The sequence below is a fragment of the Monodelphis domestica genome, chromosome 1 (genome assembly GCF_027887165.1).
Source record: "Monodelphis domestica isolate mMonDom1 chromosome 1, mMonDom1.pri, whole genome shotgun sequence".
NCBI lineage: Eukaryota > Metazoa > Chordata > Mammalia > Didelphimorphia > Didelphidae > Monodelphis > Monodelphis domestica.
The window spans coordinates 50,083,276-50,227,454 of NC_077227.1; the positions used below are offsets into that span (position 1 = coordinate 50,083,276).

At 39.9% G+C, this 144,179-nt stretch overlaps 2 protein-coding genes across 10 annotated transcripts; both read left to right on the forward strand.

Moving 5' to 3' along the window:
* The first annotated feature begins 478 nt into the window (after positions 1-478).
* SCAMP5 (secretory carrier membrane protein 5) lies at positions 479-31,170 on the forward strand. Of its 5 annotated transcripts, none has more exons than XM_007478177.3 (7): positions 479-773; positions 12,346-12,416; positions 17,459-17,587; positions 22,922-23,078; positions 24,494-24,595; positions 25,604-25,721; positions 26,581-31,170. In XM_007478177.3, exons 2-7 carry the CDS (start codon positions 12,410-12,412, stop codon positions 26,773-26,775), a joined length of 708 nt encoding a protein of 235 aa, XP_007478239.1. In that variant the 5' UTR covers positions 479-773; positions 12,346-12,409; the 3' UTR covers positions 26,776-31,170. The 5 variants fall into 5 exon arrangements, with proteins under 5 accessions (XP_007478239.1, XP_007478238.1, XP_056654940.1 ...); XM_007478176.3 differs by having other exon boundaries at positions 489-907; XM_056798962.1 differs by lacking the exon at positions 479-773 and adding an exon at positions 7,227-7,312.
* A 2,448-nt stretch (positions 31,171-33,618) lies between these two features.
* PPCDC (phosphopantothenoylcysteine decarboxylase) lies at positions 33,619-94,371 on the forward strand. Of its 5 annotated transcripts, XM_007478179.2 has the most exons (7): positions 33,692-33,845; positions 42,223-42,367; positions 43,851-44,049; positions 87,222-87,317; positions 89,021-89,149; positions 93,255-93,423; positions 93,809-94,371. In XM_007478179.2, the coding sequence occupies exons 3-7, from the start codon at positions 43,879-43,881 to the stop codon at positions 93,892-93,894; spliced, it is 651 nt and encodes a 216-aa protein (XP_007478241.1). In that variant the 5' UTR covers positions 33,692-33,845; positions 42,223-42,367; positions 43,851-43,878; the 3' UTR covers positions 93,895-94,371. The 5 variants fall into 5 exon arrangements, with proteins under 5 accessions (XP_007478242.1, XP_056655014.1, XP_001379746.1 ...); XM_001379709.3 differs by lacking the exon at positions 42,223-42,367 and having other exon boundaries at positions 33,691-33,845; XM_056799032.1 differs by lacking the exon at positions 87,222-87,317.
* Positions 94,372-144,179: the final 49,808 nt, after the last annotated feature.

Below are 144,179 nucleotides of genomic sequence, written 5' to 3' on the forward strand. Positions count from 1 at the left end.
CTTCAGGGTGGATTCTCATGGGAAAAGGGAACAAGAACAAGCTTTGGGGTCTCCAATTTACAAGCTAGTCCTAAAACTTGGGGTTCATCAGATCTTACTAGGCTACATCTCTCCTCTGTTTCTTTCTCTCTCTTTTCCTTCCTCCGTTTTTAATCTCCCTCTGTCTGTCTCCTTCCCTTTCTCCCCTTCCTCTCTCTCTGTATCTCTCTTCCCTGCGCCCCTCTGTCTCTGTCTCTCCTTTTCTCCCTCTCTCTCTCTGGCTCATTCTTTTCCTCCCTCCCTCTCTCCTCACAGTCTTTCTTGATTGATTTGTCTCAGTCTCTGTCCTCCCTGCAGATTTTCTCTCCCTCCCAACGTTTCTCCCTTTTTTCCTGTCTGTTCTCCTCCTCCTCCTATTCCATTCCTCTTCATTGCCCTCCCGCACTCCTTCCTTTCCTTCAGCATCCCGGCTCCGCCCCCGCATCGCCCCCTGCTGGCACACCTGCACCCTGCAAGCCATTACCCAGTCGCAGCACCTCGGACAGCGTTGCGGGAGCCCAGGCAGCGGGTACGGGCCCCTCTCGCGACAACCCGGGGAGTGGTGCTTGAGTTAGATGGGCCGGAGGGCGGGAGTCTCGCGAGAGACTGCTGCAGGAGGAGGCGGTGGCAGCGGCGCTGCTGCTGCTGCGGGAGCGGGAACGCGAGGAGGAGCCGGCTCGCGGACGCGCGCGCGTGGCTGCCCCCTCCCAGCCCCGAAGCCGAGAGCGGCGGGGCTGCAGCACACGGAGTGCTAGGTTCGTTCCTTGCTTGGCGTTGCAGGACTTTGCATTGATTGCATTGCATTGCGTGGCAGCTCTTAGATCTTCTCCCTCTCCCTCTCCCTCCCCCCCGTCCCGGTATCTTTGACCGTGGAGCAGCCGTCGGGCGGGTGAGTTGCGAGCCAGGGGCTTGGAGGGGTGGGGGTCGGGGGTGCAGTAGGGTTGGGAGCGGGAGGCCCAGACCGAAGGCTGCTATACATAGCCCTGGAGATCCGGGATTACAGGTCCCAGGGCTTGGAGCAGCAGGATTTGCTGCAGAGGGCAGGGCGCGGGGGCGGGGGCTCTGGGCTGGGGGCACTGGTCAATCGGATCCCCTCAGGCCGGGCTGCTGAACGTCCTTAGTGTTTCCCTTCACGTTGCATCCGCTCTTCCTCTTCACCGGCAGAGCGTGGGGAGGAGAGCCCAGGTGACCTTCGTTCTCCACAGGCTGTAGGGAGGGGTCCTTTGCGGTTTCTGCAGCAGGTGGGGAAGGGGAAGCAGCGGGAAGCCTGCAGGTTAAGACGCCACCCAAGGCCCCAGTACAAACCCCCTTCCCCCATCCTTCCCTCATCTTCCTCTCTTGGCGCTGCGTCTCCCTCCCCCCTCCATTGACGTAAGGTTTCATGGACCTGATGCCATTGCCAGGGTTTCCAACTCCTTTTCCTTAGAAACCACCTTCTAGGTCCTTCCAGTTTGATATTCCGTGTTTCTAATATCTTCTGTATCGTGGGGGTGGGGTAGAAAGGGAATATTAACAAGGCCTCTAGGTAAGGCCCTCTCTCTCCCAACCAGGAAAAGGTTAGTATGGGGCATGGTCGCGGAATCCTACACAGGCAAAAAAAAAATGAATCCAGTATTTAAACACACACATATATATACACATATGTGTATCTATCTACATCTATATCTAGAGAGAGCCAACATCTCAGAATGAAGGATTGTGGGGACAGAAGGCAGAAACAGACAGACAAACAGACAAACTCTAAGATAGGAAGCACAGACAGACAGACAACCTCAGAAGGATGGATTGTGGAGATAGGAAGCACAGACAGACAGACAACCTCAGAAGGATGGATTGTGGAGATAGGAAGCACAGACAGACAGACAAACTCTCAGAAGGATGGATTGTGGGGATAGAAAGCACAGACAGACAGACAGACAATCTCTCAGAAGGATGGATTGTGGAGATAGGAAGCACAGACAGACAGACAACCTCAGAAGGATGGATTGTGGAGATAGGAAGCACAGACAGACAGACAAACTCTCAGAAGGATGGATTGTGGGGATAGAAAGCACAGACAGACAGACAGACAGACAACCTCTCAGAAGGATGGATTGTGGAGATAGGAAGCACAGACAGACAGACAACCTCAGAAGGATGGATTGTGGAGATAGGAAGCACAGACAGACAACCTCTCAGAAGGATGGATTGTGGGGATAGAAAGCAGAGACAGACAGACAACCTCTCAGAAGGATGGCTTGTCGGGATAGAAAGCAGAGACAGACAGACAACCTCTCAGAAGGATGGATTAGTGGGGACCGAAGGCAGAACTGTCCAGTGAGTGCTCAGCTTGAGACCTCCCCAAGAGATGTGCTTAATGGTGGTAATGCTCAGATCTCTCTTATGGGGGCTAGAGGGCATCTTTCTTGAAAGTCTTCTTATTTAGCCTTTCAACAAATATTTACAAAGTGACTCTGGTTTACCCTGCACTGGGGAGGAGATGGGGAAGCAGAGGGTATAAGGTATAAAAGAGCACTGGACCTGGAATCAGAGGACCTGAGCTTCAATCCTGGCTCTGTTTATTACCACCTGTGTGACCTTGGGTAAGTGACTTAATCTCTCAGAGCCCTAGTTTCCTTATCTATAAAATGAGGGGGTTGAATTCCATGGAACTGTAAGGTCCCTTCCAGTTCTAAATATTCTGATTCCTTGGGGGGCTCACTGTCTAGTTGAGAGATGAGAAGGTAACCAGCTTTAAAAGTGAGATAGGAGATTAAAAAAAAGAAAGAAAGATCCCTGTGGGCTAGGGTGGTCACACCTTGTCTCTAAGCTAAATGCTATAGAATTAGACTTTTGGTTTCCTTGCTTTAAGTGGGTAGGGGAAAAGGGGGATGGGGGAATGACTCCTGGGTTGGAGTGAATTAGAAAGAAAAACTAGGTACCCTTATGCAAATCTGGGCTTCCTTTGGGATTTGGTTATTAAAGGGAGGAGAGCAAACCCTGGGACTTCAGACTTGGGGCTCAGGCCTTCCATATTGTTTTTCTCACTGGGTGATCCTAAATAAATTGCTTCAACTCTCCAGAGTCCAAGCTTACCCTAGATAGGTAAGAAAGAGATGCACCCCCATCACTATTTCGTGGGAATGTGATAAGTGGACAAAATAATGGATAGAAAGTATTTTGACCTCTTTGGAGAAACCTGTTATAGAGATTATTGTTGAAGGATAATTCTTCCCTATGGTTTTCTTCTGTAACTCCTCTGGGAAACTCATCTTCCTTACCCCCAGTACTCTTTCCTCTACTTAAGGAATCAGAGCTCAGAAGGACCTTAGAGACCATCTAGTTCAATACCCTGATTTCACAGAGGAGGAAACTAAAACCCAGTGAGGGAGAAGACATTTTCCCAAGGTCATAGATTTAGTAAATAGCAGAGGGAAAGAAAATCCAGGTCTCCTGATGCAGGGCTCTTGCCACTATACCTCAGCTCCATTTCCCCATGATGATGTCCCAGAAGGCATTTTCTCAGAGCTCTGTAAAGCAACCGTGGCAGGAGCTACATAGAATCTCAGAATTGCAAGGGACCTCAGAGACTCTACAGCTCTATACATACCTGAGCAGAAATCCTTTCTGAACCATCCTCAACAATTGAACATTCAGATTCTGATCAAAGATCTCAGGTGATGGGGAAGTCACTACCATATATTTAACAACTCATTCTACTCTGATTGTTAGGAAATTCTTACACTGACCTGAAATCTGCCACATGTTGACTCTAGTTCTATACTCTAGAACCAAGCATAAAATCTAATCCTCTGTCCTATATGTTTTTATAGATAACAATTATAATTTTCCCCACCCTACCCCTTTACTCTAGTACTTGGGGCTAAATATCCTACAACTTTTATTCTATTCTCATATGACATGTTTTCAAGTCCATTCACAGTTCTGGTTGCCTTTCCCATAGCATGTTCTAGCTTTTCAGTGTCCTTTCTAAAACTAAATTCTCTGAACTGAATGTAATATTCCAGATGTAGCTAGACTAGGGAAGAGAAGTTCGAGAGTGGCAGATTAATGCTTCATGTGCAGGGAGAACTTTCCTAATGATTAGAACCATGGGCTGCATCCAAAAGCCATGTTCTTTCTCAGTCTCAAGTTAAGAAACATTCTTCAAGAAAATGTTATTAGGTATGGAATGGAGGTGGTTCCTGTTTAAGTTGGGTTAGGTGAATCTTACAGGGTGAATGAATTTTGAAATCAGTGATTCTGTGATTCCAAGTACAGCAGGACCATTTCTATTTTTTTGACCTCTTAAAGTGACCTAAAATTGTATTAACTTTTTTGGAGGTCATGCTATATTTATTGTTTACTCACTGAGCTTAAAGTTCACCTTAGAGATAACTTTCTTAGAGATAACTTTCATTTAACTTTCATCTGAATAATCTTAGAGTAATATTGGAGGATGAAGTCCAGGACTTGTTATGTTATGGTTGTAATCCCTTACTGCAATTTGAGCTAAGGGGAATATATATGATATATATATATATATATATATATATATATATATATATATATATATATATATATATGATCTTTCTCACTCTCCTTTCCCCCAGCAAAATGCTGGTACTGCTCAGTAACTCCTCTTTTTCTTTTTAGAAGACTAAATTCTACAACTCCCACTACTTGGCCATGTAATTCCACTCTTCTGGTGGCATGGGCATCGTACCCCCAAAACTCAGCAAACTGTAAGCGGGAAAATTTCTTTGCTCCTTTCTGTCCTTGTGACTCCCAACTTAAGAATATCTGATAATTTCTATAAGACCCAGAGATTATTCTCTTTGGATTGTCCTTTAGATTTGAGATGGATATAGAGATGATGCACCTCCAGGCTACACCTCGATACCATTGGGCTTTATCTCAGACATCCATCTGTCCCCTAAACTATGAGGGTCTTCAGGAAGACCTCAATCAGATGACCAAACCCCCCACCGAATTTCCAAGTGTTTATCACTCTACAGTCACGCCCTCACCATGACACAACATCAGGTCCCCACTGTTGCAAAAAGTATACAATCCCCAGAATTGATGGATTCTGGGAGCAGCCTTTCATCTTGCTGTTCCACCTATACTATCCTCCTGGCCAGATTCAACATTACTTTCTAAATGAATAAATTTCTTTTTTATTTTAAGCTAAGTTTTGGAATCTTGCATTCTTGCAAAAGGTATCCTTCCCAAACCGCAGGGGTTCACCTCTTAACACCGCACAACACTGGAACCATATAATTGAGAACATAGGCAACTTCCATGTTCCTCAACCATTTCTTTTCCAAGGCTCAACCCCAAAACTCACTTCGCCACTACTGTTCCAGCTACCTCTCAGACTAGGAATCTGAAATCTCTGGGGCTAAAGAGGAGATGGTCAATTAGATTAGCCCTCAGAAAATGGAGGGGGGTCAAAAGAGCATAACTCTTCAACTCTTTCTATAGGGGATCAACATAAAGGGTTGGCTCTGACACATAATAGTCAATCAATTCATCCTTGGTGAGAAAGAATCCAAATTCTAGACAAAGCCTCACTACAACATATGTTCTTCAAGTTGATCAGGGATCCCCCTGATTAATCCCTGACATGTGAACCCTTTGAATTGATAACATTTTATGCAAATATAAATTATATGTATCTATATGTTTCTTCTGGGAGGAGGCAACAATAGCCCTTCTTTTCCTCTCCTGGTATTCACTCAAGAAAAGTGTAGATGGGAATGGATTATCTCAGACTGCATATTCAAATTAAATAGGTACAATTTTGCAGTTGTTTGGGAGGGGAGCAGTTTAGGGGTAGAATTAATCAAAGTATATATTCTGGAAATGTGCTTAAGCCAAGTTTTGAAGGATATGATGAACATCCATTAGTAATTTATTGACAAGAACAGAAAAGACAGGGGTCTTCATTGTTGCCATCAACAATAAACATTTGATGAGCATCTTGACTCTGTGTGCTAGTTACTAGGTCTAAAAGTGGTTAAAGCCAGAGTTCTTGCCTTTAAGAAGAATTAGTTGTTGGGGAAGCAAGACCTTGGAAGAGATTCAACAGTGCAAGATAGCATGAGGAAATTGGAATAGATGATCTCAAAGTTCCTTTCCAGCTTGAATTCTATGATTTTATAAGAATCAAATGAGTGTTTAGATGAGTAAGAAGAAATCAGTCAGTATGGACCAGTATGGGGTTCTGGACAGGCTTCCTAAAGGAGGGGAAACTTGAGGTACCGGTCTTGAAAGTTTGGTGGGACTTACATAATTTGGGAAAAGGGGATGAGAAAGGCATTTCAATCCCAGTGAGAAGAGTAAGTGCTGTATCTTTTCTGTGTTTGTCTTGTACACAGTAGGTATTTAATAAATGTTTATTGAATCAACAAACAGTGCGGCATAATCAGAGGTACAGGGAAGGCCTATTAGGGAATAGTGAGTAGGGAGGTCTGACTAAGACATAAGGGTCATTTCTAGAAGTAATAGGAAATGATGGAAATAACATTCATTAAGCACTTGCTATATACAATGTACTGTGCTAAGGCTGAGAATTAAAATAAAAAGACATCATAGTCTGCTCCCAAAGAAATATTTGTTGATGGAAACCCTTGAATGCCAGGTAGAAGATGGAAGCTACTTCAAATTTTTGAATAGGGCAGTCATGTCATAGAAGGTATGTCTTGGGAAGAATTTTAGTAAATTTCATGTATCTAAGGATGGGAGTAAAGGTGAAGGTTGGGGGGTGGGTAACAAATATGTTTCAGGGACAAAAGGGAGAAAATGACCCAGCTCCAAAGTGAACAGATCTCAGAAAAGGCCAGGATGCCCCCAAGAAAGTAGGGATATTGAGAAGGAAGGTGATCTCTCAGAGATGAATTAATATATTCTGTAAACTGGGGGATTAGCAGAGGGTGGGGTTTAGATTTCTCTAAATTGTAGTACTGTTAGTTTTATTAACTCTTGGGGAGAAGGTGCGAAAAAAAAAGACTTGAACAATTTTAGCATCAGATTTATTGCTAGTATGCTGTGTGGCCAATGTGGATGTCTTTCTCTTTGTTTAACATCTTAGTTTCCCCCTCTATAAAAATGACCAGTTTTATAGTATGAGAAGTGTGGAAGAGGCATGAAGGAAGAGAGAATTTCATGCATGCAAACAAAGTGAAGGACCTCGGCTGTCAATCAAGAAAGAACATTCCAACCAGAATGTTCCCAGGAAAGTCAGTTGGAGGCAAGCCAGGATGAAGAGGGAAGAAGCTCTGCTGAAGGCTCTTGGCTTTGGAGAGGGGAGGCAAGAAGAAGGTTTTGTGTGGCTGATGGTGGTAGTTGAATCTGAAGAACTGATTGTATATGTGAGATTTGAATTTGAAGAAAGAAGAAAGAAGATTAAACAGTTGTCCTCCATCTCCTTGACAGACTTTTGTGTCACAGTTGTGATAGGACTGACATTGCCTAAAATCCTGCTATCCCTCATTATAGATTAGGGAAACCCTCATCCCTCTCACTTCATCTTACCTCAGTTCTCCATCCTGTTGTTTCCAAAAAACCCCTGTACTTGAGAGAGGAAGAGAAAAGAGTTTTTCCTCATAAATCTCATAGTCCACTCAGTGGGGAGGGGCGAAGTCACAGGTTTCAGAAGAAGGGTGTTGAAGGGAGGGATTAAAGGAGGAGGAGAGTAGGAAAAATATTGTTCTATTAGCCATCAGTAGTGATCGATGGGCAACCCCAGAATATCTCTCTCTAGTAGCATTTCTCTATCTCTCAGAAGCACTTCTATCTCCATAACAATTAGGCACCCTCAGGTTCCCCCTAGTATCTCTCTAGTCACAAGTTAGAGTATATCCTTTACCACAACAGGAAATATAGTTCCACAGATTATCTCTTTATTACAATTACAGTAGACAATTAGAGTCAGGTTCTTTTATCTTAATTTAATTTGATTCAAGATGTGTTTATTAAACATCTCCTATGTGATAGGAATTCTAAGTGTTGGAGATTCAAAGACGAAAACCAAAACAGTTCCTACCCTCAATGGGCTTACATTCTATTGGGGATAGAGAGTGGGAAACAACATACAGTATAGAAGGATAAATACAAAACATGTACAAAATAAGTCCAAAATTGTTTCCTCTCCTCCAAGGGGAATGCACTAACAGCTGGGGTTTGGGGTGGGAGATCAGAAAAGGTAGCAGCTGAGTTTTGAAGGAGGTGGGAATTCGAAGAAATGGAGTTGAGGACAGAGTTTATACCAGGTATGGACAATAGACTTGCTGAACAAAGACACTGAGGTATGGGAGATGAAATGTTTTGATCATGGAATAGAAAATAGGTTAGATTGGACAATTTTGTTTCTAACTTCTTGAAGTACAGGCTGGACTTTGGCCATTAATTTTCCTTCCAATTTTCAAATTCTCTGATATGATACAGTGGAAAGAATGTAGGATCTGGAGTCAAGAGGGCCTGAATTCCAATTCTGGTTCTAATTCTCCTCTTTTAAAAAGTACCTGGGGGGCAGCTGGGTGGCTCAGTGGATTGAGAACCAGGCCCAGAGATGGGAAGTCCTGGGTTCAAATGTGGCCTCAGACACTTCCTAGCTGTGTGACCCTGGCAAGCCATTTGACCCCCATTGCCTAGCCCTTGCCACTCTTCTGCCTTGGAACCAATACCTAGTATTGATTCTAAGATGGAAGGTAAGCATTTAAAAGAAAATACCTGGATAACTGGATAAGTCATATAATGTCTCTGGGTCTCAGTTTCTTCACATATAAGCTGAATGGATTGGACTAGATGACTTCTAAGGTCTCCAAAGGACATTTAATTTTTATTTTGAGGCAGTGAAATATAATGGAAAGTTTTTGGGTCTTGGAGGTGAAGGACCTGTCAAATTGTGGCCCTGCTACTTACTTTGTTATTTTAGGGAAATAATTTTCTCTCTCTGGGTTTCTATTTCCTTATCTGCAGAATTAAAGAAGAGTAAGACTAGATGGCATCTAAGGTTCCTTTCAGCTCTAAATCTATGTTCAAAACCAAGGAAGGATTAGATTTGTTGTTAATAATTAACAAGGCCATATCATGTCCCTAAAAGATGGTCATTCATTCCTTTCCACACTCTTGGGGAAGAGCAGATTGCTATTTCTCCTTCCTTATGTTCTCTCTCCCTACCCCATTTTTTCAATGAAAAGTCTGAGGCCCAGGTCACATAGTACATTGGGAGTAGATCTTAGATTCCTGGCCTTTCTCTGGAATCTTTTCCCTTCTGCTCATCTGTACTGTATTCCCGGAGTTCTTCTCTGGGGAAACTCTTCTCCTTGGTGACCCAGTGCCAGGACAACTGATTTTAAAAGTATCCAACCAAGTTTCACCTCTCTTTTACCTAAATTTCTTGCTCACTGCATGGCTACCCCAAGAAAGCCTTACCCTGAAGAATCTCTGTTCTGGGGCCCTTCTCTTCTGACTGATAGTATTTTTCTCTCTGTAGAGACTTCTTTGCTTGCTTGTATTTGTATCTCTGGCACTTAGCACAGTACCTAGCATATAAATAAGTTCTTAATAAATGTTACCTGTCTGTCTGTTTATCCATTTATCCATCTGTCCGTCCATCCATCCATCCATCCATCCATCTATCCATATATATATATATATATATTTATCTGTCTTATCTATTTTCTGCCTATCTATCTCTATACCTATCTATTCATCCATCCACCCCTCCACCTACCTATCTCCCTCTGTTTTGTCTTTCCTGAGTCATATTTTTCTGTGAGCTGTTCTTCATACTCAAAGAGGATAGTTTTTTGAGTTATATATCCAGGGGTGGAGATGTGCAGTTATTGAGTCATTGCTAACATTCCTTAATCCCTTTCTTCTTGTAGTTAGTGGAAAACACTTTTTAACTGGATGGATCTGAGACCAATGTTAGCCATCAGTCTCTAGTGGTGGATTTTGTTGTTGTCTGTGTTTATAGATCTGTCAGTGACCAGAGCTAGGACATCAGTTTTAGGCCAGGTTTAGGAAGAAGTGTCAAGAAGTCATTGTGGCCAGGGTTAGAGATTAATCTGTGGTTGATCCTGAGATCAATCTATGACTAAGATTAGGACCCAAGCCATAGTTTGGAGGCTATTCTTTGACTTGATTTAGGGGGTCAATATAGGCCTAAGATTAGAGGCCATTGGTAGTCAGGATTTGGTACCTGTGCTATGACCAATGCTAAGAGTCAAGCTTAAGAGGGTCACTAGAGAGAGTCCCTAGAATTAGGGGCCAGTCTGGAGTTTGGTTATAGAGAGAACAGTTCCCTACTAGAAAGGGACCAAACTTGCAGGTTCGAAAAAGACCTTTGTAGACAACATTATTTATAGCAGCTTTTTTTGTGTGTGTGATGGCAAAGAATTATAAATTGATGAAATGTCTATCAATTGGGGAAAGACTAAACAAGTTGTAGTATATGATTGTGATGGAATACTATTGTGTTATAAGAAATGATGAGGGGGAATGGTTTCATAAAACCTTGAGAAGACCTGTATGAACTGATGCAAAGTGTGGTAAGCAGAATCAGAGGAACATTATACGTAGTAACAGCAATATTGTAACAAATGATCAATTGATCAAGAACGATCTATGACAATCCTGAAGGACTCATGATGAAAAATACTTTCCACTTCCAGAGAAAGAAATGATAGAGTCTGAATGCAGATTGAAGCAGACTTAAAAAAAAAACTTTCTTTCTTTCTTTCTTTCTTTCTTTCTTTCTTTCTTTCTTTCTTTCTTTCTTTCTTTCTTTCTTTCTTTCTTTCTTTCTTTCTTTCTTTCTTTCTTTCTTTCTTTCTTTCTTTCTTTCTTTCTTTCTTTCTTTCTTTCTTTCTTTCTTTCTTCTTTCTTTCTCTCTTTCTTTCTCTCTTTCTTTCTCTCTTTCTCTTTCTCTCTCTCTCTCTCTCTCTCTCCCTCCCTCCCTCCTTCCCTCCCTCCCTCCCTCCTTCCTTCCTTCCTTCCTTCCTTCCTTCCTTCCTTCCTTCCTTCCTTCCTTCCTTCCTTCCTTCCTTCCTTCCTTCCTTCCTTCCTTCCTTCCTTCCTTCCTTCCTTCCTTCCTTCCTTCATCTGTGTTTTCTTTCATGATATGACTAATATGGAAATATGTTTTACATGATTGCACATATATAACCTCAATAAAGAGGGAGGGAGTGAAGGAAGGAGAAAATTTATAACTCAGATTTCCAAAAAAGAATGTTAATTTTTACATGTAATTACAAAATAAATATTTTAAAATATATAATTTCTTGGGGAAAAAACCAAGTAAACAAATTTGCCACCTTGGCTACAAATGTGTTTCTTCTATGTTGGACTCTCCTTCCCAGCTTCCTTTTGATAAGGTGAATCTTGGCTAAGAGAATTATAGGATCAGGGGACTTAGAACTAGAAAAGATCTTAGATATTATCTAATCCAACCTCATTAAAAAAAAAAGAAATATACACAGTAATAGTAGAATCATAAGGGTAATTAACTTTGAAAGTCTTAGCTACTTTGATCAATACAATGATCCAAGACAATTCCAAAGATTCCATGGTGAAAAATGCCATTCTCCTCCAGAGAGAGAAATGATAGATCAAATGAAATGCAGATCAAAGAGTAACTTTTTTGGTTTTCTTTGTTTTTCTTGATTTTTTTTTGCAACATGGAAATTATTATAGAAATTAAATTAAGTTAAATAAACAAATTATTAAATAACATTAAATTATTATGGAAATTTAAAAATAAATGAGGAAATTGAGACCTAGAGAGGAAAGGAACTTGCCTAGAGTCACACAGTTGGTAAATGTTAAAACTACATTTTGAACTTGGATCTTCTGACTTTTAAAATCCAATATAGGGGCAATTAGGTAGCAGAGTGGATAGAGCACCAGGTCTGGAGTTGAGAGGACCTGGGTTCAAATGTGGCCTCAGATATTTCCTAGTTGAGTTGAGTTGGTGGAATTTGAGGTTGTATATGTTTCTCTGGGGAGATGGAGTGAGGAAATTGGGCAAGACTTGTAGAATAAGACTTATGGGAGCTAGCCCCTCTCTGAGTTGAGTTCAGGAATGTGTGTATGTGTGGATTACTAATCTGTAGGTCCTCTGCCTTGTGATCCTAGTTTCTTTCTTGTGAGGATGGAAGATATTGGCACTGTTGTCAGAATTTCCTCACTAATTACTCCCAGACACCCTTTTCTCCAAGGGTGCTCAGGGAGTCCAGGGTTCTAGATATCTGGTATCAGCTGCAGTTAGCATTTCCAAGAAGAAGAGTAGAAGGAGGAAACACCATGCTCTGACCTTGGCTCTGTTCTCTCTTTCAGCTCAGGACAGAGAAGACGTGGCTAGGTCCTCAGCTGGACCTAGGTGTCAAGGGCTGGTGTCACAATGGCAGGTAAGGAGGGATATCAAGGATGGGTAAGGTGGGGCCTGGGCTGATATTTCGGCAGCAGAATGGAAACAGTAAGGAGAGTGGCCTGTGCCCCTAAACAGTCCTGATATTCCATTAACAATAGAATCAGAATCTTAGTTTTGAAAGGGATTTTCAGTATCCCACCCTATACAATGATCTCTTGTTCAGCTCTCCTGATTGGTGCTGCTGGAACTCTTCCAGTGGTGGACAAGCCCATTTCATTATTGGACTATACTGATTTTTAGGAAATGCTTCTTTAGACTGAGTTAAAATCCACCTCTTTGCAATTTAGGGGATCATGGAGCTCGAAGAGCCTTTAGTAATTATTTAGATGAAACCCTTCATTGTCTAGATAAAGAAATTAAAGTTAAATGATGTGGACATAGGTAATGAGGAACCAAGCAAGATTTGAATCCAGATCTAAATTCATTGCTTATTTTTGTAGTACCCATTGCCTCTCCTCTCTACTGGTCCTAGTTATACCTTTTGGAGCCACATAAACATTTCCCTCTTTTTTTCATTTATTTTAAGACTATAATGATTCTTTCTTTTTAAGTTTCCCCACGCTAAACACCCCTTTAGTCCTCTCACTAATTACTCATTTGACATGATGTCTATACCTTTCATTAATCTGGTTACCTTTCTTTGTATATACTGTAGCTTCCTTGAACCCAGAACCCCATCTATGGGTCTATTCCATCAACCCCTACTGTAAGAGTTTTCCCCTTTATTTTCTCCCAAGGGAAAGAACAGGCTGTCTCAGGTCAAACCCTTGTGAGAGAGCAGCTTAGGCTGTTTCTGGGAGGATGAATCAGGTCAGTGGGAATTCTAACCCAACTACCACAGAGCAATGTCTTTTCTATCTTGTGATTGTGGAGCCATTTTTTTGGAATCAGGCATAAAACTTAACTTCTAGGATCTTCTGAATCTAGGATACTAGAATCACTGATTACTTTTCTAGATATTTGATGAGAACTTTGCCAACTATTCCCAATATTAACTGGAATTTGTAGACTCTTATCTTTACTTTTTTTGGAAAATGTACTCTTTAGTGGCCTAATCATACCAGATTTCAAACTAGTTTGAATTATATTTGCAAAGTGTTAATCATTAAAATAATTTAGTACTGGCTAAGAAATAGAGAGATCAGTGCAATAGATTAGATACACAATATAGAGTAGTAAGTGATCCTAGTATTCTAGTCTATATAAACTCAAAGATCTAAGCGTTGGGGGAAAGTATTCATTATTTGACGAAAATTGCTGAGGAAGCTAGAAAGCAATTTGGCAGAAACTAGGCAACGAACTATATCTCATACCATATACTGAGATAAAGTCAAAATGGATATAAGACTTACACATAAAGGGTGATTTCATATTAGGGGAACATGGAACATTTTATCTGTTAGGTCTATGGATAAGGGAAGAATTTATGGACTAAATGAGATAAAGAGAATTATGAGATAAAATGGATAATTTTGATTATATGATGAATTCTGAGAGCAGATTGAAGCATACTTTTTTCACTTTATTTTTCCTGATTTTTTTTTGCAACATGGTAAATGTTTTACATAATGCCACAGGTATGATAGATATCATAACATACCTTCTCAATGGCTGGATAGAGGGAGAGAATTTGGAATTCAAAAAGAAATATTAAAAAAATTAATAAATGAAAAAATAAAAAATTTTCTCTCAAAAAGAAAAGAAAAATGAACCCTTTGGCTTTGTCTGGTTAGACTATTTAGCTATGTGGTAAATACCTTGCTCTCTTTCTTGTTTTGAACCCCCAATTTTCTGGACTAAAGATAGAGCATAGTGATCTGTGTTCAAGTCTTGTCTCTAACCCATATAATTATTGTGACCTAAAGGAAGTCAGCCTTTTAATGTTCCAAGCAATTGTCTTAAGTTAATAATTTGCCAACCAGCTTTGGTTGATCCTTAATGACATTACAGGTGAAGATCATATCTCTGTGGATCTTTTGCTCAAATTTCTCTAATGCAGGAGAAGAGATGGGAATAAAGAACACTGTAGACTTTTAAAATCTGTTGAGTTAGAAGATGTCTCAGATGTTATCTAATCCAACTCTTACCTCAACTAGGTTGCTCTCTATATAATATCATTTCTAGCCCCATACTTGAAGGCCTCCAGTGACAGAAAACTCACTACCTATAAAGCCATTTTTATTTCTGCACAGCTGAAACTGTTAGGAAGATCTCAAGTATATTGAGTCTGTATCTACCTCCCTGTAACTTCAGTTCACTGTTCCCCATTCTTTCCTCTGAGACTGAGAAAAACAATTCTGTAATTGTAAATTTCCCAAGAACCAGATTTCTGTGAGGTACATGACTAGATTTAGCTTCTGCCAAATTGGTCCAACCAGTTTTGAACCCTGATCTCGGTTTATTTCTCTGGTAGATGTAAGGGCCAGAATGTAAGGGGTAAAAATAAAAAGGGTTGGATTAAATTTATCAGAGTGTGATCACCAGGAATTAATTAATTCCAATTGATTTTTTAGTAAATTATTTATAAAATATAGAAAGAGTGAAAGTAAAGAAATGAGAACGAGGGCAGAGTAAGAAATCTAGCTTAAGCTAGACTATTTGCTCAAGTTGTGGCTTTACTCTCCAGCTGGAGGGTCTAGGGGTCAATTAAACAAGGGTTTTAGCAGAGGCTAGTACCTCTCAGAACAAATCAGGGAAAGATGTCAGCTTTTCTCACTCACTCATGTGATAGTCCTAATAGAAGCAGTCCTCAGCCAGAGCTCCTCCAAGGTCAAGTTGAAGACAAAAAAACCCTTCACAGGAAGTCCTTGGCATTTTTAAAGACTGTTCCTTTTTGTCACTTCCTGTGCCTTCCTTCATCTTATGCGGACCAATTACAGCTAAAGCTTTGCTTAGGACTGCCCAGGGGGAAGTCAGTGAGTTCTGATTCGTCACCCACTTTCACACACATGGGTCACAGAACTTCCCCACTTAAGGATAAGTGGGGTGTATACACTTCTGGTAATTAAATCTAAAAAATGGGCAGGGGAGAGTTAATCCCATCTTCACCACCCCCCTGTGATCATTTGGGAGACCAGTCTCCCCAATTGATCATTTAACATAATCAACTTATATCTAAAAATCTAACTATATATAGAAAGAGTGGGAACCCACTCACAATTAATCTATCTGCCTTACTGTAGAGTCTTGCCAATCCTCATACAATGTAAATACTAAGGATCTCATGGCATAGTGGGCTGGGCCCTAAGGAGGAACATTGAGCTGAGGGCAGACCTGGCTATATAAGGGGCCAGTTTGTGTCCCCCTCACTTTCTGCTCCCAACTCCTTCAAGCCTATGCATGGGATACTGGAAAGATGGCCAAAGAGTCAAAATCCCACCTCTACCATTTTATTAGTTATGTTATCATGAATGGATGATGTAACTGTCTTAGTCTTGGTTTCTTGCTCTTTAAAATGGGAATAACAACATCTATGCTATTTCACAGTGTTGTGAGACTCATATGAGACATGCATATAAAGTATAGGACAGAAATGTTAGTTATTAGTAGTATTCTTATTTATTTTCCTCTTAGAATCCTTAACTTCCTTCAGATATTGGGGCTAAGGGGTAGCTGGTAAAAAAAATGTAGCTGGCACTGAAGATGTTGTTCAGTCATTTTTCAGTCATGTATGACTGTCCATGATCCCATTTGGGTTTTCCTGGCAAAGATACTGGATGGTTTGATATTTCCTTCTGCAACTCATTTTACAGACAAGGAATCTGAGGCCAACAGGGTTAAGTGATTTATCCAGCTAATAAGTGTCTGAGGCTAGATTTGAACTCATGAGGATGAGCCTTCCTGACTCCTGGCCTGGTGTTCTCTGCATTTGGCACCCCTTAGCTGCTCACTGTAGATGATAAACATTCCCTAAAACAAAATGCTATAATCTTGATGAAAGAATAAATTCATGTCAATGGCATAAACCAATGAATGAATGAACGAAGTTAGTCTTTCCTGATGCTCCTACTTTAGAATACTTTTTCCTTCCTTCAATTATCATGTATTTATTTATCTGTATATTACTCTAGCACTCTCCGTATAAGCTCCTTTGAGGGAAAGGGGATTCTTTTATAATTTTGTTTTTGTATTCCCAGGTGTCTTACATAAAAAGGAGCATAACGAATGCTGGTTGAATTGAATTGGCCAATAATATATAACTAAGTGCTATAATCTTTATATCTATGTGTATTCAATTTATACATTAAATATATAAAATAAAAAATTAATATATTGTATATAATTATATAATATATGGTAATTGAATATTTATGTGTATAAGATATGTAGTTTAATGGCTAGAGGTTAGCCTGGAGTCAGGAAGACATTTCAAATCAGGTCTTAGATACTTACTGGCCCCATGATACGGGCAAGTCACCCAACCTCTGTTTGCCTCAGTTTCCTCATCTCTAAATTTGAGGTGATAATTGTGTATGAAGATAACCCCTCCCAGGATCATGCCTTTGAGTCTGACCTGTGTCCCTGCACTCCAGCATGAGTCACAGGACAATGGCTTAGACACATGACCCAGAAAGGATCAGGTTGTAGATCTGGGGTAAAGGAGAAATAAAAGAGGGGGTTGCAGGAAGTGGTGTGGCTCTGTTTGCTCAGGCATGTGGTAAAAGGATGATGGTGGAGAGTGCCCATGTGGCTAGTTTAGAATAGACTTCCTTCTCTCTATCTGTCTGCCTTCTCTTATTCAAGTAAATATTAATAAACTTTGGAAATTAAGGAGGAGTTTTGTTTTAACAACTGCAACTAGCTCTCAGGATTGTTAGGATCAAATGAGATAATACTATAAAGTGCATGGATGGCACTTTGGTGCATCGATGTTCTGTAAGTGCCAGTTCCCTTTATTATTATTATTGTTATAGTAATAATGATAATTAGCATTTTTATCATGCTTTAAGATTGCAAAGTGCTTTGCATATACTATTTTACTTGATCATGACCATGATTTGATTTCTGCTTCCAATACAGAGAAAGTGAACAATTTCCCGCCCCTGCCCAAGTTCATCCCACTGAAGCCATGCTTCTATCAGGACTTTGAGGCTGAGATTCCCCCTCAGCACCTCAACATGACCAAGCGTCTCTATTATCTCTGGATGTGTAAGTATCAGCAGGCTGGAAGGGACACGGGATGGTGGGGATGGGGAAGCAAAGAAGGGGTTATGGGCATTTGGTGGGAAGGGGGGCTGTCTTACTCACCCCGGGCTTGACCTCAGAGCTTCCCTTTTAGTTTGCTTGTGTTATAGTCCCTGCTTAGTATCACTCTGAGTGAAGGTAAGCTCATGTAGCCTGCTAAAAGTAGCCAACTCCTGCCCGTGCCTTACATCCCATCTAGCCATCCATCAGGAAACTCTGGGCTTATCTGGGTATCTTAATATCTGCCCCACCTGAAACAGTCCCCTTCTAGATCTGACTTCTAGAGATCATGCCCTGCCCATTCTTCCTGGAGTAGTCAAGCCATTCAGCTTTGAAACTCTGCTCTGGGGATAAACCAAGTAGTATACCCACCTTCCTGTCTAGCCATGCTACAGGAAAACCTAGACCTACCTAGGATTCTTGCCATCTGCCCTGCTGTATGTGTGTATTTCCTTTCTAGAGCTCTCTGGTTATTTTCTTTTACTTTCAGAGTAGTAAACAAATTAACATTATCTTTGTTATGGAAAGGGCATAGAGTGCCCTATTAGAATGTTAGCTCTTTGAGGATAGAAGCTCACTTTGGGTTTTATATCTCTCTCCCCTTGCTTTGGTGACCCCTAGGGCAATACTCTTTGGGGACATTTTCCCCATCATACCTTTATTCCTCACTTTGTACCTTGGTTTTCCCTCTTATGACTTCGTTACCATTTTCCATCCTTCTTATGACTTTGTTACCATTTTCCATTCTTCTTATGACTTTGTTACCGTTTTCCATCCTTCTTGTGACTTCGTTACCATTTTCCATTCTTCTTATGACTTCGTTACCGTTTTCCATCCTTCTTATGGCTTCGTTACCGTTTTCCATCCTTCTTATGACTTTGTTACCGTTTTCCATCCTTCTTATGGCTTCGTTACCGTTTTCCATCCTTCTTATGGCTTCGTTACCGTTTTCCATCCTTCTTATGACTTTGTTACCATTTTCCATCCTTCTTATGATTTCATTACTATTTTCCATCCTTCTTATGATTTCGTTACCATTTTCCATCCTTCTTATAACTTCGTTACCGTTTTCCATCCTTCGTTACCGTTTTCCATCCTTCTTATGACTTCGTTACCATTTTCCATCCTTCTTATGATTTTGTTACCATTTTCCATCCTTCTTATGACTTCGTTACCATTTTCCATCCTTCTTATGACTTTGTTGCCATTTTCCATCTTTCAGATTTTCCTTTGGGCCAGGGAAGCAAAGGATGTACTTATTCCTTTTTCTCTCTGAGCTATTGATAGGGAAGAGGAGGTTTTCAGGTTTTCTACCTGAGGAAGCCATCTCCAGTCCTACTCTTCTTCCTTTGGGTTTCCTATTTCCTATGCAATTTTTTTATCTCCACATTCTCTCCTTTTCATTCTTTTTCTAATGGTAGGATCCCTTTAGGGAAGTTCTGGAAGCTGTCCTAGACTTTGCAGAGCAGGTACTTTGATGGAGTTCAGGATTAAGGAGTGACCATTCTACTATACAAGCAGTTAAGAAGGCAGCTAGATGACACAGTGGATAGGGACTTGGGTTTAAAATCAGGGTGACTTGTCTTCCTGAGTTCAAATCCAGCCTCCAACATTTACTAGTTCTGTGACCCTAGGCAAATTGCTTAACCCTATTTGCCTCAGTTTCCTCATCTGTTAAATGATTTGGAGAAGGAAATGGCCAACCACTCCAGAATTTTTGCCAAGAAAACTCTAAAATGAGTCACAGAGTCTAACCTATTTGAACAACAATTCTATACCATAGAGGAATTTGCTGTTTTGGTTGTCCATACTGATTCTGGAAAATCCAACCCTAGGTCATGCTTAGTAGTATCTGCCTCTTCCAGCCAGGTTTTTGACTAATATTGTTCAGTATAGGGAACAGGGTAGAGGCGGGGTGCAAAGCAAGGAATAGAAACACTTCCAAGTCCCTCCTCTGTTGGAACCCACCTATTTCCCAGCTGTGGGCTTTTCTTTGTCCGCCTGTCATCTCAAGCAGGCTTACAGATGGCTACTTGCCATATACTCTGCATTCTGGATGAAGTCTGTCAGAAATATTTGTTTCAGATTAAAGGATAAATTACAGAAGGGTTGATTGAGGCCATCCCCAGGCTCTAAAGGGGGATGATGGTACAGAGGGGAACCTGGAATCAGTGCATGGCCTTGGACTCTGAACTTGTTCATGGACTAAGGTTCACCTGCTCTTTTCCCCATTTTTGTACATGCAACAAGTAGAGAAATGCCAGTTCTTTTTTTTAACCTTTTTTTTTTAACCCTTCACTTCTGTCTTTCTAAGTATTGGTTCTAAGACAGAAGAGTAGCAAGAAATAGACAACTGGGGTTAAGGGACTTGCCCAGGGACACACAGCTAAGAAGTGTTTTGAGGCCAGATCAAGACCTCTCATCTATAGACCTGGCTCTCAGTCTACTGACTAGCTCTTATTGCCTTTCTGCCTTGGAACTCATACTTAGTATTGATTCTAAGACAGATGGTAAAGTTTTAAAAGGTTAAAAAAAAAGTTGTCAGGCCTCTGTCTAAAAGTTATAGCCTCACCTCTCAGGGATATTTAAAGGGATTTTAAAATAACTAGTTTATGCTGTCTCCATGACCTTCCTAGGGAGCATCCATCTGAAAATGGTTGGAAAATGAAACCTCTCCCACATTTTGTTTCTATTCTTAATATTCCAAGTTATGGGGACTTGCACTGTTTTCAATTCATGCTCATGTCTACTTGTGCTCAAAGATGGCACTGCCTACCTATTAAAGCAAAAGAAAAAAATTATCAGAAGATTTGAATGAATTTAGAATCAAACAACTTTTTACTAAGCTGTCATAGCATTACCATCTTCCCATCTGATAGGGAAGCTAGCTAATCAACAAACATTTATTAGCTACTGACTGTATGCCAGGCACTGTATTCAGTGCACTGGGGCTCCACTATCTCAAAGTTCTCTATATAAACGGAAATTGTTCAGTTAGACAAGTTCCTATCCAAATGTTTAAATTTACAAAATCTATGTAGTTTTTTAGTCACAATTAATATGGGACATCAAAAAAATTTAAAAGCAGGTGGCAGCTGGGTGGCTCAGTGGAATGAGAACCATGTCTAGAGAGGGGAGGTCCTGGGTTCAAATCTGACCTCAGACACTTCCCAGCTGTGTGACCCTGGGCAAGTCACTTAACCCCCATTGCCTAGCCCTACCGCTCTTCTGCTTTGGAACCAATACACAGCATTGATTCCAAGACAGAAGGTAAGGGTTTAAAAAATTTTTTTTAAGTACAACAATTTTCTAATTATCATGCTTATCATTCTAATTAAAATACTTAGAGTACCACTGAATTTCTATGAAACCATAGGAGCATTTTTGATCTGAACTTAAATTCAAGCTTGAAAATTCATGAAAGCATTTCTGTTCTCCTATAGTATTTCCAACCTCACAAGGTCTCTTATACTGTTTACCAAAACATTAACTTTTGCCATATTGGGTTATATACATATATACTCATTTTCCAGAAGGGTAGGGCACTGTGTTCTTCAAGATAAATCTTTCTACTTTGTGGTAGCTTTAATAGTAGAATTTAGGCTTATAGTAGCTAGAAGATTAGGCATAAAAATGATTAAGCATCTCTCTTGGCCTCTGGCAGTGGTCTACAGAAAACTGATTGGGGAAGGGTGGGATGGGGTTGGTGGAGATTACGGTGGTTTAGGGGAGAGATGATGAGGGCCTGAACTTGGGGCAGTGACCATGCAAGCAAGGAGGAGACAGAGAAATATTATGGAAGTAGAACAAATAAAACTGAATAGGGGAAGTGAGGGTAAGTCAAGAGTTAAAAGTTAATCTGACCTCAGACACTTCCCAGCTGTGTGACCTTGGGCACGTATTTTGTACCAGATGAAATTTGATTTTATTTTTTCTAGCTCCATAAAGCCATTTGATTAAATCAATATATAATTAAATGTTGGTACACTGGAATGTTGGCATGGATTCAGAAAACCTGATGGTTTGCCCATTTACTGGCTGTGTGTCTCGAGCAAATACTGCATCTCTTTCGATAAAATGAGAATATTAAAACTTTCTCTTCCCTACTTCATGGGGATATTGGGAGAGTCGAGTGAGATCTGGTTGTTTTTTGTTTTTTGAAAATTATAAAGGGTTATGTAAATAAACAATAAGCATTATTATTAGTCAAGCCAAAACAGCTAATAAATTTATTATTCAGATAGCAAGCAGGCCTACTAAGTGCCTCTCATGTTTGGTGGGTGCCAGGTTCTCTTTTAGGAGGGACAAAAAAGGACAAGATTCCTGCTGTCAAAGAATTCACACTCTGGTTAGGGAAACCACTGTAAGAGAGTTCTCAATTTGATTCTTTCGACCATTTATCTAAGAGCCATTTTCCAGAGAGTCTGAGTAGAGTCTCTTTCCCTGCTTTGCCCCATGGTACCTGGGTGGATGCAAAAACATTGAGTTGACAAGCAAAAATCCTGGGTGCTAACCCTAAATTCTGGCTGTTACAACTTTCTGTATGACTATGGACAAGTCATTTCCCTTCCCTGGTTCTGTTTTCTTATCTGTAGAATGAGAGGGTTGGACTAGGTTGTTTTTTATGCTCCCTTCTGCCTCTTGTGTTTGATGTCTTAAGCCTTTTTTCCCACCTTCTATTTCCCATCTGACTCCAGGGTCCCCCAAGGCTCCCTGTTGGCACACAGGGCTGATCTTGGGGCTGGGGGGTAAGATGAGGGTACTGGATTGGAAGTGTAGTGAGAGCCTATCTCATTTCAGCATCAGAAAATATTAGTCATTAAAGGTCATTTGTTTTCTTATCCTCGGAGGATTAGCACCCAGCCCTATATCCCAGGTGTACACAAGCTCTAAGAAAAGGAAGCGGTGGTACATGTGGGCAGTAAGCAATAGGTCCCACGAACTACAACGTATACCTGCTTCCCTTCCTGGTTAGATACTCCCTGGGGTGGAGGGGATTGGGTGATTGTTTCATGGCTTTGGAGCAAACTGAGAGTGGTGTGGGAGGAAGAATAGCGAAGGCCAATTTTGTGGGGTCATTGATCGCTTCTAGGCCCCAGAGGTTTGGGGGGGCTTCGAGAGGGATTTTCCAGCCTTGAGAGCTTTTAGTTTCTGGTGTGGGAGATGCTCAAGGTGCAGGGCCCCTTCCCCATCTTCCAGGGCTGGGGTATGATCAGGGTCCTCACGTCTCAGCTTTCCTCTTATGATTTCTGTCCTGTGTGTGTGTATGTGTGTGTGTGCACGTGTGTGTGTTTGCAGTAAACAGCATCACATTGGCCATGAACTTGGTGGGCTGCTTGGCGTGGCTGATTGGAGGCGGTGGAGCTGTTAACTTTGGACTGGCCTTTCTCTGGTTCATTCTCTTTACCCCCTGCTCCTATGTCTGCTGGTTTCGGCCTATTTACAAAGCCTTCAAGTAAGTGGTCATTGCTGAACCCAATCTTCCTCCCTTCTGTTTCAGTCTCCCATCTCCAGCCACTCTCCAGTGCCTGCCTCTCCCTCTCCTCCTCCTCTTTCCTCTCTCCCTCCCTCCCTTCCTTCCCCCCTCTGTCTTTCTCTCTCTCTCTCTCTCTCTCTCTCTCTCTCTCTCTCTCTCTCTCTCTCTCTCTCTCTCTCTCTTGCTCCCTCCCTCTCTGTCTCTGTCTCTCCCTCCCTCCCTCCCTTCCCCTCCTCTCTCTCTCTCTCTCTCTCTCTCTCTCTCTCTCTCTCTCTCTCTCTCTCTCTCTCTCTCTCTCTTCCTTCTTTTTATCTGTCTTTCTCCTATTTTTCTCCCTACTTTCCAGGACTGCCCATTCAGAGGGCTTGGAATCTCTTCCCCATATATTTAGGCAAGGCCTAATGTTCCTTGATAGTTTTTTCTGAGGCAAGCAGCTAGGCATTCCAGCCACAGACAGGGCCTGAACATGTGGTCTTCCTTCAGCAGAGATGGTTCAGAACTCTTAAAATAGCAGGGAATGTTCTAGCTTTGCCCCGTGCCTTCTCTCCCAATCCAGGCCCATAGAATCTCTTCAATCTCTGACCTGGGAAAGGACCTTAGAGACTTTTTTTTTAAAAAAACCCTTATCTTTCATCTTGGAATCAACGCTGGGTATTGGTTCCAAGGCAGAAGAGTGGTAAGGGCTAGGCAATGGGGGTCAAGTGACTTGCCCAGGGTCACACCACTGGGAAGTGTCTGAGGCCAGATTTGAACCTGGGACCTCCCATCTCTAGGCCTGGATCTCCATCCAGCTGCCCATGAACTCCTCCCATGAGCTACCCAGCTGCCCCTGAGATTTTTCTTATCTCATAGATTCAAAGAACTTAAAGCCAGAAGGAACCTTTGACAAATATCTAGCTAAACTCCCTCATTTTATAGCCAAGGAAACCGAGACCTAGAGAGGTTGGAAACTTGCTCAAGGTCACAAAGATCTGGATGCCTTCTGGCTTCCTTTTTTTCCCCCTAGGCTGCCTTCAATACCTCTGACATCTAATGGCTGCCATGAGCAAAGACCTAAACCTCCTCAGTCTCCCACAGTCACCCCTAACAGGGACTTAGGAGAAGCCACAATAGCTGCCCACTCCTAAAATCTCCCTACATCCTTTGGGTGTCACACAAAGGAAAGAGCCCATTCTCTCCTCATAATCTGCCAAGTAGCCTGGCCCCCTAGGAGTTGTCCTGACCTGCTAAGTGAGAGTTGAACCTAAGGAGGTTCACATTGTCTTCAGTTCATTAGAAGCTTTCTGGAGTTGTAAGAGTTGGAGAATCCCAAGAGTAGGGAGGCTCCTGAGCCCTACCCTTGCCTGCCAATGGTGGCTGTATTGGTCAACCTGTCTTGCTATGTCCTCTTGCAGATCAGACAGCTCTTTTAACTTCATGGCCTTCTTCTTCACCTTCTTGGCTCAGTTGGTCATCAGCATCATCCAGTCAGTGGGGATTCCTGGCTGGGGAGTCTGGTATGGAGGGAAGGGCTGGGGAAGGAGAGGTTGGTACTGGGAGGGGTTGGGGACAATATGGCCAATGCTAGGAGGGTAAGGGAACTCCTCAGGGACTTCTCAAGGGCAGGATAGCCCTCTAGCCTCTGGAAATAGGACCAGGCAAGTTTGGGGAAAGAAACTGGAATTTGGGTTCATGGAAAAGTTAGGGTTGGAATAGTACTTCCCAGGCTTGTTTAGCCAGGGAACACATTGGAGTTTGAAATAGATTGATGGAGCCCATAAATTATGGTCTGGGAGGATGAAACATCTCTCTCATCTGGAAAGAAGGAAGTTCTTCGGAACAATTTTGGAAGAAAATAGAAGGAAATTAGCCCATTTTCATGCTGAAATTTTGCTGCATGTAATCAATACTTTTAAAATATTTTATACTTAGTACTTTAGAAATAAAAATACCAGCAGAAAGGGTAGTTCCTCTTAGAATCTCTATTCACATTACATGGAATACCAGACTTCCCCGGTTTTTGGTTTGGGAGATGCTGGGTGAGAACAGTAGAAAGAATAATGGGGAGAGTTTAGAAAAAAGAGTGTCTTGTGACAATTGGAAGAAAGAAATATGACTAGAAACCTGCGTTGTATGGTACTGGGACTGCCATCTTTGTGTTGATGAAGTAGGGTTCTTCATCTGCCAATGGGGCAGAATTCCCTTCTCTGATACTGGTATGGTCCCTTCTGGCACCAATGGAGTGGGGTTCCTCCCAGGGCCAATGAGACAGAGGTCATTCCTTTGGAGATGACTTTATCCCTAATGCCATTGGAGTGGTCTCCCTTTCAGTTCCAATGGGGTGGGGTCTTTCCCAGTGACAGTGGGGCAGGGTTTCTCTCTATGGCAGTGGTTTGGTCTTCCTAGTGCCACTTGGATGGGAGTCCTTACTGGTGCCAATGGGGTAGTCTCTCCCTGTGCTAATGGGATGGCACTGCCCTGTGACAATGGGATGGGTCCTTAACTGGGGTTCCAAAATTCTACAGTGGCTGGATTGCAACTATCTCCTTCTTTGGGACCAATGTGGGAGCTGCAGTTGTGATGCTCATCCCTACCATCATGTTCTCACTCATGGCCGTCCTTTCCTTCATCGCCCTCAGCATGGTACGTAGGCCCTCTGGGATAGTAAAGGCTGAATGGAGCTGGTAGGATGGCTTTTCTGGGAATCTGGATAAAAGCCCTGGAAACTCTCTGCTCTAAAGAAGACTTATGTTGTTGGGTCACCAAGAGCCAAGGCTGTAGCTACATGAGAACATTAGGCAGCATGAGCCCATTGAGAGAGAGACTTGGGCACTAGACAGAAGGGGCTCTTCTCAGGATGCTTACATTTTAGGGGTTTGGTTTCATTTTGGTCCAAATCTGTAAATTTATTGGGAAAGGAAATTGCCCCAAGGAAGCTCCCTTTCTGAATCTGGACTGGCAGCTGTTCAGCTGGAACCCTGGGAATGTCAGTGACTTACTTATCCAAGGTTTCCTAGCCTGTTGGCTGTGTGTCACTGGCAGTATTTGAGCTTTCTCACTATGCTATAAATTTTATGAGCCTTATTAATTATTTCTGCAGTCTACTTTAACATTTTTGCATGTGTATCTGCTCTAGTCTCTTGTCTTTCTCTCAGATTTTCCCTTCTGTCTTAAAGCCTTACTCTTTCTACCATGACATTTTCTCTTTCTAATTCTATCAAATTTCCATACTAGGAGACAGAACATGGGTTGGGGGCTAGGAATCTGGGTTCCCAGTCTAGTCAAGATTTTTATTTTCTTGTCATCTCCTTTCCCTCAAGTGAAAAAAAAAAGAGAAACATCAGCTTGTTAAGAGGAATAACTACCCATCTAAAAGGGTCTAGAACTCTGGGACAAGAAAGTTTGGGTTTTTCTTCTCCCTTAATCTTTTTGTTTCCATCTTCCCCAACCCCAACCTCTTTTCCCTAATCCCTTTCTCCTAATCTCTGTCTTCTGACTACAGGTTCATAAATTCTACCGGGGCAGTGGTGGGAGTATAAGTAAAGCCCAGGAGGAGTGGACTACCGGGGCTTGGAAGGACCCACACGTCCAGCATGCAGTCCAGAATGCTGCCATGGGGGCTGCCCAGGGAGCTGTGAGCCAGCATCAGAACCCATATTCTGCCACCCCCAATTACACTTATTCCAATGATATGTGAGCAGGAGACTGCCTAGGGGTCAGGGAGGGCAGGGAAGGGGAAAAGTAGGAAGGCAAGGAGTGGGGAGGAGCTGAGCTGAAACTGCCTTGTGGACACGAAGTTGGTGATTGAGTTGGGGTTGCCCTTTCCTATCCTTTCCCTACCTTCCTACTTTGTAAAAAGGAAAAGAATGACATATATATGTATATTTCCCCTTCCACCGTCCTGACCCCTTTCCCCCCTTATGGCATCTGCAGAAGCCGTGGGTCCATGTGGCAGATGGTGCCATGTGGTAGTACCTATGTGTCTGTGTCTCATTGTGAACTAGTGTACAGTGGTGCTAAGTGTGTTTTAGAACCAAGCTGGTCCTCAGGGCCACAGCATTATGGTTCCCCACTCCCCACCTTCATACCTCATCTCCAACTTGATGTTGCAGCTAAAGGCATCCTCCCTGCCTGACTTTGGAGCTGGACAATGCCAGCTCAGGACTTTGTTCCCAATGGACTCCTGCCCATCCTGCTCTCTTCCTCTTGAAGTTGTTGATTGGGAGTGTGGATAGGGGAGGAGGCATGGACTTCCGAGACATCTCCTCTTTCCCACCTCTTAGCTTTTCCTCACTGCCATGGGTGTCATGAGCTGGGAATGGTTTCTTCAGTGTGTTAGAACATGACAGTATTAGTGTACAATTGGTGCACTAGAGGGCTGAGTAAATATTTCACTTTCCCCTTTTCCTTCAACTTAGCCTCTCTTTTCTCCTCTCTAATTTATATTTTGTTGCATCCCATCTCTTCAGTTCACTCCATTCTTCCTCCTGTTCCCAGTGTGGATTTTTCCCTTGGCCTTCCTCCAGTGTTTCATAGCTTGGGTGTAAATGGTAAGAAGTGACCTAAGTCAGATGGTTCCCTGCCTTTATGTAGGGCTGAAATGAGTGATGTCTCCATCCTTTCACTGGTCTCCTGCCTGGTCCTCCCAAGCTAAAGGGAGCTGAGATGCCCTCAGTCTCACACAGTGCCCTGCAGGCCAGGTGTGGGCATGAGTAGTGGGGGTCCCCATAACCAGACAGTGGATCTTGGGAACTCCTCAATAGCTTTGTGTCATGGCAGTGTTTGCTCCTGGAAGAAGGGAGATGTTGTTTTTTGGGAGGGGATAGCTTGACTAGTGTATGCATTCACAATCTAGAAAAGAACTCACCACTTGGAGACCTCAGCCTACAAAGGAGCCCTTCTTCACCCATTGGAGGGAAGAAGCCAGACAGACTGAGTCCACTTTTTGCAAATCTCCATCAGAACGGAGAGCAGTGACTTTCCTATCCTGAGCCTTTGCTTCCTTTAACTCTGTTCCCTTCTCTCTTTCTCTCCTTTTCTTTCTGTTCCTCTTCCTTCTCCTCTTCACAACTTTATCTCCCCACCCCCTCCAGTGACTGAGACTTGAGACCTTTAATCAGGTTACCCTCCAGCCTGCTGAGATCCTGTGTATGCCAAAGGCTCCCTTATCTCTACCTACCCATGGCTGCTCAACCCTTCCTGTCCCAGTGCCTAGTGGCATTTGCAGGTTGCCAGAGGGCAGAACAACTTCCTTTAAAGGGCAGACATTCAATCACTTTTTGGCAGTTGATACAATCATTGTCTGGGGCTTACAGGTAAAAGGGCAGCTTGGATTGAGAGTATTACGGCATACACTCATCTGTTTGGAACGATCAGGGGCCCCTGTCCAGGCAGGCTAAACAGGTTGTAGACATCTGGCAATTGCTGAGGACACGAAGGAGATGCAATCTGTCCTGACCTTTGAAACACCTTGGTAACTGGGTGGCATGGCAGCTCTAGTCAGGAGTTGGAAGGCTCAGGAGAAAGTTGTGGGGCTTTGCTTTTGCTCTTGAATTTCTGGTCTCTAGTGTTCAGGTGCCCTCAGCCCCTGACCCCAACTGGAAGTGAGGCAAAAAGCCCTGGGTTGCTTGGCTCAGCAGAGGGCTTCTAATCATGCTTGGTTGGACTTCTTTCATGGTTGGACTCTGTGGTGAGAGAGCTCCTTTAGGGACCCTCACTCACTCACCCACCCACTCCCCAGACATAGTCCCAGTGTCTGATGGAGAGAGATGGCACCTTTGTTGGGAAGATCTGGTCTAATTAGAATGATGCAATTTGGGCCCTCAAGCACTCCCTACTCCAAGTCTGATGGGGAGGAAACAGGCCCTGTTCTCACATGGGATGAATGCCTTGTCTATTGGGATCTCTACTTTTAAGGAGTCCTTGGTCTGATGAGAGGGATGGGACTCAGAACATCAAATCTGTAAAGAGGCACATGACTAGCCTCTGATGTAAGCACTGCAGACAGAAAAGCATTTCTAGCAGGAGAATTCTTTAGACTTTGGGCCCTTCAAAATCAAGGAAATTTTGGCTACTGTAAATCTTGCCAGCTGAGGAAGACCCGAGTCCCTGCAGCTGAAATCCATTCTAAGCCTCACTGTCTTTGGGATCATCCTAAAATCAAGTCATCACTTGGAGAGAATTGTATGAGGTTAAAAATACTTCCCTCACTATTACACAGAAACTCCTTCCCACTTCCACTCCAGCATCTTACTCAACACAAAGACCAGCATTTGGTCTTGTGTGTTGGGCAAAAATGAAGATTGAAGGCTAGGGACCATTCCCTTGAGGGGCCAGGCAGCCATAGTTCACCCATTCTTCCATCCTTGATGTCTCTCCAGTTGCTTTATACACTGAGTTCTGAATTGTGACTGTCTTTGTGAAGGGAACAGGAAAAAAACAACCCATTCTGAACTTCAATCTTGTATATGATATTAAAAGGAAATACTTCATCCAGTGGCAACATCACCATTTGTACTAATCTATTCAATGTGATGCTTCTTCTTGTGTTTGATCATCTCTTCTGCTACTTGTCTATCAATAGAGCCCAGATAGAGGCTTTGGGCAGGACCAGCCATCCTCCTTCACAGGGCCTCATGCCACTATGGTTGATAATTTCCCAGATACTCTGAGGCCCTTGTTTAACCTCTGTGTGGCTGACTATGTCATCACTTGACATCTGAGTGCCCTTTCCAGTATTGAATCTCTTGTCACTGCTGTCAGATTTATCAAGCCTCTGGGCCCCTGGGGTCTTGCCATGGACCAACCCAGGCAAATTCAAGAACCTTTTGGAGTCCCTTTTAAGTTCCCTGCCTTTAGGGAACCAGCGATTCATTGTAAGACCTAGAAACTGCATGGGAAGACTTTGTTTAACTGGATCTCAAGTTTGGGTCTGTAGATATTTAATTTCCCCTTTCTATTATTGCTTCTTTCCATAGGACAATAAGATATGTGTAGGAACCCAAGATGATTAGGTTGGAGAGTCACAGACTCCTAGAATGTTAGAACTGAAAGGGAGTTTAGAGATCATCTAGTCCAGCCCATTGCATTTTAGAGATGGGGGAAACTGAGACCCAAAGAGAGGAAGGAATTCACTCGAGGCTACACAGCTAGGGAGTGGCAAAATCAGGAGCACTTAGTATTGTACCTGCTTCTCTAGACTATGTTTTCTCTTCCTCATGGGACCAGATAGATGCTGCTCCTTCTGCCCCATAGCAGAAAGGGACTATAGGGTAAACAGGGTAAGTTGTCCTTCCCTTCTTCTCCTGTATCCCCAGCCCCAGATTCCTGGTGCGGTTGGTTCTTTTTAGAAACTTGTAATTTGCTTTAACTGGTAACCCCAGAAGGTCCCTACAATGCATCATGAGGTCATTTTCCCTCAAGCCTGCTTCCTGTAGGGCTCATCATTTCACTGGGACTTTTATCTAATATAATGTCTGCTGTATTAACTTTGCATCTCTTCCCAGAGTCCTCTCTGCTTAGACCTCCTGGAGACCACAGGCTAATGGTGGTTTTAGGCTAACAAATGGGTGGGTTATGTGGTCTTTGGCTAGTGTCCCAGTCTACTGGGTGCTGCCCTAGTCTAACCTTCCAGGGAATGTTGGGGGCTCTGGTTCTGGGTATGCACTTCTCTGCCTCACCCCAGAGAAGGACTGGGAAGGGTTGAATTCCCTCCCTCCTTTGTAGCTTCTCTGAGAGGTAGGTGGTCCTTTCTTCCTGCACTCTGAACTAATCTAAGTCAGAGGCAGGTGCTGATTGCCTGATTCAGGCAAAGAGAAAGGAGCCTGGAGAAGATTCCAGGGTAAGCTTGGAGCAGAGGTCAGGGGAGGAGTGTTCTCTGGTCACTTGTCAGTGCATCTGACCATCTGGAGAATAACTGACTTTTCTTTTTGTCCTGACACCCTCCATTGGACAGAAGATATTTTTATGTTACTCACTGGGGGGTGGCCACATTCCCCGTGCCAATTCCCACTTTGAGTCATTCTGTATTTGTCCCTGGTAACTGAGTGTCAACTCTGTAGACTTATTAACAATAAACAAGAATCATCTGGCATCTTGGAGGTGTGCTGTGACTTTTGTCCTAAGAATTTATCTCATTCAGCTCATCATCATTTATTTAGATTTCTCTTAGGATTCTGTTTAGGGAGCTTGAGCCAATGATGAACCCAGCCTACAGACAAACCTCAGTCCTCAACAGTTAATAAACAACTGATAAAGTATTTAATATGTGCCAGGCACTGTGTTAAATGCTGGGGCTACAGAGAGTCAAAAACACTCCCTAACTTCAAGAATCTCACTTTCAAATTATGGAGACAACATACAAACTACTGTGCACTTACAAGATATATACAGAGAAGATGGAAAATAATGTCAAGAGATGAACTAACTGAATTGGAGAGTCTTAGAAAGTCTCCTGTAGGTGGGATTTGAGGTGGGTCTTGAAGGAAGCCAGGAGTCAGTTAGGAGGAGGGAGTGCATTCCAGGCTTCTGAGAGAGGTTGAAGGCATCGAGTTTTGGGGAATGGAGAATCATGTGTGGGAAATATAAAATAGAATTTGTGGCAGGAAATAAAGTGTAAGATGATTGGAAAGGTAGGAAGAGGCCAGGTTTTGAGGGACTTTATGCCAAAAAGGGGTTTTATGGCTTGTTAGTGAAGAGAAGGGCATATATTTGAGAGAGATTGTGAAGGCAGAAACAACAAAACTGGACAACAAATTGGTAAGTGAGGTGGTTAAGATGGAAGACTCAAGGATGATATCAAAGTTTCAGACCTTCAGTGCCCAGGAGGATGCCTTTGACATTAAAAGGAATTACCAAAGAAGTGAGGGGTTGGGGAGAATTAGGAGTTCTGTTTTGGGCATGTTAACTGTGAAATGCTTATGGGATATACAGTTTAAGATGCCCCTGAGGCTAGAGCTTAGGAGAGACTAGATCTATATACATAGGTTTGGGAATCATCTGCATATATCAAATTTGAACCTACAGAAGCTGATGAGATCCCCAAGGTAAATTATTGAGGAGAAAGAAAAAGATTCAGGACAGCCCTGGGGAACATCTAAGGTGAGTGGAAGACTTACTGAAGGAAACCAGTGATATAGGTAGGAGGACTAGGAGAGAGCAGTGTTTTAGAAACAAGAGTTTCCAAGAAGAGATGATCGTCAATATTAAAGACTGCCAAGAAGGATGAAGACTGGGGGAAAGGTAATTTGATTTGTCAGTTAAGTGATCATGGTGACTTTGGAGAAGGTATAGTTGAATACTGAGGACAAAAGGCAGATTTCAGAAGTGTTAGAAGAGATTGAGAAGCATAATTACTGAACTTTGATTATCTCAAGCAGTTCATCTGAGAAGAGAGACCAGCTATTGGATGGTGGCTAGCAGGGATCAACCAGGGACCCAATGCTCTGTGTCCTTCCATTGCAGAGTAGCATTGGTTTGAAGACCCCTACATACTGACCAGTTCGTGGGTATTCCCTAAAGCAATCAGAACTCCTTGATGGTTTAGGATCATTTCCAAGAGGACATGTCCTGATACCCCAAAGATTCTATTAGATCCCAAAGATCTAAATGGTGTGGGCTGGGGGAATGACAAAAAGTTTGGAAAACACATTCCATTGACCAGAGAACCTAACTTGTGCCTGAAAAACTGCTGGGGGCAGAGCTTCCTCAGGAAATTGGTCAGCACACTAAAGAATACAAACCTTCCCGAACCCAAGGAGCTCACACCCCAATAGAGAGATGTCAAATCATGAGGAAAAGACTTAACACACACAGCTATGATTAGATAGGTATATGCATACATACACAAATGTACAATCATGAGCTCATATACATATAAAATATATATAATTGTCGAAATACAAGGACGTAACCTTAAAAAAAAAATCTCTAGCTTCTGTCTTGATAACAGTTCTAAGAAGGATGAGAATTGAGAGGGGTTGATTAGGGGGTATTGGTAGTAAAAATCAGGTAGCATGTCCCCATAATGGACAAATATTTACTAAGTACACTTGGTGCTAATTAACTGTAAAGGGAAGCTGAAGACTTGATCCCTTGAATTCTAAACATTCCTGGATCTACAAGTTCTAGTTCTAAAACCTGTAAAGGGCTGAACTTTGTGGATTGAAGCCTAAATTCTGGAGGAGCTCTGAGAGGGCAGGGCTATGAGTCGGCCAAGCATTTATTAAGCACCTGCTGTGTGCACTGTGCTAAGCGTTGAGGATCCACAAAAGAATAAAAAAAAAATCAGTGCCTGCCCTCGAGGGGAGTCCAACTGGGAGAGCCAGCCTGTAAATAACTGGGTATATGCAAGACGAGTCTAGATTTACGAAAGGCGGAGCGGTTGCAGACGGCTTTGCGCAGAAGGTGACTAGTTCTGTCTCTCTGCAGTTTTCTGACGTCAGCTGATTGAAGGCACTTAGTAAGGGTGGGCGGAGGGGGCGGGACATGAGGTCAAAGTGGGCGTGGATTCCTCCCCTAGCACTCGGGAGTCCGAGTCTGCGCAGTAGCTCTTTTCATACAGGCGCCATCTTCTACCGCTAAAGTCTCTTCCTCCAAGCAGTCTCTTGGAGCTGGTTGACTACTGAGGAACAAACTACGGCTCCCAGCAGGTCGCGCGCTGCCGGCGGCTGCATGTCACTCGCGAGGTTACCAATCCGAGGTTCCGGGTTTGGGCCACGAAATGTCGCGAGATTTGGCGGGCTGGTGGGAGACGCACCTGGCTTAGGGGTGAGAAGTTGGAAGCGAGTTCGTCCCTTGGGGGCCGGGTGGGATGAAGGCGGGTTAGGGGCCGGGGACCTCTACGATCCCAGATATTTGATCTGGAAGGGGCCTTTGAGGCGACTGAGCTTTTTTACAAAAGAGGAAACTGAGGCCCAGAGAGAAAATGAGTTACGCAAACGGAAGTCCTCCCGGGGGAGTGGGGAGGGGTCTTCAAATCCTTGTCGAGTTGGGGAATGGGGTGAGGGGCTGGACTGAGAGCAGCCTCACTGGCCCTCAGTTTATATAGAATATAATAATATATATTATTAAATGTCAAACTATATCAACATAATTATACGTGTTATGTATAAATATATGTAAATGCTAGTTATTAACTTATCCCATTGAAGCAATGAGATCATAGATATATATGTATATCAGCAAATGACGTGTGTCAAGTTTTTTTGCAAACCCTGAGGTGATACACAGTGCTTGACATCTCATTTGAGCTATAAAATTGCTAGTTATTAACTATTCTCTCCCTTGAAATCATAGGATAACATCCCATTTGATCCCCACAGTCACCCTGGGAGGTATATGCTACTGTTATATATGCAAATGAGGCACTGAGGCATACAGAGATTAGATGACTTGCCCAGGCTAGTAAGAATCTGAAACTGGACTAGCTGTTCAGTAAAAAAGTTATTTACCAAATGGTACCCTTACCTCCTGAGAGTAAATGTATCCCACACTGGGAACCTCTAATATAGAGGATTGGTAATATATGTGGGGAAAGACTTTGAGTAATTAGGAGTGCCCTCCTGGGAGGCAGCCAGGTAGCTCAATGGATAGAGAGTCAGGCCTAGAGTTGGGAGGACCTGTGTTCAAATTTGACCTTAGATACTTAATAGCTGTGTGACCCTTGGCAAATCACTTAACCCCAATTGCCTAGCCCTTACCCCTCTTCTGCCTTGGAACTTATACTTTGGCATCAATTCTAAGAAAGAAGGTAAGGGTTAAAAAAAAAGTGTTCATGTCAATCTGAGGTTATAACTTGGAAAAGTGGAAAGAGCACTGGATTTGATTAGAAGGCCTGGATTTAAGTCTAATCAGATACTAGCTGTAGGACCATGGACAAATAAATCACTAGCTTCTCTGAGTCTTGTTTCCTTAATACTTGAGTTATGAGAGGTGAGGTTCAAATGAAATAATTCAGTATTTATTAAATCTCTACTATGTGCCAGGCACTACTTAGGAGCTGAGAAATATAAAACCAAAAATGAAATGGTCCTTGACCTCAAATACTTCCATATTTCATATTTCTTTTTTTTACTTTAAAAAAAAATTTAATTAATTTAGAATATTTTTCCATAGTTACATGAATCATATTCTTTCCCTCCTCTCTTCCCCCTCCTGTAGCCTATGAGCAATTCCATTGGGTTTTATATGTATCATTAATCAAGATCTATTTCCATATTATTAATATCAAACTGTTTACTACTACTTATATAGGCTTTTAGCCTATATAAATGTCAATTATGAATCACTGGAAGTCAAAATCATAGGTTTTGTGTATAAGAGCTTAAATTTATATTCATAATACAATTCCAAGTCAAATACCATTTCCACTAGACTAGTTTGGAGAGCAAAAACTTATTAATTAGCTAGGACAAGCCATTTATATACCTTATGAAAATCCTTGAAATTATTATTATCACCTAGAACTTGAAGGCTTCAGTGGCTCACCTGCTGCTTAGCATCATAGACCCGGAGTTAGAGACCTTAAAAGTCATTCAATCCAACCCTCTTATTTTATATAGATAAGGAAAATGAAAGGTTAAATGTCTTGTTTAAGCAAGGTCACCCTGGTAAGTATCAGAGCCTTGATTTATCATAATGTAAATACTATGTCCTATGGAGAGCAAAAATATTAAAATATTAATATTAAAATATTAAAAATGTGTTCTTAAATTATGTGCATTTATGAATATTTGCACACAAAGTGTGTTGTTCTGTTCAGCAGAGTAAGATTCAGAATCTATGCTTGTTCTTAACCTTTATTGATGAATGAGGGAGTCCAGGACTTCCTGGGTGAGAGAAGGTCCCCTTCTTACGTATTTCCAGATGTATGTGGAGTAGCCCACATAACATGAGTCATGGAATGACTCACTTAGGAAGTAGTTTTCATTCAAAAATGTGTCAAATTGCCTTCCATAGGACAGAACTTTGACTTAAAGGAAGGATGTTTATTGGAGTTTTGGGGGAGGATTTCTGGATTTCATGGTTATTTCCTTGCAGAAAGAAAGCTTATCAGAATGTCCAAGATACCAGTTTACCATGAGGAGATGTAATCTATCTTTTTTTTTTTATCTCTTATTGTTCAGAACCTATTAAGAACTTCTATAGGCCATTTAGTCAAATCTCTTACCCTGCCCTTATCAAAAACTGCACTTCTCTTCTCCCTTACTCTCCATTCCAGTCAAGTACCCTGAGGCTTACTACCCCTTCTCAGAGACCAGATGCTATCCCTGCCAGGAAGTATATAAGGAGACCCCACAGCAAATATTGACTTTTGGTACTGTAACAATAATACCTAACATATATAAAGTACTTTATAACCTACAAAACAGGTTATTTATACACAATGTTATTGATGAAGTACATAGAGCAGCAGCATCTCTTCCATTTTATGGATCTGAAAACAGGTTCTTGGGGGCAACTGGGTAGTTCAGTGGATTGAGGACTAGGCCTAGAGATGGGAGGTCCTAGGTTCAAATGTGGCTTCAGACACCTCCCTGCAGTGTAACCCTGGGCAAGTCACTTAATCTCCATTGGCTAGCCCTTACCAATCTTTTGCCTTAGAACCAATTGGTTCTAGGATGGAAGGTAAGGGTTTAAAAAAAAAACAACCCAACAGGTTCAGAGAGGGTGACTCATCCCCCTCTTAAGGTCTTATCCAGATTTAATAACCTCTGAGACTGACTTAGTAAATGATAGACCTTGACTTTTTTGTTAGTATTCTTTAGGCTATAATACATTAAAAAAAAAATAAAGCAGATTTGGAATCTCAAGATTGGCAATCAATTTTGGCTCCTTCACCTCCACCCCACCTGGGGGAACTTACTCCGATCCTTAGTTTTCATCTTTAAAATAAGGGCACCATTATCCAGCTTGTGTTCTCTACAGGGTTGGTGCAAGTTCAGATAACTGCAGTGTTTTAAAAACCATCAAACACTTTGAATATAAATGTCAGCTCTTTATTATTGTCCTTGATACTAGTAGGAGCTACTCTTTATATGATGTTTTAAGGTTCTAAAGCACTTTCTATATGTTAATTTATTATCCTCTTACCAAGAGTTAGTGACTGGATTTTTGACTGAGCTAATAATTATATTTTGCTATCCATGGCTTCCAGACTAGATAAAGTACCCTTGAGTCTTTTACTTAACTGTTTTCCTTTTGTAACAAAGAAGGGTTCAGCTTAGGAGATAAAGAGGGTATTTCCAGAAATCACTGTGATGTGAAAACAAAAGTCCTCTTTTAAATAAATAACTAGGAAAAATTCCCTTCCTTGAAAATTAACCCTCCACCCTTTTCTTAAAAGTCTTTAGAAGGCACTTATGACTAGCTTAATGGCTTGCCTGTCCTACCTGCTTCAGTCGAAGCCTATTTTTTTGTTTGGTGAATTTTTAGAGAACCACAATAGAAAAGAGGCTCAATCTTAACTATGCTGCACTAACAGGTGGAATCGGCATGTAGCAGTGGACTTCAAGGCTAGGGACCCACTAGTGCTTTCTTTGGCCAAGTAGAGTTTTGGTTTTTGGTTTTGTTTAAAACTCTTTCCTTTTGTCCTAGTAATAGTTCCAAGACAGAAGAGCTGTAAGGGCTAGGCAATCTTGGGCTTAAGTGACTTGCCCAGGGCCACACAATTAGGAAGTATCTGAGGTCAAATTTGAACCCTGGTCTCTCTAATTCCAGGCCTGGCACTCTAATCCATTGTGCTATCTACCTGGTCTAGCCCAGTAGATTTTAAGCTTCTGGGGGCAGAGGCTTTCATTTTTGGTTTTGAATCTTGCACATAGTAGATATCTAATTCCACTTAGCCAACTTTTTGAACTTGAGCCAAGAATTTTCATCTTACGTGGCACTGGAAGCTGAGAGAGTACTTGAACTCACGGGAAGCTATGTTTTCATAATATGAGCTAGAGGGAAGATAGAGGTTAGGGAATCTGCCAGTACCACCCACTCCTTTGGGCAGACACCCTACTCTCACCCCATTGTGTCAGTACAGGAAGATAGCAGGATCAGAATTGGTAACAGCTTTATAGATTTGGAATTTAATTTTAATTTAAGTACAGATTAATGGCCATAAACTCAGCCTGGAAGCATATAAATCAAGTTTCTATTCTTCCTCTATAGCTACTGCTTAGAGTAGTGATCTGGAAAGGAATATCAAAAAGATAATAATAGCCCTAGAGCTAGAAGAGAGTTAAGAAGTCATCTGGGTACAGCTTTTTGTTTACATACTAGAAATGCTGGAGCCCAAGGGAGTGACTTGGCCAAGGTCAAACAGACAGAAATCATTATCCTTGCCTTGGGAATCCCACCATTCATTTGCTATGGGGTGTTGATTTGTAACTGCTCCCCTCTCTCACCCTCATTTCTGCAGATTTCACCCAGGGCAATAGATAGTTTCTTGATGAGGGAAGGTATTCAATCCTGGGACTATTTGCTTTTGTCTTTGTTTCTCCAGTGCCTAGCACAGTATGAGCACATAGTAGGCACTTAATGAAAGCTTATTAATTTATGAATTGATGGAACAAGGCATTTACTATGTGCAAGGTATAGTGATAGAACTTAGTGAGATTGGACATGTGATTTCCTCCATACCAAGAAGAGGAGGGTGAGGAAACTCTTCTAATAACAGCAGGTTTAAGAAAGTTAAGAGCCCTGAATAAGTAAGTGACTTTTCTGGAGCCTCTGGGTCTGAGGTTGGAGGCTGGACTTGTATTCCTGTTCTTCCTGGCTTTGAAGTTGGCTCTTGAGCTCTGTTCCATCTGCCCTGGGGATACAGAGACAAACAGAAACAGCCCCTGCCTCTCAAGGAACATGCATTCTGCAGGTAGGGGTTTGGAAGGGAAGGGGAGGGGTATACATAATCACTACAGGGTCCACAAAGAATTTTTTTCAAATAAGGCAGAGCTCTTAACACCTGGGGACCTGAGACAAAACAATTTTCCTCATTCATTGTGTTAGGGAGGGGCCCTGATTCTGAGGGAGGAGACAAAAGAAATAAAAGACTGGCTTTCTGCCCTTCAATTGAACTGATTCTCCAGTCACCTGCTCCCCAGAGGTAATGATGATAATATGATGAGAAAACTCTTGAGACACAGAGATGAAACCCAATCCCCAAACAGAAACCAAGAGCTCCTCTCCACTTTTGCTCAATGTGGCTGATACTGACTCCAGGTTTGGGGTGCAGCTTTTGATTATCTCCCCTAAAGCACAGAATCCTCCTCCTTCCCTTGAGAATGGTGAGGAGTGGGAGTATCTTATTCTTAGGAGGACTGGCCACAGAGGTACTGGGTCCTGCCACCAGCTGGGAAGAATGATTTTCCCAGCACAGCTGGTTGTATGACTCCCTATACCCCAGTAGTAGTTACTTATTTAAAAAAATAAGATATATTCCTTCCTTTTGTTTTTATATCATCCTAAACAGTCATTTCTGGATTATAAGGGTTTCTTGTTTTCTTCTCCAGTTATTAGCCATCCTCCCCATTTCTTTGCATTTACTTTGAATATTTTATTTTATGTTTTTTATCTGTGTACATGTTGCTTTCCTGAGAAGAATGTAAGCCTCTTCCAGTTTGGGTTGCTTTTACTTTCAATTTTCCTTTCTTTGTCAGCTTCACTACCATTCACAAATCTAATCCATTGAACTAAATGTCACTACTTCTGTCCTACAGCAGGACTGAACTGTCTCTTGTAACAACATAAAACAAGCAAAAACAAGCAAAAACCTCCAAAGTCTCCCTAAACAAAAAAACAGCTTTTCAACTGATGATGTCAATAACTCTGATGGAAGTATGTTTCCTTTTCTGTGTTCAGGAACCATTATTGGCTTTTCAGTTACTCTTAAGTTCCTTCTATTGAATGCTCTTTTATTTTATATCATTTATATAATTGTAGTCAATATGTTGTTCTTCTAGTATGACATTTCATCCTGCATCAGATGTTGCTTTGAATTCTTCATATCCATTTCTTGTTATTCAGTAATCTTCCAGTATATTCATTTGGTAGTTATTCAGCTGGGCATCCTGCCTATCTACCTGCCAATGGGGCAGCATCTCACAGGCCAAAAGGCAATTGGCACTTTGGGGACCTTTTCACTGATAAGTTAGATCAGGATGGCACTAACTTATGCTATATATGATAATAATATAGGTCTCAGCTACTACAATGAAAAATCTAGCCTCCTTTGAGCAGGGTTCTTTATGTGGAAAGATAGATAGATATTAGAGCCCCCAGAAAACTATTCTTGCCTACAGGAAAAAAAATGTATGTATATTTAATTCTCTTTGCCTGAATCACTTGTTTCTCTGTAAAAATTTGGGCATAAGGAATAATTACATTGTTTTAAGGATTCTCCAGATTGATTCATTTCCCTAATTATTTCTAGAAAATTAAAAGACAAAGTTTGAATTAACAATGAATTGGGTTTGCTTTCTTCCCAAGGACTGAGTTTAAAGGAGACAAACTCTTAAGTATCTTTCCAGTTACCTAGCCAGGATTAGCTAAAGACACTAAAACCTAAAATGCCTCTCCAAGTCACCTTATCTTCTAGCTATTACATCTAGGCTACTTCCAGCTACTCAACCCTCTGGCTACCTCATATTCCCAAGTACTTTTAAATTCCTGTAAGGAGTCTGTTGTTCTCTCTTTTTTCCTTGAAAACTATATAAGTTCCCCACTTTTTATAGATCAACAGAAATTCCCAGTATTGTATTGCTGGAAGTCTTTCCTGAGACTATAAACCTCCCAGGGTGGTGGCTTTGTGTGATGTTTTTAATTATAATCCCCTTGGTCTGATTAAAGACTTACTATAACTACTCTGGCAGGTCTGTGATTTTTTCAGGTTGACAGATGTTCTGAAGGAGAAAAATCAAGGAAGGGTTTCCTCTTCCTTCTTTATAGATGACCATAGTGTTGTGGGGGTGAAGAGGTGCACTCCTTGGGTTCGGGAAGGATACCTTCTGCAAGAATGCAAGACTCTGAAACTTAGCTTAAAAACAAAAAGAGAAATGTATTAATTTAGAAAGTAATGTTGAGAATGGCCAGGAGGATAGGACAGGTGGAACAGCAAGATGGAAGGCTGCTCCTTGGGAAGACAGCATGGATGGAGACATCAATTCTGGGGATTTTATGTTCTTTACTACAGATGCTGGGTAATAGTGAGTATGTAACTCTAGAGTGGTAAACCCTCAGGCATTCAGTCAGGGGGTTGGTCATTTGCCTGGGGTCTGCCTGGAGACATAGGGAATGACCCTCATAAAAGATTCTTCAGTTTTAGGGAACAGACAGATGTCTGAGATACAGCCTGATAGTATCAAGGTGTAGCCTGGAGGTGCATCTCTCTGTCCATCTTAAATCTAAAGGAGGAGAATCTTCTCAGGGTTTTATAGGAGTTATTAGATGTTTTGGGTTAGGAGTCACGAGGATGTAAGGGAGCAAAGGAATTTCCCTGATAATAGTTTGCCTGAATTTCTGGGGGCACAATGTCCATGTCAATAGGGAGTCAGGATTTCTTAAGAGAGAAGATGAATTTTCCAGTAGGTAACGAATTTCTTTCATGGCAGATTCCTTATATACTGTTAGGCAACACATTTAGTTACAGTACCCTTTTAGTCTTGTGTATGAGTCATTCATTTGACAAGCAGTTTATTAGATATCTATTGTTTGCAAGGTATTGAGGATACAAAGACAAAAAAAGGAAATAAGTCCCTACCCTTTAAAAACAAAACAAAAAACAACTGTCTTAGAATTGAAGCTAAATATCAGTTCCAAGGCAAAAGAGTAGTAAGGGATAGGCAATTGAGGTTAAGTGACTTTCCCAGGGTCACATAGCTAGGAATTCTCTGAGGCTAGATTTGAATCCAAGACCTCTCATCTTTAGGGCTGTCTATCTCTACTGAGTCATCTAGCTGCCCTGGGCCCTACCATTAAGGAGCTTAAGTTATTTTGGAATCTTCTTTTCCTTAGCACCTCTTCTAATCTTGAGCTCTTCAGCCTAGTTAGCACTGCATGCCATATCTTGTTCACAGATGATTTCTTATGTGTAGGAATCTTGTCCCCTTGTATTGTAAGCTCTGTGATGTAACCATATATTTTCTCATTGCTTTCACAGGGCCTAGTAGTGTTAGGTACATTGTTGTGGGAGAGCTGAGATTAACCCTGGACTTGAAGGGCCCTTCCTCAAGAATGACTGGCTCCAATGATTATCTTTAAAAATAGAAATTTATTAAGTTGAATGCAAGTTGAATGACTGGGAGGTAGGTACAGGTAAAGGCCTGCCTCAATGAAGAGATGGGTTTCAGGATTTTTATACCTCATTCAGGCAGGGACTATATGACCAGAAATGGAGGTGGTGGGTGAGGGTGTGGGGTGGTGGTGGTACACAGGTGTGAGAAGAAAAGCACAGGTGTCCCTGACCACAAAGCAGGTGAATTGCATATCTCAGGAAATGAATTGATGTCTGAGATGCAAATGGAAGGTACATAAAGGAGCTTATGAGGAAGCTAGGGGAATGCTTAGGCAATGTATCTCTCAAAGACTCCTTTTATCATACAGTTGCTTTCAGGTGGGCTTCCTCTAGCCAGTACTGTAGGGGTGCAAGAATGGGGAATACCTCATGTACTCTTTGACTTGGGATTCCTCTGAAGTTTGGGAGTGTCCAGGGGACCTTCCTCCATATCAACATGGCAACTGTTCAGTAGTTTTCAATTAGGTGATTATCTTTTCCTGGTCCATCTACAGCAAAATGTGCAAGTTTTGACATGGTAGCCTTTGAGAAACCTTTTCAAACTATAATAGTTTTGCTTAATTCAATAAGTCTTTATTAAGCAGACAGTGTATGCCAGGCACTGGCTTAGGTACAGAGAATACAAAGATAATAAAATAATCTCTACCTTATTTGGGGGTATGAAAAACATTAAGTATGTAGGTATCCCTTCCATATCACAACTTTTCCCATCATGGTTTTGATATATCACAAATTACATAAGAAATTAAATGGGAATTTGGGGGGAGTTTTGGTGAAAGCACAGACAACACATGAAGGCAAGCAGACAACACAGAAAAAGTTTGGAAACTCGGAAATCCATACAATTTGTGTATAGTACTATATAATATCAATATATTTTATCTTTTAATGTCATAAAAATACACATTTTTTTTACCATAAATAACCCATAAAAGAAAAAGAAAAAATTCCAACTTCTTCTCTGGTATGAAAGGATAGCCAAAAAATTTTACATAGATTTTCCAGATTGTTGGGGCACTGTGCCCCTAATCCCTGTGATGAAGAAGGGATATCTGTAGGATATCTGTATAAGTAAATATAAAGTAATTTCAATGGAGGAAAACAACAGGCCAAATATGAAGGGCAGTTTGTTAATAATGAAACAAGAATCCAGAGGGCACAATAGTAGGATAAGGAAAACTAAGACCTCAGAGGCATGGGACTGACATGGACAGTACTTGAAAGTAGTGGGAAAGACAAAACAAAATGAGCCCTTACCCAATGAGTGCCACAGAAGAATTTGGGCTTGCTTCTCCACCAGAAAGTGGTGTTTATCTCCGTTGCATTAGTAGAGTGCCTCTCCTTGCAGTGTTTTTCTCTTTCAATCTGCTGTTTGCAAAATCAGCAATGAAACTTCTTTGTGAAGATTCCTGGGACCAATTTTTTAGCTGCAGCTAGGGGACCCTAACTATCAGGGATTAGAACTGAGAATATGGGTCTTTCTCTGTCTTTAGGCCCTGAACACTGTTGCCAAAGGACCTCATGGAGTCTGGGGCATGCAGTTCCCAAGGGCTTGACACCACTGTAGCCTGTTCAGAACCAGAACCTGTATCATCAATGAAGAAAAATGTCCATGTTCTCGTGGGAGTCACTGGGAGTGTGGCTGCCCTAAAGCTGCCTCTTCTGGTTGCTGGCCTTTTAGAGATTCCAGGGGTAAGTGGCACCAAATTAAGTGTTGGATGATCTCATGAAGAAGAAAAGGTCCCTTTCCACAGTACCTCACATATATAACAACTTTTTTTTTATTATAATCAAAATAAAAGTGTCATTGCTAAATGGGCAGCAACAGCTAAAGAATCTTTATTCAGGGTCTAGAAGAGGAGAGGATATAACCTCTGTCTTTTATCATTGTTTACCTTTTGTTTCTCCTTTTATACTACACTCCTTGAGAGCAAGGTTTTTTTCTTTCTTTCTTCATATCTCTAGCCACTTAGCATAATGCCTGCCATATAAGAAGACCCAATAAATGCTTCTTGGCTATATGATTATTTCATGTGCTTAGAATCTGCTTTACACATTAATTAGACTTACATTTATTAAGTGCTTACTTTATGCTAGATACTGAGCTAAGCCTGGGAATACTAAAATAAGCAAAAAGAAAGATAGCCCCTGACCACAAGGAACCTAGATTCTAATAGAGGAAGACAATACACAAAAGTGAGATGAGAAAAATGGGGAAGGAGATGATGATAACATGATGTACATGTTTTTGAAGCCCAGAAGTCAAGAATGACTCTGGGAAGGCAATGTAGGCTATCATAAGCCTGGGGTATCCTAGTTTGAAAAGACCAAATGGTGGTTGGATGTACCAAGGCAAGAAGGCCTGGGTGCTGAGGGAAATTCCAAGAATAAATGGCAACAGAAGCATGGCTTATGAGATCTGATATACCAAAATGGTGTGATTGTAAAATGTTTGCTACTGGAATAAATGATATAGGAATTCAGAAAAGGGCAGTTTTGCTGTTGAACTGAGAAATCAGGGTATCACAAGATTATAATATTTTAGACCTGGGAGAAAGAGATCCTTTGATTAAATTAATTTCAATTGTACAAACATCTATTAAATGACTGCTATGTGCCAGACACAGGGGTATAGACTGGGGAAAGAAAGAAAGAACAAAAAAATCCATGTCCTCTAGGAGTATGCATTCTTATTTTCATTCAACATATAAATAACTTGGGTGCAGGGGAAGAAACAAATGTAAAACCAAAAATGGTGCCTGCTTTCTGGGAACTTGGACTCTACTGGGCTAAGATCACACAGTAATAGCAATAATTAACTTTCATTTGTATAGCTCTTTGTTATTGGTAAAATATTTCATGTACATTGCTTATTTACTTCTTTGGGTGCCTGGGAAGCTAGGCCCAATAGACAACGAACTTATAGACAGTGAACAGACTTAAGAAGTAAGGTACCTTGCTCCCAAAGTTATATTGTAGTTGGTATTCAGCTCTAGCTCTTAGTTCCATGAGTCACAAACCAGTGTTCTTTTTGGGTCATGACTTAAACCCTGGAGACTGTGATTTAAGGTCTTGTTGAGAACTTGGTAAATATTGAGACCAGCTAAATTCAATAAGTCTCCTCTGCACTTGGAACTCTTCTTCATCTCCCCTCTGACTGGTTATAGTAGCCTTTTAGTTGTTTTTCTTTCTCTACAATCTCAGGATCCTAATGTAGAATTCTGCTAAGAAATCTCCAGTGACAGGACTCAAGTGGCTCAGGTAGATAGAGAGCTGAACCTGAACTTAGGAGGCCCTGGATTCAAACATGGCCTCAGATACTTCCTAGCAGGGTGAGCCTGGACAAGTCACTTAACCCTTATTTCTTAGCTCTATTTTAGAGTTGTTAACATGACAGAAAGTAAGGGTTAAAGGGGGGAAAAAGATCTCCAGTGATTCCCTACTATTTATCAGATGATAATAATAACTAAAACTTTATAATTATCAGATCATAATAACTAAAATTTTATATTTATTGTTATTGCTTTTATCATTGTTGTTATAATAGGATAAAGCTCAACTCCTTAGCTTGGTATTCAAGGATCTTCAGAACATGATTTCAATTAAATTGAGTGAAAATTTAGGAATTATTCTATGCTAATCAATGATTTAGGTGAGTGTTTGGAAATGTAAGAATAAAAATGAAAAAACAGACAAAGTGAGGAAGGAGGAAGGGAAAGAGTGCTATACATGGGAACATCAGAGAAAGCTTCCCATTGGGGGGAACACCTAGAATGAACCATAATAAAAGAAGCAATGAAACTGCGAATTTGGAGAAGACAGTTGGACCATTTGGTAGTAATGGAGTATGTGTGAAGGGGGGCAATATGAAACAAATCTACAAGAGTTGACTCAAACTAGATTGTGCAAGGCATTAAAAACACTTGGCTGAGAGTTTTGAATTTTATCCTAGAAATAATAAGCAGCCCTTGAAGACTTTTGAGTAGTGAAAGGACATTGTCAGGAAAGATGATTTTGGAATCTGTGAGGAGGATGGGTTAGAGTAGGGAAAGGCTGGAAGCAGAGAGACCAATAAAAAAGGAATTGCAGCAGTTTGGGTGAGAAGTTGATGGGCTGAATTGGTCCCTATTTCTTTCTGATCCCTTATACAAATTCTCTGGGTTAGCCAAACTGGTCTGCTAATTTTCCCTATAAAATGCAGTATTGATTCCTAGCTTCTAGCCTTTATTCATGCCATATTTTTTAAGTTATTATTTGTATTCCTAACTTTTTGTTTTTACATAATTTTTATTTCTAAATATACCTCTCTAGCATAGTCCAATGAACCATTTCTTGCAACAGAGATTTTAAAAAGGGAAAAAAACAGTTCCAAAACCAACCAACACATCAGTTGTGTCTCACAGAACTTTAACACAATCTTGGTTTTCCACCTGTAAAAAAAAAAAAGGAGAAGGAAGTTTATAATACTCTCTTTTTTGTAAGAAATAACTTGTAGAACTCAAGCTTTTATAGATTTCATCAACCTACAAAGGCTTTGCAGAAGGACCAAGCAAAAGACTGTATGTCATGTGTGCTACCATGAGAGAAAAAACTGACTCTGGAGTCAGAGGACCTGGTTGAAATTCTACCTCTTGTACTTACTGCTTTGAATCATTTAATTTCCCTGAGTCTCCATTTCTTCCTGTACAGAATGAGGAGGTTGGATTAGTAAATGTCATTTGAGCTCCCTCTCAGCTTTCTCCCATCTCTGTGCCTTTCCATTGATCAGTCCCCCATGCCTGTCATGTACTCTCTTCTTATCTCCACCTCCCTTCACGGAGTCCCTCTCTTCCTTTAAGATATAGCCCAGGCACTATATTCTGCATGAAGCTGTTTCTGATCCTTCCAATTGGTAGTATCCTTCCTTACAAGTTAACTTTAACAACCTGGTTTATATTTGTATATATTCACTCAATCTTTGTGCTGTCAGTATTTTTATATGTATTTGTTGAGTTTCCCATTAGAATGGAAGATCACTGTGGGCAAGAATTGTTTCAGTCTTTGTTGCCCCAGCATATAGTACAGTGCCTAACACCTAGTAAGTATTTAATAAATATCTCTTAAGAAAGAGAGAGTTAGAAACAAACTCCACATGGAAAAGGGGTAAGTCTATGACCTAGGCCTAAATCGTACATGGCCCTTGGGAGTACCCTGATGGCTTCCTGTTTTCAGACCTAGAGGCTAGTTACATGGGAAGGGGGGAGGGGGCTGGCAATGCCATGCTTGCCCTACAACACTTCTAAGCATCCATTATATTAGGCAGATTTTAGATATTCTTTTTCCTGTAAACCAAGAGTTATTTTTTCCACTTAATTGATAGTGAGGCACACCTCCCCAGCCGAATCTTAATTTCCAAGGTCTAGTTTAAGGCCTTCCCTCATCCCACCAGACCACATGTAGTTCCCTCTCTTTACTCCAAACTCATTCAGGAAATAAGTTACATATTTCCCTAACTAGAGCATAAACTCCTTGAGGGCGGGCATTGGCTGTTGTCTTCTGTTTTGTTTCCTTAACATAGAGCATAAAGCTTACTTCTGGTTGGTGGGCAATAAATATTTGTTGAATGAATGAATGAATGATTGATTGATTGATTGCTGATTCAGGCCCAGTTCTTTTTGTGCCCCTTGCTTCTTACTTGATCTTAATATATGTGTTCAGTAGGTGGCAGTATTGACCTAAGGGTGAATACAGTGGGCTGAAGCAACTAGCCCCAAACCTTCCTTTCCTTCACTTTTCACTGAATTTATTCATAGGATTTTAGAAGTGGAAGCCACTTTAGAAATTATCTAAGGTCCAGCCTCCTCATTTTACAAATTAGGAAACTGAGGCTCTAATGGGAAGTAACTTGCCAAAGCCACGTAGCTAGTTGTAGCAGAGTTAGGAATAGCAATCAGTTCTTCTGACCACAGGCTAATTGTGCCATAAAGTTGAAAGATGGTACCCCAGTGGGTCATTATCAGTCTACCAGAGACTTTAAGCCTTTTCCATAACATGTGTAATTTGACTTAGCAAAAAAGCAGGGAAGGGAATGAGCATTTATTATGGTGCCTACTATGGCCCAGCCACTGTGCTAAGATGTTGTTTTTTAAACAAATACCTCATTTGATCCTCACAATAACCCAGGAGTAGTTGTTGTTATTATCCCTATTTTACAGAAAAAACTGAGGTAGACAGGTTAAGTGATAATGCTCAGGGTCACATAGCTAATGAGTGCCTGAGGCTAGATTTGAACCTAAGGCTTCCTGACTCCAGTCCCAGTGCTCTGTCTGTTGCATCATTAGCTGTTTTAAATACCTGTGTTCCATGACATTAAGTACATGTGCCTTGGGGAAGCTAGGTTGCTCAATGGTTAGAGAGTCAGCCCTGGTGACAGGAAGGAGGTCCTAGTTTCCAATCTGGCCTTCGATACTTCTTAGCTGGGTGACCCTGGACATGTCACTTAACCCCCATTGGTTAGCCCTTGCCACTCTTTTGCCTTGTAAGTGATACTTAGTATTGATTACAAAATGGAAGGGAAGGATTTAAAAAAGAACATGTGCCTTTCTACTGAGTCATGTTAACAAGTGTCCCTGGTCAGGTCCCTCCCTATATGTTTGGCAATGCTTTTCTTATTTGTCCCTAGGTCCAGCTTTGCTTTTGGCTCCCGAGCCCAATACTTTCTTTTCTACGCTGAGTGATCCTCTCGAATTAATCAGCGATTATGGTGAAAGAGCTACACCTTTATTTCTTTCAAGTGTATTTAGTAGCAGAAGCTGGTCTGTTATGTTAACCAGTGAAGGACGGTGAATAGGAGGGCTTTGTAACTGGCCATAAGTATACACACTTGCTTCTAAAGGGTTCAAAACCTGGTTTTTTTAATGTAAGCGAAACATTTTCTCACCCAGTCTTGCCCATATCATAGTTTGCTTAGTGGACTCCTCACTGGCAGTGCAAAGCTCTTGTCAAAAGCCCTACCAATTCCAAATTGGGGGAGTGTAATGAATGGTACTTACTTCATTTTCCTTATGAAAACTTCACTCATTTCAGTCTTATAGGACTTTCTCCTTATTCTCCCTGCCCTGGCCCCATTTGCAATGAGTTAGAGCTGCCCAGACAAGAAGTAAGACAAGGAGAGGAAACTGCTTAGCAGATCTGAAATGTAGGTCAAGTTGTGTTGGAGGTCTGTGGGGATGTGATCATTAGTGCTGTGAGGGGTTTCCCTTGCTGACCCCCCCAGAGTCTTCAAGAATTTAGTTTGTGCCAATGAAGTTTCTGGGGGGAGTGGTAACAAATTGGGGGATGGGGGTGGATCTTAAAAGGGGTAGCAGTTTACATGTCATTGAATACAGTAGTTGTTTCTCATTGTGGGATGGAGTGAGAGTTGCATTTAATTTTTCCACTAGCATGGAAGGGAATCTCAGGCTAGCAGTTTCAGACTGAATAATGGACCTTAAGGTAAAAGACAATCCTGGTCAGGTGGGGCCAAGCCCAAGCCAAGTGACTCTGGTGCAGTAAGCAGCGTGTTGATTTCATAAGCTGAAGGTCCTGAGTTCGATCCTCAAAAGGAGGATGTGACACAGTGGGAGAGGCTTCTGGAGACTAGAACAGCACTTGGCTTGGACTTGGCCCCACCTGTCTTTTATCTTAGGGTCATTTATTCAGTCTGAAACTGCTAGTCTGAGATTCCCTTCAGGGTGGATTTTCACGGAAACAGGGACAAGCTTTGGGGTTTCCAACTTACAAGCTAGTCCTAAAACTTGGGGTTTATTAGATCTTACTTGGCTACAAGTTTGGGGTTTCTAGATTTCATGTTGGCACAACCTACCTTTCCAGCATTGTCTAACTCTATGCCTTTTCATATTTTCAGTGCTCCAGGCAAGTGGACTGTCCACTGGCCAATGAGCACATCCCAGAATTTACTGCTTCCATTCATTTGCTCACCCTTTTCTGAATCTGTAATGCCTTTCCCTCCTTACCCTTAGCCCTGCCTATTAAAAAAACCTGGCTTTCTAAGATCTGGCTCAGGTGAAGCCTGCCCTGATCATTTCCAGCTAGAAAGAATCTCTTTATCCTTTGAGCTCTCATGGTATTTGGTGCCTCTCCTGCGCACTTTTATATGCCATCCTCTTTGGCAGACTAGCCATGTAGAGGCTGTCCTATCTTCCCTATAGATCCCAGGCCTCTCAAGGGCCAGATTGATGTCTGATGTATGCTGGTATCTCTGTTGCATGTGTCATGGTGTTTTCCACTGTGAGAGGCTGATAGGGAGAGTAGAAAGTATACAGCCCTTGGAATGAGAAGATCCAAGCTCCAGTCGACCACTTCACCTGACTTTTGATTGTTGACCTCAGTTTCCCAGTCTGTAAAATATAGCAACAGAACTTTGGACTGCCTACAGGGTTTCTAAAGTTCCTTCTAGTTCTCTGTCTGTGACTAGATAATTTTGATGGTCTCTTCTTTTTCCACCCTTCTGTCATCCTGTGGTTGGCTGGAGTACCTTCAGAGGCTTTATTGTGAAACAGAAAGTTAGAAATGTAGCCTGCTGAGGAGTGTGCTTGGTTGAGGGAGCCAACATAACCATATTTCCCATAGTTTGCCAGTGGAAACCATCTATACATTACCTTTCTTCCTTGGCTACAGGTCAAAATGAAAGCATCTTGGCATAGCAGAATGGAAGCTGGACTTACAGCTTCTATGTAGTTTGGCCATAGTAAGAGGGTATGTATGGAACTTGGCTAGGCCAGGAGAATCACCGAAGCCCAGTGTTAGAAGACACCTTCAAGATCCTGTAATGTAACCCAGACTTTCTGCAGCATTCCAGACAAGAAATCATCCAGACTTTCATTGAACAACTGAGATTTATTGAACAAGCCTCAGATGCTTATTAGCTGTGTGACCTTGGACAAGTCACTGAACACTCATCTATAAAATGAGCTGCAAAAGGAAATGACAAACCACCCTAGTTATCTTTGCCAAGAAAACCTCAAATGGGGTTATGAAGAGTCATGACTGAAAACAACTAAACATTAACCCACTATCTTATTTTGCTAGCTGTTGTTCCGTTCTCTCCTCCATTTCTCAGCCAAGCCTTGTTTCCATGTCAATGTCTATGCTTTCTCTTCTCTCATTCTTTTCTAATGCTTCTGTAACCTCATCTTCTGTTCTTATCATTTAACTGAAACATATCTCTCTAAAGTTACCAGTGACCTCTTAATTGCCAGATCTAATGGCTTTTCCTAAGACCTCATGCTTCCTGACTTTTTGGTAGCATATAATAATGTCTACCAATCTCTCCTCCTGGACACTTGATTTTCTCTGGGTTTTTGTGACATTTGTTTTTCATTGGTTTTCATTCTGTCTGTAGGACTGTTCCTTCTCAGTCTTCTTTGCTCATTCGTCATCTGTGTCATGTTTACTAACTCTTGATAATCCTTAAGACTGTGCCCTGGACCTTCATCTGTTTTCTTATTCACTTAGATCCCTTCTCAGCTACCATATGTTCATTTACAATCTCTATGCCAAGGACTCTGAGTTCTATGTGTCCATTCCTAGTTTCTTTACTGGGCTTTCATCCCACATCATGAACTGCCTATCTGACATTCCTAGCTGGATGTCCCATAGGCAACAGAAATTCAACATGTCCAAAACAGAACCCATCCTCCTGAGCTTCTGTATTACTGTCCCTTCTAGATCACTGAGGTTTATAACCGCACTGTGATCCTCTTCTTGCTGTTAATCACTACACATATCCAGTTAGTCACCAGATCTTCTTGTTTCTTTCTTGACAGCATCTCTGGCATACATCCCCTCCTCTCCCCTCATGCAACCTAGAGCAAAGGACAAATCCCTTCAAATTGATGCTGATCCATTGATAACTGCTCTTTTTTAAATTTTATTTTTTAAAAATATCTTTCCATATTGACATGATTCATTTTCTTTCCCTACCCTCTTTCCTCCCCCCTCCCAGAGCCAACAAAGAATTCCACTGGGTTGTACAAGTGCATTGATAACTATTCTTGTGGGTCCAGACTTTTAACTCATTCTGAAGCCAGCTTACGTATGCCATTGTTCAGCTCTTATCTCTCCATCTTGGCCAGAATGAGAGACTATCAAATGTTTTTCTGAAATCTAAGCACACTGTCGTGAATGAGATTAAGGTAAATTGAGGCACAATTTATTAGCAAAATGTGAATTTGCCAGTAGGCAGGATCTCAGCCTCTTCCTCAGGCTAAGACCATGAGTAAGGGCTGACAGATCATTTTTACAGATAAAATAGGAGAAGCATCCAAAAACTGGAAGGCAGAAACATAGATGAGGAAAAGAATATGATTGGTGATAGTCAGAAGCATCATAGGTATGGGAGACAGCATGATTGGCTGGAAATCAGGAATGAAGGGCTAGCAACAACCCCTCCTTCTGTCTTGTCACTAAGAAATTCTTACTGATTTTGTCCACCTGCAGGAATGACCAATGACATATAGATAACAGATTTCTTCTAATTGTACAAGGACATCTAGTAGTACTAGAGATCACAGCATTCTTTTAATTAAAGTGATTTATTGGGGAAACTGAACTTCTAAAATCAACTCTGAGAGGAAGACTGAACTTCTGAACCTGATTCAAAGACAAAGAAACACGACTTAGGCAGTTATCCAAAAATGTCAGCAGGGGTACAGAATAGTCAATTACAAAATAGAATCAATATAATTTCCTCAATACTATTTTTTTAAAACCCTTACCTTCTATCTTAGAATCAATACAGTATATTAGTTCCAAAGCAGAAAAGTGGTATAGGCTAGGCAATGGGGGTTAAGTGACTTGCCCAGGGTCACACAGCTAAGAAGTATCTGAGGTCACATTTGAACCCAGGACGTCCCATCTCTATTGAGAGCCTGGTTCTCAATCCACTGAGCCATCCAGCTGCCCCCCCCTCAATACTATTTCTGTAGTATTCCATTGATCTCTCCTGCCTATTTATCCTTTCAGAAAAGTACAAGATACTAGCTGGGTATGATTGCTACTAGATTTAACTATAGTGGCTTTTAGGGATCACTGCTTCTCGATTTAAATGCTCATTAGCCATATCTTTAATAACTTGCCTTATGAGCTGACTGGGAATAAAAGTCAAGTGTACTGGCTTATCACTTGTGGACTCTCCTTTCTTCCTTAATGAAATTTTGAACATTTGCCCTTCTCTAGACCTATGGCACTTCTCCTGTTTTTCATATTCATTCAGAGGTCATTGACAATAATTCAACATCTATACCTACCATTTATTTAAGAATGTCTCTGGTGATAGATGCATCATAGACTTCAAGTCACTGAGGGCAGCTAGATACTGTCATCTCCTTACTTGTTAATCCTTTTTATTCTTTCATTCCCAGTCCAACTATCATTGTGATGGAAGAGAAAACAGAAACAAGTTAAAAGTAGACTATTTCAGGGGAGAGGTACAAGGAGGTATTGCAAGGGTACCTTGAACAGGGCATGTAGTTGAAACAGGAGATTTGCCTAAGGAAAGATTGGAAATGGAAAGTGTCAAAGCTTCTGTGCCTGTCATTAGTGGAATGTGTTCCAGCCTGGGAGGTAGAGAGACTCAATCTCCAAAAAAAAAAAAAAGAATGAACAAACTACCTCAACTTTCCTTCTGCCACCATTTATTATGATACAGTTTCCTCCAAAGTAGTAAACATCTCCTGAAATGCATCATCGCTCAAAAGATTATTTCTGTTATTTCTCTGATATCTTTCAAAGAATCTTGAATGCCCCCCTCTCCCCTTCCTTCCTCTCTCTTCAGTATTAACTATAGACTAATTCAGCTCCCAACCCCAACCTCCTTTTAACAAATAAAAAATTTGTCCCATTCTACCCCTATAGTGCAACTCTTTACCAGAAGTTGGGAAACATGCTTCATTGTTAGTTTTCTGAAGACATAATTGGTCATTGCATTGATCAGAATTATTTTCTTTCACATTATTATAGTTATTATATTAATTGTTCTCCTGTTTCTGCTCATTTCATAACACACTAGTTTATCTTCCTAAGTTTTTTTGATTTCTCCATATTCCTCTTTTATTTTAATACAGTAATATTCCTGTACATTTAGCATGGAGATAACTTAGAGTATGGAAAGGACAGTGACCTCAAAACCAGTAAATATTTGGTTTAAGTTTGACCTCTGACACATACTAGTTGTGTGATCTTGGGCAAATCACCTAAGTTGCACAGTAGGTGCCCAATTTTCCCTCAGTAGCTGGTATTTCCTTACCTGGGAATTCCTTTTACTAATAAAACTACAGTTCCAATTCCTATTCTTATCCCCACATTCATACACAACAACTTGTTTGGCTACTTTTGTTTAATTAAGAATTTTCTTCCTCTCCCAATTGACAAGTGGCCAAAGGATATGAATAGGCAGTTTTCAGATAAAGAAATCAAAGCCATCAGTAATCATATGAAAAAATGTTCCAAGTCCCTCTTTATTAGAGAAATGCAAATTAAAACAACTCTGAGGTACCACCACACATCCATCAGATTGGCCAATATAACAGTAAATGAAAATGATAAAAGTTGGAGGGGATGTGGCAAATTTGGAACACTAATGCATTGCTGGTGGAGTTCTAAACTGATCCAACCATTCTGGAGGCAATTTGGAATTATGTCCAAAAGGCTATAAAACAATGCATACCCTTTGATCCAACAATACCACCACTAGGTATGTATCCCAAAGAGATTTTAAAAAATGGAAAGGACCTGTTCATACAAAAATATTTATAGCTGCTCTTTTTGTGTTGGCAAAGAATTAGAAATTGAAGGAATGTTCATCAATTGGGGAATGACTGAAGCAATTGTAGTATATGATGATGATGGAATACTCTTGTGCTGTAAGGAATGATGAACAGGATGATTTCAGAAAGAGCCTGAAAGACCTTCATGGACTGATGCAGAGTGAAATAAGCAGAACCAGGAAAACATTGTATACAGTAACAATAATATTGTGGAAAGATCAACTGTGGTAGACAGCTATTATTGGCAATACAGGCAGAAGAACTTATGACAAAGAATGCTTTCTACCTCGAGAGAAAGACCTGTTGGAATCAGAATGTAGACGAAAGCATATCATTTTTCAGTTTATTGGGGTTTATATTTTGGAGTTTGGGTTTTATAAGATTACTCACAAAAATGAACAGTATGGAAATATGTTTTGCTGATAATACATGTATAACTCAGATTGAATCACCTGCCTGCACCTGGAAGGGAAGGGAAGGATGGAGAGATGGAGATAAGTTAGATCATATCATTTAGGAAAATTTGTATGGAAATCTGTTATTACATGTAATTGGCAAAAAAAAAAAGATATAATAAGTAACATAAAAAAAGGAATTCTCTCCCTCATCATAGTTGTGAAAAGTATTTTCTTTCCTTCTCTTCCAATTTGTTTATTATAGTGATGTTACAATTAGTGCAGAGACCTATAAATTAAAAGCTAAAATTATGTAAAGCATGGCAATTGATTCTAGTCCATTGGAAATATTCAATGTGAATTTGAATAATGTGGACCCCTCACAGGATTCATTATTTGCTCTAATGGGACCTTATATATCTCTTGTAAACCTTGTATCTCTTTGGAATTTATTGCCATAAGTGGCAACGACATTGGTTGAAATGTAATTTTTGCCAAACTTTCCAGTTTTCCTAGCATTTTTATTAAATAGGATGTCTTCAACCTAGTAGTTGGCATCCTTGGATTTATCGAATGCTATGGTGCTATGTTTGATTGCTTCTGGATGTTGTTTACTTCCAGTTTTTCCTGTTTATAGCTTGTTTGTACATTTCATTGTTTAGTCGTTTCAATTATGTCTGATTGATTTCATTTGGGGTTTTCTTGGCTAAGATACTGAAGTGGTTTGCTATTTCTTTCACTAGCTCATTTTATAGAAGAGGAAACTGAGGTAAACTGGTTAAGTGACTTATTCGGGTCCCACAACTAAAGTGTCTAAGGTCAAATTTGAATTCAGGTCTTCCTGACTACAGGCCTGGTGCTGTAGCCATTGTGCCACCTAATTGCCTATTAGACTATGAGCTCCTTGAGAGCAGTAACTGGTTTTTTGCTTTTGTATCAACAGCACTTAGCATGGTGCTTGGCACATTGTAAGCACCTAATAAATGTTTATTGACTGAATGATTAAGTTTTTGTTTTTTCTAATGGGTACTAAATAGTTTGGTCTATTTTCTAAACTTGGCATTGTGGTAAATTAATGTTGGGATTTTTTTTAGAAATAGGTGGTCCCCCCTATTTTTGTTGTTTACACAACAAAACAGTGTCTCCACCTGTTATGAAACTGGGTTGGCTCCAGCTGGGTTAAAGGCATATATCACTAGTCTGGCTTTTCTTGAAGGCAAGGTGGAGGAGACCTGCTCCTTGTTTATCTGTAAACAAGAACTTGATTACCAAAAAAGCACTGCCTCATGTACCCCCCATTTTGAGACTGCAGTGACTGCCACATGGCCAGGAGAAAGAAGGGCTCTTGGGGTCTTGAAGACCAGCCTCTTCCTGTAATTGAGGTCTGAGTTCATTTCCTGTGTGATTATTCTCCACTCAGATATCTCGGGGAGGGACTGAGTGATGATGTCAGAAATATATATGTATGGGCTTGCACAAGAGGAAGTAAACCTTTTCTGGCTTACCCAGTTCTCAAGCTTAACTGCTCAGTTTCTCTTCCCCTATTTTCTGGCCCAGCTGTCCCTCTCTCCTCTCTAAGGCTAGCTATTTAGTCGCTTGCACTTAAGCCTCTACTCTCTCTGTCCTGGCCTACCTGCCAGGCTACAAAACTCATATCTCTCCTTTTGGGTCCTGATCAAGTTTTGGGGCTTCTTTTCAGATTATGGCTTGTTAGAAATATTGAATGGTCATTAATAAATTAATATTTTCAAACTAAAAACTAAAAAAATTTTGTTACATCATGCAATTATTTCTCTCATTTTTTTTACTTCTTACCCAAATGTTCTTTACCATGTCTCATTTCCTGCCCTCTTATTCACATGTGAAGAACTTCTCAAGATACAATGGTTCTCCTCTGAACCTTTTATTCATTTTGTTCTTTTGTTAATGACCATATTCCCATTAAGATACTATCTTCCAAGACTCAGTGATACTTTTGATATCTAATTTGATTACTTGTGTTAGGGTCTCAAGTTTACTCTGTTTATTACTTCTACTTAAAAAATTCATTTTTCTTTTATTTTCAGTTCCAAATTCTGTCCTTCTCCTCTTCCTTCTCTACTCATTAAGAAGGCAAGAAAAATAAAACCCATTATAAATATTTATAGTCATACAAAACAAATTTTCTTATTTAGCCATGTTCAAAAAATAAAATAAAAGGCAAGAAAAAGAAAAAATGTTTTAATCTATATCTGAGTCCTCTCATCAAGAGTCCTTTGGAATTGTGTTGATTAGAGTTACTAAGTCTTTCAGAGTTGATTATCTTTTTATTAATTGCTGTTAGTGTATATATTCACCTTGTATCAGTTCAGATAAGTTTTCCCAAGTTTTTCTGAATCATTTCTTATAGCTATACTATTTAATCCCATTCATATACCATAATTTGTTCAGCCATTCCCCAATTTATGCCACCACAAAAGGAGCTACTATGGGACCTTTTCCTCTTTCTTTGTTCTATTTAGGTATAGACCTTCTAACTATACCACTGGGTCAAAGATTATGAACAGTTAATTAATAACTTTTGGGGCATGGTTCCAAATTGCTTTCCAGAATGGTTAGACTAGTTCACAGTTCTCCTAACAGTACATTAATGTACTAATGCCCTTCCAGCATTTGTCATTTTCCTTTTTTATCTTCTTGGCCAATCTAGTGGATTATTATCCACGTATAGGGCATCTGGACATAGATAACTGAGGCCGTTTTTGTTTTTTTTTAAGTCGACTCTCTTATTTCTTTCATAAATTACTGTCATCTCCTCTGCTCTTCTTGTCTTCTACCTGCTACCCTCTGTGGGAACAGACTTGACTTACCTCTGTGGGCATTTTTATCCCTCCCTTTCCAGTTTAAAATCCTTAGTCAAATTGAAGCAATTCCAAATGATATATTTTCACTGGTCCTTGTTGGGCATGCAAAGCATATCTAGCCAAGTGTCTGTCATGTCTTTGCCTTAAGTTGTGATCCAGAAATTAAAATCCTATTTTCTAGTACCATCTTTTTGGCTAAAACCTTTACCTTCTGCATTTCATTTTCCATCTTCACTTCTCTTCCAAGTTTCATATCATTAGTAAGCAGAAAGAATGGCAATATCACCTGTGCCACCAAAAACTTCAGTTTTTGGCATAGGATATGAAATTCTTAGCAATCTTTTGAGGTTTCCTTTAATGATATCATTTGTTCCTACTTGAATCACCATGAGTGGGTTGTTGTTATCAGGTTTGGCAAGTCTAAGAGGACCTTTCAGTTACATCTTGGATACATGCCGTAGCTAGTTAACAAATCTCTCAATTTTTTTGTCAGATTGACAAATAGTTATCTCTATGCCCCTCACCAAGGAGTCACTAACAACTCCTGCTTTGTCTCTTCTTCCTCCGACCTTTATTGTACCACCTCTCACTACAAGACACCTATGGCTGGACATCATCATTCCTCAAAGCACAAGAAACTCCTTCTTCCTGATATTATCCAACTCCTCTTTACAGGAAGCCCTTTATGCCATACTATACCTAACCCCAGGTGTTCATTGGTCCTTCTTTCTGTCCTGTCCTGCTACTCTACTCCTGACCTCCTAATTTGTGTCTGCCCATTGGAGTCCTTTCTTTTTTGTGGCCTCCTTGAAAACCATCTCCTTTCACAATGGATCTCATTTTACCTGATCACTTGAAGAGCAGAGATTGTTCCTTTAGGCCTCTGTACCTGGTGTGAATGTAAATGTGCTCAGTAGTGACACAAGTAGAAATCTGCACTTGCTGTAGGTCATTGCAAGATTCTCTTTCCATTCCTACTTCCTTGAAGCCAGATCTGGAGGTTCTGTCTGCTCAGCTGCTTTAAATCAGCAAGTAGTACATTTCTGCTGGGCCATAATGAAATAAATAAAGCAGGAGGGATCCAGAAGCATAAACCAGCCTCTCTATCAGATCTCATCATTTTATGTTTCTATGCCTCTCTCTAGATCTGTCCTGGTTCTTCTTGACGTCATGGCTTTCTTTTCCCACTTGGTGAGGGAAGAGAGTTAGTGCCCATTTACCTAGGACAGGATTCTCACCTCTTTTTTAGTAAGGCAAGGCAGAGTTACCCTTAATTACGAATTAGAGTTCTAGACTCTCAGATGAAGCCCAACTAGTGACTTATAACTAGGGCTAACCCATTTCAGTAAATACCTAGGGATCATATTTTGGATTAAACTGTTGGGCAAGATACTGGGGCTTGGTTTCAGCAGCACATGATACATTCACAAAGATTGACCATGTATTAGGGCATAAAAACATTGCAAACAAGTGCAAAAGAGCAGAAATAATAAATGCAACCTTCTCAGATCACAATGCAATGAAAATAATAATTAGTAAGGGTACATGGAGAGGTAAATCAAAAATTAATTGGAAATTAAACAATGCAATTCTCCAAAACTGGTTAAAGAACAAACATAGAAACAATTAGAAGAAACATTGAAGAAAATGACAATGATGAGACATCCTTTCAAAATCTATGGGATGCAGCCAAAGCAGTACTCAGGAGGAAATTCATATCCTTGAGTTCATATATTAACAAATTAGAGAGGGTAGAGGTCAGTGAATTGGGCATGCAAATTAAAAAACTAGGAAGTAAACAAATTAAAAACCCTCAGATGAAGACCAAATTAGATATCCTAAAAATCAAAGGAGAAATTAATAAAATTGAAAGTCAAAGAACTATTGATTTAATAAATAAGACTAGAAGCTGGTACTTTGAAAAAACAAAATAGACAAAGTACTGGTCAATCTAATTAAAAAAAAGAAAGAAGAAAACCAAATTGATAGTATCCAAGATGAAAAGGGAGACCTCACCTCTAATGAAGAGGAAATTAAGGCAATCATTAAAAATTATTATGTCCAATTATATGGCAATAAATATGGCAATCTAGGTGATATGGATGAATATCTACAAAAAATATAAATTGCCTAGTCTAACAGAGGAGGAAATAGACTACCTAAACAACCCCCAACAAGAAATTGAACAAGCCATCAAAGAACTCCCTAAGAAAAAATCCCCAGGACTTGATAGATTCACAAGTGAATTCTATCAAACATTCAAAGAACAACTAATCCCAATATTATACAAACTATTTGACAGAATAAGCAAAGAAGAAGTTCTACCAAATTCCTTTTACAACACAAATATGGTACTGATCTCAAAGCCAGGCAGGTCAAAAACAGTATGAAAACTATAGACCAGTCTCCTTAATGAATATAGATGCAAAAATCTTAAATAGGATACTAGCAAAAAAGACTCCAGCAAGTGATCACAAGGGTTATTCACTATGACCAGGTAGGATTCATACCAGGAATGCAAGGATGGTTCAATATTAGGAAAACTATCCACAAAACTGACCATATTACAAGCAAACCCACAAAAATCACATGATTATTTCAATAGATGCAGAAAAAGTCTTTGACAAAATAAAAAACTCATTCCTATTGAAAACACTAGGAAGCATAGGAATAGATGGCCTTTCCTAAAAATAATAAATGGTATATATCTAAAACGAACAGCAAACATCATCTGCAATGGGGATAAACTTAGAAGCCTTCCCAATAAGATCATGAGTGAAACAAGGATGCCCATTTTCACCTCTATTATTTAACATTGTACTAGAAACACTAGCTGTAGCAATCAGAGAAGAAAAAGAAATTGAAGGTATTAAAATGGGCAATGAGGAGACCAAGCTATCACTCTTTGCAGATGATATGATGGTCTAATTAAAGAACCTCAGAGAATCAACCAAAAGGCTAGTTGAAATGATCAACAACTTTAGCAAAGTTGCAGGATACAAAATAAACCTGCATCAGTCATCAACATTTCTATATATCTCCAACACCTCTCAGCAGCAAGAATTAGAAAGAGAAATTCCATTGAAAATCACCCTAGACAATATAAAATACTTAGGAATCTATCTCCCGAGACAAACACAGGAACTATATGAACACAACTACAAAACACTCTCCACACAACTAAAACTAGACTTGAACAATTGGAAAAACATTAACTGCTCATGGGTAGGACGAGCTAACATAATAAAAATGACAACCCTAACCAAATTAATTTACTTATTTAGTGCCATACCCATTGAACTACCAAAAAACTTTTTACTGAATTAGAAAAATCCATAACAAAGTTCATTTGGAAGAACAAAAGATCAAGGATATTCAGGGAAATCATGAAAAAAAAATGCGAAGGAAGGAGGCCTTGCAGTCCCACATCTCAAACTATACTATAAAGCAATGGTCATCAAAACAATTTGGTACTGGCTAAGAGACAGAAAGGAGGATCAGTGGAATAGACTTGGGGTAAGTGACCTCAGCAAGACAGTCTATGATAAGCCCAAAGATCCCAGATTTTGGGACCAAACCCCACTATTTGATAAAAGTTCCTGGGAAAATTGGAAGACAGTATGGGAGAGATTAGATTTGGATCAACATCTCACATCCTACACCAAGATAAACTCAGAATGGGTGAATGACTTGAATATAAAGAAGGAAGTTATAAGTAAATTTAGGTGAACACAGAATAGTATACATGTAAGATCTTTGGTAAAGGAAAGACTTTAAAACCAAGCAAGAAAATGTAAAATCAATAATTTTGATTACATCAAATTAACAAACCAATGCAACCAAAATTAGAAGGGAAGCAACAAATTGGGAAGCAATCTTCATAACAAAAACCTCTGACAAAAGTCTAATTATTCACATTTATGAAGTGCTAAACCAATTGTACAAAAAACCCAAGCCATTCTCCAGTTGATAAATGGGCAAGGGACATGAATAGGCAATTTTCAGTCAAAGAAATCAAAGCCATTAATAAGCACATAAAAAAGTGTTCTAAATCTCTTCTAATCAGAGAGATGCAAATCAAAACAACTCTGAGGTATCACCTCACACCTAGCAGATTGGCTAACATGACAGCAAAGGAAAGTAATAAATGTTGGAGGGGGTGTGGCAAAGTCAGGACATTAATGCATTGCTGGTGGAGTTGTGAATTGATCCAACAATTCTGGAGAGCAATTTGGAACTATGCCCAAAGGGCGCTAAAAGACTGTCTGCCCTTTGATCCAGCCATAGCACTGCTGGGTCTGTACCCTAAAGAGATAATAAGGAAAAAGACTTGTACAAGAATCTTCGTAGCTGTGCTCTTTGTGGTGGCAAAAAATTGGAAAATGAGGGGATGCCCTTCAATTGGGGAATGGCTGAACAAATTGTGGCATATGTTGGTGATGGAATACTATTGTGCTCAAAGGAATAATAAAGTGGAGGAATTCCATGGGGACTGGAAGTGATGCAGAGTGAGAGGAGCAGAACCAGGAGAACATTGTACACAGAGACTGATACACTGTGGTACAATCAAATGTAATGGACTTCTCCATTAGTGGCAATACAGTGATCCTGAATTACTTGGAGGGATCTATGAGAAAGAACACTATCCACATTCAGAGGAAAAACTGTGGAAATAGAAAAACCAAAGAAAAACAACTGCTTGAATACATGGGTCGAGGGGATGTGGCTGGGGACGTAGACTCTAAAGGAACATCCTAATGCAAAGACCAACAACATGGAAATAGGTTCTGATCAAGGACGCAAGTAATACCCAATGAAATTGGGCATCGGCTGTGGGAAGGGTGGGGGAGGGGAGGGAGGGAAATAATGTGATTCTTGCAACCAAGGAATAATGTTCTAAATTGACTAAATTAATTAAAAAAAGATACTGGGGCTTGGGAATTTTTGAGCACAGATTTATTCTTTAATAATCTATCTGGAGGTAGTTCAGTAGATAGAGCACAAGGCTTAGAAATGAGAAGTTTTCAGTTCAGATTTGATCTCTGACACTTTTTAGCTGTGTGACCCTGGGCAAGTCACTTAATCCCAATTGCTTAACCTTTACTGCTCTTCTACCTTGAAATGGATACTTAGTATTGATTCTAGGACAAAAAGCAAGGGTTTCAAAAATAATAATTCCTGTCTGAATTAACGGAGGTCTTAGTGAGCTCCTTCTCCCTATGGTAATATTCGTGTGGCTAGGAAGCTAGCTGGAGATGTAGTGGCAGAGAAGTCAGGAAAAGGATTTGTATGAAAGGTGTCTCCAGTTATTCTTGCGGGGCACAAGAGAAAAGCTCTCAGACTAGAAAAGGGTTGTGCTAAGAACAGCTGTGCAGAGTGCCCTTAGAGGGAGGAAGAGAGAGAAGCAGCACTGGCTGCATAGGCTTGATTTTGATTTTTTATTTTTCCAGGTCAAGATGCCACCTGCTTGACACTGTGAACTTGTCACTGAAGGTGGCAGGAATCTTGAAGACTTCAGCTGGTAGTCAGGCTCTGATAACAACCTAAGACCAGAGTCATCCGTGTCATTCACATTTCTTTTTTAGTTTATCCAGGAGCAGCTCTGTCTGTAGTCTTTACAATAATACCTCAGGTATTATTGGAGCTATCTCTGCAGACACACTAGACCCTAATGCCTGGACCAATGGCCAGTTGTTTGTTTTTAAACCCTCACCTTCCATCTTGGAATCAATACTATGTACTGGTTCTAAGAGAGAAGAGTGGTAAGGACTAGGCAATGGGGGTCAAGTGACTTTCTCAGGGTCACACAGCTGGGAAGTGTTTGAACCTAGGACCTCCCATCTCTAGGCTTGGCTATCAATCTACTGAGCTATCTAGCTGCCCCCTCCTATGGCCAGTTGTGATCTGCATACCTCTTATCCATTTCTTTCTGTTCTTGCTATTATGCCCATTGCCCAGAGAAAGCCAGACGAGGGAGGGCAGGCCCAACTCACTTTTAGACCATTTGCCTGGTTATATGATATCTTGAGTGAATAAGCTAACTAGGTCTTGCCCAGTGGTTAGAGCACTAGACTTGAGTTAGGAAGACTGAGTTCAGATCCTTACTCACCAGCTGTGTGACCCTGGTTAAGTCACTTATCCACTGTGTGTCATTTTCCTCTTCTGTAAAAAGAGTATCATAATAGTATCCACCTCCCAAGTTTCTTGTGAGACTCAAATAAGGTAATATTTGTAAAATGTTTCACAAACTTTAAAGTACCGTGTAAACACTGATAATGATCATTTTAGTTTCTCTGTTTTTTCTTGGATTTTGGAGGGAGTAGAGGAGAGTAAGCAGCTGCTTCATATTTGATTGAAAGTAACTTCCCTGGCTACTGAAAAACATTATCTTAGACTGGCCTTCTTCTTACTTTTAGATTAAGGGTTCTTAACCTGTGTGCATTCACAATGCTTTGTTTTTAAATTATAATTTTTTTATATGAAATTATTTCTAAAAACTGTTTTTGATAACTATGTTTCAGCATTATTGGTTTCCTTTATAACCCCTAAGTATTTTATTTTATGCCTTTAAAAATGTTCTTCTGAAATGGGGTTCATAGGCTTTACCAGACTTCACCAAAGGGGTCCATGACTCAAAACAGGTTAAGAACCCCTGCTCACAGTGCCTAGCACCTAATAAAAGCTTAGTAAATGCTTTATCTATTGATCTTGATCTTGATTTCTCCCAGAGACATATCTAGAGGGGAGTAGAGGGGTGCTCTATCAGGCACAGCCCTAGTAGTGAAGATTAGTATTCATAGAATGTTAGAGGAAAGGAATTTCCTTTAAAACTTAGGGTTACAAAGGAAACCAGTTATGGTAAAGATGATTCAGTTCAGACTTAGTAATTTAGCCAAGCACTGCCCTAATGGAAAAAGACAACATGAAAACAATCTGAAAAGTGGAGGGGTAGGCATTGGAGCTGAGGAGAAAGTACCTGGGCACAGAGAATAGGACAGAGAATTCCAGAGAAGTCCAGAAGCAGTGTAGCTGGTAGGAAATGGGGAGAGGACTGGACTGAGACCCCTCTTTATTTTTAATAACCCTTGCCTTCTGTCTTAGAATCATTACTGTGTATTGGTTCTAAGGTAGAAGAGTGGTAAGGGCAAGGCAATGGGGGTTAAGTGACTGACCCAGGATCACACAGCTAGGAAGTATCTGAAGCCAGATCTGAACCCATGACCTCCCATCTCTAGGCCTGACTCTCAGTCCACTGAGCTACCCAGCTGTCCCCCTGAGACCCCTCTTTAAATGGCGATCAGAGTGTATAATTATAGGGACACATGGGACTGAAGACATATGAACACTAGACAGATTCAGCCTTACAGGATAATGAGATTCCACAATGATGAGTTTCCTGGGTGTTTTGTGACAGTTCTTTGGAGTAAGAGAGTTCCTTTTCAGAGGACATAGAGTTCTCCAGGTGATACTTGGTTTCTATGACTGAGCTCGCAGCACTATGCTCCCTCAGCATAAGTGAGACTACTGACAGGTTAAATCCTTGTATTTCATTTATATCTAAAGGAAGGCCTATGGGCTAGTCAGAGGTATGGGGGACCCTGTAACCACGAAAATGTGGGTTTCAAGACTGTGAATTGCAAAAATGTAAAGATAATTTTTATTGTTTTGATTTAAATAAAAAATAAGTGGTTGCAATGGGAATAATTTCCAAATATGAAAATACCCATGTCAGCTGGTTTTTATGGAGATTTTAATTAATACAAATGAAGGAATTAAGGGAAGGAGAAAGAGAGAGTAAGAGGAAATAGTAGGAAGGGTCTAGGCCAAATGGCCTAGGCCTAAGCCTTAAAAGAGACTAGTGTGACAAGGAAATCACTTTAAAAGACTGATATATATTAATTTAAGGTCGCCAAGGAATTCAGCTATGTAATTCCTAAATGAAAACTCAAGTCAGCAGTCAACCTTTTATGGAGTTTTTAATTACAAACAGGAGGAAAAAAGGTATGAGAGAGAGAGAGAGAGAGAGGGGGGGGGGGGGAGAGAAGGGAATAGGGCTTAAATACCCCCTCTGATTAGGCTGGGCCAAAAGGCCCAAGCCCTTAGATAGCTGAGGCAAAGAAAAGAGATCAGTCCCTATCACTCAAGTGACCAAAATGGAGAAACAGTCTCAGGGGCCTCCACTTCCAGCTTCCTTCAGAGCAAGCTTCTCAGAGCACAACCTCTCAGAGCAAAACCTCTCCAACCAACCTCTCAGTCCTCAGACCCTGCTATCTTTAAGGAAACCATCCAAGTTCCCTCCCCTCAGTTCTCACATCTACCAATCACTGTCCATGTCTTCCCTGTGCCCTTGGTGGCTCTAGCTTAACCCAGGACCTCCCAGAGGTCTGTGGCTTTGCACATGTCTGTTGAAGGTCATATTCTCAAATAATTAAATCTTGATCCTTTGCTGCAGCCCTTCCTAAATCCTGTTACCCTGAGCAGGGTGGAGATTGTAAGTTCCAAGACCTGGTTCTGTCATTCCAAGTATCTCTATTGTATCAATTCTAAAATCAATCATGACTCAAAGAACTTCCTATTCTATGCTTAAGCATAGGTCAAAGCCCTTTCCATTGTTCAGCAAAAGGTTTCTGTCCTAAAGAAATCTTAAGTAGGGAGGAGAATGACCCTCCCATGCCAATGGGGTTCACATTCCAATAGACTATCAGTAGGAAATTTTTCAAATATGAAATTTCCCAATGGTGAAATTTCCAACATTTATAAGTCTAAGGAATTTTAAGGTTTGCAATCACCCCTGATGATCATTGGGAGACTAGTCTCCCCATTGATCATTTAACATAATCATTTTGTAGTTCTAAATGCACTTCTAAGTATAGATATACACAATATTCAATTTTCTAAGAGAAATTAGAATAGTGAGAGAGGAAATAGAAAAGAAAAGAAAGCAAAACCAATGTTTTGCTAGGCGCATTGACAGAAAGCCAAATTAGGGGCAGTCCCTTTTGGCATAAATGTCTACAATTACAATAAATGTTCAATCAAAAGTTCAGTCAAATCAAATCATATCCAAAGTTCATTCTTGATCTTCTTGATGAAGTGTAGGTTTTCGGCATCTTTCTGCAACAGTTCATTCTCTGGATATAAAAGTTTCAAGCTTCTTTCTTGAAGATCTTTTCTCGAACAAATCAAATCTTGAATTTTTACAAAAGTACAATCTTAAAACAAAATAAAATTAAAAAATTCTTAGATTTTAAATTAAAATACAACCCCCCCTGAAGTAAGCATTTAAAAAAATATCAAGTTTAGCTCAGAATGCAATGTTCAGTTATGGGGGTGTATGTGTCAATTATCAAAAGAATAGAAAAATAATCAAAAACATAAGAAAAATTCAAAATAGGCCTTATATAGGTCCAGTTTAAAGTAATTTCTATCCCACAAGTATGTAGGACAGGATGCAGTAATATTTCACTTAGCCATTTGTAGCCAAGACTATAGGAAGTTGCCATAATATAAGAAGAAAAGAATTAAAATTCTATTTTGATGGGGAAATGTCATTCCCTCGTCTGATTTTTTTTTTCATTCAGGGATATAGGGAGCCAGCATGATAGTCAAGCTTTGTACTTGTTTGAGTACTTCGTAAAGAGTGTAGATACAAGGAAGTCCTACGACTTAAACATAAGTTAAGTGTCGCAACCTCGAGTCTCACTTTAATATTTCTTGTGTGCTCTATTGGCACTATTCAGGTTTAGTCTGTGCTCCTTGTTTTTATCCCTTTTCCTGGAATCAGACACAAACATTAATCACAGTCCTATAATATTTTATCAATAAATGGCAGGTTCCCGTAGTTTAAAGCTTTTAGGCATATATTGATATTATAGCAAGAGTATATATATTAACTTGTATTACTGCAGGAAAAAAATAATATTAATATTAATTATGTGTACCTTCAGTACAAAAAATGAGAAAAAAATCAAGTATTCTGATCAAAAAATAAAAGAAATAAGAAAAATAAGAAAAAAAATCAGTAATTCAATATATTCTTGAAAAAAACAGCATCCATTTGTCTATGGATTATTATCTCCAATTCATATGATAAGATATAGTCACAATTCATATGATAGGATAGAGTCAATCAGTCTCAGCAGAAGATGCTTTCTTCACATGTGAGCCGTGAATCCAAGAGTCTCTTTCTCCAATCTTTATAGATGTTGGAGTAGTTAATAATATTTGGAATGGTCCTTCCCATGAAGGTTGAGTTGCTCCAGTTCGCTTGAAATTCTTGATATAAACTTTATCTCCTGGGTTCAGGTCATGCAGAGAAAAGTCTAATGGTCCAGCTTGTACTGCAGCTCCGGATTCATGAAGTTCACACATAGTTTGTGCTGTAACTCCTGTATATAGGAAGCAATAGTAATATCTCCCCCTAATAGCGATGTATAAGCCAGGGAGAAAGGCTTAGCCTGTATAGGCGGATGTCCAAAAAGCATCTCAAATGGTGAAATATGTAAGTCTCCTCTAGGCTTGCTTCTAAGATAAAATAGGGCCAGAGGGAGAATTTCAGGCCATTTTAAATGGGTCTCAGTGCATAATTTGCCACTCATAGTCTTAAGTTCTTTATTCATCCTCTCCACTTGGCCTGAGCTCTGGGGGTGATATGGAACATGGAATTTTGGAGTTATCCCCAAGCAAGAATATATTTGGTTTAAGACAGAATCGGTAAAATGACTCCCTCTATCGGAGTCAATACGTGCTGGCTGGCCAAAACGAGGAATAATTTCCTTTAAAAGTATCTTTGCAACAAAATCTGCTGTGGCTTGGGTCGTAGGAAATGCTTCCGGCCATCTGGTTAGTTGATCTACAATTACTAGACAAAATTTATAACGTCCAGCCTTTGGCATCGTTATGAAATCTATCTGTAGATGTTCAAAAGGTGTGTAAGCCAGAGGACGTCCCCCAAAGGCTTTTCCACGATATGCATGTTGGTTATATGCCTGGCAGATAGGGCAGGCTGAACATACTTTAGAGGCTATAGTAGTTATACCAGGGGCTATCCATACTCTCTTGACAGAGTCCACGATGCCCTGGGTGCCAAAATGACCATTTTTATGAATAGATTGGCAAATTTGGTTATAGAAACTTCTAGGGAGCAGGGGTTTTCCTTCAGATGACACCCATACTCCATTAATCTGTTTTGCTTTTGTAGCAGTCCGCCCCCTAGCTATGGGCAAGGGGAACAGTGGGCATGTGCAGATTGCTCAGTCTTGAGCATGCTTAGTACTGCTCATGGCTGGGAAGGCCTCTGACCCTTGACCCCAGCTTCTCCCAGGTTAGGCGGGAAAACAGGTTTCTTTGTTCTCACCTGGTTAAGAGAAACCACACCTATGCCTTGTCATTAACCAATGAGAATCATCCCTATGTACTGTGTATATTTGCATATCAAAAACTATATTTAGCCCAGCAAGCTCCGCCTTCTCTCTCTCCTTCTCTTTCAGGCTACCTGATGGCTGTCCTTGCAGGAGCTTGGCCTCTGGCCAAGCTCCATCTTTAATCTTTCTCTATTCACCTCTCTGACCTGTGTGGTATGGATCTCAGGACTGGAAAAGCCTACGCAATGGTCCTTTGATCAGAGCTTAGCTGTGGCTCATTGATAATTAATAAAGACTCATTCTGACCACCTCATATCTCTAATTTGACTCCGTCACTCCCCTCGTGGTATCTAAACTTCTATCCTGTCTCTATCTTCCTACCTTGTGGCTTCTCTCCCCTCTGAGAGAGCTACAGCTTTAAATTTTTGCTTCCATTTTTCCACTTCCTTTTCATTATAGGAAAGTGATAAATTTAAATTATCAGTGGTTGTTAATGTTAAAATTAATCCAGGTCCTTCTATGGCTGCTAGTTTTGCAGCTGCATCTGCTCGGTCATTTTCTCTAGAGACAGGGTCAGAGCCACCTGTATGGGCAGAGCAATGAACTACAGCTAGGGCTTTAGGCAGTTTGAGAGCAGAAAGAACTTCATTAATAATTTCTGCATTAGCTATGGATTTTCCAGCTGAGGTTAAAAATCCTCTCTGGAGCCATAGCATCCCGACTGAGTGACAAATGCCAAAAACATATCTAGAATCTGTATAAATTGTTGCCTTTTTATCCTTGGCAATTATAAAAGCTTGTTTTAGAGCTATGAGTTCTGCTCCTTGAGCGCTAATGTTAGAAGGTAGTGAAGCTGACCATTCAGTGGCAAATTCTGAGACTACGGCAGCTCCAGTGTAATGTATGCCATCCCTCATAAAAGAGGAACCATCGGTAAATAAAATCAGATCTGCATTGTCTAAGGGAGTGTCCAAGAGATTATCTCGAGGCTTTTCTGCCATGGACACTAATGTTTCACAGTAATGTAATGGTTCTCCTGAAGTAGGTAAATCTGGAAGCAAGGTCGCAGGGTTAAGAGTTGAACAGTGTTTCAAGGTAATATTTTCACTATTTAATAAGGTTATTTCATACCTTGTAATTCTCTGATCCGAGAATGCCTGTGTTCTATGTTTTATCAATAATGCTTCTATCTCATGTGGGCACATTATTGTTAATGGACATCCCAATAATAAATCAACGGTTTTTGTTACTTGTAAGGCTGTAGCAGCTACTCCTCTAAGGCATGGTGGTGCTCCTGCTGCTACTGGGTCTAGTTGGGCAGAATAATAAGCAATTGGGCGCTGAGAAGGTACCAAAGTCTGAGTTAACTCACCAGAGGCTACTCCTCTTCGCTCATGCACATATAAAGTAAATGGCTTGTTGTAATCTGGGATGCCTAGAGCAGGGGCAGACATGATAGCCTTTTTTAGATCTGATAGAGCTGACAAGTGTTCAGGCTCTAATTTGAGGGGTTCAGGAACCGAATCCTTTGTTAATGCTATAAGGGGTTTAGTGATTTCCCCATAGCAGGGAATCCATTGTCTACAAAACCTTGTTGCTCCTAAAATTGCTCTCAGCTGTTTCTTAGTGGTAGGAGCACTCAATTTTTGAATATTCTCAATTTGTTTTGGAGAAATATAACGAGCACCCGCAGTCAAGATGAATCCCAAATATTCTACTTTTTGGAGACACCACTGAACTTTATCCTTAGAGATTTTATGTCCTCTTTTGTGCAATTCCAAAAGAAGGTGTTTGCTATCTTCTTGACATGTTTTTGCATCTGTTGAAGCCAAGAGTAGATCATCTACATATTTGATTAATTTGCTATTTTTAAATGTTATATTGTCTGTGTCTTGGCTCAAAATTTGCTCAAATAAGCTCGGACTTTCGACATAACCCTGTGGCAGCCGACACCAGGTATATTGTGAGCCCTTCCAGGTGAAAGCAAAAATATGCCTGGAGTTCTCATGTATAGGTATGGAGAAGAAAGCTGAACACAAGTCTACTACTGTAAAGTATGTAGCTGTGGTAGGAATGGATGAAATAATAGTATGTATGTTAGAAACTACGGAGTGTCTCTTTATAACGTGATTATTCACTGCCCTTAAATCCTGTATGAATCTATAGATGTGCTTGCCATCGGGCCCTCTTTTTGGTTTTTTAATTGTCAGGATGGGTGTGTTGTATTCAGATTTGCAAGGGATTATTACTCCCTGTTCTATTAATGAGTTAATAACTGGTGTAATACCCTCAATTGCCTCCTTTGAGAGGGGATACTGAGAGATAGAAGGAGGTGGGCTAGATTTAGTTTTTATCTGCACAGGAACAGCCAACTTAAGTAAACCTACATCGGAAGAAGATGTGGCCCAAAGAGACTCCGGTATATCTTTAGGTATTGCAAAGACGGGATGCTCTTTTTTCTCCTGACTCTCTGAGAGAATTACAGGGAGTAAATTTAAAGATTCCTTTGGTACTTCTAATGATAATGAGCCATCTGGGGAGCAGGTTATTGTGGCTCTGAGTTTGCATAGAAGGTCCCTCCCCAGCAAATTTAAAGGGGAGTCAGGCATCAAAAAGAAGGACTATTGTACCTCTAGGGGTCCTACAGACACCATTCTAGGAGGAAGCCTTTTAACTCTTTGGGTTATTCCTGATACTCCCATTACGTTCTCTGAGCCAACAGAATAACATTGTAAATCAGGTGTTCTCTTTAATACAGACCAGGAAGCTCCGGTGTCTAATAGACAATCATAATAGGTGTTACCCACCTTTAAGGTAACATGGGGTTCATTAGTATGGGGGGGCAGTGGATAGGGACAACGGGTAGTAGGACATCAGGGTCCGGGAAATCAAAGGTTGTATCCTCTGATTCCTCTGCCCCAGCCCCCACCTCCCCCCGGACATCATCATTGTGTTTGGGATATTCCTTGGGCACCCCCCTGAAGGGCATCTCTCTGAGGGTCATTAGTACCTCGAATATTTTTTGGACAAGCACCATTTCTCATATATTGTTGTTGTTCATTATCATTATAATTTTCTTCATTTAGAGCATTGTCATTATTTTCCCAATTCCTATTTCTATAATTCTGGTTTCTAAAGTTCTTATTTCTATATTCATTATAGTTATTTCCATAATCATTATTATAATTTCTAGAATTCTGGTTTCTATAACCATTATCATCATTTCTATAGTTATTATTTCTAAAGCTATTATTAAACTGTGTATTCCTTCCAAACATCTTAAGAAAGGTTCTACATTCCATCATTTTGTGGCCCTTCTTCTCACAGAAGTGGCAAGTAATGGATTGATAATTGGATTTCTGGAGAGGGGCAATTGTCGTTGGTTCATTATCATGCCCACTTTCTAATTTAGTTATCCTATCTATTAAATATCTTATTTTTTTCTTCATTTCCTCCATGTCATCATTATTTTCTTCCTCCTTTTCTTTGTTCCCCTTTAAAACATATATAGCTGTTTTTCGCAATTCTTCAAGGTCCATATCTGACCATCTTGGGCATTGTGTTCTAAAATAATTCTTAATTGCTTTGCAAGAGTTATTTACAGAGATCCTTCTAACTTGTCTTAAACTACTCTCTTTAGTTAGGTCCCAATCTAAGTATCTGTCCCCAAACTCGATTATTCTATCCATAAATCTGGAAGGTGTTTCTTCTTCCTTTTGCTTAATTTTTTCAAGTTCCATCCACTTATCTGTACTGTCTGCACATTCCTTCATTGCCGTGAGGATGGCCTCTCTACAAAGATATAGTTGTAGATAATCCTCAGGATTGTTATAGTCCCATTCAGGATCCTGAGATGGCCAATGTGCTGCATTACGCCCCCGGGTTTTGTTGACATGAGCAATTATTTTATTTTTTTCACGTTCAGTTAAAAAAGCCTGTAGTAAGTTCTCAACGTCCTTGTAAGAAGGATTATACTGAAAAAATATGTCTCCCATCTTTTTTGTTACTAGAAAAGGATCTTGTTCATATGTGGGGATATTTCGTGTAAATTCATTTATTTCTTGGGGAGTAAATGGTATCCTATGTCTTAAAGTCACCACATCCCCATTCCGTCCTATTTCTGGTACTTCTCTTAGAGGAAACAGGCCTCTAGTTGAATTTTGTACCTGTGGGTCAGTTTGACAAGGACAGGTTTCTCTAGGAGGACAAGATCTCCTTTGTGTTGGAATTTGGTTTTCTGTAAGAGAGGGAACATGAGAAACTGGGACTGCAGGGGAAGGGTTTTGGGGATTAAATTCAGTCAAGATTTGCACTGCACGAGAGAAGCAGTCTGTTAACTGGGCTATAGGGAAGGTGTTTTCCATCTCTATTTCAGGGAAGGAAATTTCCTCATTCAAAAGTTCAGAAACAGGTCTGTTTCTGGTAGAGTGGGTGTTTGCCAATTGATCCTGTAAGAAACATTTTAGATCTTCTAATTGGGCTTGCATTTTATCCTCAATTTTTTCTATTTTATCCTCAATTTTTTCTATTTTATCCTCAATTTTTTCCATTTTATCCTCAATATTTTTTATTTTAGCATCTCTAAATATAGTATTGAGGAGTACAAAAATGACAGTACCTATTAATATAAAAATTTGGAGGTATCCTGCATTTCTCAATGCCCTTAATTCTTCAGCTGCCATATAAATGTCAAAGAATGTAGTACTCATTTATATATATATATATATATATATTTTGTAATTATTTCTCTAACAGTCTTCACAAAACACGTGGGGAGCAGGGCAAAGCAACAAACTTTCCACAGGGTTTTTTTTTTTTAATCTAGGAAGTTGTTCCTTAAGGGAAAGGATATTTAGAAACAGCTCTTCCAGCCAGGACTTTAGGGTCCTGTTGCTGAGATTTAAAACAGCTGTTTTCTATCTAACTATCAGAGTCACAAAGCTGGGAAGTATCCGAGATCCGATTTGAACCCAGGACCTTCTGTCTCTAGGCCTGGCTCTCAATCCACTAAGCTACCCAGCTGTCCCTTAAGATTAAAGGGAAGAAAAAGAAAAACTGCTGATTCCAATTTAACTTAAGGAGAAAAGAGAAGAGAGAAAAAGTTTTTTATACTCACGTGTTCTAGCAGCTGTGTCTTTAAGCCAAGTTTGTTGTTAAAAGGGACTAAGTGGTAAGACGGTAGAGTAAAAAGGCAAGGAATTTCAGAAGTTTATTGAGAGAATTCTTTAGACTCCCATGTGGTCAGCCACAATGTGACAAGGACATCACTTTAAAAGACTGATATATATTAATTTAAGGTCGCCAAGGAATTCAGCTATGTAATTCCTAAATGAAAACTCAAGTCAGCAGTCAACCTTTTATGGAGTTATTAATTACAAACAGGAGGAAAAAAGGTATTAGAGAGAGAGAGAGAGAGAGAGAGAGAGAGAGAGAGAGAGAGAGAGAGGGGAGAGAAGGGAATAGGGCTTAAATACCCCCTCTGATTAGGCTGGGCCAAAAGGCCCAAGCCTTTAGATAGCTGAGGCAAAGAAAAGAGATCAGTCCCTATCACTCAAGTGACCAAAATGGAGAAACAGTCTCAGGGGCCTCCACTTCCAGCTTCCTTCAGAGCAAGCTTCTCAGAGCACAACCTCTCAGAGCAAAACCTCTCCAACCAACCTCTCAGTCCTCAGACCCTGCTATCTTTAAGGAAACCATCCAAGTTCCCTCCCCTCAGTTCTCACATCTACCAATTACTGTCCATGTCTTCCCTGTGCCCTTGGTGGCTCTAGCTTAACCCAGGACTGCCCAGAGGTCTGTGGCTTTGCACATGTCTGTTGAAGGTCATATTCTCAAATAATTAAATCTTGATCCTTTGCTGCAGCCCTTCCTAAATCCTGTTACCCTGAGCAGGGTGGAGATTGTAAGTTCCAAGACCTGGTTCTGTCATTCCAAGTATCTCTATTGTATCAATTCTAAAATCAATCATGACTCAAAGAACTTCCTATTCTATGCTTAAGCATAGGTCAAAGCCCTTTCCATTGTTCAGCAAAAGGTTTCTGTCCTAAAGAAATCTTAAGTAGGGAGGAGAATGACCCTCCCATGCCAATGGGGTTCACATTCCAATAGACTATCAGTAGGAAATTTTTCAAGTATGAAATTTCCCAATGGTGAAATTTCCAACATTTATAAGTCTAAGAAATTTTAAGGTTTACACTAGTCAGTTTTTAATCACTCACCACAAGATCATTCCACACAATATCTAGTGTTCAGAGAGACCCTCCAATTCAGCTTCCAAACTGAACTACGAACTTCAACTAGTCCGAACTCCAACTACTGTGAACTTCCAACTAAAAAAATTCCACCTTGAGCTCCTTCCTTTTAAAGAAAATTTTCTTTTGTGTCACCTCCCCTAAATTTTTACATCTACTAATTAGAGTAGCCGTTTTCCCCAGGACTGACCATTCTTAGTTCACATCTTTTTTTATCACCTTCTCTGGGTAGACTGAAACTTCACACCTCTTTTGTTAAGCTTGCCTTTTGTAAGTTGCTTGACCTTTTAGTGATTAATTTAACCGTTATAGGTACTTAGCACCCTTTTGTATTAGATCTAAAAATAGACCTAGCTTAGGTTTCTAGCTTTACTATAAGTATGAGTTAGGGACTTTTTCATTGTTTCATCAGGAGTTTACAACTTTATCTTCCCTTAAGGTACTGTCTGAGCAGGGTGGAGTAATTGTAAAGTTCCCAATACATTCCTGATCAAGTACCTCCATTGTTTGAATGGGGAATAGCTTAACCAAATCTTGTAAGGTAGAGTCCGAGAAATTTAAGATTCACAACCCTAACATACAACTCATACACACACTAACATAAAGTACAATCCACATAGCAGAGAGACTCAGGTCCATTCAGCCAGAAAGATATGCTCCTATGTGCCCTTCTGAGAATGGGATAATTCTACCCTGACTTTGGTGGCCAACTGGTGTGGGTTACTTTGCATATCAAGGTTTGGGGCACATAGGATTTTGGGAGTTCAGGTACAAGGAGAAAAGCAAGCTCACTGTGAGAAAGATTATTTTTGAACACACAGCTGCACTATCCTTAAAAATATTATCATTATTCTAAGCTACAGCCTCCCTTAAGGGGAGACTGTACTATGGTCTTGGGACTGCCAGACCTATCTTAGGGAAAGGAAGCCATGAGGGAGAGGTTGAGAGGAGTCTAAAAGTAGAAAGCTCTTTTACAAGGGAGGTAAGGAAGACCCAGAAAACTTAAGTAACTTCTTTTAAATCATACACTGAGGTCATAGGATTCAGGGCTCAGAAGAATTTCAGCAGTTAGCTAGTCAAACTTCTTTGTGTTAAAGATGAGGAAACTGAGGTACACAAGCTTGAATGACTTGTCCCAGGTCATAAAGGTGGCTCTGCACACAGAGTGAGGATTGAAGTATAGATCTTCTGATTCCAGGTCCTGTGTGACTTCTTCCTGTCTTTCAGCTCATTGAGGGGAATGGCAAAATTCAGATGTTGGGGGAAGGAATGCTTATGTTGGGATTCCTGAGTCAGAAAGCTTTTAGGAATGTGACATTCTGATTGGGAGTGTGTGGGGAATTTCATGGGTGAACCATCCACCCCCTTTCCAGAGTATATATGTCTCTAGCATGTCATGGAACTGGCAGGGCATGTGCTGGGGGCATCCCCAGTTCTCTACAGATGGATTTTTTACTGTTCCATGTGGTTACCCAAACTCTCTCCTTGCTACTCTCTTGCTCCAAGTCAGGGGAGCATTTCTTTTTCAACATAAGCTTCCATTTCTTATGGAAGCAGTGAACACTATAATGTATCAGGTCACTCTTCTCAAATTACGCTTCTGTGGTTTTCAGGACTTGCTCTTCTTTGCTTTGTATCTTGAAATGATCCCAGTTAAAAGCCACCTTTGCCTCTTTCTTTTTTGGTCAGCATCTTTTATGCTTCATTCAAAACTCAGAGCAGGGAGTCACATGGAGGGAGGCTCGATGTCTGGTAGAAGTCAAAAGTTCAGACTTTGGGGTACAGGTGCATCCCATTCAGTTCATTCTCTACAGCCTATATCCAATATTCATCAGAAGCAAACATGGATATATCATCCCAGACTTAATTCCTATTTCCTCTCCTCGAGTCTCAAGGGTCCTTCATTTCTCAGGCTGTGATCACTGACTCTTGTTTACAAGAGCAAGAGTGATTAGGCCCAGAAACTAATCTCATGAAAGATTTTCTCAGAAGAGAAAGTCAAAAATGTTTTTAAAATTTAGTCTGTTCTCATAAATGTAGGAGCTATGTGTGGAAGGATAACAAATTCTCCAAGAACTGCAGTAGCTCATCTGAAATGATGCCATTAAAAAAAAAAAAAAGATATTTGCTCATTGTAATCTGGGGCAGCAGACATGGTACAACCTGGAATTCTGTCATCTGTAAAGAAACCTATTGTCAGGAGCAGGACTTCTTAACCTTTTTTTTGTGTGCCATAGGCCCCTTTGGCAGACTAGTGAAGTCCATTGACCCTTTCTTAGAATAATGCTTTTAAGTAATTAAAGAGAATGCCAAATTTCAATTAGAGGTTAGTGAAAACATGTAATTTTTTCCCATTCAAATTCATGGACCCCCTGAAATCTATATACGAGAGTCTGTGGACTCCAGGTTAAGAATACCTGGCCTTAAAAAAAATTGGAAAATGAGGGGATGCCCTCTGATTGGGGAATGGCTGAACAAATTGTGGTATATGTTGGTCATGGAATACTATTGTGCACAAAGGAATAATAAAGTGGAGGAATTCCATGTGAACTGGAACAACCTCCAGGAATGGATGCAGAGTGAAAGGAGCAGAACCAGGAGAACAATGTACACAGAGATTGATACACTGTGGTACAATTGAATGTAATGGACTTCTCTACTAGTAGTAATGCAGTGATCCAGAACAATTCTGAGGGACTTATGAGAAAGATGCTATCCACATCCAGAGAAAGAACTGTGGGAGTAGAAACCCAGAAGAAAAACAACTGCTTCATCACATGGGTCGATGGGGATATGATTGGGGACTAGACTCTAAGAGATCACCCTAGTGCAAATATCAATAATATGGAAATAGGTCTTGATCAAATGACACATGTAAAACCCAATGGAACTGTATATCAGCTACAGGAGAGGGGTGGCGGGAGGGGAAGGAAAGAACATGAATCATGTAACCATGGAAAAAAATTCTAAATCAATTAAATAAAAATTTCCCCCCCAAAAGAAATAAAATAAAATAAAAAGCAGCTAAAAAAAAAGAGAATACCACCTGGCTTAAAGGAACTGAGTCAGAGTCACCCTTCTTCAGAAGAACCTATGATATTCTTATAAATACTTTCTTTAATGTCATATAGCCCAACCCCTCTACACCTTAGTAGAAAGTTGCGGCATTGTAGCTAAAAAAATTAATCAACTCTTTAGAGAATTTAATTCATAGTGTTTAATGAAGCTCTAAGTCCTTTGCCAGGTCTATGCTCAAAGCCTTTCTGCTTGATAGATTCTGGTAGAGTGAAGCCTTATGAATCCCTAGTCGGATGAGACATCAGAATAATATTTTAGTGGCAGAATCCAAACCACACATAAATGCTAGTTCTATGTTCCATGGGCTTTGCACATTGTTCTGTTAGACATGAGTGTTGTTAAAAAAAAAAAAACCCAACAACATCTGGAACTCATCCCCCAAAGAAGGTAGAGCCCAATTGGAACTGATTTTGATTATGTTGGATAGAGTCTGTTTGATTTAATATTTAGTTTTAATTATAGAACATTTTTATAGAAATGCAATTTTGAATGAAGCTTTCCATTTCATAAAAGTACATTTCCCGTGCCCTCCTCTAATTCTTTGTCATGGCCCTATCCTATTAAGCTTTGATGGCTGGCCCACTGCCTGCAGCATAGACTCTGGCCTACAAAGCTAGGAGGCCTGGGGAGGGACATATTTTATAAGATTGGCCTAGTCGGGAAAAGCCCGTTGATTAACCATCAGTTGGCCACCAGATTAGGAGCTTTTTGGACACAGCAATTCAAGAAATTACTAAGATTTGGATCCCAGGCTAGTAGAATGAGAAGAGCAATGGAGTCAAAAGATCTGGGTCTGACCCTGTTCCTCAGATTCTCTGAGCCTCCACTTCCTCATTTGTAAACTGGAAATTCCATTTAATTCAACATCATTTAGCAAGAATCTTTTAATACACCAGGCACCATGCTGGGCACTGGGGATACCAAGAGAAAAGTGGAGATAAGCCTTGTCCTCAAGGAGTCTGCTTTCTGGGGGGAAGGTAGTAGAGATACCACATTTATACAGATAAGTCAGTATAAAATATAGACGTTTAAACATTACACCCCCCAACCTTTTTCACACTTAATTTACATAGCAAACCTTTCTTTATTGGATAGTGTGAAGGCAAACTTCAGCCTTCCATATCTGATTGTCATGGTGTCACAGACACTGAATTAGTGTTGCTTATCCAGGAGGTGGCCTGGCATATTGGGTCGAGAGCCAGCCTTTAAATTAGTGGAATTCTAATAACTGCCAGCATTGTGACTGGGAGCCAATCATTTAACTGCCCAGAGCCTCAGGCAACTTTCTGGGACTACATGTAAGGTTCAGAAGAGCTGCTGCGTTGGACTCACAAAATGAATTTCCCTGCCGGGAGTACCCCACAAAATGAACTGGTGATTCTGTAAGAAAAGAAAGAGAAGACAACCATATTCATGTATGGTTTTAATGCCTGGAAACCACAGGAGATTTGGCACAACACTTCGGCCCCACATTGCCATTGACCTGCTAACCATTTCTACCAGGGTGTCTCATCAGCATGTCAAATTAGCATGGCCACCTGGTTTTTTAAATCTTTAAACCTGCTTCCACTCCAACCAAACATTTCTATTTTGGTTGAGAATAATCACTTGAGTTCCAAACCTTTGGAACATTCTTCTTACTGCCACCTCCTGCCCACCCAGAAATACACAAGCTCTTCAGCAGGCCAGATCAGGCTCTTTCAGCACCTATAAGCTATCACCTCTTTGCAAAGGAATGGGGGCATCATGAGCATTCTGAAGTTACTGTTGGTCCCTGCATTAATCAGAACTCTGAAGTCTTTCAGAATTGCTTTCCTTTACATCATGATAGTCATTGTGTAAATCGTTCTCCTGGTTCTCCACATTTCATTCCACATCATTTCATACAAATGAATCCTAGTTTCTCTGAGTCTCTCATATTGTCCTTTTTTGAGGCATAGAGATATCAACATTTATATATCATAATTTGTTCAGCCATTCCCAAGTTGATGGGCAAACACTTTGTTTCCAGTTCTTTGCTGCAATGCATAATAGAGATGTAAATGTTTTTGTACTGTAGATCTTGTTTCTCTGTCTTTTATCTTTCTGATGTATATGCTTAGTTGTAGTATTGTTGAGTCAAATTTAGTGGATTTTGTTTTAAATGATCAGATCATCCCAATTCTAATTCTCCTTCATATTGCACTGATTTTTCTTGTGTAAAAGCTTAAAAATTTTCCAAATGTGAATTTTGTTCAATGTAGTAAAAAATGTGAGTTTTGTAGATCATCTCTATTCCATATTTTTTAAAGAATTCGCCATCCCTGTTTATGAAAAGTATCTCCTTTCCCTCTCTGCTCATTTGTTTATGATATGACCTCTTATATGACTGTTATCCAGTTTTCTCAGCAGTTTTTATCCTATAGGGAGTCCTTCCTAAGTAGTTCAGTTCCTTGTGTTTATCAAACATAATACTATATCCATTTGCACTAGATCTTGCTAACCTATTAATTAACTTCCCATTTTTAAAAACCAGTACTAGTTTTGATGATTACTGCTTTTTGATATAGTTTGAGGTCTAGTATGGTAAGTCTCTCCTTCATTTCTACTTTTTATCCTTATTTCCCTTGAGATTCTTGAACTTTTGGCTCCATCGGATTGTTAAAAATTATTTCCTCCAATTTTATAAATTGAACTTTCGGTTATTTAGTATGACACTGAGTGGGATAGGGTCACAAACAGTGGACCTCACCAGTGTAATAAGTTCACAAATTCAGAGTTGAGAAGCCAAAGTATAAGATAGCATTTTATTTTTTCGTGAAAGAGGACATTTTCAACTTTGAATGCTTAAGGAATGTCAAAGTATTGAATTAAAAGAACCTATTTATAGGGCAGTGATGGTGAACCTTTTAGAGATGGAGTGCTGCTGTCCTCCCAGACCAAGTGCCATGCTCCTCCCCTCCATGAGTACCAGGCACACCCTTCTCCCCTCACCCTTTACCCCACACAGGGGAGGGAGAAAATCTTCTCATTGGGCTGCTGGGTGGAGGGGCTGATGAAGTGAGGAATATTCTCACCAAGTGTAGAGCGGGGGTGGGGAGTGGCCCAAGCTTCCTGTTCCCCTCCAGCTCTGCCACCTGTGATCTATATTACCCTTACCCACTGTGTGCAGGTACAGGGAGGTGGGGTGGAAAGGAGGAGGGGAGCAGCTCCACTTGAGTCTCTCTGCCTTTCTAGTAAGGAACTTGGGGGTAGGGGGGAAGGGAAGCTGAGTGCCCATAGAGAGCACCCTGCATGCCATCTTTGGTACCTGTGCCGTAGGCTCACCATCACTGCAATCATAAAAAACCTCTCCTCATCCCCAATTCCCTTCTCCCATTCTTTGTTCCAGACAGACTCCAAGGCATTATAACCATGATGTCCAGGTTAGGGTTTGAAGAACAGTAAGTTCAAATATGTAACAAGGTATATATATGCAAAGGGAACATGAACATTCTTTGATACTATGACATCTTCAAGAGATAAGGAAGTTACTAAGTTGTGAATTACCCTTGGATGGAGACTTCTTGCCTCTGGAAAACTACTCAACCCCTTACGATTTTTGAAATTTAAAGTGGACAGGCCAAAGGTTTTGTTTTTAGAGAAGAGGGTATTCTTATTCTAATTTTTTAACTGGATCCTTGAAAATATTGGGGTACAGGCTAAGAAAAGTTTAAAAGTACTTCTTGTGAAAAAGGATCCATTCAACACTAAATCTGTACATTAACATAAATGGTAGTATTATTTTAAATCATATTCTTATGGCCCATTCATGAATTTCTGTCCAATTATTTCTTTTTCCTACTTAACTTAAAAAAAATTTTTTTAAGGGGGGGCAGCTGGGTAGCCCAGTGGATAGAGAGCTAGCCCTAGAGACGGGAGGTCCTAGGTTAAAATCTGGCCTCAGACACTTCCCAGCTGTGTGACCCTGGGCAAGTCACTTGACCCCCATTGCCTAGCCCTTACCACTCTTCTGCCTTGGAGCCAATACACAGTATTGACTCCAAGATGGAAGGTAAGGATTTAAAAAAAAAATTTTTTTTTAATTACACATAGAAATAATTTTTGACAGTCTGATATTTTGTGATTCAAATTTTCTTCCTCCCTTATGCTCCCTCCCCAAGGTGGTAAATAATCTTTTATAGTTTTATATACCAGTGCTGTCATGCTTTACATAGTTCCACATTCCTCATGTCATGAAAGAAGACATATCACACATATAAGAAAAACTCATGAGGGAAATATAGTGAAAAATTGCATGCTTTGATCTGTGGTTAGACTAACAATTCCTTCTTTGGCTGTAGGTAGCATTTTTTATCATGAATCTCTTGTGCTTCCCTTGTGTGAAAATTTAACACTATCCAGTACCCCTTTTTTGGCACCCCAAGACAATTTTTGGATATTAAAGGGAAAAAAGTTTAAGATTGAAACTACAACATGTTTATTCCCCTACCCCCTTGCTGAATAAGAGTGCAGATAAAGCTTTTTGTTTATTGTAAACACGCCCCTTAGGGTACTGGAATAGAGAAAAGTGGACATGCCCACTGTGTAGCTATACTAAAGTTCTCTGTGACTTCTGGCATATTCAGAGTTCCTTGTCTCTTGCTCCTGATGACTCCTAGCACCCAGAATACCTGCCTCTTGTCCAGAGTGAGATCTGAGTCAGAAAGGCTTGGGTAAGGAACATCATAAAGTGCATAAATTGGAGCATCAAGAGGAAGTGGGGGCTTTTTTCCTTTGGATCAGAGTAAATAGGTGTTCAGTGGGGGCTGAGTCTCAGGAGGAAAGGCAGTTGGCCAAGCATAGCAGGCACCTTCTTTTTCACTGGTCCACTTTTTATTATTTAATTATTATAATTGAAAATCCAGTCTCTAGAAAATTTTAATCATAATACTTGGAAACTTGCTTTGTTGATAATAGTTGATAATAGTTTAGTCCTTCACAGTTGGTAATTGTACAATATTTCTGTTACTGTCTATCTACATTGTTTTCCTGGTTTTACTTGCTTCACTTTATATCACTTCATATAACCCTTTCTAGGTTTTTCTAAACTCATCCTGTTTACCATTTTTTATGACACAATAGTATTCCATTATAGCTATATACCACAACTTGTTCATCCATTCCCCCCAATTATATCTTGAATTAGATGTCGTGAAACTATCTTAAACCTTGCAGGTCCAAAACTGAACTTATCTTTTCCCTAAAACCTTTTCCTCTTCCTTACTTCCCTATTACTCTTGAAGTCACCTCCATTCTCCCAGTCATCTAAATTCTCAATCAAGGTGCCCTCTTTGATTCTTTACTCACTCAGTCTGCATATCCAATTAGTCCTATTTGATTCTACCTTCTTTATATCTGTCATATACATCTTATTTTCTTCTATGATGCTGCTGTCACCCTGGTACAAACTCCTTGTAATCTCACACCTGAACTATTCTAAGCTGCTCTTCCTGCTTCAAGTCTCTCCCAAGTCTGGTTCATTCCCCAAGGAGCTGCCAAAGTGATCCTCCTAAAGTTTAGGTCTGACCATGTTGCCTACTTACTTCACTTTAGTGGCTTGCATTTACCCCAAGGATCAAATGTAAAATTCTCAGTTTGGCTTTTAAAGTCCTTCAAAACCTGACCCCTTCTTACCTTTTCAATCTTCTTACATATCTTTTAACTCTTCTCCAGTACACAGCAATCCATTGACACTGGCTTCCTTGCTGTTCCTCAAATAAAACACTACATCTCTGGACCATGTTATCACTAACTGGCCTCTATGCTTGTAGTCTTCTCTCTCCTTATCTCTAGCTCATAGCTTCCCTGGCTTACTTCAGACCCCAGCCAGAACCCCTCCTTCTTCAAGAAGCCTTTCCTGATCCCTCTTAATGCTAGTCTCTTTCTTCTGAGTTTATCTTCAATATGTCTTATAATAATTGTGTGCTATCTCCTCCCTGGAGTCTCAAAGATACTTTGAGTTCCTTGACAACAGGATATTTTTTGCCTTTCTTGGTTTTCCCATCACTTAGCACACTACCTGACACATAGTGAGTGCTTTAAGTTTTGTGGTTGTATTTTCATAGGTCTCAACTGTGTCTTTGTAGATATTCTCCATTGTCCTTTCCATTTACATTATTATAGTCATTGTGTGTCTTATATCACTTCATATCAATTCATTTAAATATTCCCATGCTTCCCTATGTTCTTCATAGTCATCATTTCAACATAGTAATATTCCATTATTTTTGTATACTTCATTTTATTTAGCCATTTCCTGTTTACAGACAGCTACCTCGTTTCCAAGTTCTTTACTGCTACAAAAAGTGCTGCTTTAAGTGTTTTGGGAGTTATAGAAATTTTCTTTCTTTGTCCTCCTTTGGCCAGATGCCTAGCAGTGGGATTACTAGGTCAAAGAGTATGGACATTACAACCACTTTCTTGGGATAAATTTAATTCGTTCCCAGAATGTTTGGACCAATTCACAGTCAACAGCAGTGTATTAGTGTGCCCATCCTACTATAACCCTTCTGCAGCATTGACTATTCCTGTCTTCTGTCATCTTTGCCTAAGTGACACATGTGGGAAGTGACACCTCAGACTTGTTTTGATTTACATTTCTCTTATCATTAGTGATTTGGAGCAGTTTTTCATAAAATTGCTAATAATTTGTAATTATTCTTCAGAGAACTGTTTATTTGTATCCTTTGACTTCTTATAGGGGAAAGGCTCTTGACTTTATATGTTTGTGTTAGGTTTCTCTATATTTGGGGTATCAAATCTTATCAGAGATAGTTGGTGCAAAGATTTTTTTCCAAGTTGACAACTTCCCTTCTTATCTTAATTGATTTTGTTCATCCAAAACGTATCAATTTCATGTGATCATACTTTCCTATTTTATTTTTGGTGATCAGGAGGGGCACATTCATTTCTAAAATAGATTGTTAATGCTATATTTTGCTTTTATGTCACCTATATTTCCCCCTTATTCTCTGCTTTCTACTTCCTCCTAAAGAACTATCTCTCAAAGAAAGACTAAAGAGGGAAAAATATTCATCAAAACCCATTTATATCTTTAAAGAAGTCTGATGTTACATACAATATTCTATAATCATGGACCCCTATCTCTGCAAAGGAGCAAGGGGAGATATCTTTTCATTTCTTCTTTAGATCAAGCTTGCCTTTTATATTATACCACTAAGTTTCCATCCATAGTTTTTCTTTTTCTTTCAATTTACATTATTCTTGTCATGTATATTGTTTCCTTGGTTCTATGAACTTTCCTTTTTATCAGCTTATCTGTCTTTCAAGACTCCTCTGTATTCATCATATTGTTTCTTATGGCACAATAATCTATGTTCATGCACCATAGTTTGTTTAGTTGTTCCCTAATACATGGGCATGCACTTTCCAGGTCTTTGCTACCGTAAGAGTACTTGTATAATTATTTTGGTATTTGTGGGTCCTTTTTTTTTCTGTCTTTGATCTCCATGATCTAGCAGCAGAATATCATTTTAATTACAAATTTTATGTGATTCCAAATTGCTTTCTAGAATAGTTGGATCATTTCACAGTTTTACCAAGAGTACATTTGAGTGCCTGTCTTTTCATAATCCCTCTATAAATGACTATTCAAGAAATGCAAAACTCTCATGTTGTCTGCTAGGTGTGTTTTGGCTCTAGGAAGCAGGATAGGCTATTCTCTTAGCAGTGAATCCCCTGCACCTTTCTGTCCTAATAACTTTTGAAGAGCTGCTTTTCTTTCTCAGTGCCCTCTCTCTCATCTCCTTGGCTTCTGTTTCTCAGCCTCCCTTTGCTAATGTGATGGGCTACTGTTGATTTATATACACCAGGAACCCAGTGACTCATTCCTAAACAGCTCAGCAGCCCTACCCACTCAGCCTCCTTCAGATAGGAACTGAAACCACAGGCACCTGGTGGGGTCTGACCTTTGGGCTGCGGAAGAAGTGCTATGCAAACGTGAGAAATGGTCTGATGGGGGTGTGGGGAAATTGTCCTTAAAGGCCCTGGCTAAAGCAAGCCCATTCTCTAGACTGCAAGCCCTCTTAGACCTTCAGACTTTTGGATAACTATTTTCTCTTTTCTCTTCCTTCTTCTTTTCTGGCAGTTGGATGTGGCAGTAGTGACTACGGAGAGAGCAAAACATTTCTACAATCCTTGTGATGTTCCTGTCACCCTCTACAGTGACACTGATGAATGGGAGGTCAGTGCTCTGGACCCCTGGGCCCAAACTCCTTACTATTTCTGCTTCTTTCCACCCACAAGCATTCTCTTGTACTCTGCCAAACCAGATCAGAAGGTTCAGACGTGTGTCAGTGGTTAGGACCTCACATGCTAACGGAACATGGAAAGTATTTCTCAAGCCATCCACCAGCTATGCTAGGTTGCCTTAAATCCACTGAAAGCCCAGAAATCCACTCTCTGCTTCCAAGCAGAGGGCCTTTGACCTAGCCCAGGGTTGATTCCTCTTATCCTTATCTTGCTCATTAAAACCACAGAGGAGCTCATTTTGTACTCTTTGTCCACATCACTTGGAACTGTCTTCACTGTCATGAGCTTATCCAGTCATTTCCCTTATCCTCCCTGCAGGATTCTAGTATCTTACAGCAGGGAATTCCATGTGCTGATTTATCAGCCATAAACTATAGACTGTAGGCAGTTCTCCCAATAGGTTTTTAGAATATTTAGAATAAGAAAAATTTTGCTTGGTCTACAAAATATAGTTACCTCAGGCTCACTAAACAGTGCTCTTTGTTTCCTTCTGACCCTTTTCCTTTCGTTCCCTCCTTTCTTCTTCTCCTAACCCTCTCTGCTTCTTTTCATTGGTTTGGAAAACCAAGCACCTTAAGCTGGTGGCTGACTTGGAGCTCCCCTGAAGATGAAACCATGAACTAGTAGAATGTTAGCTTCTTTGTCTTTTCTCTTTGCTGTCTCAAACACCTCTGAATAAATTCAAATCCAAATGCAATTGGATTGAGTAGAGGCATCTTGTTCCTTTTATTAAAAGAAAGAACACAATTCTGTTCCCTCAAGAATAAAAACCGAATTTAAGGAGAGAAGGGAAGTAAAACCTGTTTGTTCCTAGTCCTGATTTCTTTTCTTTTTTTTTAAATTTTATTTAGTCAATTTAGAATATTTTTCCTTGGTTACAAGAGTCATGTTCTTTCCCTCCCTTCCCCCCAACCTCTCCTGTAGCCGATGTGCAATTCCACTGGGTTTTACATGTGTCCTTGATCAAAACCTATTTCCATATTGTTATGTTTGCATTCGGGTGATCATTTAGAGTCTATATCCCTGATTATCCCCATCAACCCATGTGATCAAGCAGTTATTTTTCTTCTGTGTTTCTGTTCCCACAGTTTTCCCTTTGAATGTGGATAGTGTTCCTTCTCATAAATCCTGATTTCTTTTAAGATCAAGGTTCTTGAGCTTTTTTTGTGTCATAGACTGCTTCAGAAGGTGATCTGGGGAAACCCATGTACTCCTTGGAATGTTTGTTGCCCACATTTGTAATCGAAGGAAATATTAATTTTAGTTAACTGTAAATGAAAATAATGATGTAAAATTTTTTTTTCCTTTTGAAGTCCCAGAGTTCTCAAGTGAAGATTACCTGCTGTAAGGTTTTTGGCTTACCAGCCTCTACTTTCACTGGATCAGCAAGCACATGCAAAGGGAAGGTTGGGGAATTCCTATCTTGGGTGCATGCTTGTGCATTTCTGGTGCAACCCAACAGAGTCAGCATATTAGTCTGTATTTGTGAAAGCAGTGGGCCCTGTGCCCTCCACTTCCTGGGAGAATGTAAGCTCCCTAACGTCAAGGTTTCTTTGTTTATGTCTCTAGTGCCCTCACATAATAGCACTTGATAAATGTTTGCTGGGTTGAATTGATGTCACTTTCTGTTTCCAGTTGTGGAAGTGCCGCTCTGACCCTGTCCTGCACATTGACCTTCGGAGATGGGCAGACCTCATGGTGGTCGCTCCTCTTGATGCTAACACACTGGGAAAGGTGGCCAGTGGCATCTGTGACAACCTGCTGGTAAGTGATCCCTTGTGCTCCACCTGCCTGTTGAGTTGGCAGTACCATTCCTGCCAGTATTAGGCCTTCTCACTTTTTGCCAGACTGCTATAGTCAGAGTAAGGGTGTCTCAGGATCACCTGACTGTTGGTACCTCATCTTGCCTCAGGAGAAGAGGTTTATTCCTCAGACCTTGTCCTCCTTGTATCCAGGAAGGTAAATAGGCTAACTTCTGAGGAACTGACATGCCAACAGCATGGCACTGGTTAAAGGCATCTTTATGGAGTCCATCATCCCTTGTCACTTTTTTCCATGCTTTCTTTCTTTTGGGCTCTGTGTGTCTTTCTCTTTCTCCTGTTTTACCCCTCTCTCTTGTCCATTTTCCAATACTTCCCTAACAGCCCATTTCATTAAATTTTTTTTTTTTAGTTTGGATGTCCCAGTCTCAATAAGGGTAAAAATACAAGGACTATTAGTGGGCCAGATCCAGCTCTTAATCTGTTCCATTTCTGACCTGGACCAGTTCCCCACCTCCTTATGCAGCCATGGGGCTCACCATGTTGATGTCAGATGTAGTATGGATATCCAGCACAGTGGGCTTCGTGGGCTACCTCTCAGGACTCCTAATGTTGTCCTACAGTCTTTCAGGCAGCCCAGATAACACGTGTGGGCAACCATACCTGGCTGTTCTCATCTTATCTCTCCTTGCCTTTCTTTCCCTCTCTTCTACCCACCACTGGCTTCCCCCTTCATCTCCACCAGATCAAGTCTGAAAATATATATGTGAGATCAGATAAGTGTGTTTACTTCCTCTCAGTCCTCATTCAGAAGCCCTGCTGCTCTCTCATGCACCCCTGTTTAGCTTGAAGCTTAAGCTGCAGGACTATGGTGCAGATTTTGTGTCACTTAGAATTAGCTTGGCATAGTAGAGAGAGGAAGTAAGAAATAGCTGATGGAATGCATGGGGTGAGTAGCAAAAGCAAAGGCATCCAGACTTTAGGAGGTGAAGGTTCTCAGAGACCCAAGGGCTTCAAAGGAATTCTGTCCTGGAAAGAATGCCCTGGTATTTTAGAAAGATCCTGACCTAGAGGGCAGAACTAGAACCAACCTTGGCAGACTGGGGAGACTAAGTGACAATGTCCACTTGTCAGGGCCATATTATGGCAGGGCATCTCATTTGTGCATAAGTTGGGCCATATGGGCCTGAGGTCCCTTCAGACTCTGATAGTCTATGAAGAGGATAATTTAATATGCCTTAGGTTCATCCAGCCCCATTTTTGGTCTGTAGATCAGAGCTTCTTCTTAGATTGCTTCCTTCCCTCTCAACCCCCTCATTTATGAGTATTGATGAGTACTTTCTGTGTCACGTAAGAGATAAACCATGCTCCTCAGAGGGTAAGCAATGTTCTCAGGGTCACAGTGGGACAGGCAGGAGCAAGACCATAACCCAAGTCTTCTTATTGGCAACTAGGCCTTCTCCCAACTCTGGCCCGGCACACTTCTCTCTAACAGAGCTGAGGTGCCCTACTGTGTGTGTGTGTGTGTGTGTGTGTGTGTGTGTGTGTGTGTTTAGCACGTGATAGGGTGGTGATGAATCTCCCACCTTTCTGCTCTGCATGCACCATGTGATTGTGAACAGTGCTCAGATTCAGGGCCTGTGGTTTGAGTTCTGTCCTCTAGAGGGATATTAGAAAAGGCAGATGCTTGGGTTGACCTGTGCTTCTGCCAGGAATGGCATGTGCTGAGTGACTGCTCCTAAAGCTCAGGCTGGCCAATTTAAATGGAAAAGGGTTATCTAGGCCCACAGGCAGATTCTAGATGGGAGCCAAGAGGAAATGTGACTGAAAATGCTCATTCACTGCACACCTTTCTGTTGCTTTATTGGTGGAGGAAGTGGGAAGAATTTCTGGTGCTTTAGGTAGCTTTTCAGGCAGGCCTGTGTAGGTAGCAGGTCTTGTCTGCCTTCCTGCAGGATGGAACCTTGGAGCTCCAAGAGCTGAACCAAGGAGCTCAGAGTGTCTGTTTTGTGTTGGTTCGGCCTCTCAATAGAAATGTGTCCTGGCCCTGCACTGAAAGGGGCTCTCACCTGCTTCAGCCCCTGGCATGACTTCCTCCTTATCATGTCACACATTAGCATTCCCAGAAAGTACTGAGGCATACAGACCACTGTTTCCTATTCTGACACCTGAAGCTAGGATTGAAGGAAAGAAGAATGACCCTGGGCAGCTGCCTGGACAGAGGAACACCTCTTCTACAGAGAGGCCCTCTCTCTCAGGGCCTAAGGATCAGAGGGGAACTCAAAGGCCATCTTGTTCAGTTCCTGCCCAGATGAGAACCCTTGCTCCAGTATTCTCCAACAAGGGGCACTCAGCCATATTGAATTGGGAGCTCCTTCAGGGCAGGGGCTTTCATGGCTGGCACATAGTAGGTGCTTAATAAATGTTGATTAATTGATTGATTAGCCATATCCCACCCAATCTGCAAAGGCTAGTTTAATTCCTCCTTCCTGAACAAGGTCCTTACTAATAACACCAGCCTCCCCCCCTCATTTCTCTGTTTGTGGCTATCTCTCTGTCCCTCTCTGACCCCAATTCGTTTTGTCGCCTACTATCTGCAACTTAAAATAACCAAGTCATATGAGGTATAACTATAAAGACTCATCTTTTTAAAAAACAATCAAGCAAACAGAAAAGAGAAATGATGCCTCTATCAGTGGTCCCTCCAGAGAGTCACATTGAGTGGTGTTGTGGCTTGTATACTGGACACAGTGTGACCCTCAGGAGAGTCCCTATCCTCCAGAGTCCTGAGTTTGAGTCATGGCTCCTGTAGCTCACTAACCATGGGACCATGGGCAGCTCCCTTCTCTCTCTCTGCTTATAATATCTACCTTTCAGAGTTAAGAGAATCAGTTTTCAGTAAGTAACAAGGCGATAAATGGGAGCTATCACAGCCTCCCTTTCCCCCAGAGAAGCTACTGGTCCCCTAAGTATTTTTGTTTTGGGCATCTTTCCTGTGTCCTACCATCCTTATTTGGTTTAGTGAGATAGCCTGGAGACCTGTCAGACACCCTGTTTTTCTTTAACTGCGAGAACAGAGAGCCAGCTCTCAGAAGCCTCTAGTGAATGGCAGTATAGCACAGTGGGGCTCAGGGCACTGGATTGGGGGGGGGTTCAACGACGTAGAGTGAATCCTGCCTCTGCCATGTATTACCTGGGAGACCTAACTTTCCATTGCCTCCAATTCCTCATTTGTAAAATGCAAAGATTGGATAGATTGCTGCAGTGTCCCTCCCAACTCCGTAGCTGTGATCTCGTGGCAACTCCAGTGCCCACCAGGAGGCTCTGCCATGGGTTTTACCTTCCCTGGAGCTGGGAACAGTCTTAAGGGAGAGATTAGGAGGGGAGAGTAGCTGATTACTGGGTTCCCATGCAGCTTGTGAGCTAGACACTGTGGGAAGAAGGAAAGAAGTCACAAGATTTAGACCCTGCCTTCAAAGAGAAAGACAGTGTGGCATAGAGGAAATAGCCATGTCCTTGGAGTCAGGAAACCCAGGTTCAAATTCTGGCCCAAGCAGTTACTAGCTCTATCTGACTGAACTTCTCAGTATCTTAGATTCCCAAATGTGTTGGGGTAGGTTATGGGCTCAGACTCTCTGCCTCCTGATGCTTTGCACACTAAAGCTCTATAGAAATGAGTTGTGTTACAACTAAGGTGCTTCCTGTGCAGCAGGGCTGGTGAGGTGTGACTCTAAAGTAATAGTTAACAAATAGTAGGAGGCAGTGTTTGCTAAGCAACAGATGATTGGTTAAAAAGCACAAGTGCATCAGAAGATGGAAGAGAGAGCTCCCAGTGAGGGGCACCATCTGGGAAGGCTTCATGGAAGCCAGGCCTTGCAGAGCAGGAGGAACTTACTCAGCACAGAGAGGAAGAAAAAGTGTTCTGGGCCAAGAGAAATGAAAGCATGAGGTGAATAAAGCAGCAGGGCCTTCATTAACAGCTGGGATGTGGCCAGGCTAGGACATCCTGGCCATGGAAGTGACCTCACCTCTGCCTGAGGAGGGGACAGATGAGCCTCTAGCTGGAGTCTAGAACCAGGGGTGAGCAATACTGTCCCCCTTCCTCACAGACCTGTGTTATCCGGGCCTGGGACCGAGCAAAACCCCTTCTCTTCTGCCCGGCCATGAACACTGCCATGTGGGAGCATCCCGTCACAGCCCAGAATGTGGAGCAGCTGAAGGGCTTTGGCTATACTGAAGTTCCCTGTGTGGCCAAGAAACTTGCATGTGGGGATGAAGGTAAGGCCTCCTGAGCCCTGACTCAGGCCCTTCTCTGACTCCTTGTCCCACTAGGCCTATCCCAGGAAGCTTCTTCCACCTCCAATCTAAAGGGATGGTCCTTGGACAGGGTCAGTCATTGGGGTTACAAGAATGGGAAGGGTGGTCAGACCAGGTGGGCCCCATGCAAGTCTCTGCCTGTTCAGCAGCATGTCAAGGTTCGCATCCTCTTGTTAATTCTGGAAGGAGCAGGACTTCAGCTTCCCTGGCTCCTTTTCCAAACCTGGTATTTGGGGATGCCCAAGTGGCTTCATTAAAGGCTGCCTTTTATAGGGCATTCCCTTCTCTTTGGGACAGAGTGCCCCTGCCGCACCTCAGATTTCTCTTCAATGTCTTTGTTCTTCAGGTTTGGGGGCCATGGCTGAAGTCTGGACGATTTTGAGGAAAGTGAAAGAAATCCTTTTGGAGCGGGACTTGCTACTTCAGAGTTGAGTCAAGAAACAGTTCATACACCAGTCTGCATTCAGCCAGTTTTCCAGGAAGAAGAAACAGTAACACTGACAAGACTTTTGCTGTGAGCAGTCCAGTCCTAGGTGGAGTCTGGCCTAATCTCAGCCTCTGTAGTCAGAAAGTGGCCAGGATGAACTGGAGTTTCTCAGTCTCAGGTCTGACCTGGGGCCAGTCTAGAACATTGCTTTCCCGGGATTGGTGTCTCTTCCCAGGAGCAAACTGGCTACCAGAGCAGGGATCTAGTGCCATTGGAATTTCTTTCTTGACTCCTTTGGGGGTGCAAATGGCAATCCTTTCCAGCCACCTTGCTCTAGTATTGCCTCGGTGTAAGACGGTCACTTTCTCTGATAGTCGTTTGGATTGTTTTCCTTGAATGTGGGAAAGCTCATGTTTATCACTTGTGTCTCATCTGCATTGGTGGGTTGAGAAATTGAGATAAAAGAATTATGTGCATCATAACGGAACTGATTTTAGACTCATTCTTAGCTATAGATTCCCAGACCAGCTGCATCCCTTGCCATTTGGTTGATATCTTGGTTCCTAGCCTAAGGGCTAAGACCCCATTTGAATCAGGGAGCACAGTGCTTCTATTCTTCTCTTACTCCTCTCCTGTAAGCTCCTTGAAGTCAGAAATTATGTCTTGTATCTCCTTATGCCCTTTGGTGCCATGTGATTGATCATGTTTTTCTTCTGTGTTTCTCCTCCCACAGTTCTTTCTCTGGATGTGGATAGCATCTTTCTCATAAGTCCCTCAGATTTGTCCTGGATCATGGCACTGCTGCTAGTAGAGAAGTCCATTACGTTCATTTGTGCCACAGTGTATCTGTCTCTGTGTACATTGCTCTCCTGGCTCTGCTCCTTTCACTCCACGTGAATTCCTGGAGGTCCTTCTAGTTTACATGGAATCCCTCCAGTTTATTATTCCTTTGAACACAATAGTATTCTATCACCAATAGATACCACCATTTGTTCAGCCATTCCCCAATCGAGGGATACCCCCTCATTTTCTACTTTCCAAAATCATGTTCTTAAATGTATAACATACATAGGATTACAAAGGAAATTTACTATATTTAAAGAGAGACGTAATTTTTCTTCCCAAGTTCATGAACCTCCAGGAAGTTATGGACTCCTAAGGGGTCTATGGATAGGTTAAAAATCCTTTGGCATTGAAGCAATCAGAGAGACCAGCTAGGGGCTGCTATAGCAATTCCAGGATGAGGAGAAGGCCTGGGTCAAGGAGATGGCAGAGGGAATGTACCTAAGAGTTCCTTCTATTAAAATCAACAGCATTTGGAAACCAGATAAAAGGACTTCCCACTTATCTGTTGTCCTTGTAGTTCTGTGTCTTTAAAGAGGGGTAGAGCCCATGACCTGATCCTAATGGCCATCACCTGATTAGTATCCAAGTTCTCTGTACCTGTTTAGAACTCTGGCAGCCAGATCCTTGGAAGGTCCCTGTGGAGCAGCTGCCTCATAATATCTCTCCTTTCCCTTCCCACATCTTCTTGAGCATTTGTTGTGGTTTCCAGAACAGCAGACAAGTCATAGGATGAGAGTTTGCATGTGAGAGAAGAATTGGGGTGGCAACAAGCCATGCTGAGGAATGGCTTGTTTATGCTGAAGGCTTCCTGGAAAAACCACACTTTTCTCCCTGGCATTGCACATGCCACTGAGGCAGTGTGCTTGGCCTGGGCCTCTCTTCTGTCTTTGACTCATGTTAAACAAGGCTTGGCTTGACTAGGGTGGTGGGGATGGTGGCACCAGATTCCTGTCTCAAGGACTACCTAGGAGCCTTGGAAATACCTTGGAGCTGATACCTTGGAAAGTTGGTTCTGAATGCTCACGGAGTTGTCTTGCAGAAACATTTGGGAACTGTCGCTCTTGCTGGAATAAGCTGATCTCTCAGCAGGCTTATCATCCAGATCACATGCTTGCCCCTTTGCCCGCTGGCCTAGATAACAGAACCCTGGGGACTGGAGGTTTGTAGCAGACTCCCATGAGGTAATTAGGATTCCTGGAAAAAGAGGGAGAGTTCACAGGTGCCTTGTCTTTGAGTGGGCAAAAGAGGAACTGCTGATGCCTCATAAAGCAATGAGGTCAGTGGCCAACAGAGACAGAAGGCAGTGCACACTGGGAGGAAGGCCCTCGATATAACCTGGAGAAGCAAAAGGAGAGCTAACAGTCTCTTGGAGCCTGGATGGTTGGAATCAGCCTAGAGCTTGGATCAGCCTTGTGATTCTTTCCTATGATTCTGAGCTCATTATCTGCTAGACTTCAGGTTGGGGAGTCATAGCTTGCCCTTTGGGAGCATTCAGGGTTGTCCCACATCTGGAAATGATTTTGGGAGAATTGGGATGATGGGAAAGGGGAAACAAGGAAAAAACCTAAAGATTCCTTTAAAATTAAAAAAACAAGAAATGGCTACTTTGAAGAAAACCATGTAGTTTTGACTCTGAAAAGTATAAATGGATACATAGCACCTGCAGAGTTCTGACCAGTTTGAAAAGCGATGGAGAGACCATGAGTGAAAGATTGCTCCTGGAAGAAGGCTGGGCACCTAGAGAATTCCATAGAAACCGATAAATGCAGTGATAAACCATGAAGACTGAGCCCTGGAGAATGACTCCACCTCCTGCCAGAGAGCTGATGGATTTAAAATGCAGAATGAATCACAGACAGCCAATTTGGGAATTTATTTTGCTGGACTAGGCATATTTGCTATGACAGCTTTAATTCATATTATTATTATTATTGCTCAATTGATGGTAGTGGAAAAGGTGAGGGAGAGATAATGAGTTAAAAAAAAACACACAACCCCAACCCAAATACAAGAAAAACCCAAAGGAGGAAAAATAGATGCTTTGTGGCAAGTCAGAGGGAGCTTTTAGGTGACAGTAGATCCTGCCTCCATGTCTGTTAAAGATCTTCCTGGCATGTGGGCTCTTCTAACTCAATGGTATCTTGCCATGCCTTGGAAGGAGAATGGAGTTTAGTGGAAAATGAGGACTTCTGCAATCATTTTCTGTTTCTGTGGTCAATTGCCCATGTGACTTTGAATTGTGTTTGCCTTATATAGTGTGACCATGAGAAAGTCACTTAACCCCCTTGCCCCCCACCTCCCATTGCCTAGCCCTTACTGCTCTTCTGTCTTGGGGCCAATATACAGTATGGATTCTAAGATGGAAGGTAAGGGCCTAAAAGTAAAACAAAACAATTTATTTGTTCCTTTCCCTCCAAGTAAGACAGACTTGAGCTATTGGTTTCTTGGCTTTATCTTGAGAAATTGATGCAGGTAGACAAAATAATTGATGCCCCTTCTCTCAGGGTTTATGCAAAGCTAGTTTCCTCAGCTGTAAAATGGAGACAATACTTAAATTCTTCTTATGTCACAGGGCTTTACACATCTTAAGTTCTATATAAACATGAGTTATTTTATACATCTACTTTCAGGCTATTCTTAGGAAACGTTAAGTTAAAACTGTATTAATTTCATGCCCTGAATGTAAAAGTTCATAGTTTTAGAGTTAGAAGGCACCTTTAAGTAAGTTGCTCCAGGCCACATAGGTCAGTTAAGTGAGGCAGAATTTAAAGGTCCATATAGCGGGGACTCTCTAGTGTACCTTGCTGCTTGGCATTGTCCCAGATTCCCAGTAGACAAAGGAAACAATTAGAATATACCTAAATGCTCAATTTTGTGTAACCACTGTGAGTACATTAGGAGTTCAGAGAAGAGAAAGCTGTGTGGCTTGAGTGGTTGGGATGACTTCCTAGAGGAGGTAGAATTTGAGGTAGCCAGGCCCACCAGCAGTGTTCAGCACACTACATTTTAGAAAAGATGTTTGTGGACTAGAGCACCCTTCAAGGACTTCCAATCTAATGGGGGAATACGACATTCCAAAAGTTGAAAGAGAGGTGGAGAGGTGTCTTGAATGGGGGCATGCCAGAGATGTCTAGAAATGGTGGGAAATGAGGTGAAGATCGTACTTGCAAAGAAGCAGACAAAAAACCCACCTGAATATAACTAAGCTGAATTAACACTAATAAGGATGGACACTTGCCCAATATCATCCATGTAGTAAGTGACAGGACATGAATTTGAACCCAGGTGGTCTTATCCTACATCTAATGCTCTTTCCTATAGTTCATTAATAGAAGAATCAAGTCCCTCCTTCCAGATTTTTCTTCTCTAGGAACAAATTTACCTGGCTTTCCCCTATAGATCCTATTAAAAAAGAAAGAAAACATTTTGTCTAATTTCCTCGACTTCTACATGCTTTACTTTCTTCAGCAGTTATAAAAAAAATGGGGGGAGGTAGGTAGGTGGCTTAGTGGGTTGAGAGCCAGGTCTAGAGACAGGAGATCTTAGGTTCAAATGTGGATTCAGATACTTCCTAGCTCTGTGACCCTGGGCAAATTACTTTATCCCCATTGCCTAGTCTTTACCATCCTTCTGCCTGGGAACCAATACACAGTATTGATTCCAAGATGGAAGATGAGGGTTTAAAAAAAATACTCCATTACTCCTTTACAAATACAAAATTACTCCAGATGTTGGTATGAGCAGTGACTTTGCTATCAACAGACAAGCATCTGTGTTGCTAGGCTACTGCCAGGTGCTACAAAAAGAGGAGGCAGGAGATGTCCTGGCTTCTGATCTTCAGCAACCTAGTGTTGATAGAACACAAAAATAGACATTTGAAACAAATGCTTGAAGGCCCTGAAAGTAACTTGGACAACATTATCCAGCAAGTTTGCACTATTGCCAAAGAGTTAAGAAGGGCTTAGGAAAATTCATAGACAATTCAAGAAGAAACATTAAAGAATAGCATCTCTACTCTAAAATGACATATAACCTAGGACTAGACTGTAAGTGATCCAGAGAGTCAGAGAAGGGAAATTGGAATGGTCTTCAAGAAGGTAGGCCTGGAAGAATTGGAGGGATTTGAATAGATTCATAAAATTAAACCTGGAAGGGACTTTTGGAGCTTAGAGTCTTATGTGAGATCAGACAGATGATAAGTGTTTAAGTGTCTACTCTGTGCCAGGCACTATGCTAAGAGCTAGAAATACGAAGAAAAGCAAAACATGATCCCTTCCCCTATGGATCTCACATATCTAGGAGATAATGTATATAAATAAGTACATATAAAATGCATTCCAAACAGGTAGAAGACATATTAGACATATTGAACATATTAGAGGCTGGGAAGAATAGGAAAGGACTCTGCCATAGCATTGGAGCTGAGTCTTTGAGGAAATCATGAATTCTAAAAGGTGGAGATGAAAAGAAAAGGGCATGGAGGGCATCCAGGGCAAAGACAGAAAGACAGGTGCTGGAGGGAGCTCCTACAGCAAGTATACCAATCAGTATGGTGTGATCTCTACAAACTTCCACAGTATTTGAAGGATAGTGGAGTCAGAGCTAGAAGATACTCTTGAGGCCATTTAATCCAAATCCTGCATTTTACAGATGAGGAAACTGAGCAAACAAAAAGAGTTGTTCAGTCACATAGGTAATATGTGGCAGGCTCAGAGTTCCAACCCAGGCAGTGCTTTGACTCCAAATCTAGTGTTTTTTTTCCATCATATCACATCTCTGGTATGCCCCATTTGCATTTTATTAATTTGTATTAAATTGCTAATAAGCAGTTTTAAAAATGTCCTTGTGTATGATGACTCCTCATTAGACTGTAAACTCCCTGGTTTAGGGATATGGGGATCATAAAAATTCTTGGTACAGTTTTGTACATAGTGAATACTTAGTAAATATGGATTGACTAGCCAACATCTCTCTCCCTTTCCATGCTCAATAAAGACAACACCTGAAACTTCTCAGAAACGTACCATTTCTAGAAAAGAGGGAAGTGAAAAGTAAGCACATGTCCTCTTTCTCAGATGAGGCCCTAGAGGCAAAGAGAAAGGGAGTAACTCGGACAATAGCTCACAGCAAGTCAGCAGCAGAGTCTGAAATAGAACCCCAAGGTACTGACCCCCGTGTCTTGTGTCAGAACAGAGACAGAAAGGGGATGCCAACCAAGATAGCATTATGTGTCCAGTGCTATATACCATGCCCTGTTTGATCTTGGCAGTTTTTCTCTGCTTTGCTTTTCTCAGTTGGGGAAATAGAGATAGCTTGGTGGAACCAAGAGGGCAGAGAAGGAACAGGGATCTTCTGGATCTTTTCCAATTCCTTTCCAAACAACTATGATATAACAACCCAAAATGAATCCTGAAATGACAAAACCAACAAAAAAGAGTGAAACAATTTATCAGACCAAAATAACTTAGAAGGTCAGCACCAAAGGTCCATTGTACCAGGGTATATACCAGCTCACCAAGGCAAGCTCCACTTTGGAAGCCAGAACAGGTCTTTGTGGTGGCTGAATCAGGAGTAACAGCTTCTGGAACTCTCGGGCCATACACTATAAGGGGGTCAGACAAATGCTCACAGATCTTTTTGATGGCTCTGGGTATAGGGCCTTGTTGCATTGCCCAAAAGCAAATCCAAGTCACAGTACTAGCTTGTAGCCCTGGGTTTTAGTCCCAGGGTAAGATGAAGTGATTGTGTGACCCTGCTCACAGTTCCAGAATGGAAAATAATGCTTGGGGTCACTCACAAACAAGAATACAGTCTGGGAAAATTTTATACACACCTCTCTCTAGATTATACCACCTTGGAAGAACTGAAAGTTTATAGCTCTCCTGAGTTGGTTCTGAAAGCAGCTGTGCAAAGAACCTGAAGCTTGGGACAATGCCCCTTTGGCCATAGTAACAGATGCAACCTTTAACAGTTTTTTTAAGTTAAAGGAGAAGAAAAAGGATGGAAATAAGCAAACAACAAATAACATAAAAAGTTGTTTTGGTGAGAAGAAAGACCAAAACACAAACTCAGAAGAAGGCAATAATGTCAATACTGTTATATCCAAAGCCTCAAAGAAAAATGTGAATTGGTCTTACACCCAAAAAGAATTCCTAGAGGAGCTTAAAAAGAATTTAAAAATCAAATAAGAAATATAGAGAAAAAACTGGGGAAAGAAATGAGGGATGCAAGAAAATCATGAAAAAGAAATTGATATCTTGGTAAAGGAGACACAAAAAATATTGAAAACAATACTTAAAAAAACAATAGGCCAATTAGTAAACAAGGTCCAAAAATCCACTGAAGAGAAGAAATCTTTCAAAAGAAGAACTGGCCAAATGGAAAAGGATATACAAATATTCACCAGAGAACTCCTTAAAAAGGAGAATTGGCCAAACAGAAAGGAAGTATAGAAGCTCACAGAAAATAATTTAAAAATTACAGTTGGGCAAGCAGAAGTCAATGACTCCATAAGATATCAAGAAACAATCACATAAAGTTAAAAGAATTAATACAAAGGAGAAAATGTGAAATATCTCATTGGAAACACATCTGACCTGGAAAATAGATCAAGGAGAGATAATCTAAGAATTATTGGAAGAGTTGGAAGCCACAATCAAAAAAACCCTAGACATCATTTTCCAAGAAATTATCAAAGAAAACTATCCTAATAGTCTAGAACCAGAGGATAAAATAGAAATTAAAAGAGCCTACTGATCACCTCCTGGAATAGATCCCAAATGGAAAACTCCAAGGAATATTATAACCAAATTCCAGAGCTTCTATGTCAAGAAGAAAATATGGCAAGCAGGCAAAAAGAAATAATTCAAATATTGTGGAGCCAGAGTTGGGATCACATATGGTTTAGCAGTGTCTACTTTGAAGGATCAGAGGGCCTAGAATATGATATTTTGGGGACAAAAGAGCTAGAATTACAACCAAGAATCACATATCCCAGTAAAATTGAATATAATTCTTCAGGGGGGAAATGGATCTTTAATGAAACAGAGGACTTTTAAGTATTCTTGATGAAAAGATGAGAACTGAAAGGAAAATAAGATTCAAATACAAGACTCAAGAGAAGCATAAAATTGTAAACCAGGAAGAGCAAAAACAGAAGAAAAATTGTAAGTCAATTTCATTAATGAATATAGATGCAAAAATCCTAGATAAAATATTAGCTAGAAGACTACAGTAATATAGCACAAAAATTATACATTAGGACCAAATATGATTTATACCAGGGATGCAAGGATGGTTTTATAGAAGGAAAACAACACAATTGATTACAATAACAAAAAGAAGTAAGAAAAGTCATGTTATTATATAAATAGATGCAAAAAAAAGCTTTTGACAAAATATAATACTGATTCCTGTGTGAAAGCATAGGCATAAATGGATTTTTCCTTAAATTAATAAGTATGTACTTAAAATCTTCAGCAAACATTATCTATGATGGTGTTAAATTAGAAGCCTTCCCTATAAGATGAGGGAAGATGATGGAATCAAGATGGCAAAGAAGGCACAGGGATCATCATGATCTTTCTCAATTACTCTCCAAACAACTATGATATATAACAACCCAAAATGAATCCTGGGATGGCAATTGTTACTAATATCATTTAATATTTTACTAGAAGAGCTAGTAATAACAAAAAGAGTATTAAAAGACATTGAAAGAATCAGAATGTGCAAAAAAGTAATAAAACTATCTCTTTTTGCAGATGATATGATAATTAGATATAGAAAATCCTAAAGATTCAACTAAAGAAGAAATTGAAAATATCAATAATTTTAGCAAAATAACAGTATATGAAATAAAACCACACAAATCATTGACATTTCTATATATTGCTAACAATGTCTTGCAAGAAAGGATAGTAAGAGATAACTCATTAAATTATCCATAGATAGAATAAAATACCTAGAAGTTTATCTTCCAAAACAAATACAGAAAGTATTTGAACTTGATTATTAAATACTTTGATATAGTCAGATTTAGATAATTGGAGAAATATTAATTGTTCATGGGAGACAGTGAAAATGATTAAAATGACAATCTTATCTAATCAACTTATTCAATACCATCCCAATTAAGTTACCAAAAATTATTTTATTGAACTAAAAATAAAAACCAATTCATTTGGAGAAACAAAAGGCCAAGAATATCAAAGGAAATCATGAAAAAAATGTTAAGGAAGGAATTCTAGCAGAATCAGATTTTAAACAATATTATAAAGTAGTAATTATCAAAACTATCTTGTAGGGGCTAAGAAATAAAAACTGGATTATTTTATCAGAATAGACATACAACAAATAAAGTTGTAAAAGAATGTAGTTATCTTGGGTTTGACAAAGTTAAAGATCCAGGTTTTGGGAATAAGAATTCACTATTTGGTAAAAATTGTTGGGAAAACTGGAAAATAGTTTGGAGGAAACTAGATATATAGCCCAATATCTTACATCATTTATCAAGATCAGATAAAAATGGATACATAATCTAGGTATAAAGGGAGATATTATAAACAAATTATAAAAACAGGGAATATATTACCTATTAAATTTATGGTTAGGAGAATAATTCATGAAAAAAGAAGAGATAGAAAGCATTGTGAAATGTAAAATAGATAATCTTGACTACATTAAATTGAAAAGTTTTTATACAAATAAAACGAATGCAGCCAGGATTAGAAGGAAAGTAATAAATTGGGGGAAAATGTTGTAGACCTTTTCTTAGATAGGTTCACAACTAAAATATATAGGGAACTATGTCAAATTATCCATTCCCCAACTGATAAATGGTCAGAAGATATGAACAGAGTTTTTGGATAAAGAAATCAGAGCTTTATGTGAATAATGCTCTAAATCATTATTGATCAGTGTGAGAATGTACTATTCTGAATCCCAATTATTTTGGGGTTGCTATTCAACCCTACCTTCTGATTGAGTTAAAAACAAGGCCTGAGGCTTATCTGTATAAGGGAGATGCATGTATACACTAGGAGGATGCCAGAAACCTCATGACTCCTTGGCACTTGGTAGACACTTGCCTCTTGTCCCACGTAACTCCTGGCATCCAGAAGACTGACAGGCTTCTGACCCTAGTCTGAGGTCAAGTCCACCAAGTCAGAGGAACTGAGAAATTGACTACACAGAAGAAATAAATTTTACCTGGGGAAGGAAGGGCATCTTTTGTGCTGGAATCATGATGAGTCAAGGGAGCTAGAAGCTGGTGCAGCCAGTGTGGGAAGGAAGCTTGTGATCAGCTGGCCACATGTGGCTGGTGGCTTTTTTTCTCTGACCCACTTTTTATTATTTAATAAGTAATTATAAATTAAGATACAGTCTCCAGCAAATTTTAATCTTAACATAAGAGAAGTAGGTCAGATTGACTAAAATGATAAAAGGGCAAAATGACAAATTTGGTGGGGATATGGAAAAATGAGAACACTCATACATGGTTGGTGGAACTGCGAACTGATCCAACTATTTTGGAAAGCAATCTGAGATTATATATGTATACCTTTTGACCCAGCAATATCATTAGTAGTTTATTTCCTAAGGCGATTAAGGAAAAAAAGATAAAGAAACTACATGTTCTAAAATCTTTATAGCATTTTCATGGTGGCAAAGAACTGGAAACTGAAGGCATGTCTATCAATTGGGGAATGGCTGAACAAGTTGTTGTATATGCTTATAATGGGATACTGTTGTACCATAGAGAATGAAAGACAAGCTGATCCCTATCAAAATGTAAAAAGACTCATATGAAGTGATGCAAAGTGAAATGAGCACAACTAGGAGAATGTTGTACAAAGTAACAATAATGTATGATGATCAACTCTGAATGACTTAACTATTATCAAAAAAGCAAGGATCCAGGACAACTCTAAGAGATTCATGAAGAAAAAGGATATCTACTGCCATAGAAAGACAGATGCAGTCTGAATGCAGATGGAAACACCATTTTTTGCTTTATTTCTTCCATGAATAGTGTAAGCAATATGTGTCTTGTTCCACAATATTTATTATGTGACAATATATGTACAACTTATATTACCTGCCTTCTTGAAAATGGGTGATGGGTGGAAGGGGAAAAACATGTATCACAAAATGTCAGAAAACAAATATTAAAAATTGTTATGAACAGAATTTGGAAACAATTTTAAATTAAAAAAAGGTAAACAGGAAAGAAAAATCAAAAGATACTCAATGTTAAACTATTTACACACCTTCTTGGGAAGATAATACTTGTAATTCTGAAGAACTTTGCCATTATTAGGGCAGTTAGGAGGAATATACAAAGATAGAGGGCAAGGTTGTAAGTTAAATATGATAGGATGATATCTAAAAAAATAAAATGGAGTAGAAAGGAGAATAGTTAAGGGAATGATGGAATTGGGTAAATTATCTCACATGAAAGAAGTGCAAAAGAGTTTTTATAGTGGAGGGGGAGATGAAGGGAGTGCTTGAACCTTACCCTCATCAGAACTGGTTCAAAGATGTATTCACTTTGGCAACATATATACTAAAATAGAATTAGCTCATTTACTTGGGTATATAAATCTATCTTACCTTATAGAAAGTAGGAAGGGAAAGGGATAAGAGAAGGGAGGGAAAATTGGGGGATGTAGTGGTCAGAAGCCAAATAGTTTTTAAGGATGAACAGAATGAAAAAGAAGAGAGAGAATAGGAAAAATGAGGAAGAATAAGAAGGCAGGTAATATACAACAATCATAACTGTGAATTTTTTTTACAAGTTTTCCTAATAAAGGGCTTAAATACATAGAGGAAAGAGTAAGATATATGACTACAAGTCATTCCCCAATTGATAAATGGTCAAAGGATATGAACAGGCAGTTTTCAGACAAAGTAAAGCTCACTATAGTCATGCAAAATAATGCTCTAAATCACTATTAATTAGAGAAATACAACTAAAACAATTCTGAGGTACTACCTACCACAATATTGGCTATTGTGACAGAAAAGGAAAATGATAAAAATTGAAGACGATGTGGAAAAATGAGAAGCTACTGTTGGAGAAGTTGTGAACTTAACCAACTAATCTAGAGCCCAAGGGCTACAAAACAATACATACCTTTTGACCCAGAAAAACCATTACTAAAAAAGAGATTTTGAAAAGTAGGAAAAGAACCTCCAAGTACAAAAATATTTATAGCACTTCTTTTCGTGGTGGCAAAGAACTGGAAAGTGAGGGGATGCCTATCAATCGGGATGTAGCTAAGTTATGGTATATAATTGTAATGGAATAATATTGTGCTATAAGGAATGACAAGCAGGATGATTTCAGAAAAACCTGGAAAGGCTTACGTGACCTGATGCAGAGTTAAATGAGCAGAACTAGGAGAACATTATACACGCTAACAGCAATATTGTACAATGAACAACTGTGAATGACTTAGCTATTCTCAGAACACAATGATCCAAGACAATCCCAAAGGACTCCTGTTGAAAAATGCCATCTGCCTCCAGAAAAAGAACTGAATCTAGACCAATCATACTGTATTTCACGTTCTTTCTCCATTAAAATTTTTTTTTCCACAAAAGGACTAATATGGAAAAATGTTTATGTGATTGTACACATAAAATCTATATTAGATTGCTGACTGTCTCAGTGAGGGGGGAAAGGGAAAAAGGAGGAGGAGATAAATTTGGGACTCAAAATTTAAAATAAACAAATGTTAAAAAGTTTTTACAAATAATTTGGGGAAAAAAATAAAATAAATTTAAATGGAGATAGCCTAGTTGTTCCTTCCCTCACGAGGGGATGATAATGAGGATTAGCAGGACATCTGTAAGGTTCATTGAGATCAGAATAGCTTTCTCATATTCTCTTGTAATAGCTCCCTAATTGGTCTCCCTGCTTATAGACTCCCCCTTGATCAATCCATCCTCCAGCAGCTACCAAGCTGATATTCCTGAGACACAGATCTGACTCCATTACACTACTCTTGCCCCACAAGATATCCTCCATGGCCTCCTTTTGGGGCCTCTAAGAAAAAATACAAAATCCTTGGCTTGACATTTAAAGTCGTTTCATTCCACTCTAATTGCTGACAAAGGTAGGAGAGTTGAAATTCTCCTCCAAACTCTCCCTCTACCACCTTAAGCAAACAACCTCTCTTCCTGTGAGCTTCATACCATCCAAATTTATTATCCAATTCAGATCCTAGTCTAGTGGCTGTTATCTATTAATGCCAAGGAAATTCTCTTTTCCTCAGTGAATTCAGCACCGGACTCACAAACTGTCTCTCTTCCCCATCTCTTACTCTCATATCAGGGGACTCCAACATACATATATGAATTGGCACAAAATAAAGTGAGCAGAACCAGAACGGTGTACACAGTCACAGCAATATTGTACGATGATCAACCGTGAATGACTTGGCTATTCTCAGCCACACAAAGATCCACGTCAGTTCCAAAGGACTTTTGATGAAAAATGTTATCCACCTCCAGAGAAAGAACCCAGGGACTCTGAATGCACATTGAAGCAGTCTTTAAAATCCTTTTCTTGCTTTTTATTGGTCTATATTTTCTTTTTTTTTCTTTTGTGTGTAGTGTGTATTTTCTTTTGTAACCTGACTAATATGGAAATATGTTTCGCACGACTTCACGTGTATAATCGGTATCATATTGTTTGCCTTCTCAAAAGGTGAAGAAGAGGCTAAGAGGAAGGGAGAAAATTTGGCACTCAAAATTTTAAAAACGTAATTGGGAAATATTTAAAGAGTGAAATAAAAATACATTAAAACAGAATTGGGAGATATTTAACAAAATGTATAAAAATACAATACAACATAGAAATTCCTGAAAAAGAAGACAAAGAAGAAACCTAGGAGGCACCTGGTATTGGAAAATCCAGTGGCTGCTTCGTCTTCTTCCTCTCTTCTGTTTCCCCATGTTGCGGCCGTCACCTTTGGACGCGGACTTCTCTTTCATAATGCTTTTGTGTCTATTTCTTTTTACCCTCTCGGATACCACCCAAGAGTAAGATTCTTGTCACCCCATAAAGGCCTCTTTTCTGGTCTCCCTACTTCCAGGAAGCCCTTCCCAATCGGCTCAAATTGTACCACGCCTGATTGATATTTCTGAATATTTATAGGTTTCTCCTGCTCAAAACTTTCAACAGTTAGCCACTACCTCTAGGAAAAAGCCTGAACTCTTCCTTTGTCATTCAAGGCCTTCTCTAAATGACCTCTGCAATTTTATTTCTCATTATAGCCTCCTAGAAACTTCTTTCTATTTCATAAAGGCAACCTCCTCACTGTCCCCTGAATTCTACATTCCTACCCAACAATGCTTGTCCTTTGTTCATCTAGAAAGCCTTCACCTATTATTCAGTATCCATGCTTTGAGCCCAAATCAAATTCCTTTTGCTTCAAGAGGCCTTTCACTTTTATTTCAACCAATAATGCTCCTTAGGCCCCTAAATAGTACAGTAGATAAAGTCCTGGGTCTGGAGTCAGGATAGACACGAGTTCAAATCCAGCCTCAGATAGATGTGGGACTCTGGACAAGTCACTTAACTATAAAATGCAGACAATAATAACAGCAACCTCACAAGGTTGTCATGACAATCAAATGAGATGGGGCAGCTCAGGGTCTCACTGGAGAGAGAGGTCTGGAGATGGGAGGTCTTGGGTTCAAATATGGCCCCAGATACTTCCTAGCTGTATGGCCCTGGGCAAGTCACTTAACCCCAAATGCCTGACCCTTATTACTCTTTTGCCTTGGAATCGGTCCTTATTATTAGTGTTTCTTCTCCCGCAGATCTTCCTCTGAATGTGGAGAGCATCTTTCTCTTAAGTCCTTCAGAATTGTCCTGAGTTGTTGCATTGCTGCCAGTAGAGAAGTCCATTATGTTCAACTGTGTCACAGTGTATCCGTCTCTGTGTACAATGTTTTCCTGGTTCTGCTCCTTTCACTCTGTATCAATTTCTGGCGGTTGTTCCAGTTTACATGGAATCCCTCCACTTTCTTCTTCCTTTGAGCACAATAGTATTCCATCACCAACACATACCACACTTTGTTCATTCAGGGCATCCCCTCATTTTCCAATTTTTTGCCACCACAAAGAGTGCAGCTCTGAATATTCCTATACAAGTCTTTTTCCTTATTATCTCTTTGGGGTACAAACCCAGCAGTGCTATGCCTGGATCAAAGGACAGACAGTCTTCTAGTGCCCTTTGGCCATAGTTCCAAATTGCCCTCCAGAATGGTTGGATCAATTCACAACTCCACCAGCAATGACTTAATGCCCCAACTTGGCCACATCCCCGCCAACATTTATTTTTTTCTTAAGATATAAAACTATTCTTCATTTTGGGGCCATGCAAAAACAGGTGGCTTGCTGGATTTGGCTTGTGGGTTGTAGTTTGTTTGCCTAACCTTTCCCTAGACAACCAAACCATTCTTGGAAGGTCAAGAAGTACCCTACAGAAACCGAGATCAAGAAATGGAAAATTGGCATGGGGTTCAAACTCACAGGATTTTATAAATCAATCAATCCATCATCAAGGATTAATTGGCTGCTCTGTGTCAGGCACTGAGATGAGTGCCAGGAGTCAAAGGTTTCCAGGAATGATGTGGGTAAACGTTTTCTGCTCTATCAGGTTCACCCCTCCCATGCACCCCCTCCCCACAGACACAGACAGACAGACACACACACACACACTCTTCTAGCCCTCCTCTCACCCCAGAATAATTTGATTGAAACTGGAAGCTGGATATTCCCAAGAGAAAGCCCAGAGGAAGTCAAATACATTGTGTTGATACCTCACCTGAACGTGTGCAGTCACATGTGGCTAGAATAAAGGAGAACAAGATACGTGGCGAGGATTGGAGATTTCCTGGTCCAAGAGGCACCTGCTTCTTCGGAGCCCAGAAAACCAGAGAAATAAAGAAGCAGGCTCTGGTGGGTGCCTTTGATCTAAGCCACAAGGTGCAGAACGCTCCAGTGCTCTAAGACCAGAACAGACAGACCCTCCACAGAGACCTCCCCCGCTTCCCCCACAGGTAGGCTGTGTCCTTTCTCTTCTGGTGGCTTCTTGCCCAGAATGGAGGCTGGTGCTCCTAAGGGTGCCAGCAGGGAGGATGGAGCCCAGAGGACTGGAAGCCTCTGCTTTGGATTCAGAAGATGAGATTGAAGCTTTAGTTAGGAAGAGAGAACCAGAGGAGAACATAGAGTGATGCAGGCTCGCTGGTGGGTAAATGCTAATAAGGCTTCAAAGAGTGGCACAAGGTAGTTGAGGGTGGCATTAGTTTATCCTAAGACAACACCACTAAGCCAACTTTGGGAGCAGAGAAAGGACTTCTAGAAATTATGACATCTGGTCCCTGTAGCTGTGTGACCCTGGGCAAGTCACTTGACCATTATTTTCTTTTCTTGCCATCATTCCTTTTTCTAGGCAGTAGTAAAAAGAGAGAATGTTGGTTCACATCCTGTTTCTCCTACTTAATACCATCAGAACCTTGCAAAATTCATTTCACCTGTCTGGGCCTTAATCATCTCATCAGTTGCACCCCAAAGCTCTGTATTGTTTGAAGAATGACTTGTGTATGTCCATCTCCAGGGAATGAACTGATAAATATAAATAAGCAAGACATGGTTTTTACATATACCTCTATTTTTTTTTGTCAAATGATGCCTTTTTTAATGGGAGGAGGGGACGGAGAAAGGAAATTCGATGATTTGGGTATTTAAATATAACAAATAAATAAATGAATTTAAAAACATTAACAAAAACAAGACAAAAAATAAGAGGTTGGACTAGAGAATCTCTGCAGTCTCTTCTAACTTGAAATATTAAGATGGAGAATCCAGACACCATCGCTTCCTCCTTGCCAGGGGATCAGAGCCAAGTTTTGATTCCTTTATTGAAGGCCTAAAAGGACCAAAATTTTCATCTAGGCTGGGTCACAATTTGGAACAAAGGAATAAGGACTCAGGTCAAAGAAAAGCCACAAGAGAAACACCCTCCCTGCCCTACGTGGGCCCTCCTCACCTTCTGCATAACAGACTTTAAAGTCCCCCTGTAGGGAACTAACTAACCCTTTCACACCTTCCCATGACTTCTCGCTTCTCTGGAACTGTTAATCAATGGCCAACTAGGACTCCTGCACTCAGTACTTTTAGAAAAATACTTTTCTTCAAAAGAACTGAGAACTGGAAAGAGACAAGAAATCATTACTTTCTTTTTCTCTCCCTCTTCTAAAAACGGGAATGAAAAAGAGAGGATAAAACCACATTGAAAAGCCAAAAGGGAGAGAGAAAAGCAGGAAAAAACCCAAGAGATTACTCAATCCCCAAATGCTGACATGAATATTGACTGATGGGTAATTTGGGGCAGTATTTGTTGTGGTGGTTCAGTCTTGACTGACTCTTCATGACCCCATTTGGGGTTTTCTTGGCAAATCTACTGGAGTGGTTTGCTATTTCCTTCTCCAGCTCATTTTACAGATGAGGAAATTGAGGCAAATAGTTAAGTGGCTTGCTCAGGATCACACAGCTAGATCATATCTGAGACTGGGTTTGAACTCAGATGTTCCTGCCTCCAGGACCGGTGCTCTATCCACAGTGCAACCTGGCTGCCAATGGCAGTTTCTAGCAATCTCTTATATTTGAAGAACAATTTATAGTTTACAAAACAGTTTTACACACATGGTTCTAATTGATCCATATAACCAAACAAGATGGGGAAGATATCTCCATTGGCAGCTGAGAAAATTGAACTCTATGGGGTTAGGTGAGAAGCAAGGTGACACAGCCCCAGTCTTCAGGGGAGTCTGGGACAGACTAGGACACCTCAGGCAGAACTGGGCACAGGATCTGGCTTCTGCCCGGGAGACATACCTTTCTGGGTTTACTCTCTACATTAAGTACAAGAAATCAGAGCTTATGCCCATTTTCATGGGAGGTACATCACCTCCCATGGCTTTAAATGGCAGAAGCAGGACCAGAAGCCAGGGCTTCCGCTTCTTGTTCTAGTGTTCTATTCACTAAATTATACCTTGTCCCTCACAACCTACCTCACGGGGCTGAAGGAGGATTAAATGAGATAATATTTGTAAAGTGCTTAGCATAGAGCCTGGCACAAAAAAGGGTGATACAGAAATACTTATTCTCTTCCCCTTTTCCCTTGGGGGGAAAGTGGGATGATGGGTAAAAGGAAAACATTTCCTATTGCTTGAACTGGAATTGAATTTTCCTTCTTTATTGGGTGTCCTTATTTTTCTTTGCAATTCCCTTTTTTAATAAATTTAAGGGATGGAGAGAAATGCCACCTGGTTGGTCCCAATTTCCTAGGTCAGACTTCAGGCATTAGTGCAACCTTTATTTTTGGTTACTTTCATTAGCACCAGCTCTCTTACCCACTCATTCCTTTTTTTTAACCCTCACCTTCTGTCTTAAAATCAATACTGTGTATTGGTTCCAAGGCAGAAGAGTGGTAAGGGCTAGGCAGTGGGGGTTAAGTGACTTGCCCAGGGTCACACAGCTGGGAAGTGTCTGAGGCCATTTTTGAACCCAGGTCCTCCAGACTCCAGGCTTGGTGCACTATCTACTGTGCCACCCAGCTGCTCCCCATCTATGTACTCCCTGTCTCTGCACCAAGGATGAACAACGATTTGGGAACTAGGGAGGGGGGAAGGCACACTCCAGGACATGGTATCAATATTTTAGAAAAAACCTTTGTTATCAGCTGGCTCCTTGCCTCCCTCTCCCATTCCTTTTGATTTCCTCTAATTGTATTGAGTGTTCTGCCAATGTAATGCCCCAGGTACCCCATTTGCTCAGCTCCTCCTCCTGCTCCATCCCCTGTACACATGAAGAGAGCCCTGTGTTGCCCTGGGGGCCTGGAAGGCAGCAGCAGGCAAGGACTTGGACCTGCGTCTGGCTCTGCCATACAGACCCCCTGGCTGGGAAAGCATCAGGAGCACTTCTGGCTTCTCTCTTCTGCTCCAGTTGTCTTCTGAAGCTCTATCTTTGGCACTAGCCTCAGGCTCACATTGTTCTGAATGTCCTGAGGACCAGAGATGCTCAGACCCCCAGGAGATCTGGCCAGAGAAGCTGATTTTAGACATGTACATTTTTTTTACCCCAACTAGTCTGGCAGGACTCAGAGTTCCTTACAAACAATCTGTGCTGGTTGGTCCAATGGTTATCACCCCAAACTATTATATCCTGATCAGAGATTTTGAAACCACAGATGATCCAAACCAGTTAAACTTACAAAGAAAGAAAAAAAAATTCATTCTCTGGTCCCAGATACACCAATTCCAGCCACAGACAAAGAATTAGAAGATGGCAGAATCTTAGAGTTTAAAAAGGAAGTTGGAGGGTAGGGGAGGCAACTAGATGGCTCAGTGGATAGAGAGCCAGGCATGGAATTGGGAGGTCCTCAATTCAAATCTGACCTTAGTTACTTTCTACCCACGTGACTCTGGGCAAGTCACTGAACCCCAAAAGTCTTGTTCTTACTTGCTCTTACTGTCTTAGCACCAATTCTTTGTATCTCTTCTAAGACAGAAGGTAAAGGAAGGAAGGAAGGAAGGAAGAAGGGAGGGAGGAAAAGAAAGAAAGAAAGAAAGAAAGAAAGAAAGAAAGAAAGAAAGAAAGAAAGAAAGAAAGAAAGAAAGAAAGAAAGAAAGAAAGAAAGAAAGAAAGAAAGAAAGGAAGGAAGGAAGGAAGGAAGGAAGGAAGGAAGGAAGGAAGGAAGGAAGGAAGGAAGGAAGGAAGGAAGAGAAAAGAGGGAGGAAGTAAGAAAGAAGGGAGGGAGGGAACAAGAGAAGGAAGGAAAAAAGGAAGGAAGAAGAGAGAGGGGGAGGAAGAGAAGGAAGGAAGGAAGAAGAGAAAGAAGGAAGGAAGGAAGAAAGAAGGGAGGGAGGAAGAGAAAGAAAGAAAGAAAGAAAGAAAGAAAGAAAGAAAGAAAGAAAGAAAGAAAGAAAGAAAGAAAGAAAGAAAGAAAGAAAGAAAGAAAGAAAGAAAGAAAGAAAGAAAGAAAGAGAAAAGAGGGAGGGAGGAAGTAAGAAAGAAGGGAGGGAGGGAACAAGAGAAAGAAGGAAAGAAGGAAGGAAGAAGAGAGAGGGGGAGGAAGAGAAGGAAGGAAGGAAGAAGAGAGAAGGAAGGAAGAAAAAAAGAAAGAATAAAAGAAAGGCAAGGAGTTGGGACAACTAGGTGGCACAGTGGATAGAGTGCCAGGCCTGGAGTAAGGAAGATCTGGGTTCAAATGTGGACATAGAAACTTCCTAGTTGTATGACCCTGGGGAAGTCGCTTAATTTCCATTGCCTACTAATTCTTAGTATTGATTCTAAACTGGAAGGGAAGGGTTTAAGAAAAAAAGGAGGTTAAAGGCCATGCAGTTCAGCCCGCCAAGCTCAGAATCCCTTCTTGCAGCATGCTTCCTCTCCTCCAACAGTTCTTCAGTCCCTCACAGGAAGATCTGTAATGAAGAATTCATGAATGCTTGCATTTTCTCCAGGCACCTGCTGAAACCTGAGCTGGATTCATCCCGGGGCTTCGGATTTGGAATCACAGTGAAATGAGATCTTCCTAGACTAGGAAACAGTTAACAAATAAAGATTTCTTTCATTGAGGCGCAGAAAAGAATAACCATCGAGGAAGAGGCATGGATCTAGCCTCTGCCTCCATGTTGGCCATGCTGGTGTGCTGGTCCAGCCTGAGGGAAGAGCCAGACCTGTCTCTTCAAGGGCTTGCGTTCATGCTGGGGCTTCCAGGAACCTGTGTCAACAGCTCCAGCCTTGGTCCCTTGAGCCAGCGAAGTCCTGGGGCAAGTCTAATTGTTCTGTACAATAGCCTCTATTTACTTTTCGACAGCAGTTGTGTCCCCAATAAGCCTTGTTTACACTAAACATTCTCTTGAGCTAATCCTTGGATGACACAGTCTCAAATCCCCACATGACCTTCCTCTGCATACTTTCCAGTCGTCTTTATATGTCCTTCATAAAATGGAGTTTGGGGGGCACAGCTGGGTGGCTCAGTGGATGGAGAGCCAGGCCTAGAGACGGGAGGTCCTGGGTTCAAATCTGGCCTCAGACACTTCCTAGCTGTGTGACCCTGGGCAAGTCACTTGATCCCCATTGCCTAGCCCTTATTGCTCTTCTGCCTTGGGACCAATACACAGTATGGATTCTAAGACAGAAGGTAAAGTTGTTTTGGACTTTTTAAAAATAGTCTTTCCAGAATTGGCCACCACGCGCCCTGTGTGGTCTTGGCCAGAGCCAAGTGTGCTAGAACCACTGTGGATTCGTAGCCTCAGAGGCCCCCAAGTCCCAGCTCTCTGTCCCAGAGACAGCTGTCCAAGCCCAGCTTTTCCATCTTGTACTTCGGACGTTTACCTTTGGAGCCGGGCGCCGCGTTTCGCATTTAGCTCTGAGCCTTCATCTTACTAGAAGGCCCAAGCTTTTGGCTCGACGTCGTATCCACACGGAGCACTCAAGAACGAGGCTCGATTTTTACATTTTTAAGTCTAGTTTTGTCTTATTTTCACTTGTAAAAACCATTCCTAGCTCACTGCTTCTCGTTTACAACCTTTGTTTAATTTTGTCACATTCTTTTTGGATTCTAGCTCTTGTCATCCAATATATTAACTCTGGGCAGCCAGGTGGGACTGTAGTTCATGGAGCCTCAGTTTCCCCATCTGTCAAATGAGCTGGAGAAGGGGATGGCAAACCGTTCTGTAGAAACCCCCCAAATGGGGTCGCAAAGTGAGCCACACGACTGAACAACTGTTAACATCATCAGATTTTTGTCGTCTGGAGTTTGTTCAACTCGCCACCTCTACCTTCATCCTAGTCAGTGATAAAAATGTCGAAAGGAAAGGTGAAGGGAATGATAGCCCGCTCTATAGATTACCTGCTACTGTGCCCAGCTCTGTGCTTGGCCCTTCTTTTTTATCTCACCAAATCCTCCTAACAACCCTGGAGGTGGGGGCTATTATGATGTCCATTTTACAATGGAGGAAACTGAGACAGAGGCTAAGTGACTCGTCCAGGGTCCTATAGCTAACGAGCATCTGGTGCCAGATTTGAACTCAGAACTTATGACTCAAGACTTAACTCTCTAACCTTGCTTCCTCAGGCAGCTAGATGGAGCAAACCACAAACCATCACCACAGATAACTCTCCATCCTGACGACAGATTGAGTCTAATATAAGTCGCATTTTGATTTTTAACCCAGCCATAGATTGCTTCCTAACTCAGACCCAGATAAACTCATGCATGACCCAATCCTTTATCGCCCAGACTAAGCCTTCTGCCCTAGCCACAGACTGACCCTTTGATCCTTAGAAGACACAGTCCAAGCCCTTCCATTGGCCACAGCCTTCTCCTGACTTAGGGCTTAGACTATCTACTGACCTTGAACCCCAACTGCAGCCTGTATAAATGGAGATTTTGAACCCTAGACTTCAATCCCCAGAAGTCCTTGGTATTTCCCAGAATTCCCTGTAATCTCACCCGAGTCTCCAGGTAGGTGAGATCACGATTGGTATTTAACCAGTAACTCCTACCGCTCTCTCTCTGCCATTGCAATGATGTAGCACGTGGTTATTATTTTGTATCCTTGCTTTCTAATAGTCCTTAATAAACCTCATAAAATATAATATTTTTATTATTAGAGAGATCATTTAATTCCTACAAGCCTGGCCCCTCTCACTGGTCCTGGATGGCCTTAGAAGTAGAGGCATTGTTTGCTATTCCCCTTCAGTCTTTTCAGATATTATTTTGAGGTTTGGGATTCTGTGATTATTCTTTTACAACAGCGCCCCATAGAGAAGGATGTTTTGCGTCATAATACACGGATAACCCAGATCGAATTGCTTGCCATCTCCTACAGGAGGGAGGAGGGAGACAGTTTGGATCTTATCATTCCAGAAAACAAATGTTGAAAATCGTTATTATGTATAATTGGGAAAATAAAGTGTCTTTGAATAAAAAATAATATAATCATAAACACGGATCCAATGAAGGAGTAAAAAATAAAAGAAATGTTTGCCATTTTGACAGTAGGACTAGATTGGCAGATCGTGGAATGCCATTGACAGCGTGTTCGGATTTTAGCAAAACATTTGACAATGTCTCATGACGTCCTTGCGGGCAAGACGAAGAAGCGCATCCTAAGCCATAGGACAGCAGTGACCTCGGCGCTGATTGATGGGTCCATAGCCAGGAAGTGTTCGTTAATGGTTTGGCGCCCACTGGACAGAGGCTCCTGCTGACGCACAACAGAGCTCTGAATGTTTGGTGTGTTTTATCAATGACTTTCAAAAAAAAATCCTCAAAGCTTTACAGCGTTGACATTTTTTCAAATCAATGGCTTCAATAGAAGATAGCCACGCCACTGCTGCCAAGCTTAAACTGACACCCCGAGGGGGCGAGGGGAGGATAAATTATAGATGAATGACAATCAGCATCTGAACGATACCTGCTACCTTCGACACCGACCAGATGTCCACAGCAGAGAGAGGAAAATCCTGGATTCATTTTAAAAAATCAACAATTACAGCTGCAGGATGACACGAAACAGTTTACCAAGGAAAAGACTTGGGGGGGGGTGTTTAGGAGACCCAGTTTGGTTTAGGAGTGTGAGGTAGCCACCCCCAAAATGAATATGATTTCTGCCTGCATAGCAGAAAGAATTCAGAACAGGGAGATCATAGTGGCCACTGGTCAGCTCCTAACCCTGGTCTGCAGTGATGCAGAAAGGATTCACACCTAGAGTGAGAGAGGTTTTGCTAGATGATCTTTTAAGGTCTTTTTTAGCTTTCAGATTCTAAGATTAAGGGGGGCATCGGGGTAGCTCAGTGGATGGAGAGCCAGGCCTTGAGACAGGAGATCCTGGGTTCAAACGTGACCACAGGCACTTCCCAGCTGTGTGACCCTGGGCCAGTCACTTAACCCCCATTGCCTAGCCCTTACCACTTTTCTGCCTTGGAACTAATATCTAATATCAATTCCAAGAAAGAGAGTTATTTTTTTTAAAAAAGCCCTGCATTCAGGGGGCAGCTGGGAGGCTCAGTGGATTGAGAGCCAGACCTAGAGATGGGAAGTCCTGGGTTCAAAAGTGGTCTCAGACACTTCCTAGCCGTATGACCCTAGTCAAGTCACTTATCCCCATTGCCTAGCCCTTACCACTTTTCTGCCTTGGAACCAATACACAGTATGGATTCTAAGATGGAAGGTAAGAGTTAAAAAAAAAAGATTCTAAGGTTAAAAAAAAAAAAGATTATTTTTTTAGGGGGGATAGAAATTAGGGGGATAGAATGCTGAACTTGGAATCAGGAAGACCTGAGTTCACATCCCAGCCAACTCCTAGCTATGTGACTCAGGGCAAGTTACTTTACTCTGTTAGCCTAAAAAAATTCCATGGTTCCAAGATCCTAAATCTATAATATTATGCCCAGCTGTAACCACCTCCTTTTTTTTTTGGCTTATAAATGCCCTTTATTTTTTTTAAATTACGTATTGAAACTATTTTTTACAATTATTTTCTGACATCTTTGTGGTTTAGATTCTCTCCTTCCCTTCCTCCTCCTCCTTCCCCTCCCCAGGTGGTAAATAGTCTGATACAGGCTCTAGCAGTGCTGTCCTGCAATACATATTTCCATATCCCCCAGCTGTGACAGAAGACACATATCACACATACAATAACAAACTCACGAAGTAAATAAAGTGGAAGGTGGTGGCTTGCTCTGCAATCAGATTCCAACAATCCCTTCTTTGGCTTTGGGTACCATTTTTTATCATAAGTCCCCTGGGGTTATCTTGGGACCTTGTTTTGCTCTTAATAATTGAGTCATTCACAGTTGATTATGGCACAGTATTTCTGTTACTGTATACACTGTTCTCCTGGGACCTCTTCATTTTAGGAGGGACCAATGGGAGCATGTACTGAGAAAGGTGGCAAGATGCTGAGATGAACCTTTCTAAGACTATATTAGAGGTGCCCAACTATAGTCTGCTTCTTCTGCTTGAAAGGGCTTAAAACCTGATTAGAATAGAATTGGGAAAGGCTTAACAAAATAAATTAAAACATAATATAATATTTATATTTTATTTTATATATTTATATATACTTTAAATAAAATAAACATGTTTTTATATTTATATGTAAAATATAAAATATGTAATATTTTATTATCATTTAAGTAAGATTATATATCATATATCATATATTGTCATATAAATATGAATAAAATATATTTTATTCAAAAATATTTGAAAATTATTATTAGATATTATAAAATATATATTTATAGTTTATAATATAGAAAATATAATATAATATATAAATATATTTATAATATTTCATATTGTATATAAAATATATTATATATAATATATAAAATATACATTTATATTTTATAATATAGAAAATATAATATAATATATAAATATATTTACAATATCTAATATTATATATAAAATATATTATATCTAATATATAAAATATACACTTATATTTTATAATATAGAAAATACAATATAATATATAAATATATTTACAATATCTAATATTATATATAAAATATATTATATATAATATATGAAATATACATTTATATTTTATAATATAGAAAATACAATATAATATATAAATATATTTACAATATCTAATATTATATATAAAATATATTATATCTAATATATAAAATATACATTTATATTTTATAATATAGAAAATACAATGTAATATATAAATATATTTACAATATCTAATATTATATATAAAATATATTATATCTAATATATAAAATATACATTTATATTTTATAATATAGAAAATACAATGTAATATATAAATATATTTACAATATCTAATATTATATATAAAATATATTATATCTAATATATAAAACATACATTTATATTTTATAATATAGAAAATACAATATAATATATAAATATATTTATAGTATCTAATATTATATATAAAATATATTATATCTAATATATAAAATATAAATATATATTTTGTAATATCTAATATATATAAATCTATAAGTAGAAAATAAAATAAATATATAAATAAATATAAAATATAAAATGATACATTTATTATATTAAAATAATTTTAAATTGAAATTAAAAATATTTTTCTGTATAAAAGATAGCTATATAAATTTGCATATATTTTATATAGAAAAATGCATTTAAATATATACATTTAAAATATGTATCTTATATATTTTATATAGATAGATATAGATAAATAGAGAGATAATGTTAATTTATTAATTTAAATGGTTTTCTAGGTCAATATATGGCCCTTGAAGGGATCTTTGTCTATTTGAGTGTGACAGCTCTGATCTGATACACCTCTGATCTGAGTTGATACATAAAGAGACTAGGGACAGGTAGGTAGCTCAGTGGCCTGGAGTTGGGAAGTCCTGGGTTCACGTCAGGACTGGGACACTTCATAACTGTAGATCCCTGGGCAAGCCAGTTAACCCCATTGCCTGGCCCTTGCCACTCTTCCGTCTTAGAACTCATACTGAGACAGAAGGGAAAGGGTTAAGGGGAAAATACCCATGGGAACTAAAAACCAGGGCACATGGGGAAAGGCTGGGGGTGGTGGAGCCCGGAAAGCAGAAGATTTAGGGAGACTAAATAGCTGTCTTCAGAAGGCATTAAATGTGTTCTGCGTAGCTCTTCAGGGCAGAATGAAGACAAATGGATGCTCATAATCAGGCAGTAGATTTGGGCTCAATCTAAGGAAGGGCCTTCTAACAATTTGAGCAATCTAGTTAAAATGAAAAGGGCTTGTAAGAGATTTCTGGTGAGATTGGGCAAAATGCCATTCCGCAGAGCTTTACTAAAAGCCCTACAGTGTACCAGGCACATTGCTAAGCAAATTTGAAAGATCATTTTTTGAAGAAAAGAATGTGTATATAAATAGGGGGGGAAATGAACAAATTAAAAAAAAAACAAAGACAGTCTCTGCCCTCAAGAAACTTACAATCTAAAAGAGAAAGATGACACCCCAAAGGAAGCTGCAAAAGTTGGGGACTGGGAGGTGGTGATAATGGAACAAAATTCTAGGAGTGCAGCTGGTAGGAAAAGATTGGCTTGAGAGTCTTTTTTTTTTTAACCCTGACCTTTTGTCTTGGAATCAATACTGTGTATTGGTTCCACTGCAGAAGAGGGGTAAGGGCTGGGCAATGGGGGTCAAGTGACTTGCCCAGGGTCACCCAGCTGGGAAGTGTCTGAGGTCAGATTTGAACCTAGGACCTCCTGTCTCTAAGCCTGGCTCTCCATCCACTGAGATACCCAGCTGCCCCCTGAACCTTCTTTAAATGGAGCTTTTCTGCCCCACCTTCCAACCTCCAATCAGAGGGGCAGATCTCGTGGTGCTGATGAGAGGAGAGCCAAAGCGGATGCAGTCTCGGAGATAGAGAATTTCCTGGTGATGGATTTATGACAGAGTTCCAGATTTTCGATATTCTTAGACGCCGTGGAATCGAGCCCCTCGTTTTCTAGGGGATTTTGAGACCTGCTCTGAGATTCTGTGATTTCTTGTTGGGGGAGGAGGGAAAGGACGAAGACTTGCTGGGAAAGAATATGAAGGCTTGCTGGAGCAATCATTCAGCCAGCCCTGGACTTGCCCTGGACAACGAGCCAATAAGCAGAGGGATGAACGGAACACGTGTCCCCGATGGCCCTTGGAGGCCACATTCCGATGGTGCCCCTCCTCTCAGCCCCCCAGCCTTTGGGTGCCTCTGCCACCCCACCCAGCGCAATCCTCCAAATTTCAGGGCCTGCTCATTTATGCACATTCCTCGGGGGAGAGAATTGCACAGAGAAGTAATCCTGGGGATTAAGGAGTTTCTGCAGACTGGATGGCACCAATTCAGGCTGCTTCTCTGCCTCGGACCAATAACCAAATGTGCAGGTGCAGGAACTCTCAGTCCCCTACCCTGCCCTGCCCTTTGTCCCTTTGTCTCCTTCTCCCAGGGCCAGGTGGATTCTTTGTCTACAAGACAGAAAAGAACAGCCAAGTGGCCCCAAGAATTTAACCCCTGTCTGGCTCCAATGGAGTCGCTCTCTTAGAAGGAACCATCCCACGTGAGAAAGGGAGGAAACAGCTCTGTGAAGTGCCTAGAATGTGGGTGGGCCTTCCAGTATTGTCTCTCATTTCATCCTTGTGCACTGGGTGCAGTTATTAGTCTCATTTTACAGATAGGGAGACTGAGGCAGACAGAGGTTAAGTGACTTGCCTAGTCAATCAGAAGCTAATAAGCATTGATTAAACAGCTACTGTGTGCCAGGCACTGTGCTAAGTGCTGGGAGGAAAAAGATATTCCTACCCTCAAGGACCTCCCAGCCTAACTGGGGATGTGACATGCAAAGAGCCATGAACAAACAAGCTATATATGAACAATAAATAGAAAAGAATCCATAGAAGGAAGGCACTAATATTAAGAGGGAATTGGGAAAGGTTTCCTCCAGAGTGTGGGATTTGGGGTGAGACATGAAGGAAACCAGGAGGCAAAGATGAGTGGGAAGGGCATTCCATATGTGAGTGACAGGCAGAGAAAATGCTCTGAGGGGAGAGATGGAGAGCCTTGATGGGGAACAGAAAGGTGGCTAGTGTGGCTAGTTCAAAGAGCAAGTGGCAAGGAGAAAGTTGTAAGAAGATGAGGAATGGGGCAGTGAAATGGTTTAATGGAGAGAAAGCCAGACTGGGAGATGGGAGGTCCTGGGTTCAAATTTGACCTAAGACACTTCCTAGCTGTGTGATCCTGGGCAAGTCACTTAACCCCCATTATCTAGCCCTTACTGCTCTTCTGCCTTGGAACTGATATTGAGTTTCAATTCTAAGACAGAAGGTAAGGGTTTAAAAAAAAGAGATGAGAAGAAGGGGTGGAGGAGAGCTAGCTCATAAAAGGCTTTGGAGGCTAAAAAAGAGCATTTTCTAGTTGATGTTGGAGCCATGGGAGTTTGTTGTAGGGGCTAACATGGTCAGATGAGTATTAGAAAAATGAATAGAGGATGACCTGGAGTAGGGAGAGACTTGAGGCAGGCAGATGCACCAGCAGGCTATTGCAGTAATCAAGGTGTGAGATGATGAGAGCCTGTGCCACAGTGATAGCCGTGTCAGAAGAGAGAAGGGGGTATATTGAAGAGTTGTTGTAAAGGCAAAATCAATAGGCTTTGGCAAAAGAATGGACATGGGGAGCAAGAGATTGTGAGAATGACACAGAGGTGGCAAGCCTGAAGGGATGGGAAGATGCTATTGCCCTTGACAACAATAGCAGGAGGGTGGGAGGACTTAAGAGGGAAAGATAATGAGTTTCATTTCAGACAAGTTGAGTTGAAGATGACTACTGGACATTCAGTTTAAGATCTGAAAGGTTGGTGATGTGAGAGTGGAAATTAGCAGAGAAGTAGGGATGGTTAAGTAGATCTGAGTATCATCAACATAAGAGATGATCATTGAATCCAGAGGAGCTGATGAAATCCCCAAGTGAAATCGTAGAGAAAATAGAGCAGAGGGTCCAGTACTGAGCCTTAGGAGACAGCCATGGTCGGTGGACATGACCTGGATGAAGATCCAGCAAAGAAGACTTGAGAAGAAGCAGCCTGACAGTAGGAGAGCCAAGAAAGAGCAATGTTATACAATTTGTGGGCAAGGGGGTATTAAGGAAAGAAGGCAAAGGAGCTGATCAGCAGTGTATGAAGAGGCCAAGAAGGATGAGGACTGGAAAAAAAAAAGGTAATTTGATTTGACAGTTAAGAGAACACAGGCAAATTTGGAAAGAGCAGTTTTGGTTGAATGATGAAGTTAGAATTCAGATTATAGAGAATTAAAAAGAAAATGAGAGGGGCATCTAGGTAGATAGAGCGCTGGGTCTGGAGATGGGACGTCCTAGGTTCAAAACTAAGCTCAGACACTTCCTAGCTGTGTGACCCTGGGCAAAGCACTTAATCTTCATTGCCCTCACTGCTCTTTGTCTTAGAATCTATATATAGTATTGCATCTAAAATGGAAGGTCATGGTTTAAAAAAGGAGAGAGAGAGAGAGAGAGAGAGAGAGAGAGAGAGAGAGAGAGAGAGAGAGAGAGAGAGAGACAGAGACAGAGACAGAGAGACAGAGAGAGAAAGAGAGAGAGAGAGAGAGAGAGAGAGAGAGAGAGAGAGAGAGAGAGAGAGAGAGAGAGAGAGAGAGAGAGAGAGAGGAAGAAATAAAAGTACTAATAATAGTGGAAAGTATTACTAGATGATGTCTAAAGACACATCCAAGTGTCAATTATTTTCAGATCCTATGTCTTTAGCTTACTAAAAATTATTCATTCTTTTTGTGACTGAATGGCAAGTGATGCCATCACCCTAGTTGATGAGTGACTATTAAAGTAATACAATTTTGTGCCAGTTGTTTTGAGTTTAGTTACTCAAACTGAGCTTGTGGTTCACTAAATCACTTGGAACTTTCATGTAAATTTTTGTCAAGCCATACTCCAACTCCATCCTCTATTTATGTAACTGAAAATTTTTAATGAGTGTAGGACTTTAGAGTTATCTATATTCAATGATTTCATTAGATTAACTATCCTAGCTTAACTATTTATTACAAGAATTTATTTTTTTCCTTCTGTGTGTATAGAATGGTAGAGAGGGGTAGAAATAGTGATTTGCAGAAAAGAAGGACATTGAAGCATTTATAATTCACAAATAGAATTAATGGAAGTTCAGAAGGAATTTTAAAAAGCTATGGTGAATTCTGGATGGGAATATTAAAGAATATACTTATTTCTCAGCATCTACAATAATTTTACAAAATTTAGGCATGCATTAGGTGATAAAAATCATAAATAAACATAAAAGAGAAAACATAATGAACATATTTTGCTAACCATAACATAATTAAATAGTAATTAATAGAGGAAAGATAATTTTAAAAATCTATATAGAGACAAGGTAATTGTTTTTGGAAAAATGAGTGGGTCATAAAAGCAAATAATTGAAATAAGACTAAAGAACTAAACAAGATGAGAATAAGCTTTTTTTTAAGAGTCTAAAATTTGGCAAATCATTAGCTAACTTGATTTTTTAAAAAAATCAAATTACTAATGTAAAAAAATTAACAAGTTGAATTCAACATGAACAGAGAAAATAATGAGGATCATCCGAATTACATGCAAGAAAAACTGATCATTTAAAGAACATATATTTAACTAAAAATATAAATACTCAAATGAACAAAACAATAGAAAACTTAAAAACCAATAGATTTTGGAACTAAGGAAATTCATAAATGAACAAGATAAAGGTGAACAAAACTTTTGTGCTTTAGTTTCTTCATCTGTAAAATGAGGTTGAACTAGATTCCCAAAGAATGATTCAACTCTAAATTTAGGACCATGATTTAATAAAATGCTATCAATCATTTCAAAGCAATTAATAGTTGTGGTACAATAACTTTCACCAATTATATAGAAAGAAGGCATTCAGCCAAACTCTTTTTATGAGAAAAATATAATCTTGCTACCTCAAATTTGGGAAAGAAAAGCAAGAAAAAGAGAAATGCACATCAATTTTCCTAATGAACATGGATATAAAAATAAAGTAAAATATTATTAAAATATAAATATAACAAGATATTTTTCAGGATACTCAGGAGAAAACAGAAAACAATGTGTTCCTGGGTGAAAGGACAAAAGTCAACAGATTTTATGCCTTGTCTTGCTAATGAAGTGTGAGTGAGAAAACCCTTACCCTCCTTTTATGAGGATTAGATTTTAATGTTAACAGTAGTTTTGAGTTAATCATAATTGTAATTTTAGCATAGTTAAACAATGTTAGCATAGATTAATTAATATTGTTCTACTCCTTATGATTTCAGTAGTGTTTTACTTTGTACTTTTAATCTTGTTCTCTGATCACATGATTGTCTTTTTCTTATGGAGAGGGGCTTAGCACCCCTATTCCACCCTTATATACATTATCTCTCCTGTTAGCTACATATCTCATCAGGTGATTGATTTTTACTTCCCTTTTCCTGTATTATTTTTATCCAGGGATATATTGTCCTGTATTATTTCTGCCTTACTATATAAGTAGTGATAATTCTTTGAGTATAAAAGGAGTCCTTTCGGGGGCAGTTGGGTAGCTCAGTGGATTGAGAGCCAGGCCTAGAGATGGGAAGTCCTAAGTTCAAATCTGGCCTCAGCCACTTCCTAGCTGTGTGACCCTGGGGAAGTCACTTGACCCCCATTGCCTAGCCCTTACCACTCTTCTGCCTTGGAGCCAATATACAGTATTGACTCCAGGACAGAAGGTAAGGGTTTAAAAAAAAAATAAATAAAAGGAGTCCTTTCACAGGGCTCTTGGTCTTTGGTCTTGACCAGAGTCTGGCTTTATTGTGAGACCTCAATAAACCTATTTCTTTTTGGTTTGGAGACGTTTCTTGCATTTGCATTTCCGTGGATAGGAATTTTGCCACAGCAGTCATTGCTATTTGCATAGAACAAAGGGAAAAATGAGAGAAAGTTTCCTCACCACAATATTACTCAACTCCTTTTCAATTTGAGGGAGTAAAGCCTGAGAATTTTTATTTCCACCATCAGGGTTAAGAGCACATATATTGACTTTGTGATCCTGAGCAAGTCTTATAACTTTTTCATACTCTACATAACTAAAGACTATATTTTATGAAGAACATGGCAGGGGGTGAGGGCGGGAGATGGCTGGCAAGGCAGTCAGCTATTTCTTGTGAAATTCAAATATGATTATGATTGGAGAGGTCACATGTAGTCTTGGATGAGGAGAGTAGGGCATGATGAGTCACTATTTGAAGGACAAAAAGTACCAAAGTATTTGCTTTCTGCTCATCAGGAGGATATAAGCTTTGGGGCAATTTACTTTGGGAGAAGTTGAGGTTGAAGAGGAGGGAAGCTCATAAACCTCAAGGCTGTTCTCTGAACTAGGAGAAAAGTTTTCATGTTTGGGAAAGGATTTTAATTACAGGGGCAGCTAGGTGGCTCAATGGACAGAGCTAGACCTGGAGATGAGAAGTCTTGGGTTCAAATTTGAACTCAGACCCTTCCTGGCTATATGACCCTGAGGAAGTCATTTAACCTCCAATGCCTAGCGCTTACTGTTGTTCTGCCTTTGAACTAATACTCAGCATATATTCTAAGATAGAAGGTAAGGTTTTGTTTTGTTTTGTTTTGTTTTTAAGAATTTTACTTACAATTTGCTGGGAACCATCAAGCCACGATGCCTTAATAGAGTGGTAGCTAAGGAGGCCACAGAGTGGCTCTTGGCAAGATGTGACTGCCCACTATATCCCCTTTGCATGACCTCTCTCATCAATATCCCTTACCTATGGAATTGACATGATTATTATACCCCCTAGTCTCAGAAGGAATAATGCAAGAGCAAAATACCTGTACCCTAATTCTCCAAAGCATCACCAAAAGATCAGACCCTCAAACTCAATCCCAAAAGACTTTCATGGGTTAACTTTTACTTAGGTACATAATTCCCAGTAAAACCGCAGCTACAGGCCAAGCCCAGAACTTTCCCACTCACAGAAACCTATTCTCATGAAGCCAACACACAAATCAATTATAATGGCTCATACAAAATGTACAGGTACACCAAGCTTCAGAATACCTCAGTGACTCGATTTCACAAACCAATAACTCAGAAACTCCCTAATAAACCCTGAAAAATGACTATTCTAATATTAAATCTGAATTGTGTTCCCAGTACCCCTCAACCTCAATGATATGATTGTTGAATTGTCTTTTAAGAACTCTTGATTGATTATTTCCTTTTATTAAAAGCAATAAGTAAATTTCCTTGATTGTTTGTAAGTTCAAAAACTTCTCACAGGGTAATGAGAAAATTAAGCCACCTGTGACAAAATCATTTATCTTGTGTAAAACCTTTATGTTGTCAAGAATCTGTAACCACAATACAAGAATATAGAATGTTAATCAAGTGATTTGTTAAAAGTTAATGTATCACTTTCCCAATTATATCCATTTAGACATGTGTGTTAGGTAATGTATCTGTGCCAAGAAAATGTGTATAAAAATAGACATCAAGCCTGGGGATGGCGGAGCAGCTATCAGATGCAAAGCATTCCCATGACCCTAAAGATACAGATGTCTTCCATTTGTTATTTTCTTGACTGATCATTCACCACCTGTCGGGAACCCCTGGAGTCCCCAGTGAGGCTGGACCTTGCCTGTGACATTTCTGGCACCAGAACAGGACCTTTCCAGGCTGGGTAAGTCTCCTTCTCCAAAGCCCCATAAGTTTTGAACGGATCAGGTTCTCCCCCTGGAAGAGGTTCCGGGTCCCCCTGTGGATGGAGCGGGGTTTGAGGGAGAGTAATCCAGGGCTCCCAATATAATAGGAGTGGTTCAGAACAGGAGAAGTTAGGAGAAGAAAAGGGCCACAATGGAACACAGTGAATTGAAAGAAAGAAAGCTATTCCCTGAAATAATTAAACCCAGTTTTCAGAAAAGGGGAGTAAAAGAGAGAAAAGTAAGCAAGTCACAGCTGACTAAGCTCTTGGAGTTTATTCAAAATTGCAGTCTGTGTTTCCCCAATGTAAGGACAGTATATTTAGACACAGAAGAAAAAGTTAGCCCCGACGTAAAATCTTATAACATCCCCGTTTGGGCTAGACAACCACCAGCAACCCCTCCACCTGAGGGAAGGGGTAGTGAATGGATGGGAATGAGGGGTCCCCCTCTTCCTCCACCTCCATGACCCCCAGATTCTCGGCTCTTGCAGAGAAAAGCCCATTTTTCAATCCCTTGTCACCTGCCTTTTCAAATGTTTACACTTAAGGCTAGTGGAGCCAAAAACTTTTTTCACCTCTAACAGTTTTAAAGGGACAGTACTTTGGAAACAGCAAGATGGACTTTTTCATTTCTTCTTCCTTTTTCTTTCTTCCTCAAGATCTTGAGTTTAACTCTTAAAAGCATGCTTCCTTTAGTACATGTTTAATGTTTGTTATGTGTGACTCCATGTGTGTCTGCATCAGAAGTTTTGTGTTCGTGTTTCCTTAATTGATTATTTACAAAAAATACTTCAAAGTCCTCCACCAAAAAGAGGTAATTTATGTTCCATAAATCTTCTCTCCTTTTGTTTTGGAAAGGGCCCATTCAGAAAAAAAAAAGAGAAAAAATGATTTGAAACTCACAAAAGGAACTTTTATCCCCAAAGTTGGCTATTGTCTTAGATTTAGCATTAAAAATCTATATAGGCAACCTTGGAAAACTGTTAATTAGTCTGAAAATGTACTATGATAAGTGGAATTTTATGGTGATGTTTGTGTCTCAGTTAGAAGTGATATGTTAGCTAAATTCAATTCTGTTCAAGCCAGAGGTCTGTTTATCAATATTAGGACTGATAAGAGATAGTGATTGCAATAAGTTCAGAACTGGTTGGAGATAATTAATAGACAGATTGACACCAAGAGGAATTTTTCCTTTTTAAAAGGCAAAAAAACATACTAGATGCTTAGTAAAACATAAGATATTTATATGTAAAATTCAGTGGAGAACCTTTTCTAAGAATTAAGCGTTGGATTTCAAAATGAGACGTTTTTGATTACAAATAATTTCATTGGTTATTGGAAAAGGCACTCCATTATCCACCTACATGTATGAGAATCCACATATTATTTTGAAAACAATAATTCTTTGACTTTAAAATAATACTATTAAAGATTTTATTTTAATTTTTTAGTAAACCTGTTTCATCACACTCACCCCCCCATCTTTCTCCTGCTACCACAAGTTACCTGTTGCCCCTCCATCTTTCTACTATAGTAAAGATAATTCTTAGAGGGAACACTAAAAAGTTCTATCGTACTAATTTTAAATAGACTTTAAGAAAGGATAGGATAGTTTTTCATCGCTATAGTGACATGTACATAAAGCTTCTATGCAGCAAAGTTAGTGAGAACCTTACACCTACTTGAAGTAAATATTTTAACAATTGCTAGGTTATGTAAACATGTAAGTGTGAACTTTAGATTACTCCACCCTACTTAGTCTAAAAAAATCAGGAATGTCTACACCCATACTTCAGGATTAAGTATCTAGGAGGATGGCCTTTGATAGACATGTGCTAGCAAATGACAAATCAGAAACAGCTGACAGACCCCTGGGCTGTCCTAAGTCAACCTTAAGCTACCATTGGTACATATGAGATGCAAGAAAGTGATATAAAACTGTCTATATATTTTGCGCCACTTCCTCCCTTGGGCCTCTTTTGCATCAGAGAGGTGGCTGGCGGCAGCTTGTTGAGCATCTTGGCAATCTAAAGTTCACACAAGCAACCTGCTTCCAAATTATGATAATGATTTGAATTGGAATATTATTGACTATGGGTGGAAATCTTATTCTTTAAGAAAAAATCCACATCCATTGTACTTTGCTTTTATTGATTTTACTGCTTAGTCTCTACATGTGTATTTTTAAACAAAATCTTTTCCCTTCCATTACTGATATTCTAATTGGCATATGATTAAATGTTACAAATATAATTTAGTTATTTATAAGGGAAAGATAATCAAAAATTTTAAATAAAAGGTTAGGACCTCAGGAATTTTCATATCTCCTGAAGTAGAAGAATTTATTTCACAATATGTTAGTTCCACCAAAATTTTTCTTAATAAAAGGACATATCCAAAGCAACATGGACCACATAGATCAGTGAGTCCAGACAAACAAGAACCATGAAGACGAAAAGAAAATTCAGCTAAAGTTTCATCAATATTACTAATTGCTATTTGGAATAGATGTTAAATCCTGCCCATCTGTGTATGCTTGGATACCTTTTCTAATCTAATTTTTACTTCTACCCATACTACTGAAACAGTATGCTCTCTGCATCTCCCAAATCTTCAAAACAGATAATGGCCCAACACATACATCCAAAGCTCTTGCTAATTTCAAATTAATCTTTAAAAAAATAATACAAAAAGTCAATTGGAAAAGTATCATTATTAATCATTGGTAGTCCCAGCCCTCTTTTGGGGCAAGGATCTGTTTATGTTTCCCCCCAGGTACTCCCATAAATACTTAGATACCAGAAGAATTCGCCTGTCCCTGCCATGACTCCCATCCCAACAACAAGCCTGGGAGAATGCAGATACAGAGACTGTGCTAAAACAATAAGATGCTCTACCAACTTGGGGACAAATTGGGACACTTGCAGCTCAAGCAAAACAAAGAATGGACAAGTAACAATTTATACCTCCTGATTGCACTGCCAACTTAATTCTTGCCATGCTAGTCATTTTATCTGTACCCCATGGTATTTTTGCCATTGAAAGCCCCTTATCTCCCAGCAACAATTCTGAGATTTATTAGCTGCATGAATTTGGCCAAAACACCTAACTTCCATGAACTTCAATTTTCTCATTTGCAATGGGTTGGACTTTATGGTTTCCAAGATCTATTCTACTCCACATCTTATGAACCTATAAAGAAGTCATTCTCGGGGTATATCTTCAATAAAAGGTAAAGGACCCTGAACGTGTAGTTAGGAACCCTGGGGTCTAATGCTGTCTCTGTCACTCATTTTCTGTGTGATCTTTGGCAGGTAATTTGTCCTTTAGTCAGAAAGAATTGTATTAGATTATACCTAATGTCCTCTTCAGCTGTAATATTTTATGCTTCTAGAGTTCTCCTGCCCTTCTTTTAGGCACTCTACTCTCCTTTCCCAGTCCTAACCACCCAGGCAGAATTGATGAGAGATATTGGACAAGATGGCCACTGAGATCCCTATCAACTCTGAAATTCAATTCTCTGGTTTCCTTAAAGTCTCAGTTAAAGTCCTACCTTCTAGAAGAAACCCTTCCCAGGTCTCCTTAATTTTAGTGTCTCTCCTCTGAAACTATACCTATATAAATGGAGATTTTGAACCCTAGATTTCAATTCCCAGAAGTCCTTGGTATTTCCCAGAATTCCCTATAATCTCTCCCGAGTCTCCACATTGGAGAGATCACAATTGGTATTTAACTGGCAGTAACTCCTCCCACGCTCTGTTCCTTTGCAAATGATGCAGCATGTATGGTGGTAAGCTAAGTGCATGGATTTTAAATGGGCTAATCAGCCATGGGCATGTGGTTTTTATTTTGTATCCCATTTATTCCTTGATTTCTAATGATCCTTAATAAACCTCATAAAATATAATATTTTTATTATTAGAGATATAATTTAATTTTTACAGTTTATGGCAACCACAAGGCAGACAAAAATTACTCTCAATTTTTTTTTTATGATAGCCTAAATAATTTTTTAAGCCACATTTCTCCTGCCAAGGCTTTTTGCCCACCCCACCCACCCACCCTCACAAAGCTGCTTCTCCTGATTCAGCTCGTTCCTGCTGCCTGCTCCTGCCTCCAGCCATCCACTCCTGACCTTCTTGACCCAGAACACTCACCCAGCCCCAACCTCAGGCCCCAGAAACTCTACTCCTGATCTCTGGCCTCAGAGCCAGATGGCTCATCCAACCCCAGACCCAGCCCCAGGACCCAGGCTGCTGGTAGTTGCCACTGTGTCTTTGGAAGCACAAACCAGCTAGTAAAAACAGGGGTGTTCTTTCCTTAGGCTACAATTGGCCTCCACATGGCTGGGGACCTCGGGGGCAGGGGAAATGAGGAGAAGGAAGAGACTTTTCCAAACAGGAAGTTAATTACAAGCATGGTGTATTCTATGAGAGAGCAGTGCATTGCCTATTTCAAAAGATATTTTTTGAGTGCACTGATCCTTTTACTTATCTTACCTGAGATTCAGGGGAGAAATTCATCTCCCTGCAACTCTGTGCCATTTGGGCCTACCCAATTTGAGATTCCTAAAACCCATGTTCTCCCTCACTATGTGATATTCCACAGTACTGACAAAAGGAATCTCAACAGATAAAAAACAAACAAACAAACAAAAATGAACTTTAAAGAGATTGGAGGTTAAATTTTTTAGGCTTTTCAGACTCCATTGTTTTATAAAAGTGTCTGCATTGGTTTTGTATTTTGCCAATTGTTTTGTTTAAGATTTAATTCTGTGGGTTTAAGTTCATATATTAATGTATTCAATACTATTCTGTTACACTGAATCATTTTAATGTACTGGGTTTTAACTACTGTTATATTCTGTTGCTTTCCCCCTATAACTATACTGAACAAATATTATTGAATAAGTCCATATATAAAAACAGCCTTTTCCATTTTGACTTTGTAAATCGTCACATAGAGGATGGATGGACTTAATCAAAACTGGTTACAATTGTATAACAACCTTTGGAACATTTAATGAGTTAAATATCTCAAATTGATTTTAAGGGGTCTTTAGACATGATTTTTAGATTTTTTTCAACAACTCTGATCATTTTTCCTGCCTCTAACAGGAGGTAAGGTCCATTTTAGTAGCTGAAGTGAAATACAATTATAATCCCCACCTCCCACATTTATAAAAATGTGAATGAATGGGACATCACAGACTCATGCCAAAGGAGCTAAGAAGTTAATCCCAGGGCATGGTACCACTGGATGGTTCTCCAAAAGGGAGCATCTCTTATTTATAACTATTCAGCTCACTTTACTTCCACCAGAACAATCTAGATTTCTTGATGTTCTAGATGCAAATAAGTTTTACTTTGTTTAAAAATGTATTTGCCAAGGTTGAAAGATTTCCTATATCTGTAAAAATTATGACAAATATCCATCAGTTCATAGGTTTTTTTTTTTGTCATACAGCAACTTATATGAAATATGATAGTGGATTTCTTTGCTACTGTAATTAACTGGGCTATTATATCTTTGGGGATTTTGATACTTTTGAATGTGCATTACCTATTGTACTAATGTTCTTTATTTAAAAAAAAAACTGTTACTTTGTGAAAATCATTTGCTTGTACTCACAGTGGATCATGGCCAGGTATGAAGAGGAAATGTATCTCATTTTTGGTGAGAAACCTTTGTATTCTACATTTCCTTAGCTGACACAATGTCAATGATTATAAGCTATATTTTTTATTTTTAAAACTCTTTTATTATTATATTTCCTTTCATGTGCAAAATAATTTTTCATTTTTATTTTTTCTCTCCTTTTTGTATTTGAAGCACATGTCACCAGTATTAGGATTTTCTTTAACTTTTTTGATTTTGCAGTAATATAAGTTTTAAATACATTTGTTCTAATATTAGTGCATAGCCAAAAAAGCTTTAGATTATAAAAGTGATGCCATTGATTGTTTAAAAAAATATTATGGGACTTTGCTTAATGATTCTGTCTGACTCCAGGACAAGAGAATACAAAAAGAGCCATTGCACAGTGCAAAGAAGCACAAAACTAAACTGCATTAGTGCCAATCGAGCACAAAGTCAAAGAGACCAACCAATCCTGGTGGGATTGATGTAATTTTGAGCCAAGACAAGAAGCCTTGAACATGTTTGGGGTTCGAGGTTGTGGCTATTTAACATGTGTTAAAGGCAGGTCTTCCTTGTCCCACTTTCTACCAATTATCTCAAATTTGGCTCCTACCTGGCTCCTAAAAATCTAGTCCCTATTCTGCATTTCATAATGTGGCAACTTTCTGTAATAGTCCTGGCTACTGATTGGGTAAATGCTTAATTCTTATATCATTTTAATTGGGCCCTTATTCAAGGACCTGTTATAGATTTATTTTTCCTTTACTTAGAATTTTTACACATAAGACTTTGATAATCTATATTTCATCCAGAAATTATCTTTTTTTATTTTGACTTTTTTTGATGTTTTTTATTTCTCTTGACAATTGATTCATATACCTCATAACTCATCCATGCATCCCTGAGTGATCCCTGTGTTTTTCAATCACCCTCTTCGGGGAGGGGTATATATAATTATTATTATTTTAAATTGCAAAGTTTACATTCCTTTTGAGAGTAATTTTAGGTTAAGAAACATGCCACCTCTCTAAATCCAGAAAGTGAACTGTTTGGAGAAGGTACCATGAAGATGCCTTCATAGACCACATGCTGTACCAGAAGATCTAGAGTGAACTTTGGGATGTGGTGATTTGAACTGTGTGGGGTTTAAATGCATTTGTTTTGAATGTATACTCTTTTGCCAAAGGGGACTGCTCCCTAACTGGCTTTTTGTCAGTGTACCTAGTAATCATTGGTTTTGTCCTCTTTTCTTCTTATCCTCAAATTATTGTAATTTCAAAGTTGGTATGTTTGCAAGACCCATCAGAGAGACTAGTCTTTCTCGGCTTTCAGGGAGGAATGTATAAATGGAGATTTTGAACATTAGACTTCAATCCCCAGAAGTCCTTGGTATTTCCCAAAATTCCCTATAATCTCTCCCAAGTCTCCACATTGGCGAGATCAAAACTGGTATTTAACTGGCAGTAACTCTTCCCATGCTCTGTTCCTTTGCAAATGATGCAGCAAGTAAGTGGTAAGCTAAGGATTTTCAATGGGCTAATCAGCCATGGGCATGTGGTTTTTATTTTGTATCCTCTTTATTCCTTGATTTCTCATGATCCTTAATAAACCTCATAAAATATAATATTTTTATTATTAGAGATATAATTTAATTTTTACATCCCCATTTTATTCTGTACATAGCCTATTTGAACATAGTTTTTTACATGCTGTTTTCCCTGTTGGAATGTGAGCTCTTTGAGAGGAGGGATTGCTTTTTTAAAACCTTTCTTTGTATCTCTAGCTCTTAGGGCAGTGTCTGGCACATACTAGGTGCTTAATTTATGATTATTAACTGACTTATGAATCATGCAGGTAGACTTCTTTGAAGAATAATCAAACTGTCTTAGCTGTTAAAATAAAGCCATTGCTAAGAATGGCGGAATCTATATTAGTGAGGACATCTGTTGCCATCTATATGGAATCTCAACTTTATAAGGATGATAGCTGAATGATGGGAGTCCATTGTTGCTCCTGCAAATAGTTATTGAAGGGCTGGAAGTGGTTATAACAACATGAGTGACTTCTTAACTGGATCCTTGGCTCAGGTTCATAGCCAGCCTTACCAAGCCTCAATTAGAAGATATCTTGGAGTTTATCTAATCTAACATATATGTATATAGAAATTCCTTCTATAATACCTCCAATAAGTCATTGTCTAACTTTTGCATTATTATGATTAAAATGATTTTGAGATATTGATTTTGGGTAAGAAATATCAATTTATTGATTAAACCAGCATCATAACCAATAAAGTGACAGACCAATGATCCTCTTGATGACCAGGGACCCTTGAGGTTTGGTCAGGCAGATCAATAAATAGTTTTAGGAGCTCATTATTCAGTCCTTCCCTTGAATATCCTAAGACCTCTCTAATTAGCAAATAGCTAATTAGGAGGTGGTCCATCAAATTGCCCACCCTTCCCCATTCCTATGTCATGGGGAACACACACACAGGAAAAGAACCCTTCTCCTCTCCATTGATTAACCAAATTAGTTAAAGGGAAAGTCATTCTTTGGGATTCCCAAGGGCAAAGAAAATTCAAAGAGCAGCAGACTGTATAGAATCTCTGATCCAGGACCCAGACACAGGAATACATAGATTGGAATGGATTGGGATCTTCCTAATCTAGGGCCCTGATGTAGGAATTAATACAGTATATTTAAAATAAATTCTTGCAACATAAAGACCTTAAGGGTAAGTGAAACCCTTCATGAACTATTCCATTTCATTGGAGGACACCTCTAATCACTAGGAAGTTTTCCCTTACAATAGGTTGAAATCTTCCTCTCTTTTAATTTCCACTCAGATTCCTAGTTCTGCCCCCTGGGGCCAAACATTGCACATTGAATCCATCTTCCACATGATAGCTCTTTCAATATTCCTGCTCCCGTGTATCCCCTGAGTCTTCCACAAAATAAAAACTCCCCAGTTCTTTCAATCAATTAAATGGCACAGCAGACTTCATCAACCTTGTCAACCTCCCTTGGAAACTTTTGAGCTTGTTAATGTCCTTTCTAAATGGTGGTGCATGGAACTGAAGGTAAAGACTATATCAGACCTAAGTCGGGGTAATGAGAGGGAGTCATGTGAGTAGCCCTGCATGTCCTGACCCTGAACCGTCACTTCAGGGCGAAACTTTAGTTGCACTCATCAAGCCTTGGCCAATTGACCTTTGACTAATGTTGGAAGAATTCATTGGCTATTCTTGGGTAGTCTACCCTATATGGACAGATAGGCTCAGTAAGGGGTGGAACTAGGCAAGGGATTATAATATATTTGCCACATTCAAGGCTGTACATGCAAGTTTTAAGCTGGGTCATCTGTCAGTTGGGTCAAATCTTGAGGGTTATTTCTCATATGTTGTTATTCTCATTAGGCTCCATGGAAACTGTGGGGTGGCAGGTTTTCACACCTATGTCACTCTCATCTTTATCAACTTTTATGGCATTTATAGGGTGGCAGGTACAAGGAGGCATGGCATAGAATTTATTGGTGGGAATAAAAAGAAATAGAATCAGAAGAGATATCATGGAGGGGAAATACTACAGACAACCTGACCAGATAGAAGAGTCCATAGAAGATATGGACCATATTTCATAGCTGGCAGAGGGATGGAATAGGGTCATATGGTTATGATGGGAGACTTCAAATCTGAGGGTATGTCCAGAAGTGCTGAATTAGAGCAGCAAGGAGACATTCTGGTTTTGCCTTGCTGATCATTTTACACTTCAGAAAATGGCGGAAGAAGCAACAAGGGAGACTGCTTCGCTGAAGTGAATTGTGAACACTAAGGGTGAAGGGGCTGTTGTGGAAACGATGATAACCTCGAGAGGAAGTGGCCACCTTATCTTAGAGCTGTTCATAGATAAGTAGGACACAACATGTACCCTATAGGTCAGGACTAAAAGTTTGAAAAATTTCAGAAAGAAGGATCTCAGGCTTTTGTTGCAAAAATGTTCAGGGTCTTTGCTGATTACTGCATGAATAAACCAGCATAGGATACAGGCAGACAGATAAATGATAATTATTTATCATGCTATGCCCCATCAGTAGGTGACAGGCATGTGGGTCTCACAATTTCTCAGATCTCACATGTATTATACATGCACACACATACTATGTATGTAATCTGTATATACAAATATATCTTCACACATGCAAGTATGTCATCTGTGGAATTATGAGACATATGTCTGTTACAATAGGGTGTGTTTACACACACACACACACACACACACACACACATTTAAGCTTCTTAAAAAATGCATCTATTCCCACCTACATCTCCTACCTGATTGTACTCAAACTCACTGGATCATGTAGCTAGTTAGCTATAGATATATAGATATGTGTGTGCATATATAGTCACATATTTATACATACACATATGTATCTATAGCTACCTTCAGAGTCTGAGGAAAGTCAGGTAGGACACACAGATGAAAAAATATACATTAAAAAAGATACTTAAATTGTTAATTAAAAAAAGAATATATTCTTTAACATAGTTTTTTGTGCTAGACTAAAAGATTCATTTTCTTTGTCAGTTAATCAACATTTGTTAAGTCCCTTCTACATTCTTTTTTAAGATAAGATACAGGGAAGAGGATGGGTCACCAGAACTATTCAAAGTCCTATGAGTTTTCCTTTATAATTGTAAATCATTCAGGGAAAAGAAGTACCAAAAGAGATATGCCAAAGAGGCAAAATGAAGAAAAAAGAAGTATAATAACAACAAATAAACAGCAAGGTGGAGTCAGTTATGTTCTCCCCCAAAACCCACTTTCAAGAGCCTGAAACCTTGAAAGGGAAAGTAGGTCAAGAACCATGGGAAGAGGGTGCAGTACAGGTGAATAAAATAATCATTTAGGAAGGAGTGGTTGAAGAAAAGTATTGGGATTTGTGATAAAGGATGAATGATTTGAAAAAAACTGCGAGGTGCAAACATCAAAGTGATTGACAGAAGCATGTGACTAAGGGTCACATGGGAGCCTGAGGCTGGAGATCTGGGAAAGATTCTATGCCCCAAGATAAGACTTCATCTTATCTCCTGGAAGTTGGAGACTTGGAAGAGAGGTTTCTGGCTTTCTTCTGAGACCAGCAGAAGAAAAGAAATCTTTTGAATCTGGCTGCTGGTAGCGTTTAGTCAAGAAAATTTAAGATAGACTAACCAACTGAAGATCTTGGCCCATTTGATTGGACTCCTGGTTTGAGACTTGACTATTGGGAAATTTACTGCTTAGCTTAATAAGATAGTTTTAGATAGTTTACAGACATTAGATTTTAAGATAACTAGTATAATTTTCTCCTAAACCCCTGTTCCTTCCTCCTCTTCCCAACCAATAAATCTGAATTATTTATATGTTCCCTCTTCTTCTTTCCTCACCAAATTCCCAAAATAACAGTTTTAAATAGCTAGGTGGAAATAGTAGAAAGGATACAGGATTTAGGGGGCATCTAGGTGGCTCAGTGGATAGAAAACTAATCCTGAAGATGGGAGTGCTGGGTTTAAATCTGACCCTAGACACTCTCTAGCTATGTGACACTGGGCAAGTCACTTAACCACAATTGCTTAATTCTTACTACTCTTCTGCCTTGGAACCAATTCTAAGATAGAAGGAAAGAGTTTAAAAAAGAAAATAGAGACTCTAAAGATTTAAATTCTAATGATGTGATTTCATTGAGGTATCATTACCATCACAGTAATAAATTTAGAAAAGAAATGATAATGATACAAGAAAGTGATGAAAAGAAAATTAAGAAGTTGGTAAAAATGGTACAAAAATACTAAAGAAAATGTCATAATAAAAATGGAATTATCCTAATGGCCAAAATGGCACAAAAAGTAAAACCTCGTGGAATTGCCCATTGGCTATGGGGGGGGGGTAGGAGGGAAGGAGGGAAAGAACATGATTCTTGTAACCATGGAAAAATATTCTAAATTAACTAATTAAATATTTTTTTTAATGCACAAAGTCCACTAAAGAAAAGATGACTTTAAAAGCAGAATTGGCCAATTGGAAAAAGAGTAACAGTTCACTGAAGAAAAGAATTTATTAAAAATTAAAATTGGACAAGTGGAAGCTAATGACTTCATGAAACTTTAAGAAACAATAAAACAAAGTTTAAAAATTAAATGGTAGAAGAAAATGTTAAATATCTCATTGGAAAAATAATTGACCTAGGAAACAGAAGAGATATAACTTAAGAATTTTGGGACCTTCCTAGCTCTGTGACACTAGGCAAGTCACTTAATCCTAGTTGCCAAACCTTATCCTTCTTCTGCCCTGGAAGTGATCCTTAGTATCAATCCTAAGACAGAATGTAAAACTTTCAAAAAAAGAATTATAGAACTACCTAAAAGTCATGATCAAAGAAAGAACCCAGATATCTTTCAAGAAATTATCAAGGAAAACCACTTTGAGGTCTTAAAACCAGAGGGTAGAATAGAATTTGAAAGAATACCTCCTAAAAGAGATCTCAAAATATAAAGGAATTCCAAGTTTCCTTAGGAAAAAACATTGCAAGCAATTAAAAAGAAACACTATATAGCCACAGTTGCTTCCATGTTAAAGGAATAGAGGACATGGAATATGATATTCCAGAGGGCAAAGGATTAGAACCAAGAATAACCTACCCAGAAAAACTGAGTGTAATATTTCAGGAGGAAAATAGATATTTAATTAAATAGAGAACTTTTAAGCATTCCTGAAGAAAAAAACCAAGGTTGAAAAGACAATTTGTAATTTGAGTATAATATTCAAGGGAAGCATAGAAAGTTAATATGAAAGAGTAATTTGGGCAGCCAGCTTCCTCAGTGGCTCAAGAGCCAGGCCTGGATATAGGAAGGTCCTGGGTTCAAATCTGGCCTTGGATGCATCCTAGATGTATGATTCTAAGCAAGTCACTTAACCCCATTTCCTACCCCTTACTGCTCTTCTACCCTGTAACTGATACTCAATATTGATTCCAAGACAGAAGATAAGAGCTTAAAAAAAAAAGAAAGCAATTCTAAGGGACTTAATGGCGTTAAACTGTTTATATTCCTATATGGGATAATGATTTGTCTAACTCCCAAGAACTTTATTTTTATTAGAGAAGTTAAAAGGAGTTTGTATAGACAGAGGGTATGTCTGTGAGTTCATTATGTTGGAATGATCTCCAAAAAATAGAATGTTAGGGTGAGAAAAAGGAATGCATTTAGAGAAGGATAAAGGGAGAGGTGAAATGGACAAATTTTATCACATAAAGGAAACATGGGAATGGCTGAACAAATTGTGACATATGATTGTGATGGAATACTATTATGCTATAAGAAACGACAATGGGGATGGTTTCAGAAAAGAAAATATGATGAGACCTATATAAACTGAAGCAAAATGAAGTGAGAACTGGAAGAATCATTGTGAACAGTAACAACCATAGAGAAAAACTTGGCTACTCTGATCAATACAGTGATCTAAGACAATTCCAAAGGACTTGTGATGAAGAAAATACTATTCACTTCAGAGCAAAAATTAATGAATTCTGAGTACAAATGAAAGTAAAATTTTTCTTGCTTTCTTTTTTTGCATTTTTTAACAACATGGTTCAAATGGAAATATGTTTTGAATGGTTTCACATGTATAATGGATATATTTTTTGCCTTTTCAGTGAGTGGGGAAGGGGAAGAAGTCAATCTATAGCTCACAATTTTAAAAAGAATGCTAAAAATAAAAAAATTTAATTAAAAAAATGGCTATGGATAAAGCACTGTGTTGTACAATGAAAAAGTAAGACCGTCTCTGCTCTCAAGGATCTCCCATTTTAATAGGGGCAGGCAATAGATATAGAAAGTTTAGATGCAAGTGTTTTTAAGAGTACAGTGGCAATGCAAATAGAAATGCATCTCTTTTAGTTTTGTTTTCATTAATAAAATCACATCTATCTTGATGCTGAGTCATTTAATAGTGCCAAGAACTTTGGTAGAGAAGGTGGAGAAACCTGGAACTATTCTGTTTCATCATCTCCCATGAGTTTAATTACCATCTCTCTGCAGATCATTCTCAGATCTATTTATCCAGCTATAACCTCTGAGATACTATAGTTTCATGACCAGATGCTGAAATTTTGATTAATGGATTCATGTTATCTTGATTGTTGTACTCCAGAACTCTGTGTTTGGTCTCTTTTGTTCAATGGTTTTTTCTCAATGACTTGAATGAAGAAATTGGTATAATGTTTACCAAATCATCAATTAACTCAAAGAAGGGAAAGACCATTATATTTTATAATAGAATTGGTATCCAAAAAGGTTTTACCAACCTAGAATGGTAGACTCGGATGAATTTAATGAAACTGAATAGAGATAAATATAGAGTTCTAAAAAATCAGCCTCACAGAGGAGAAATGGGGAGCCTTTATCTTTATTGATCTTCTAAGAGGAGCCTCCAGATATTCTTGTCTGGCTTCAAGTCACTTTCAGAGATTCCTTATTTAGTGTTGCTAAAATATGCTATTAACAAGGATTTAACACCGTCAAGTACAACCTCCTTTATTTGATTTTCCAGTAACTAGTTTATGTGGAAATAATTATCTTGAACTTTATGAAGTAATCCTATTATCAGCAGAGGTATAAGAACATTACATTAAGAACTCATAATTGTCTTGGAAATTCAAAAAAATTCTGTTTTGGAATCACCTGCCCTTTCTGTGTTTACCTGAACTCTGTGCCTAATATGGACAATGTTATCATTAGGTTGAAGGAAGAATCTTAAAAGAGGATCCATGAGGACTTTGCTTGTAATATAAGCCCTTTTGTATCTTAATATTATCAGAGAGTCTTCAAAATAGAGGAAAACACGATTTAAAAAATTCCTTACAATTATGAATGCAATTTATATGTAAAATCCTTGGATGAATTTAGAGAAATTATTACTAAAACATATCCAGAGCTTGTCTATCCAATTAGAAACATTTGGAAGCCAATTACATGTGCTAGTTCCTGGAGAAAATGTCTAGTTGCCTCCTCAAAGTTTATTACTTAATCAACATTTAAAAATTTCACATCTTTATCCTATCCCTTTGTAACAGGGGATTAATTACATAGAAATGATCATTGAAAATCAGATCTGCCAATCTCCTCCCTTCCTCCCTTTCCTCCTGAGGCTTCCCGAACCTGCGAGAAGCCACAAGGTAGAAAGATAGAGGAAGGATAGAATTTTGGATACCGAAAGGGGCATGGTGGAGCCAAGTTAGAGATATGAGGTGGCAGAAATGAGTCAGAAACCAGGCCTTATTGATTATATTGGAGCCACAGCAGAACCCCGATCCGTCTGGACCTCTTTCCGAAAGGCTAATCCTGTCCAGTGATCCAAATTTAATACCACACAGGTTGGAGACATTATAGAGAAAAGAAAGTGCCTGGCCAAAGGCCAGGACCCAGGTGAGAGAGATAGAGAAGGAAAGGAATTAAAGATGGAGCTTGGCCAGAGGTACACGATACATAGGGATGATTATCATTGGTTATCGACAAGGTATAGGTGTGGTTTCTCTTAGCCAGGTGAGCACAAATATTTCCCTGGCGACCACCTTATATTTGATTTTAACTGACTGATTTCTCTCTTAAGACTCAGGTCTAGGCCAAATTGGCTTGAGGCCCTTCATACTTATTCCTTTCTTACTCTCTCTCTCTCTTTCTTTGATTACTCATTGTATTGTTAATTAAAATCTCTATGAAACCCAATTGACTTGGGTATTTGAATAATTGGGAATATTTCCCTGGCGACCACCTTATATTTGATTTTAAAACCCAAGATACTGTAGTGAAACATATTTCTGTGGTCAAATTTACTCACCCTCTCTTATATCTATCACAATTTATATCTTCCACTATTTTAGTCACTACAGTTTAAGACCTCAACCATTTTAAATCTCACAGGTCAAGGGTCAGCGGCTTTCCCAGTCATGTGCAAGACTGAGCATGTTCTCTTCTAAGCCACTCTGTACATACTGTTTCCCTTGCCCATAGCTAGGGGTGGACTGCTACACCTCCCTTCACCCTCCCTCCTTGTTCCTTTCCCTCTTTTCCTCCCTCCCCTACCAGTTGCTTCTTCTGTTGGTCTCTCTAAATCAACTCAGAGTGAGTATTATGGTGTAGCAAATAAATCACTCCTTTCTCTTCTCTAAGACTAAGTAAGGGATTTATTTATTGGGGAGAAAGGGAAAGATAGGAAGATGGAGGGAAAGAGGGTTTAGGGTTTCCCTAATGCTAGAATAATTCCTAGGTTGGAGGATGGTGTAATATAGTTCAGTTATGGGAAAACTGGTTAACAGGTCTTGAAATTCAAATGCTGTAGTACAGCAGAGGGAATCAGAGAGACCTGGACTTTTATCCTTCTTCCTTTCTGTCTCAAGGCAATGAGACCTAGATTTTCAGTT

Excerpts from the sequence above, each read along its gene's own strand:
- SCAMP5 (XM_007478177.3), top strand. Across the intron at positions 24,596-25,603 it reads ATTCCTGGCTGGGGAGTCTG|TGGCTGGATTGCAACTATCT; the intron begins GTATGGAGGGAA and ends AAAATTCTACAG. Across the intron at positions 25,722-26,580 it reads CCTTCATCGCCCTCAGCATG|GTTCATAAATTCTACCGGGG; the intron begins GTACGTAGGCCC and ends TTCTGACTACAG.
- PPCDC (XM_001379709.3), top strand. The coding sequence starts at position 43,879 with ATGGAGTCTGGGGCATGCAGTTCCCAAGGGCTTGACACCACTGTAGCC. Across the intron at positions 44,050-87,221 it reads GCCTTTTAGAGATTCCAGGG|TTGGATGTGGCAGTAGTGAC; the intron begins GTAAGTGGCACC and ends CTTTTCTGGCAG. Across the intron at positions 93,424-93,808 it reads ACTTGCATGTGGGGATGAAG|GTTTGGGGGCCATGGCTGAA; the intron begins GTAAGGCCTCCT and ends TTTGTTCTTCAG.